The 144179-nt window shown below is 41.1% G+C and overlaps 1 protein-coding gene across 3 annotated transcripts; it reads right to left on the reverse strand.

The window, feature by feature from the left end:
• Positions 1-19661: 19661 nt before the first annotated feature.
• On the reverse strand, positions 19662-104483 carry NETO1 (neuropilin and tolloid like 1). 3 transcript variants are annotated; one of them, XM_043539939.1, is made up of 11 exons: positions 104173-104483; positions 102252-103269; positions 95960-96013; positions 93310-93447; positions 85678-85926; positions 49224-49265; positions 48988-49115; positions 41279-41507; positions 25697-25810; positions 22659-23217; positions 19662-20201 (listed from the first exon to the last, which is right to left on the reverse strand). In XM_043539939.1, the coding sequence occupies exons 2-11, from the start codon at positions 102277-102279 to the stop codon at positions 20117-20119; spliced, it is 1626 nt and encodes a 541-aa protein (XP_043395874.1). In that variant the 5' UTR covers positions 102280-103269; positions 104173-104483; the 3' UTR covers positions 19662-20116. The 3 variants fall into 3 exon arrangements, with proteins under 3 accessions (XP_043395874.1, XP_043395873.1, XP_043395875.1); XM_043539938.1 differs by having other exon boundaries at positions 48988-49145; XM_043539940.1 differs by lacking the exons at positions 19662-20201; positions 22659-23217; positions 25697-25810; ... (1 more) ...; positions 48988-49115; positions 49224-49265 and adding an exon at positions 82277-83323.
• Between the last annotated feature and the right edge of the window lie 39696 nt (positions 104484-144179).

Below are 144179 nucleotides of genomic sequence, written 5' to 3' on the forward strand. Positions count from 1 at the left end.
CCCACCTGTGCCACACTAACTGTTTTTCTGCATATCCAGTACATTAAAAACCAGGGTCAATATTAGGAGGTAGCAAGCAGGGCACTTGCCTGGGGCCTCATGACACATGGGACCCCGCAACGCTAAGTTCCTCAGGCTTTGGCTTCATCCCTGGGCAGCAGGGCTTGGGCTTCGGCTTTCTGCCCTGGGTCCCAGTAAGTCTAACACCCACCCGGCTCTCTGGTTTATTTTGGAAGACCCCTGAAATTTGCTTGTGCCCCACCCCAGGAAACCCCAGACTCCTAGTGGAGAACCACTGGACTAGATAACCACTTTGAGGTCCCTTCCAGCCCTACATTTCTGTGATTCAATAAGAGCCCAAGTTGTCTTACAAATCAATAGCACTGCTCAGGTGAATATGGCTTCAGGATTCAGGCCATTACTGGACAAAATGAATGCTGAGAATTCCTAATATATCTGTACTATAGTAAAAATATTGAAACCATATTCAGCAAGAATTTACTTAAAATGAATTAATTCATTGGACTGGGTGCAATCATTGTTACTGGGACTGAAAGCTGGATGAAGGGTAGAAGGAAAGGCAATGATGGAAGGATGACAACCATACAAATCTTGGGGGTGTAGCACTCGTTCTGGTTTTATTTAATATATTAATCAGTTATCTGAAAGAAAGATGAAATTACACATTAAGGGTCTGGTCCTACTGCCATTAAAATTAATGGCAAATTCCCCACTGATTTCAATGGGTAGGATCCAGATCTCACGAAACAAACAGACTACTTTAGTACCTTTTTACAGTCTTCCATGCCAGGAGAAAAAGTAATATAAAGGAACTTACAGATGTTAATAATATAGACAGGAAATAAAATGGGGCTCAACCTGGATCAAAGCAAGCAAATATATCTGGGGAGAAATAATTTTTTATGAGGCTTTGCTTAATTAACACTGCTGGAGACTGGACACTACAAAGCAGTTACAGGATATGCAGTAGCAGTTCTAACTAGAGTTGGTCCGATTTTTTTTTCTCAAAACACTTTTTTTGATGACAGCTATCATGTTAGTTGAAATAAAAAATGTCAATTTTGATGACCATTCCAGCAGACAAATTCCAACCAAATCAAAAATTCTTTTCAGAAAACTTTTATTTTACGGGATTCTACATTTTCATTTTGACTATTACTGGCATGTTATAACATGATATAATGTAGTGGAAAATCTAATTTTTATTTCATGTGTAAAATAACTAAGATCAGCTGCTACTTAGTATTGATAAACATTTTTGTCTTTTTTTTTCCAGCTAAAGTAGCCCCTGTTTGTGTTGTAATAAAACAATTTGACACATTCAGGAGACACTGTGGTCTAGAAAAGACAATACAAATGTTTCAGTCAGTATTAAGAAGCAGCTGACCTTTATAATTTATAGTTTATTTTATGTTTAAAATCAATGACTATTTAAATTATTATACTTGGTCATATTATGACATGTCAGTAGTAATTGTAGATCTGACTCTATTACTGGCATCTTATGAAATAATGAAAAAATAATATAAAATGTGAGGGGGGGACAAAATGAATGTTGAAACAAGAATTTAGAATCTCAAAATGATTTTTTATCAAAATCAATTTCTGTTTCAGAAATTCTGATTCAGAGGAAAGTTGGGAAATCTCTTTTCATTCCACTTCAACCTAATTTTGATTTTCAAAATGTCTGTTTCCTGTGAGCGAGAACTTCTGAGGTTTGATCAGTTCCTGCCCCGTTCAAGTGTCCTACCCAGACGTGTATGGATTCCCTGTTGGCAAGAGGTAAGCTCAGACTCAATGGCTCAGAGCCTCAAAGTGATTAGGCACCTTGCTTTAATGCCCTGGGCTAAGTCAAGGACATTTTTGAAGCACATGTAGAATTATGTGAGACAGGGGAGACCATTCCATTGTGCTTGCAATCCCCACTGCAGATTGACCACCCACCCTTCGCATGCCACAGATCCCACTCATTCCTGGCCCTCCAGCCACAAAGGGCATGTCTACACAGCAGAGAAAAACCCACAACTGTCCCATGCCAAACGACAAAAGCCCACGGGGCTCAGGCTGTGAGGCTCTTTCATTCCTGTGTAGATGTCTGGGCTCAGGCTGGAGCCAAAGCTGTGGAGCCCTCGCACCCCACAGGGTCCTGTAGACTGGTCCAAAGACTGACTGCCAGCATCTGTTCTTTACAGCAGGAGGAGTCACCTCTATGATACCTTCATTTTCCCTTCCCCGACAGAACTGTAGCATGCCCCGGGGTTCCCTGGTCCCTCTCCAACTGTTGCTTGTAGTGTCTGAAGTGATGAGTCTCATGACCCAGTGATTTAGATTTAAAGTAGATGTGCTGCCTACACCTACTGTTACTGGTCAGTGCTATGTCACCACCCCACTATCAGCCTTCCTAGCTAAGGGGCTCTTCTCTTATATCTGAATCTGTACCTCTTAGGAATGGCATAGCTGACACAACTGATGCAGTGTTTGGAGCTACCTTAAATGGGGGATATGGCTTTACAGGAGCAGTGAGCTTTTGGAAATATTGCCACCTGAGCACTCATTTTTGTCCCAGTATTGCTTTGGGCATCCAGCACTTGGAGCAAATTTTCAGAGCTAAGCATTACCCATATTTGACTTTGAAAATTACCTTTTGACTCTGAGCACCCAATACATATGATGCCTCTGATTTTCAAAAGTGCTGAACACCCACACAGCCTATGAACTTCGACTGGTGCTCACTGTCTCTAATACCAAGTTCACTCCACACACCCAAACAAGAAAATCCCCCTCCCCTTAAATGCTTCTTGAAGCCAGTCTCAATTGGCCTCTGCTAGGTAGCTTTGCTTGACAGCTTTTATAATTAAGTGGGACTGGGTTAGAAAAACCAAACCCAATGACAAAGGAAAATCAATGCTGATTGTATTTAATCTCAGTTTTGTATAACAGATGTTTTCTGAATATTGTTGCATTGTAATTGGATAAGTTTTTGTCTGAATAGAATGTGAACAATATCCGCAGCAAATGGACTGGTAAATCCTTTTAAGTTATGTTCTTTATCCCAGCAGATGAAATACATTTTGTAATGTCTAGTGTGAAATACCTGAAAATGGATTAAAGCTTTCTTTTGCATCTCTCTGTTCCAACTTCTGAGGGTAGTACCAATCCAATCACTTGCAGCACTGGCTTGGGAACACTTGAGGTTTTCAGTGAGCGGATGACAGTTTATTGCTTTCTGGCGGATGCAAATTCATATGTTCAATTTAAGGAACCCGTGTGTCCTGGAGGCATGCATAGTGAGTGACAGAATATCAGACTCCAATAATAGTGTGTCTCTGTGGTCTAGCAGTAAAATCCCACTGGATAATACTTTCACTGATTGTAAACAGTATGTAACAGAATGTGTGCCATGACAGAAAGCTGACAAGTTCCACAGCACTAACGTATGCCCAGAATTTTTAAAGAGATTTCTACAAATTGAAATGCATTAGCATCCACAATGTTTCCAGTATATGAATGATCTATCTGGAGATCTTTGCTCAAACTTTAGTTTTGAGCACAAAATCTTATTTTTAAATAAAAAAATTACTCTCTGCCTCACAATGGCATGTGCAAAATGGCTCAGCACAACGCACCCTGTGCACTCAACACAGGGCCCAGGTGTCAGCTGCAGTGTGCATCCAGTCATGACATGCGAACCCACTAATTACAAGGTCATTGCATGCACAGCCCATCTGTACCTGCTTAAACATGGTCAGGCTATGACAAGTGTGCCTTGCTTTCCACCAGCCCAGCTTCACAGACTATGCGTTTGGGGATGCCAAAGATAAAAAGGGGGCAGAACCAACTTTTCCCCTTCTGAAATTATATTAATTATTGTGGCCATTGTGGTGACATCCAGGAGCCCCAGTGATGGCCTATGACCCTGTTGTGCTAGGCACTGTGCAAACACAGAACAAATGGATGGCCCCTGCCCTAAAGCGCTTACAATCTGAACTAAGTTTATAGGAATCTGTTTGCTATATGGGCATAAGGGGGCCAATTCTGTGAGGTTCTGAGAACACTTTAGAATGCTCAGCACCTTTCAGAAGGTGTTGTCCACCTCACAGGATTTGGTTTAACTAATCTAACTGGAGAGATTAGAAGCCAACTCGCCATCTGGGCTCAAAATTTATCCCAATTAATTCAATAGGAGTTTTAAAATTATTTCAATAAGATCAGAAGCAGTTCCTCTGTGTGAACATATTGTAGTGTGTGTTCATTACTTACCACATTTTAGTTTTCTCATTCCAAGCCAATATATTGCCTTTCTTCCTCATTCTTCTCTTAGGTCGTGCTACTACCTCTTCCTGCTTCGTTCCTGTAGCCTTGAATTATGAGGTTGTTTTCACACAGGAGAAATACATCTACAGAATAAGGCTAGCAGGCTAAAACTTCAGTATTTTTAGCTGTGTTGCTAAGATTGTGAATGCTCTAGCTGGGCCATATTCCATATTGGGAAGGAACTTTTAAATATATATATTTTTTAATATTCATCATGAAGGTTTACACCTTCCAGCCACATCCAGCACTAGTGTCACTGTCAGAGGCATGGCCCAAACTAGATGGGTTAATTAACTATTTGCCATTGTAGCCACTGTAATGGTATCTGAGGTTCTGTGTATTCTTAAAAGTAAATGAAAATTCTACAAGGTGACTTTAAAGATGTTAAACTGTGTCTACATTAGATAGTAAGAGGTGTTCCAACTTGGGTTAGCTATTTTGAGATACCCAATTTGATTTTTAATATCTTAGAAAGACCAAGCCTGATCAGGTCTGATTCTCCATTACCCTACACCTTGTGTGGTCATCCACACATGTGCAAATTGAGTTTGAGTTACTAGTGAATGGAAGTGTGTCTGATCCTAGAAGATGCCAAGCACTTTCTGAGGGCCTTCAACTCCACTGACATCAGTGGGAGTTTAGGGTGCTGAGAAGCTCACTGCATTAGGACCAAAGAGCCTGATCTTGTGCCTGCTGAAGTCAGCTGAAGTCAATGCAAAGTCTCCTGTTGACTTCAGTGGGCACTGGATTCATTTTTCATCAGCAGCACCTTAAGTTGGGTACCTCAATTTAGGGGAAATAAGGGGGATATTACTCTTTGCATTTTGTCATCATGGTCTTTTACATTTTATTAGTGTTCTGCTGCTAGTGAATGCTATAGTTAAAGCTGCTAAACAATTTTTGGTATGACCCTCTGTTTTCACTTGCTCATAAAAGTTTTTTAAAAAAATATTTGGGGGCTGAAATTTAATATGCTTTTTCCTCAACTGAAAAGTGTTGGCAGGGCAGGCTCCACTGAATGGTGACTACACAAAGTCCATCTGGCCATTTTTGAGAGACTGAAAGTCTTTGGATTTTCCAAATTCATTTTAAAAAAATTGCTAGACATTCCTGCTCCCTACTCCCTCAAGCCACTCCAAATAGACAAATGTTGAAAACTTAAAACAAGATATATAAGAAGCACATGTTGAGGTTTCTGTCAATCTTTTGATCAAAGCTGATTAGATAAAAAAGTTCTAAGTGACTGAAAAATTATTTGGCCTTTTCACAGTTCTATTCTGTTCTGCATAGGTTCTATAATATCTGAGGCCAGATCCACATACAGACTTACATTGCTCTAACAATGTCACTCAAGGGTGTGAAAAATCCACACACCTAAGCAATGTTGTATTGGAAAACCCGGGAGGTGGGCGGGCACAAGCCCACCCACTGCTAAAGGCCCCTCCCCCAGCCTAGTGGGAGGGACCACTGGACCCAGGGACCAACTGATTGCAGGGGACAACAAATGAAAAACAGGGGTCGGAGTGAAGGTCATAGGTTCAAAATGAGGATACCAGATGGGGACACCAAGCAGAGAACCCCGGACAGTGCCCACTGCTCCTCAAATCTGTCAAGGGAGCCAGCAGATGCTGCCCAGTGGAACTCTGCCCAGATGCGTGAAACTAGAGAGGAACAGAAATAGGCCCCACAGTAGTAGAGCACCCCGTCATCCAACATCCTCCTCCTGGTATTATAGATGAAAACTTTGGCCAGGGCCAAGAGGAGGTTGATGAGGAGGTCTTGCGACTTTGTGGGGCCACGGATAGGGTGTGCAAAGAGGAACAAGTGCAAGGAGAAGTGCAGCCAGAACCTCAACAAGAGTTTCTGGAGAAGCCAGAATAGGGGCTGCAACCTGGTGCATTCAAGATAGGTGTGGACCAGGTTCTCCCTCACTCCGCAAAAGGGGCAGGCCTCGGGTATAGGGGTGAACCATGCCAGGTGCATGCCTGTGCTCATGGCTCCATGAAGGAGCCGCCAACCGATGTCCCTCGCGGTCCGTCGGACTAAGGTGGAATAAAGGCTGGCCCACCGGGGCTCCTCACCCTCTTTAGGTGGAAGATAGTCCCGCCATTTGGTATTGAGGCGAGATGCGAGGGTGAGGAAGTGCAGTGTGTGGAGCACAAGGGTGTACAGATGGTTTCTGGGCGCTGTTCGAAACCGGACCGGCTGCAGGGTATGCAGCCAGCTCGGGATGTGGGAGCGGGGAGGCTGGGGGCGGGGCTGGCGGAACAGGCGCCCAAGAAAAATGTCCGGAGGGCCAGGGGTGAGGGGTGGGTGGGGAGCGCCCTCTTGCAGGGCTTGCCACAAGAAAACGAGAGAATCAGGTGACAAGGTGGCTTCAACCTCCTGGAGTACGCGCCTACAGGTTGGAAGGGTGGAAAGCCCCATGCATCGACCGAGCACACGGGGCGCCACCCAGTCCCCCCTGTCATAGTCCAGGAGGTCTCCGACTCTGGTGGTTCCTGCCAGGACCAACCTCCAACACACCGATGGAGACTCCGCCACCTGCACACATAAATTGAAGTTGTGTAGCAGGGGGTCCGCGAGGAGGTCAGCCCCCTCAGTGGCCACAAAGGACCTGGTCGCCAAAAAAAGCTTCCAGGTCCGAAAGAGGTCCTGGTAGAAGACCGGCAGCTCAGAGAGGTCTCGCGGATGGAGGAAAAAGAGCTGCCGGTCATATCGGAGCCCTCGGAGGTGGCGGAGGAAGGTGTGTGCCAACGTGCTCCAACCCGGACTACTGACACCATAAAGGAGCCTCTGCAGGGCCTGGAGGCAGAAGACATGGACCTGGCTGTGCAGGCAAACCAAGCTCTGTCCTTCCACCTCCAGGAGAAGACTCAGGACCCCTGCAGAGACCCAGTGCAGCCCTGGCCAGAAGAACTCCAGAGCCATCCTCTGGAGCCTGGCCAGGATTCCTGGGGCCGGGCTCAGGGTGTTGAGCCGGTGCCAGAGCATGGACAGGACTAGCTGGTTCAGCACCAGCGCCCTCCCTCACAGGGAGAGACACTGGAACAGGCCTGTCCATCTCCGCAGCCGCTCACCCACCCTGGCCTCCAAATTCTGCCAGTTCTCCAGCAGAGAAAGATGCATGGCGGATAGCTAAACGCCAAGATAGAGCAGCGGACCCGCACTCCACCAGATGGCTTGAAGCGCGGGAGGGAGGGAGCTTGCCTGGCACCCTTCCCCTACCACCAGGCCAGAGCTCTTGACCCAGTTGACCCAAGCAGAGGAGGCTGCTGAGTAAACAGACTGGCAGGCCTCCACCCGCACCAGGTCGTCCGGGTTCTGGACCACGAGAAGCACGTCGTCGGCGTATGCCGACAGGATCAACCGCAGCTCCGGCTCCCAAAGCACCAATCCCGTTAACCTCCAGCGGAGGAAATGGAGGAAGGGCTCGATCGCCAGAGCATACAGCTGGCCCGAGAGGGGGCACCCTGCAGTACTCCCTGCCTGAAGCTGACCGGCTCGGCCAGGGTCCAGTTGAGCCTGACCAGACACTCCACGTCAGCGTACAGCACCTGGAGAAAGCCCACGAACTGGGGCCCAAAGCCAAATGCTCACAGGGTGCCCAGGAGATACCCATGGTCCACCCTGTTGAATGTCTTCTCTTGGTCCAGGGACAGGCGGGCGAACGACAGACCATCCCTACGCCCCAGCTCCAAGAGATCCCGGACCAAATACAAGTTATCAAATATGGTCCGGCCCGGGACGGTGTAGGTCTGGTTGGGATGGACCACGTCTGCCAGCATGGACTCCAGCCGCAGCGAGATGGCCTTCACTATGACCTTGTAGTCCATGCTGAGGAGCGAGATGGGACACCAATTCCGTAGGTCGTGGAGGTCCCCCTTCTTTGTCAATAAGGCAAACATGGCTCACCTGCTTGAAAGAGGGAGGACCCTGCTATGCAAGGACTCAGCCCAGACAATGATAAGGTCTGGGCCAAGGACGTCGCAGACCACGCGGTAGAACTCCACGGTCAGCTCATCCATGCCTGGAGATTTATTGGTGGGCATGTGGCAGAGGGATTCCGAGAGCTCGGCCAGAGAGAGAATCAGCTCCAGCCGGTCTCAGTCGCCTGCGCTGTCCGTCAGGAGTTCAGTCCAGAGCACCCTGCAGGCTTCGGTGTCAGTCGGATCTCGGGAGAAAAGGCTAGAGTAGAAGGCCCTGGCCCTTCCATGCATCTCTTCTGGATCCATGAGGGGGGTACCGTCCTTCACCAGGAGGCAAGTGACATGCTTTTTGGTCCCCCTCCTTTTCTCCAGGGCATAGAAGAAGTGAGAGCCGCGATCTGGATGCAGGATCTAACAAAGGCACCCCAGGCTTGATGGTCCTCCAGGGCCCAGAGCTCCTCCCACTTCTCCCAGTACGCTGCACAGAGGGGTGAATCCTCGGGGCTGGAGGCCAGACGCCTCTCTAGATCTAAGACCTCCCGCTCCAACTGCCCTATCACTGTATCCCTCCACCGGATGGCGCCCCAGGTGTAGTCACAGCAGAAGAGCCGTGCACACACCTTCCCCACATCCCACCACCGCCTCACCGAGGGAAAGGTGCATTGCTGCCCCCACCAGGCCAGCCAGAACTCCCAGAAGGATGCCACGAAGCTCATGTCGTCCATCAAGCTGTTGTTAAAATGCCAATAGGCTGGCCTCCTGCCCCTCCGAACTGAGAGAGGCTGTCACGGTCACCAAGTGGTGATCCAAGAACAGGGCTGGCTGGAAGCCGGAGGCGTGGGCTCGTGCCAGATGGAAACGTGAAAAATAAATGTGGTCCAACCAGGAGTGGCGCGACCGATCCTCCTCCACCCGAACATAGGTAAAGGTGACATCATTGTCCGGGTGGTGGTCGTGCCAGACGTCCACCAGGGCGTGATGGTCCACAATCTCCCTGAGGATGCCCGCGGCTGCCTGTCATGTCTCGACTCCTGAGCGGTCCTGGTCCTCGAGGGTGGTGTTGAAGTCTCCACCCAGAACTAGGCACTCATGAGGATCCAGGGTGCCAAGGAAAGCTGACACCTGCCGATAGAAACACACTTGTTCTGGGCCCGCGTTCAAGGTGCAGACATTGACCAGGTTTAATATCAACCCCTCCACGCAGGCCCAGACGTGGAGCAGGCAACGCGGCACGACCTTGGCTACCTCCAGCACCTTGGGCTGTAGTCGGGGGAGAACAAGGTGGCCACCCCAGCCGAATGAGCACCAAGGTGAATCATAGAATCGTAGAATATCAAGGTTGGAAGGGACCTCAAGGAGGTCATCTAGTCCAACCCCCTGCTCAAAGCAGGACCAATCCCCAACTAAATCATCCCAGACAGGGCTTTGTCAAGCCTGACCTTAAAAATATCTAAGGAAGGAGATTCCACCACCTCCCTAGGTAACACATTCCAGTGTTTCACCACCCTTCTAGTGAAAAAGTTTTTCCTAATATCCAACCTAAATCTCCCCCACTGCAACTTGAGACCATTACTCCTTGTTCTGTCATTAGCTACCACTGAGAACAGTCTAGATCCATCCTCTTTGGAACCCCCTTTCAGGTAGTTGAAAGCAGCTATCAAATCCCCCCTCATTCTTCTCTTCCGTAGACTAAACATCCCCAGTTCCCTCAGCCTCTCCTCATAAGTCATGTGTTCCAGTCCCCTAATCATTTTTGTTGCCCTCCGCTGGACTCTTTCCAATTTTTCCACATCCTTCTTGTAGTGTGGGGCCCAAAACTGGACACAGTACTCCAGATGAGGCCTCACCAATGTCGAATAGAGCGGAACGATCAAGTCCCTCGATCTGCTGGCAATGCCCCTACGTATACATCCCAAAATGCCATTGGCCTTCTTGGCAACAAGGGCACACTGTTGACTCATATCCAGCTTCTCGTCCACTGTAACCCCTAGGTCCTTTTCTGCAGAACTGCTGCCAAGCCATTTGGTCCCTAGTCTATAGTGGTGCATGGAATTCTTCCGTCCTAAGTGCAGGACTCTGCACTTGTCCTTGTTGAACCTCATCAGATTTCTTTTGGCGCAATCCTCCAATTTGTCTAGGTCCCTCTGTATCCTATCCCTACCCTTCAGCATATCTACCTCTCCTCAATGGCTAGAGCCATGTGGGTCTCCTGCAGGAAGATCACAGAGTACCCCCCCCTCCCAAAGGAAGGCGAGCACCTGGCTCCAGTGGAGACTCACGCTACAACCCCTGGTGTTCAATATAGCAAAGATGGTGTCCGTCATAGGGAGGCTGGGGCGAATCCTCATGGGAAGGGTGATTGACAGTCTCCAGTGGGCCCCACAACAACCCATGTTTGACCCCACAGGTCATCAGGGAGTCGCGGAACTTGCGGGCCTGCTGGTAGGCCGTGATACCCTACCTCCTGGTCCCTCTCCCCTCCCCCAGAAGGGCCTTCATGGCCCGGAGGATGCGATGGAATTCCCCCCAGTGCCAGAGGGCGAGCTGCACCTTGCCCTTTGAGCATGTGTGTCCAGTAGGAAACAGCACAGCTCTTCCCTCAGCACAAAGGGAGACGCTGCAGCCAACCCGCTGCCATCCTCTGGTGGAGCCCCTGAAAGATTCTTGTGGCCTGCGGAGACGAGCAAGCAAGGGGCAGAGCCCTGACACAGTTGTGCTGGGCAGCCCGTCCCCATCCCTGGCACGGGAGGGGGTGACGGAGGGAATAGTGCAGCCCCCATAGTCTTAGAAAGAGGGGACATGAAAACTGCCCCTGAGGGTTGTCCGTAAGGAGTGGGAACGGAACAACCTCGGGGGTGGCAATAGCATGGGAGGTGGAGGGGAAGGGGGCAGGAACAGGGACAGGGACTAGGGCAGAAGAAGGGGCGGGAGCAGGGACAAGGGTTGATATTGGGACCGGGACAGGAGCAGGAATAGGGGCAGGAGCAGGGACAAGGGTGGGTTCACGGTCCCCGCAGCCGGGCTGCCAGGTGCGGCTCTTCTTGACTGGGATTGGGGGCCATGGGGATGGTAGTTAGAGGGGGGCCTTCACTGACACTGGGCACGGGAGCTGTGATAAATATGTCACCCGCAGCCACGGTGTCAGGCACAACGGAAACTTCGGTGGGGCCTCCCTCCGGAAGGAAGGCTAACTGCTCTTTCCGGGTGGTGGAGGGTGCACCCACAGGCTTGGGGCCCAACCGCTCAGCACCGGCCGTCACCCCTAGGGTCTTGGCAGCCTCAGACGAAGTGCCATCCACGGACAGGAAGCTAGAGAGAGCCAGGAGCGCCCCAAGGACTGGAGCGGGGGCTATGGCTGGGAGTGAGGGGCAGAGAGAAGGAGGAGGGGGCGGCGGAACTGAGCCACTGCCCAGATCGAGGCCAGCTGGCGGGGGGTCGTCCTCCCCCTGGGTGACCGGGGTCATACCCAGGGCCTCGATCTCCTCAAATATGGATGTAAATTCAGTCCCCACGGCCCCAGAGTCCTCCCTGCCAGCAACTGGGGCAGTAATAGCCCCGGTATCAGCGGTGGCGGGGGGCACAGGTGGCAAAGGGGCTGGGGGAACTCCCACAGAGGCCTCCTTGGGGGTGGATTCAACAAGGGGGGGGCGGTGGCGTCTCTAGCCACTGCCATGGCTCCCATGGCTAGCGCCACCTGCCGGGCTCCTTCCGGGGGTGCAGGGGAAGAGGTAACGACGTCAACCCCCTGCAGCATGTTTAGGGGGACCTCCTCTCCTTCCTCATCAGAGGAGAGGGATCGAGCCCGCGATTTGCGGGCGCCGCGCTTCCCCCAGACGAGCACCCAGCCCTCCAAGATGGAGTTGGAGAGCTGGTTGGCAGGGGCAGGGCCAGGGGACAAGGGTTCTGGGGCACGGGATGGCAAGGGTGGAACAATGGGGAGAAGGGATACCTCCCCCTGGGGAGGGCCCTCTCCCTCAGCCGACAAAGGTCTTGCTGCCCTCTCCTCCACGGTGACAGGGCTGGCACCCTCCTGGGTCTTGGGAGTTCTGGACATCCTTCCAGGCAGGGCCAGGGGGCAGTCCCTCTGGATGTGCCCCATCGCCTGGCAGAGGAAGCACCGGGCCTCCCCCGTCGAATAATGAACCCGGTAATGGGACCCCTGATGGGGCACCAAGAAGGACCCCTTGAGCACCACCCTGCCACATGTCGCTGGCAGCACTTGGATCTGCACCTGCTGGCGGAAGGACAGAACGTGGTGGAGGGTGGGGTTCTTGCAGCCCAGCAGGAGAGGGCTGATGATGGAAATGGGCTTCCCCAGGCAAGGCAGGAGAAGGCAACAGGGCAACTTTGGGCAAGAAGGGCGGGATGGAGGTCAATACCACCTATACGACCAAGTCCTCCAGAGGTTCTAGGGGGATGAACACACCCCCCACCGCCTGGCCCTTCTCTACTGCCTCCTGAGCTGCGGCCTTTGACGCTAGGAAAAACATAACTTTACCATACATCTTGGAGGCCACCACGATGGCCGTGGGCCCCACCACCTTCGCCAGAGCCCGCACGTATGTTTCAACATGGGGCCAGGCGGACACCAGGAGACAGCGAACGCCGTGCCTCCTGGGCAGCGAGGGGAAGGGACCCCAACAGCTAGGGATGGTACCAAAGGCGGCAGTCGGGGCAGATGGCACGGTGGCACACATGGGGGCAGCGGCAACCTGGGCATGCTCTCTGGGGGCTAGGGATGGAGCACCCCTAGAGCTGGTGGAGGGAATGGCTGGGGAGGAAAGGGCCACTGCAGATGTCGGGGCCATGGCAGGGAAGGCACCCCTGCCAACAGGAGGTTTTGTTTTCTGGGAGGGGCCTTTTCCCTTTTTATTCCCCTGACTCTTTTTACCGGTGGAAGGGGCGGCCATGGCAACAGTGGAGTCTAGGCTAGTGGTGGCCGAGAGGGCAGCCGCTGGGGCGGGCAGGGGCGGTGGCAAGGGGGGAACCACGGTGTCAGCAGGGGTAGGGGCAGGAGCAGGGGCAGGAGTTGGGGCAGGAACAGGGTCCTCCTCCATGATGGTGAGAGGCCGGAGGAGGCCCTAATATGGGGGTGGGCTCACAATGGGCAGCCACTTCTTCCTGCTAAATAATGTGCAGGGGAGGAGGGTCCAGTGGGAGGAGCAGGGGGATGTGGGGGAAGGGGCTAACCACTCCTCCCTGTTAAGCTGTAGGCAGGGAAGGAGGGCGTCCCTGGGGTGGGGTAGGGTGGGGTGGGAGAAAGTGACCACTCCTCCCCGCTAGGCTGCAGGCAGGGGAGGAGGGTGCCAACAGGGGCGGAAAAGGGACACCTTTATGGGATAGGGATACCAGCTCCTCTGGCTGCACTGGGAGGGGGAGGGACTACAGTTTCATCAGGAGGGCTGTGAATGGTGGTGGGGGTAACTGAAAAGGACACAAGCGCTTATGGGTGGATCATGGAGTGCACGTAAGGAGAGCTGAACCGGGGGGCGGGGGGGCAAAGGAGGGCGGGGGAAAAGGGAAAGCTAGGCAAATCACACATGGGAGCTACAAGTAAAAGGGCGGGGCAAGCAACCAAACTGAAACCCAAAGTTTGGGGCGGGGCAGGTAGCAAACATGGAAGGGCCGGGCCTGGAGAGGCAAAACTAACAGAAGGGGAACTCCCAGGGGAACAAAGCAAGTAGTGAGTGGGGCGGGCTGCGGAGGGTGCGGGGAGGCAAACTTGCACAGGTGGGTTGGGGGGCACAGCCAAATGCAGCTGGGAGGGAGGGAAAGTCCAAGGTGAGGCAACACATGCACCCACGTGCACTTGTGTAACCCAGTCTATTGCTGCTCACTGCTGCAAACGGTCCCAGGTGGTGAGAGGGGTGAAAGGGAACAGTCCCAGGTGGTGAACTACTAAGCAATGTAGTTACAATTCCCTAACCCTGAGTGTAGACAGCGCTATGTTGGTGAAAGCACTTCTCCTGTCAACTTAGGGGAGGTGGCTTAACTACGACGATGGGAGAAGCTCTCCCGTTGACGTAGGAGCACCTTCACTTAAGCGCTACAGTAGAACAGCTGTAACAGTACAGCTGCACTGATGCAGCATTTTAAGTGTGGACCTGCCCTGAGTAGCACCATAACAAACATTTTAATTTTCCCTCTTGAGCCTAAGGGACATAATTTGCTGCTAGAATAATTTGCAAAAGGGATATCTATTTTATAGAAATATACGCAGCAGAAGTCTGCCTTCAAATAAAATTAAATTAAAAAGTCCTGGAGGGGAGGGATAGCTCAGTGGTTTGAGCATTGGTCTGCTAAACCCAGGGTTGTGAGTTCAATCTTTGAGGGGCCATTTAGGGATCTGGGACAAGAATGGGAGATTGGGGGATTAGACTAGGTGACTTCCTGAGTTCCCTGATAATCTATGAACACAGGGAACCAAATCACAATTTTTAATTTTAGCACCTTTATTTTAAGATCTCCACAATTATTGCTACCTGATGAAATTTCTCCACTTCCATCTTTCTCAATTGTCAAGATGCATCCATTGTAGGGCTTGTCTAGAGTAGAGTTGTTTTTAAGATGATTGCCAATTAACTCAAATTAACTAATAGTTGTATGTGCTAGTTTGGATACTGCAATATTTCTAAAGCTAATAAGACTATTTCTGTGAGTAAAACATATGAAAGTGCCTGTGGACTCAGGGCCTAGACCAATGCTGTATATACCTATATGAAAGCAATCAGATTAGGCTTTGAGTATTTCTCTTGTAGACAAGTCTTCGATATAGGAATTGTTTCATTACTGCCTAGATGCCAAATTTGCCAAGGATTATTAGACAAAACACACCACCAGTGCGTTCCATTGAGATTTTAGTGGAACATCAGAACAAAGGAATGTGAAAACAAAAATGCGGGAGAGCAAGTAATAACATCTCCCTTGGCACATGAAACACACACAGTGCAGTGGCCTTAGCCCTGAGAGTAAAGAAATTAAATTAATCCAATCAGCTGAAGAGAACTTAATTTGAGTTCAAATACTTAAACAGTAAGCGTAACCTCTTGTTCTGTGTAGCATCAAATTTAATTTTTAAGTATGGACTATGCAGCGTGTGTGTGTGTGTAAATGTAGGACTGCATACTTCCCTCAATCCACAACAGAACTCCCTCTAATGTCAATAGGATATTTAAACAAAGATATGGGATAGAATATGGCTTTTATGCAGTAACTGAAACTTTCCATTGCTATCAATATTTGTTCAGTATCTTGGTGCTGCATTCAGCATCACTCAATGAGAAAATATGCTCACCTTAAGGTTACTGCTACCTCTGATATTGGTCCTCTTCCTTCCCCATTCTCAGGGGAATAGCTAAGCAGGGGGTGCGCCAGTACACCACTGAATTGGTGGTTTTACAAGTGAATGGAGAGAGTAGCTCAGTGATACCTTCAGTGACAGTTCAAAGTCCTTTGATATGGAGCAAGGAAATAAAAAAAAAGACAACAATTATGTTTCCTCACTCCCCAATATAAAACCATATTCTGCACCTCACCAAGAGAAGCAAAACAAAGTCATTAACTTGTTTAATCTCTTTATATCCAGACTCAGACATTCTTTTCATTATAAATATCATTGAACTCAAAACAACAGGATCCAGGGCCAGATCTGGGTTTTTGTGGTACTCTTCTGCCAGGGTGTATCATGGTTTGGAAGTGTTTTGGACGGGTTTTTGTGTACAATTACAGCTGTTAGATTTGTTCTTCATTTACACCATAGAATTTAGGGGCTGGAGAAAAATTGGAAGGAACAGACAGGCTGCAGTTTTTACCCAGATTCTTGTGTTAAGGAAACAAAGTTTCCCCTGCAACAATAATGGCAGCAACAATGCTGCTGCTTTTCACTCACATCACAATAGTACATCTAAGCATTCGATTTATAGCAGACAGAGGAAGCCCCTCCCCCCCCCCCAACAGTCATGCATATGCACTGTCCCTGGTATGGGAGCTCAATAGGTCTGACAAACAATATATTTAAGCAAGTGTTGCAGACATGGACATTGCCAGACTGCGTGGTAGTGCTGAGACATCTTCAACTCCATCTGAACCTTGAGCTGTCTGTGTGCACACAGACCAGGTCTTTTAACTTACCTGAGCAATTTTCCTAGCTACTTAAGTATAGCATAGACAGCATACGTAGTTGTGATGTCCCAAACTCTGGAGCTGAGCAGGTCCCTAGGTGTTTTAAGTCCTGACATGATTGACTTCTGGTGCAAGGGAGGCTTACTGGGTGAAGCTGGCAGTTAGGGCTCCCCCCCCAATACTGGAGTCTGAGGACTCCTTTTCCTATCTCTTTTGCCCAGATTTGCAAAGTAGGCTTTCCTCTGCAGCTGCTGGTTCCAATTTGTTGGTGATGATTGCTTGGACATGAGAGAGGAGAGAGTTGGCTTCTCTATGGCTTTGGTAGCTGAGGTTTTGAGGGCCAGCTAACAAATGGGGTTCACTCCTAACGAAGCTGAGCGCTTCACATTAACTGGGCTCCTCTTGCTGAGAAGCAAAATGGTGGGGGGTTTCCCTCTCCTACCCCTGCAGAGAGAACTGCGGGGAGGGGCTGCATCTTCTTCTGCTGCTGGAAGCTGACTCCCTTGCTTCCCCCTCTCCCCTCCCAAGCACTGTGCTGATTTGGGCTAGCTGCCCATGTCTGGGTGTTCTTTACCCCATGTAGGCTATTCTGGGTGTTAGGCTGATTGTCTAGGTATGTCCGTCAGGCTCCGATCCCAGCAACAACTTCTCCCTTTCTCCGCTTCAGCTCCCACTGACAGCTTGGGTCTCAATCACACAGGCTAGGCAGTTTCAGCTTCCCCAAGCACAGATCCGGTGCTTCTGTCTGTCTGATATGGGAACTGCTTTTCTCAAGAACCTCAAATGGAATGTGGGTTAACAAATGGGTTTACATTTATTTTTATATATTGTGGTAGCCTCTGTGGGCCCCAGTTATGAATCGGTAGATGCAGTAACATATGAAATTAAAAAGACACAATCCATGCCTCATAGAACTTACCACCTTATAATATAATGAGAAACAAGAGGTGGAAACACAAACAGGTCCAAATTTACCATGGTATTGTGATGTTTAGTACAATAAACAGCAATTACAGCATCTTGATTCCCTAGTCATTCTCAATTGTTCTGTAGGCTTCCCATTAGAGGTGAGTTTTAAGAAAGGGTGTGAAGGAGGTTAAGATGGTGGCTTTACAGATTTTTATGGGGAGCTACCGCTAAGTGCAAGGTGCAGCATGGGAGAAAGCATGAAGCATGTGGAAATATTGGTCTAATGGATGATGAAGACTGGTATCACTGGCTGAATGAAGATAAGGCCAGATCAACAGCTTGATAATGCGTTGCACTTTATACAAAGGGTAAGGTGAAGCAGTAGAATTTTGAGGCGACTCAAGAGAGACAAAATTTCATTTGCTGAGTCAAGAACGGAGGAGGTAGTGGTAGTCAAGATGTAAGATGGCAAAGTCATGAAGGCCTGGATAGCAAGGGAAGAAAAAATGCTGAAGGAGACAAGGTAATGGTCAGAAAGAGAATTCTAGCAACAGTGGAGAGTGGGCAGGTGAGCTGATCCCAGTTTGTAGGTTGCATGAGTAGGTGAGGGCGAGGAGATAGGCTTAGTAGTCAGATGGGAAATTTCTTTGTACAAAGTTCTTGAATTGCACAATTTTATAAGATCCGTGATAACTCAGAAAACTCTTCATTTTTGCTACCTTAACTGGAAAATTCTTGGGTGTCAACAGGGACCTACCATGTAAAGAGGGACAGAGGCCAAGCAAACATAAAACTAAGGTCTGATCCTTGTTTGCAAGACAGTCATTCTGCAAAGCACAACAAAAGCAGATCTATACACAATTCTGAAATGTTCAATAGTTTCCTTCATGTTGGAGGGTTAGAGAGCATCTTAACACAGTCATTGGTGTGTTAACCAACTTATTACAGGAAATGAGTGACACCTACACATCTTCCCAACATCCTCCAGTAGTTACCCAGCCTATCCTCCCTTCATTGTTCCTCTGCATGTTCCCCATATCTCCACCTTTCTTCCCTCTACACTTCCTTTTCTCCAGCAACTCCCAACCCTACCCCATCTCAGTTCCACCCACTTAGAGATAACACCCCAAAGATATTCATGGATGATGGGATAGTCACACATCTCAGAGCGATTTTTTAAGTTGTCTGAAGAACCAGGGAATCAGATGGAATCCATTTCCACCTTGCTCCTATTTGGATGGCTTACTTTGCAACCATGAGTCCTAGAAACTTGCTTCTTTTGTAGTGACTTCTTTTATTTTAATGAAAGCTGAGATTCTGTGGACTTGGAACACGTTGTCTGGGCCAGAAAAATACATTGAAAGCGGTGACTGGTTGACACTATCACCTAAAAGGAAAAGGAAGTACAAAGCACTACATGCAACAAAAACAAAAACCCCTCAACACTATCGTAATTCCACTTCGTACAAAAAAAAAAAAAAACACAATGAGAAATAAGCAAGTTGGGTTGAGATCTTCTCTATATTAGAAAAATTGCACGGAGTTAACTAAATTGATTTAATTAAACTAGTGCAAACCTAAAATGTAGACACACACAAATCAGTTTAACCCTTGCTTATATCAGTATAGCGTACATCAGTAAGCTACAGAATTAAATAAACTGATTTACTCAGAAGTTAAATCAGGTTACGTGCATTTACATTAGGGTTTTACACCACTTTAACTAGATCAGTTTGAACTCTATTTAGTCAAACAGATGAAACTTTATTAATATAGTCCAGCCCTCAGTCTAGTTCTAAAAGGACAAGTTTCAAGTTCACAAATATCTCAATGCCACATTTAGCACTCTTGTAAGTATTAGCAGAGAAGCATAGGCAATCTTTTACTGCTGTCGTTTGTGTTGTACTTGTATTGTGGATGTTGTATGTACAGCTGGTTGAAATGTTTTAGACAGAAGTTTTCTGTCAAAAATAGGCAGTTTTGTCAAACATCAAAGGTTTTTGTGGGAAAGTATGGATTTTGATTAAACTTTTGAAGGGAAAAAGGTGAAACATTTTGTTTTGGCAACATCAGAATGTTTCATTTCATTTCATTTTTACTTTTACATAATATGAAAATATTTATATCAATATACTATATCATATTTATATATTATATTTAATATTCCTTGTATATAATATAACCTTTTAATATATTATAAAAGGTGAAATGTTGGAGGGCAGGGGCAATTCTAAAGTATTTGTTTGGTTTGATTTTTAGTTCATGAAAGCTGAATATTGAGTATAACCTTGTAGAAACAGGTTTGGTAAATTTCTGTGTAAGGTTGTTTTGCTTCAGTGAATGAAAACATTATCTTAAAACTCAAGGTAAGAAATTATTATACATTGTTTTATGTATCTTTATATAAAAAGTTACAAGTAGCAAGCATATGACACAAAGAAATGGAACAGTAACAACAGTAATTGTGAATGCATGCTTTTTACAATGTATCTAATAAAAGGGATTTTTGCCAACTCAAATAGTAACATACATGCAGATTATTTTCTCAGTGGTCAAATTCAGTCATTTTGCTAGATGCATATCCAACAAACATTTCTATTGAAGTGATTATGAATGGCTAAATACCTGATTTCAATAAATTGTTCCTGAAATTGGGTATCTTACTTCGTAACTTTAATTTAAAAAGAGGAAAAAAACAAAAATAAAAATGACCAATTATGATAATAATTAGAGTCTTATTGCCATCTAGTAATTTTACTCAATACAGTTTGCTGAACTTTATCATGATATGAGAATAGGTGGTCAGAGAGTCCATAAAACCTCTAGCTGGTGTTTCCATGGTCCATAGTTTCACATTTCATTGTAGCATGTTCAAAATCACTCAGGAGCTCACTATTCTCAAGCAGTCTATATAATGAAAACAATGTACATATAACAAAAGTTCAATGTAAAATCATCTTCTTTCACATATCACACAATAGACAAGCTGATAAAGACATAAAATGTATCAACTGAAATAATACTAACATAAAAAATAAAGCTAGGATAGTTTCAGCCAGGAACTAATTTCTTCTTCAAGTTTCCAGTAAATCTCAAAATGTATTTAAAAACTAAGGAGCACTTTGTGGCCAGCAACCAAATTACAAAAGAAACATGTTATTGTGCAATGGGAATATCTTGCTGAGGAAGTAAGAAACGTCTGTAACTCTTAGGTTTGGATAGAGGCAGTGGAATGAAATTTAGAAATATATCCCCTTTTTTTTCCAGACAGTTGAAATAATTCACTCTAGATTTTTCTTTTCATAGTTCCCATGTTTGCATAAATACTTCTTCTCTGAAAACAAAACACTGTTAAAATATTTTCTCCCTATAAAGGAAAATATAGGTAGACAAATATATTTATCTACATAAAAAACATTAAAGCATTTACACTTTCTCCCTACAAAATAGATATAAACATCTGTATAACAATTGTATAAATAACATATGTGTATAGCCTATGATCTAGCTGTAACTTCTTTATGAAAGTTGAGATGATATTTATTCAGATAAATGGTGGTGGTAATAAATTAATTTCAAATGAACAGCCTGGTAAATGACAAGTAAAATGATTTGTAAATGGTAAATATTAAAATGACACTACTAACTCCCAAAACTTGAATGATTCAAATGAATTGACAACAGGTTGCTTCATATCTTCATAACTAAAATAAGTTAGGCTGCCAGGTTTTACATGCTGTATCACATGATAGGACTTTTAAAACGTAATTTTCATAAATGAAACATGAAACACCACATCCATGCAAAGCATCTGTCTTTATAATGTGTTAAAATGCAGATCACATTTAGCAGTGGGATGTTACAAAGCTATCAAGTACAAGGATTTTAATAGATTTAATGTTTAGTTTATATCGTTAAAGAAGTCATCTGCAATTTTAAATTCTCTCTATATATAGATATTCAAAACTGACTCTATATACAAAGACTTTAGCTAGCTAGCATATATCTTGAAAACTATCAAACTTTTTCAAATAAAACAACATATAATGAAATGCAACAGATGGTGCATGTGGCATTCATGTATGTTTACTTACCTTGAATTTGCCTTTTAGACCCTAGTTGTGTTGTACTCAGACTCATGTTTGCTTAGAGACCCAATGAGGCAGAACCTGGAATGTTATGGCTATTTCATTCAACATAATAATGTTTGCATAGAAGAAAAGAAATATATGCATACACACACTTAATAAAAAGTATATATCTTGCTAATTTGATCAATTTGTACCAATAGCATCAAGCCATTTACACTGGCATGCAGCTAGATTAAAAAAACTGATGAGTTTTTCAGAGACTTAGCTAGCTTAAATGTGTGCACACACGAACACACACACACACACACAAACCAACCAACCAACCAACCAACCATGTAGGGCATATAAAACACAAAAGCACAACAATAATATATGCAAGGCAAAACACAAATACATATAAAAAGTTTCTGAGTGCTCTTTTCCAAATAAGTCATTCATAGGTGTTTCTGTTTTCCTTTTTTTTACTTGTAAACTTTTAATCATTCTTATTTACAGGCATTCAAGATGCAATACACAGTAAAAATAGCTTTTGTATTTAAAAAATGCCAGACTTTACTTTTTTTCATGGATTAGAAAGTCTCTTCTCAACAACATTTTTATATGTAAATATATAAGAATATTCTATAAGTACTGAAATGCCTCATTTTAAAAGAGAGAGAGAGAGAGAGAGAGAGAGAGAGAGAGAGAGATGACAAGCAGTGATCTCATGGTTAATAACAGAACAAATATTGTAATATTTTGAAAATATTGTCATTCAATTTGCAGAAAACAGTGTTTCATAAGAAAGGGGGTTTCCTTATCTCTGAAGTGTGTTTTGCATTGGTCTGTCATGCACCAAAATAGGTCAATACTCCCCCTTTTTACTAATTTGGACTTTATTGTTTTCATGGATTATGGGACAATACTCAAGGCCACCTCTTAGCTATAAGGAAACCACATGCATGTAGCTCTTTCAAAAAACTAGATTTGATCAAAAACTTTGGTTTAGTAAAAATTGTGCCCACTCTTAGTTGAGGGGTGTGTGTGAGCGTAAAAGAAAGAAAGAATGAAAGAATAAATGAATGAACAGGGGTGAGGGGCTTCAGGAAGGGAGAAGGTGGAGATAGAGAGAGGGAGGAAAAAGAGAGAGAGGAGAGAGAGAAAGACAGGAGAAAATATTATGGCCTAACCTACAAATAAAAAGAAATGTATAAAAAATGAGGAAAACAAGAATATTTTAGGGGCAATCAAGTCCTTATGCAATAGTCTTCATCAAAAATCTATTGATACTGACCGCTGGACAGCTTTATCATGTCTTGACAGCCTGTGACTTGTAGTTGGTACCTCTTCAATTTCATCTATCTCACACGCATCTGCAGCATCTTGTGAGTAGCTATGCTTCATGACAAGAATATTTCTCCTGTTCATGGGCTGGATGAGGGGCTTTACAGGCTGGGGTTGTATTTCTGTCAAGATAGAAGCATCTCTTGTGCTGAGGTTACTACGGCTGCCCTTAGTGCTAGACACTTGTGATCCACAGTGATGGTCATGAATGCATTTTGAAGATGATCTCCGCAGTTTATGATAATTTTCAAAGTCATCTGCAACATCCGCAAGGTCAGCTGCAGCCCCTGTCCCTCTAAGAGTACATAACTCATAATGAGGAGGCTCAAACACCTCCTGAAATACTGTTTGATCAAAGTCTGTTTTCCTTTGGACAAATTTTTTACGAGGTTGTTTGATCTGTACTATAACAGAGATAATAAGGAGGATGATCACAATGCAAGAGGTCACCCCAATTACAGTCCCACTGGTATTGGTAAGTTGGTCCAAAATGTTAGCCTTTCTTTTTTCTGTGTAAAGAAGAAAAGCACAGCATTAATATCCGATTAAAAAATAAACACAGCCATGACTGTTTTGATGCCTAGTATAACATTGTTTCTATTCTGTGTTTGAGTTTACAGAAGCAATTTTGTAAAAACAAATAAACAATGGTATTAATAAAAGATAGAGCAATCATATACCAATACCACAGCCTTTCCCATTTGCCAAGTGATAATCAGAATGTAATCAAACTCAAAGATATGAAAGGCTAGTTTAGTTTTTAAACATTGTCTATAGTTTCATCCCCAAATCCCCATTGTATTGCAAAACAAATCATGAGTCTGCTACACAACACTTCTGTTTTACTTCCATCTCCCCTCACTAGATATATGAGATTGGGAAATGAGATCAATGAAAGCAGGACTAGTTTATGCGGATTTAAAAATAAATATTTCTTTGCATTTGGAACTCATCTGAACTCCTAATATTGATGAGCTGAGCTGATAGTATTCAAAGATTGAGCTGAATCAGGAGAAAATGGAGGAGCTATTCAAAATAAGGTTTCCAGGAAAAATCCTCTATCAGCCTTTATTTATTTTATTTCCTAGAATCATGTTAATGAATATGATCCTTCAGAACACCACTGGCTTCAACTCAAAGGTTGATCCTACACACTACCCATACCTTTCTATGGGCTGCCAAGTGCCAGTCTCGCCCATTGTTAATATAGGGAAGAAAGAGAAATTCTCCCTGCCTGCTAAAATATCTGTCCCAGCATTAAAAAGGTTCAGGGAACTCTCAGAAAGAGAATTTAATGTCATCTCCCTCTTCTATGTAGTTCTCTGTGGTTTGCTTCCTAATTTACAGGTGCCTGGGTGGGCTGATGGAGGCACTCAATGGGAGCTGAAAGAGTTCAGCACCTCTCAATAACAGGAACTTTAGGTACATGACTTTCAATGGGAAATTGTGAATAATGTTTAACTTTTAATTCAGCCTCATTTCTACTGTCAGTCTAATGCATAACAGATTGGTGTTACTTCAAAATCAAAGGCATTCACAACGAATCAGTGACACCCACTGCTTGGCCTGCAGGCACCTTTTCTTGTGGCCTTCATGGTATTTAAAGTGATGCTTCACTCCCCATTGGACTGCTACTGGAGATTGATTCCCGGGTCCTCCAACCAACTGATGAAGACCTGGCAGCAGCACCAGATTCAAAAAGCAGCAGCACTGCAATCAGCCTATTTGTTTGCTGGAGCCAGCAAATCTATTTCTCTAGTAAGAAATATAATGGGAAATAAATAAAAAATATGCCTTAGAGGTAATGGTACAGCTTCAGCACGGCACTTAAACGAGGGTAGATGAGATTAATTCTAGAAATTAAAGGGAGGAGTGGGTCCCCCCCCCTTTTTTTTAATTTATGAAGAAAAAAGAAAAGCGATATAGCTTTCCCCCAACTGTAAGCCTAGCTTCTGCAAGGAATATTACTCATTTTAAGTGCTTCATTGTGTTTGTTGCCTGTATGAGTTCATTTACATTTTATTTTCTTTCCCTGCTTGTCAGAGGATTTTACAGACTTCAGTGGACTTATAAGCTGACTGTTAAGCCACCCTCATTTTTTCCCCTTGATTGGTTCCTAAATTTGGCTTATCTCATGTTTGCAGGATCAAATCTGCAGTGGCAGAATAAGCAAATGGTGTCCACAGCCTCAAAGGAGAGTTAGTTAAATCATCTGAAGAAAACAAATGCTGAATTTTTCAAAAGTAAAGGGAATCTGACATAGGCCACTTGGAAACCAGTGCCACCACCTGATCAAGAGTGCCAGTCTGTCTCCACGACACAGACGTCATGCCTGCTTTCCTGTATCTATTCTTTACATTCCAACTTGACTGGGAGATTATACATGGATTTGGCTGCTGGATACAGAATTACTCCTGCTGCGCCTGGGGTTTCAGTGCTGCTGTTGTTAGCAACAGGCATCACAACTGGAAAAACTGATTTCAAACATGATAAGGGATGCTTTTCCCCTACTTCCCCAGCCATCCACACTGATGTCAAAGTAGCTAGTGATAGCCTAAAGCTTTCTTTCTTCTCCTCGCCCACTTCATAAAAGAGCAAATAATGTTTATGCCCCACCTCCTGCCCCACTACTGTAAAGGTATCTATGACATGGACTCCAAAGTTGAGTAACAGACTAAACCTCACATATACATGCAAGAAAGCAGGGGACACAGAGCCCAAGAAATCAGAGAGCCAGCCAATGGGTCATAACCTATACAACCAAGTCAAAAGCAAAGCAAAATGGCAACATTTTAGGCAAGTTCATCAGTGTTTCCATACCTTTTCTTTCTCTCAGTTGGCTGCTGTATACTGCCCCTTATTTGCTCTTGCTTGAAGCCTTAACCCATAGGTCTGGCACATAGGTTAATAAGTCACTGAGAATAATCATGCTGTTCCCTACATAGTTAACTATCTTGACAATTCCAGTTCTATATACCTATAAATTACCTTTACAGTGGTTCTCATCCCAAGGATACACACAGTTCTGGAGTCCATTGCAGACCAATGTATTATTAATACACATATTACTATGGCAAAAAAACGAGTTGGCTTCACAGGGGGCTAAAAACAAAAAGAAGGAAAACCAATATTAAGCAGTAAATCACTGACCTTTCAGTATTAAGAACACCTAGGAATGATCATAGAATATCAGGGTTGGAAGGGACCTCAGGAGATCATTTAGTTCAACTCCCTGCTCAAAGCAGGACCAAACCCCAATTTTTTCCCCAGATCCCTAAATAGCCCCCTCAAGGATTGAACTCACAACCCTGGGTTTAGCAGGCCAATCCTCAAACCACTGAGCTACCCCTCCCCCATGCTGTAATGTTAAACAGCAATTAGCTATATGACAGAGGATCCCCAGAAGCAGTAATTCTTTATTATACTAGTCACACTATTCAGCTCTCAAGTCACACACAGCCTACTAATCTGGGGCACAGGATTTCTCTCATGTTTAACATGGATCGGACTATTGCCCAATTTTTTTTTATTCTAATAAATATTTCCATTTAGAATGTGTAGAAACTCAGTTCTAGATACAATACTGGTGTCAATGAATTAAGAGATTGATCTCCCTATGTTCTTATTTGACTCATATTACCAGCATCTGAACATAGACATTCTACAGGAGATAAAAATACCCTGAATGATAAGAAAGGAGAACTACAATGCAAATTCGCCCTTCTGATAACACATGTACAAAGATTATAAAGCTCTATGAGCCAGGAGTAGTGCATAGTTCCCCAAAGGTGCATAGGCAGGTGAAATCAAGTCAATATTACTACTAAAGCCTCAGGATGAAATTTGATCTGAAGGCCATATACTATCAGTCTGCACATGCAAAATCAGTGCCATGAACAGAAATTGTACATGCTTATCAATGAACTATGTTGTTCAACTGCTGAAAGTCCTCGGGTATTAGGCTGGTAAGAATTTTCCTTCAAAATGCTTTAAAATGGTAACATTAAAAAATGTTTCATGCTACATATATTGTGTCATTTCAGTAACACTCCTTTTATTAAAAAGAAGAAATTCAAAGAACTATTCAGCATTTTTTAATGGCAACTGTTTAGTTATATCAGAGTAAAACCAATATAAACACACTGGTTTCAGCAAATGTTTGTGCTTACATAACACCGAAATCATTTGCTTAAAAAACCTGAAAGTTGTTAAATGATCTAATCATGTTGATTAATCTGAAAGGATTGTGATGGGCACAATAATGACTTTAGAAGTCAACTGCTGTTCTCGAGACAGCATGTGTCCTATTTTTTTTTTTTTTTTAAGTAGGACTTACGGTCACACACATGCTTGGCATTGAGACAGACATATTTTAGAGCAGTTGCAGATTTACAAACTCAGAACAGTACAAAGGATTTATACTGTGGAACTTCATGGCTTCCTATATCACACAAAAAGAAATCCATTATTTAAAAAGTGCCTAACTGCAGATTTCCATAATTGACTGTCGCGGCTTCTTCAGAGCTGTTACAGTCCGTTAAGCAAATAATAAATGTTATCAAAACTTGTACATTTCCCCAAAAATACAGTCACCCAACAGAACATAATAGCTATAATGTGTATTTTCAATTTTAGCACATACACCAAAAGCCACTTAATTAGCCAAGCAGATTGTAATGACTCCAACAGAGCAGGTATGCTCCATCAGCTAAATAATATGCCTTTTAAAAAAGAATAATTATTTATCTGTCTGGTCACTAATATGTATTTCTGTGATAGCACCTTAATGTTTTAAAAGGTCCTTCATGTTTACCCTCAGACTTTCCCTTCCTTGTTTTCATCATTGTATTGCTCTTTAAAAAAGCCAACCCTATAAATTGGTAGAGTTAAATGTATAATACATGTCAAAGTACATGGGTGAAAACTTGGCCTATTTGGCTTACAGGGTCTCCAGAGGTTGGGGGATCTATTCTTCTGTTTGAATCTTTGACGGTTCCACCCCAACGACCATTTGAGTTTGGAATTTAAACACCACATTTCAAAACCAAAGTTCAGCTAAGCTGAAATGGCTGGATTTCACCTGGCTTCCACAGAAAACCAACAGACCGGAGCAGCTTTGCTAAAATCTCAGCTCAGTTTGCTCAAAAGGCTGGGGAAAACTTCCCCAACCTTGCCATGGCCCCAAGCTGAGTTTTAAGTTTGTTACAAGAAGGTTGATCTTCTAAATTAGACAGAATCATCACAATAGCTGATCGTCAGGCTTGAGAGCAGCAAGAGAGAGAGACTGTGTTACAGTAGCACATACCTGCTGGTAAGGATGCACACCTAGCAGCAGATATGTGCTACCTCCGCAGTCTCTCTCTCTCTCTCTCTGCTGCTAACCGTTGTGTGGAGCCACTTGGCGGTGAGGGCTGATGGAGACACCATGTTATGTCGAACACTTGCCTCCATATGAGATATTACTGCACTTGTACATTATAGCATCAGCCAGAGATCCCAATCAGAATAAGGCACCCTGTTGTACTGTGAGCTGTACACTGTATATATACAAAGACAATCTCTGCTTCTAAGAGCTTGAGCTTCAAGGGAAAAAAATTCACACAAGAGAAGTCTGAGCAGCCAGTCATGCTGAGGTGTGTGGATATATGGCAAGGAGGAAGTAGAACACTGGGAAAGGGGACCAAAAAAAGAATAGATGGGGAGAGAAGAAAACAGAAAGGGAAAGGAGAGACAGTAAGAAGTTTGAAACAACAAATTAGAATAATCAAAACCTGTGGTGAGAAAGGAACAGAGAAACTAGTCTCAGAGCATGGAGAGAAAGGTCTGAAGCAGCATTCTGTCCCTGAGGGTGTAGAGACACTTAGACGCCTATGTCTCTGTTCTGGCCTTAGTAAATCCTAGCTGTTGTGGTCCTAAGCACCAGAGAGGAGACTAATGATGGAAAATCAACCTCCATAAGGGAAATTTGAGGAGCGGTTTGAAGGAAGAACAGTATGTCACAATGCACAGAAATAGAGGCAGATCCAAATGTGAGAATCTGGGGGAGGTGGACGGGGTGTGGGGGGAAGATAAAGACTACCAGGAGGAGATAAAAGCAGCATTAAGGGGTGAGAGGAGAGCATGGGGTACAACAGAAGAAAAGCTAGGTAGAAGTGGCGGCGAAAAGAGGTGAGAAACATGGAGGCTAGAAATGAATAGGTTACAGTTGTCAAGGGATGGGCAAGACAAGCCACAGTGTTCTCAGCAATGAGAAAGAGGAAGGTAAGGAAGAAAGTGTGGTTTAGAGAAGTGGCAGCAGATTTTAGAAAAAGCAGCAGAGCCTGGACATGTGGGGGGAAGGATAGTGAGGGATTAGAGGACATCAACATTAGAAACTTTCGTGACAGGGAGGGTGGAGGAATTCTCAATTTTGAGAAAGGTGGTAGAAGACAGTTTTAGAGGAAAGAAAAATTCACTTTTTAATATATGTAAGGTTGACATAGTGGGACACTCGAAGGGACACTTAGGAGATATGGAAGTGGATGAGATCACCCAGGGAAAAAGTGAAAAAGGAATAGATCATGGACAGAATCCTGAGGGATGTCAACTGAAGTGAGGATGGAAGAAATGAAGAACCACTAAAGCAGGAGTAGGACAGAGTTTCATGACAGGGGTTAGTTCATGGTGTTGAAGGTAACAGAGAGATCTAGAAGGAGGAGCATGTAAAAGAGACCTTTAAACTGGACAGAAAGGACATCATTAGTGATGGCCCTACTAGGGCAGTTTCAGAAAAGCAGCAAGGGTGATGAACAGGTTAGAGGCTTTCAAGGTGAAGGTGGGACTTCGGTGTATCGAGAACCGATATGTTAAGAAGCTTAAAAGTGAAATGGAGGAGGAACTGAGCAAGGGTTTCTTAAAGGCAGAGGAGACAAGAACAAACAAAGGAAAAGAGAAAGGAGTAAGAGGTTGAGAATAAAAGAAAGAAAAGCTGAGTGATGGAACTCTGGAGGAAGGAGGAAGCAGGTGGAGGATAGGTCATGGGGCTAAATGTATAGAGAAGCAGGACAGCTTCAGAGCCAGTCTGGGTGAAGATGAACATAGTAACAGCAATCAGAAACCCAAATGTAACAAACTCATAAATCTAAAAAATAAGAATATACACCATGTTTTAGATGTTTAAATTAGTTTGCTCCTCCTCTGCTCCCCTGAACCTTTGGGAAGGGGTAAAACAATAAATTAACCTTTGGGATTTTTTGATTAGCGGTTCTTGTGGGAGCAAAGGATGGGATCTAGCAACACTGAGGGCGTTTCGGTGCCCCAGTTCACAGGGGAAGTTGCTCCAGAGCAACTTCTGCATTTTAAAGAGACACAACAGAGGAGTTTCTGACGCTCACTACTCCAGAATGTGGGCATCTCAGTCACTCCAGAAAGTAACAGAGTGGACTAGGGATGACTAGTGGACTAGTGAAGAGATTTAGCTGGTCATTAGAGTCCCCTGAAGAACATGGCACAGAAGACAGAATGAAGATGGCATCAGGTAGAGTGGGATGGTTGATTATAGGGTTTGGTGGGATGTCTAAAAAGTTTCAGAAATTGACGATGAAAAAGATCAGAGTTCAGGTTGTGTCACTAATGTTAGGGGAAATTTTAAATTCAGGGGTAAGTTTTATTGCTCACAAAAAGTAACTTTTTATATCACTGGCTATAGCTAAGTGCAATGTGAGAAAACATAGCACACACTTCTCCACACACCTCTGCAATTGCTCCTGCAAAACGCTTGCTATTCCAGACTGGAGCCTCTCTCAGCAAACGTCCAAGTTAGGTGTAATTTCATTACCATTCAAGAGTTTCATTTGGGAACTAGACTGACATACCCACACTCATTTTCCCCCTGCATCTCAGAGCAGATTTAGATAAAGATCCCAGAAGGAGACTGAACTAGAAGTTCATAATGTACACTCATTCAGCACAATGACCAAACTGTAACACAACCCATCATAGAATCATAGAATATCAGGGTTGGAAGGGACCTCAGGAGGTCATCTAGTCCAATCCCCTGCTCAAAGCAGGACCGATCCCCGACTAAATCATCCCAGACAGGGCTTTGTCAAGCCTGACCTTAAAAACTTCTAGGGAAGGAGATTCCACCACCTCCCTAGGTAATGCATTCCAGTGTTTCACCACCCTTTGCAGGGAAAAAGTTTTTCCTAATATCCAACCTAAATCTCCCCCACTGCAACTTGAGACCATTACTCCTTGTTCTGTCATCTGCTACCACTGAGAACAGTCTAGAGCCATCCTCTTTGGAACCCCCTTTCAGGTAGTTGAAAGCAGCTATCAAATGCCCCCTCATTCCTCTCTTCTGAAGATAAACATCCCCAGTTCCCTCAGCCTCTCCTCATAAGTCATGTGTTCCAGTCCCCTAATCATTTTTGTTGCCCTCCGCTGGACTCTTTCCAAGTTTTCCACATCCTTCTTGTAGTGTGGGGCCCAAAACTGGACACAGTACTCCAGATGAGGCCTCACCAATGTCGAATAGAGGGGAACGATCACGTCCCTCGATCTGCTGGCAATGCCCCTACTTATACATCCCAAAATGCCATTGGCCTTCTTGGCAACAAGGGCACACTGTTGACTCATATCCAGCTTCTCGTCCACTGTAACCCCTAGGTCCTTTTCTGCAGAACTGCTGCCGAGCCATTCGGTCCCTAGTCTGTAGCGGTGCATTGGATTCTTCCGTCCTAAGTGCAGGACTCTGCACTTGTCCTTGTTGAACCTCATCAGATTTCTTTTGGCCCAATCCTCCAATTTGTCTAGGTCCCTCTGTATCCTATCCCTACCCTCCAGCGTATCTACCTCTCCTCCCAGTTTAGTGTCATCTGCAAACTTGCTGAGGGTGCAATCCACACCATCCTCCAGATCATTTATGAAGATATTGAACAAAACCGGCCCCAGGACCGACCCCTGGGGCACTCCACTTGATACCGGCTGCCAACTAGACATGGAGCCATTGATCACTACCCGTTGAGCCCGACAATCTAGCCAGCTTTCTATTCACCTTATAGTCCATTCATCCAGCCCATACTTCATATTAGCTAACTTGCTCTATTTTTCTTTTATAACTTTAAATCTTTACAATTTTAACTCAAAACATAAGAAAATTCTAATTTTAAATAGTCCATATCGAATTAATGCACCAGTTAAAGGCAGTTTTTAAAACCATCTAATACTTTTTCCAACTGCCGTTTGAATTGCTGCCCAGTCATTGAAGCATTATTTCATGACAGTGTATGCCATGTTACAAACACAGAGAATCTTTGCTTTCTGCTTGATTCACATCCTCTCAGCTATTGAAAATGTTGGACACAAGATGGTGCACTAAGACCAGAGGATCTAAAAACACATTCAGGGCTCAGAATATGAAGTAAATGGGTGACCTCACGGAAAGAAAAAAAAACCTGTTTCTTCTTACAGCACACGTTAGGGACAATGACTAAAACCCCAATATATAAAAGATACCCTGAAAGCCTACCATTTGGGGGGACTCATCTGCAAAGTTCGACACCCAACTTCTAATCTCTGCTCCAAATCAGGCACCACCTCCTTCTGTTTTGTAAATGGAGCCTAAGTCCCCTTGTGAATATACTCTGATGTTTTCCCAAAAAAACTATTCAGTAAATTTGTGTCAAATTCTTAAATAATTTTAGTCAACATCAAACTGCACTTTTCAGCAAATAAACCAATTGTCCAAAATTTTTTGCACAGCTCTAATTGAGAGTCATTCCATATGCCCAATTTATATAATACAAAACAAACGAAAGCAGTATTTTTTTATTTGTTCAAAGTCTAATTTGCTGCTTTTACCTATAGATAAGGTAAAGTAAAGCAAACAGTCCTCTCAGCAAGAAACATTTTATATATAGTTCAAGCAACTATGATTCAGGAATAGCCCAAACCTCTACTACAACCCCCAAAAGGGTGTATGATACACACACATTTATATGCAGTATATTTGATGTCTGTGTATAATATGAGTGAAATATACTATTATTTACCTTCACCAAATTTCTGTAAGCTTACATGGCTATTCTAAAAAACAAACACTATTATACAGCAGTGTCAAAATATTTCTATAAGGTCAAATCCCAACTTGTCATCGAAATGGTGAGGCCAGAGCTTCACAACCCAGCTGAGCTCGGTTACCATGGAATGGTTAGTGAATTCTCAGAGGCATGCCCTCTTCAGGAACAGCAATGGAGCAGCTCTTCCCCGTCCTCCCCCTGCCACATCTCTTCCCCTAGGATATTTCTTCACTACACAGTTAACCCAGATTCTTACCTGTTTTCTACCCCAAACCTCCCTCCTAACCATCCACACAGAAAAGCCTCTGACTCAGGTTTGGAGGTGATTTCATACTGGGCCAGCTGTGGGGGTGTGGGTTAGAATCTGTGCTCTGTTTAAACTCAGGCTGGAACCCACCCACTAGGTGATGAGGATGCAGGCGAAATCACTCAAGAGCCGATGATCGTCCAGCACCTTTATACAATTCTCCTGAAGGGTAGACCAACTAGTTCTCTTGCAATGGATAGTTGACTGGAAAAGAATCAAAGATTCTTAACACAAAGCACCATGGGATATTCCCTGAGACTGTATGTAGAATGAATGTAGAAATAATGAGGACACACCAATAAGGGTAGGGTTTTGCAATGGGGATGCCCATACTCAGGTACTCAAAGCAAGGTGTTGATCACCAGTGTGATCTCTGCAATGAAGATGAAACACCAGAAGCTGAGCTAGTGACTCTATCCCCCACGACAACACATAGCAGTGAGGGTGTTGGGAAGTGAGTTCACATTTCACACAATCCCCCTGAGCGTCAAATAAGTCACAGCATAGTGAGCAAGATATTTACATTTAGCCAACGGCTCAATTGGGACTGTTTATTCCCCACTCCTCCTTACTGAAGAAGAAGGACTTTCTTTTTACAAGATCATGAGAAGTGAAATCTTTCAGGTATTCTTCCCACCATCCTTGAAACAGTGAGAAAAGGTTTTTCCTTCAAACACTGGAGAAAAAATGCTATACATCTTCCACTTCATTTATGCCATTAAAAATGTTAAAATAGCACACACTACAATACACTTGTTATTAATCATGAAGGTGGCATAATGTGTACTTTCCTTTCCTAACATTAATGACAGCATAGTACCAAAAAACAAACAAAAAGAACCAACCCACCCAACACCTTCATTGCCATTAGGAACTTGTCAATAACAATATTTTACTTAATGCTATTCTGTCTTGTTTATGGCTACCCTGAAGCACATTTGGTCAGTTTACATATTATTTTATTATTGGTTTTATAGTACCCCTCAGAGCCCCAGTCAGGGACCAGGACCCCATTGTGCTAAATAACGTACAAATACAGGACAGAAATACTGTGTCTGCCCCAAAGAGCTTACAATTTAAGTAAATGGGAATTTTGCTAAGGGTTAGCAGTAGATACACACCATACTTAAGGGTTTTTTAAATTTAATTTAATTTGTAACTGTTTGATTACCATTAAATAATGTGGATTCTGGTCAAGATTCTGCCACTCTTAAATGATAGGTCAAGTATCAACTTTGGTGGCATAAATGGGCCCAAAGAGTCAAAGGTGTTAACATGACTCTGTACAACACTTTTAAACAAGAATCAGGGTTTGGTATACAGGACCTCAGCCTGCTTAGTGCCATGGCAAACACATCATGACAAATCCTTTTAACCCTTTAATAAAGATACAGAAAAAGAAGGAAAAACAGTTAAAACCATCGAAATGTAAAGTATTAACTAAGGTTTTCATCTTAACAACATCCCTTATTCCCTATCCCTCCTGTTATGGAGAAATTTTAAAAGGAAACCCTGCTAATCATTTTAGATGGTGTTAAAGATGATAACTTTATTTTGGGGGTGAGTGGGAGAGAGAGATGAAGTTATTTGAGATGGAATGGAGATGTTGTTATTCTTGCTGTTGTTAAAGTTCAGTCCAAGTTTCTAGAAGACAAAACAAACACAAAGGGAAGAGAAAAGACAGTAAATGCAGCTTTTGTCTCTGGTGTTGACCCATTTTCAACATTACTACTGGAAAGCCGGAGGCACAGCACTCAGCCTTAACAGCCACTCCAGGGCCTGGAAAACTTGTACTCGCATCAGGCTATTTAGAGCATTGCTTTTAGCTGCCTCTTTTTCTTTACAGGCTTTCAGAAATGTTGCAAAATATACAGTCTTGGTTGGCTAAACCAGACTCTTATTAGACAGAAGGCAAAAGGAGAAAGATGAGAAAGAGAAGAAATTAGGTAAGGAAGGAAAAGGACACATGCAGGTGGGGGAGCAACAAAGTCTCACATCCCAGATGCTGTTTGCGATTTAGCAAGAGCTAGTGGTGTCATCTGGGCTCCTCTTTCTGACTCACTTGGGTCAGGACATCCCTCAGGATAAGGGTGAGGAAGGTCCAACATTTTTACAGTGTATCTTGGGGTCCCAGGAAATCGCAGAAGTGGCAGCCATGATGGTGAAGCTCAATCTTTTCCCATATTTCAGTCAGCAATTGTTGCATTAGCTTCCACCAATTTTTCTTCCAAGTCTCCTTTTTGGAGAATCACAAAAGGGATTGATGGGTGGAATAGGTCATCTTCCCTTTCTTTTGTCCACCAATTAGGCCTATTTTCTAACACACCAATTTTGGTTCATTGACTTCCAGTCCCACATTTTTCTTGTGTACCAGGCAGGATTAACATAGTCCTTGAATTATATCAGTAGGCCTTTTTGTTTAGACTAATTCAGTCTGTCTCTGTTTTGCACCTTTTCCCACCAACATTTATTGTCCCTAAAGGGCCAACAAAATGTCCCTAAAGGGCTAAAAATCAGTTGAGGATCAGTGTGGCAAAGGGTGTCCCAAATATTCCCTCTTTCTCCAACTATGCTAGCGGGAAGGAGTGAGAGTAGCATGAGTTTTGTCTATTTACCACTAAGTTCTTCATCGCAGAGACTTTTCCTTACTATGTATATGTACAGTGCTTAACACACGGTTGGTTATGAACTAACATAATAAACATAATAAATAATAGAGTCCCTACACTGTCTCAATCCCATTGGAGGATTGCCTTTACACTAGACGATCCTCTTTGGGCAGGCTAATTTGGCTGGAAGGATGGATTTAGCTGGTAGCACTGTGCAAGTAAATCTAGTCCTATATTCTACAAATCAGAATATGTTTGGGTTTAGAGAAGGAAACTAGGAAGAATCGTAGAGCCTCCTTTAAGACAGCCAAGCATAATAGGACTTCTAAAAGGCTCAGTGCAATCTTTTTTTAAACTGAGGATGGTGATAAAGGGAGGTAAAAGAATGATATTTTCTGATGGGGGTTGGATGAAGGAGATTCCCCTATTGGCAAGCATGTCCAGTGCACTCAGGATTATGGATAGAGGGATGGAGTACTAATAAATAGCTGTTAGAAGTGATAAAATGAGCATCTTGTCTGTTGTGCATACAGAGGGATTTTGGGTTATCCATATATCCAGGTTCTGAGAGTCTGCTTTTAGGTTAAAGCGTAGGTGTGGCTTTTCAGAAGCAAAGCTCACTGAAGGGGCTATAGCTCTCTGTAGATAGTATGTCTGTCATTAATCAGGCTGGAGATCACTGTCAGAGTTAAGGTAGGTGAAGTGAACAGTTAGTAAGTGGGGAAGGAAACACCTATAATATTTATAAGGATAGTTCAGGGAAGAATAATTTTTCAAGTCTCATCTGAACGTAAAACAAACAGCTTTTTTTTCTTTGTTGCCCTTTCCTTATGCTCCTGTTATTCGGATTTTAAATATAAATTAAAATTCATATTTAAAGTATGCTGCAGTCGCTGACTATCACATATAGGAATTATTAAGTACTATTGGGGCATGGTAAAAGGGCATTTTAAAATGAAGTTGTATTTTGAAAGAACACAAAATGGGATTGGACCATAGCCAGATGAATTGAACAGACAGAGCTTAAATGGACAAAACTCAATGATATTTGATACAGCTGATGATTCTACTCACTGAATACTGAGTTAATACTGATGTGTTAAGAGTCTCTGCTACTATTTCCGTCATATTAGAATCAGTCACTGAGTTTTGTTGGTACAATCAATTTAGACTCGCTTTGTATGATACTGTTGCCCTTACTTCCGACACTAGTGTCCAATTGTGATACCATTGTCATTCCTCTTCAGAGCAATAGCAAATGTCCAGGTTCTTGCAGGACAGCTTCCCACTGGAGGAGAAACCAGTGATGCAGAGTTTGGGAATATTCTAAAGCATAAACTTGTTTTAGTTACACATATACACCAGTCCTGGAACACAGGTACTTAAACAGCATTCAGGCAAAGCCTTCTTTCAGATTTCTCTCCCTAGAATTAATGCCCAGTTCCCAGGGAGATACTGTGCCTAAAGAATGGATTCTACTGAGAAACTGAGGCAGAAAGCAAATTCTCCTGCTACTTGCAAACCATCAGGACCACTGTCACGACACAAAGCCTTGCATAACAAAAACTAATACCATCATAGAATGTGTTCCAAAGCGTGAACATTGCACTCTAAGAAATGGAACTTGGAAGCTTTGTGTAACAGTGCCACTTGGTGACACCTATCATAATATGTAAGAACATTCTACTTTGCCACTCTTTCATAATTGTATTTTGTCTATGCACATGTGAAATAAATACTACTAATAATGAGAAATCCTTACTAAACTCCACTCCGAATACCACCATGGCCATTTCAGAGCCCAGTTCAACAAGGCGGGAGGAGGAGGAGCAGCAAAGTGGGAGCGAGGGTGCTGAGATGGAGCACTCCAGACAGGAAGGTTGAGTATGATAACAGGACATATACGAATCTGTGATTGTACCATTCCCCAACCCACCCCCTTTCCCTTTCTGTTTCCCAAGCAGTTGTGTTTCTTTTCAAAAATGGATTTTTTGGCTTTGAAAACATTCTTTATTATTGCATAAAGTAAAAGATACCGTAGCCCAGGAAAGAAACAGGCACTGCAAGTCAGCATAGCAAACACAGATTCCTACTAACATTGGATCCACTGCACTTCAGTCCCGTGCAGGGCACCAGACATTACTGGTGGCTTTCAGCCTTAAATTGCTCCCTCAAGGCAACCCTAATCCTTGTAGCCCTGTGCTGGGCCCCTCTAATAGCCCTGCTCTCTGGCTGTTCAAATTCAGCCTCCAGGTGTTGAACCTCCGATTTCCATGCCTGAGTGAATTGTTCACCCTTCCCTTCACAAATGTTATGGAGGGTACAGCACACGGATATAATCGCGGGGATGCTGTCAACTGCCAGGTCCAGCTTCCCATACAGAGAATGCCAACGGCCCTTTAAACGGCCAAAAGTACAATCCACAGTCTTTCTGCACCGGCTCAGCCTGTTGTTGAACCGCTCCTTGCTGCTGTCAAGGCTCCCTGTGTAGGGTTTCATGAGCCATGGCATTAAAGGGTAAGCGGGGTCTCCAAGGATCACAATGGGCATTTCGACTTCCCCTATGGTGGTCTTCTGGTCTGGGAAAAAAGTCCCGGCTTGCAGCTTCCTGAAAAGGCCAGTGTTCCGAAAGATGCATGCATCATGCACCTTTCCGGGCCAGCCTGCGTTAATGTCAATGAAAGACTCAAGGTGATCCACAAGCACCTGGAGAACCATAAAGAAATACCCCTTCTGATTAATGTATTTGGAGGCTAAGTGGGCTGGTGCCAGAATTGGAATATGTGTGCCATCTATCGCCCCTCCACAGTTAGGGAAACACATTTGTGCAAAGCCATCCACAATGTCATGCACATTACCCGGAGTCACGGTTCTTCTGAGCAGGATGCGATTAATGGCCCTGCAAAGTTGCATCAACATGATTCCAACGGTCGACTTCCCCACTCCAAACTGGTTAGCGACCGATCGGTAGCTGTCTGGAGTTGCCAGCTTCAAGACTTCAATAGCCACCCGCTTCTCCACCGTCAGGGCTGCTCTCAATCTCGTGTCCCTGTGCCGCAGGGTGGGGGCGAGCTCCTCACACAGTCCCATGAAAGTGGCTTTTCTCATCCGAAAGTTCTTCAGCCACTGATCGTCATCCCAGACTTGCATGACGATGTGATCCCACCACTCAGTGCTTGTTTCCCGAGCCCAAAAGCACCGTTCCATGGTGGTGAGCATGTCTGTGAATGCCACAAGCAAACTCGTGTCATATGCGTTACTCGAGTCGACATTATCGTCGGAGCCCTCACTGTCACTTTGGATCATAAGGAATAACTCGAATGCCAAATGTGACGTGCTGGCAAGACTTGCCAGCATACTCCTTAGCAGTTCGGGCTCCATTCCCGCAGACCGAAAGGGAAGACAGAGCACGCAGTACAAAAAACGTTGAAAGATGGCGCCAAATGTGGACGGAAGCACAGGGATTGCTGGGATGCAAACCAATGCATCGTGGGGCTTTGAGACAGGGCCCAGAATGCCCCGCACCCCCCACCCCCTTCCCACAAGCCACAGCGCCAGAATGGGAAGAGGTGCTCTGTGGGATAGCTGCCCATAATGCATCGCTCCCAATGCTGCTGCAAGTGCCACAAATGTGGCCATGCCAGTGCGCTTGTTCCTGTCAGTGTGGACAGACTGCAGCGCTTTCCCTACTGAGCTCTCCAAAGGCTGGCTTAAATCAAAGCGCTCGACATCTGCAAGTGTCCTCATATATCTGCTTTAACTTTGAACTCAGACACACAGCAATAATCTTCTATGTACATAATCATCTCTGGACAACTGATGTGGTAGATGCTTCTGATGGCAGAATTTAGCCTTTAATGTGTGCTAAGATTTTAACATGTCAGTGACAGTTTAGAGGAAATTAACCAGTTAATGTGACATGGAAAAATTTTCAACTGTCCTGCCAGAATGTGGTTTGACACATGATGTTTATTATAAAGCAGCTACTCACCAGCTGTTGTTGGATATGTTTTGGTTTGGGGGGGGGGGGGGTGGAGGGGGTTTGGCTGAATAACGTTTACAGAACTGTTTCCAGGTTTCATGGAATACAAATTTTAAAAAATAGTTTTCCATGGATATGATTGAATTTTGAATTTCAAAGCCTCGTAAACATATATTTGCTCAAATCTTGGTCATAAGTTGATGATCGTATGCATTACTCTTTGGTTCTTTAGAAGCAGTGAATCCTCAATGCCTATTTCTCGGTTTCTAAGGTAACAGAGAAAGATTTTTTTTTCTTTTTTCCAATCAATCAGACTTTGAATATTCAAGACTTCTCCAGACAAGGAAACAAAGCAAAAAACAGTATAATCTCAACAGAGGATTCTCTCTATATTTTACACACGGGCTTGATTTATAGACAAGAGAAACACAAACTACCCTTAAGGCTGCAATGTGAGAGAACTGTGACAAACATAGTTGCAGGTCAGTAGAGCGTCAAGAATATTTAATCAGAGTCAAACTAAGGAATTACAAAGGCTCACCTCTACAGAATCATTGCTTCATCATAGCATACATACAGAATGCAGATGAAGAATGTATCTGATGGGATTATGCACACATTCTAGTCACTGATGGCATTCTGGTAAACCAAATCTTTTTATTTGTGGAACTCTGTCTATCTGGCTACAAGTTATTGCTATTCCCTATATTTGTGTTACCTACCCCTTCCTCCCCAGGACACTTATTACTTACTTCACTGTACAGTACATCAGATGCGAGATGCATAGCACTAAAGATTATATGTTTAAATATAACAATAATCATTGTTCATAAATAAATAAAAAACATATAGTCCTTTCCTAAAAAACAACCATGTTATTTTCATTAAACAAAAACATATGCTTTTATCACAACTGGTTTAAATTAATCATTTTGGGCAGCTGGCAGTGTTGACTGTATTTTCCTCTTACTCTGAGTGCAGGAGTTGTTGCTGTTTTTAGTCTACAGATTAAACAAGAGGTTGCCAAAAATGAATATTATTCAAATTTAGGTTTTTGTATCTTTTATAAACCATAACTTCATGTAAAGTTTCTGGATAACTTCTATGGTTACTAAAAAATTAAATAAAAGATTTTAAACCATCATCCCTTACTTAACAGGATATGATGTACCTGCTTATTAATATACACACATCATCTAGTGATAAAATAATCATATTGCAGTTCTCCAGTGCCCTTCATCTTAATATCTCAAAGCACTTTGTAAACAGTCAGTGATTAGGCCTCACAGAAACCTCTGTTCAGTTTGATCACCCTCACCTTAAATAAATGGAAACTGAGGTGGACAGAGGTTAAGAAACTTGCTCGAGGTCTTAGAACAATTGAGTGTTAGAACTGATATCCAGACCTTCTGCTTCCCAGTCCTGTCATCTAACCACTGTCTCACAAATCATCACACAGTGTAACATATGAAATAAAAACCTGGCTTGCGATTTTAATAGCTTGTTAAGGAACTTCTTTCAGTTCTTACTCTGTATGAAGAAAGTGTCATTAACAGTTTATGAGACTTGTATCATTTGACATATTGAAAGATAGAGTGCTTAGAGTCTTACGTTCTTGGAAAGATGTGAAGAGCATCTGGAATCGGCTGTTTCGACTGCCTTCGTCTGCCCACATGCGGATTACCCCAAGACCTGTACGCAGCATCACATCATTAGCAACAGTGCTACAAAATTTAGCTTTTAAATCCTCCACTGAGCTACTTCCATCATAGACAGCCACAAAATTCCTTTTGCATTCATTTGAATTCTGCATTTCATAGTCCAAGAATCGTAAATAGATCTACAAAAGAACAACAACAACAAAAGAACTGTATAAACCAAAATAGGAACAAGAACAATTAAACAGCACTTTTCCCTGTGGTGAAAAATAGACACTTGAACTATAATCAGATCACCATCTTTTTGCTTTTAGAGGTGACAAAACACAGGCCACTTTTATGTTTTTACATCAATACACTAACTGAGTACTGTTTATTCTTCATCACATTTTGCCTTGTTCTAAAGTCTAATCCAAAGGAGGTCCAAATGCTTCTTTTCTTCCCTATTCTGAAACCCCGAGCTTCCAATTTAAACTCCTAAATGTATCCCTTTTAGGAGAAGCAAGTGTGTCCTCTAATCACCCAGCCTGATGACAGGTCAGAAACTTCTTCCTGTACTGACACAATATTGCTCAATTACTCACCCAGCCAGAAGAATAATAAGGCAAATACTTGCAGCTCCCTCCAGACAGTCAATGTGTGTCATCCTTGTGACATGGCTAAGCTCCACTGACTCAGGAAGTGAGAATCGAGAAGCCATTCAGAACCCAAACTTTAATCTCTTCATGTTTCCTCAAGCAGTCTGGCCACCATCTCGGTCTTTATCAACAAAGCCCTTATCATTAAGTCAACAGGGATGAAACCAACCGTGTTTCAGAGAAATTAAGCTAAAACCCTATGAGGGTTTAATAAAAAAAAATATTTTTTCTGGAATTTTAAGCCATCTTATCAAATGTAACTAAAATAATCATCCTGGCTAGAGAATCCAGTAAAACAGTTTATTCATTTTAAGGAAAACTTATTCTCTGTTAAAATCTATATGACCTCCAATAGAGGAAGCCATATTACTGATTTGAGAGCCTTTCCTAATAAATTAAAGCAAATTCAAACATACCAGTGTTACAGAAAGTAAATCAGAGGTTAGGCAGGCACATGATATACAATTAGACCATAGAGGATAAGCAGCACACCTTAGGAAAATATTGAAGAAAGTTAAATTACAGAGAAAAAAAATAAATCAATCTATACAGCTATACATGTATTTGAACCCAATGATTGAATGTATCCCAAAGCTGCACCTTTACTTTGAAACAAAAAACAAAAATAAAACCCCATCCAACTGACGTAGCAATCAGCATTACTTCTCTCTCCAATGAACTTTCTGCACAAAAAAATCTTGACTTCAAATAGTTCTTCCCATGAAAAGACAGAACGGGAAGAGCATGATCTCTCTATTTTTGTGGCTTTGAGAAAGTATATAAGCACAACTCCTCCCAGACAATATGGAGGAATCTAGATGTCACGACACTCATGTTTCAAAACTCCTACTGCTTAGAATGAATGGGCGCTACTGAACAGCCTGCCACTTCACAGTGTATATTTCCAAATTACCTATTAAATTTTTAGATACAGTATTGAATCCATTGGTACTTTTTTATCCCTGACAAGTAGTCTCTCTTTAGAGAATGCTATTAATAGGATTTGTGATAATCAAGCCAGAGCATGAAAATAGGGTTGCTTGATTTCATTATGTTCATCTAGTTCTTATTTTAATAATATTGTGCATTATTTTTTATTTACATAGTATGTTTCACCCCAGGTTTTAAAGATGGTTTACAAACATTAATTGAAAGCCACAACTCTCTTGTGAATGTTAACATTCTCATTTTACAAATGAGGAAACCGGGTCACAGAGCAGGTAAGTGACCAAAGTAACAGTGTATCAGTAGCAGAACTATGAGCCAGAAATCCTGACCTCCAATCCCATTCTCTAGCTACTAGCTCAAGCTCTTTCCCAGTGGATGTACTGGAGTAGTCATACACTGATGAGCATGACTGAGAGGGTTATGTTCCAACCAAATTGCTCTAATGTGATTTTTACTCCTGAACAGTTTAGTGGATTTTATAAGAAACCATAAGTTGAAGAGACTTAAGTTGTGTTGATCTATAAAAGTGGAACACTTTGCTTTTATCCATAAACTCTTCTGTCTGCAAAATGTTATTTCATTGAGTTCTATCTACAGTACTGTACTTTGCATGTTACACACACAATTAAGAGTTGAAGTTGACAGAAGAATTATTACATTGCTCTTTTTCGTGTGTTGTCAAACTTTCCTCACCGTACTGACCTTTTTAAAGGCACATTGTCTTGGAGACCACCTCTGCTATCACTCATGAGTATATATAATTCATCCCTGGGGCATCTATAGCAATTACTTACATGGCAAAGTAGAAATTAGGAGCTATTTATGTATAATAAGTGTATTTTTTAAAAGTTAATCTGTGTTTTGCTTTTACTGTCACCTGCCTTACTATCTGTTCTGTTCCTCTCTCTTTCCCCGGCTACCTTCTCCTGCACATGAATGCTGGCCAAACACCTCATCCTCTTCTCCCTCTGGTCCTCAACTTCTTCATTCTCCTCCTACTTCCTCCCTCACCCCAACTGCCCCAGATGTTCCTCTGTTACTGACAGCTGGTTTCTCTAGTCCCATAGGAGATTCCAGTCCTCACAGTAGCTCCTAATTCCTCTCCTCCACTTCTTAAATAGCATTAGCCCCTGATACAGACTACTTTGTATCCAGTAGTCTTTTACAAGCTCCAGGCTTCTCTTTGCTGGGAAGATTCGGCATATCTGTAGGAGGAGCTGGAAACAAGCAGAGAGTCTCCAACAAGCACTCAGCCAGATCTCTACAGGCCACCAGCAGATGATTGTGAATTCTAGGCAATTACTTTTCTTTTAAAGGGCCAGATTGTGAGTGTCTCCTGGCATTCCTGTGGAGCAGGGAGAGGCAAACAGGAATATTTCCTCCTCCTTGCATCATTGTGCAGGGCCTCTCCACAGTAGCAGCCCTATGCTTGGGGAAGCATATGCCCCTGCCAAAGCAAGACTCTGAAAAAAGGGGTGGGTGGGAAAGACAGGGTCATGACACTTCTGTACTGATGGCTCATATGCTGTGGAGTACAATCTGTCACATTCTACTGAATAGAGCAGATTGCTCATTCCCTGTGCGCAAGGAGAAGCACAACAGACATTGAAGCAAATCCCCGCCCCCCAGTGCTCGTCCTGCACTGGTGCAGCTCTGCATAACATCCTGCGCTAGATGGAGACGTAAATGTTTATCTTACTTTCCTATGCTCCTTAGATGGGCACTATGGTTACAAGTTATGGTAAAGGGGGATGGCGGAATACATGGCTTTTTCTGAGGTCAGCCCCAACGTCATACCATGATCTGGCATTTGTGACAAGCAGTGTCACCCACATCCTCTCCTGGGGACTGCAACCAGTGTTTTACCAATATACCAGTTCTCGAGAAAGTGCGGAGTATGGATCTACTCTCACAAGTGGATCTCTGATAGGGAACCCCAGAGGGCCTTCACCACTTCATTGAAGTTAATTACTATATTTATACCCCAACTGCACTCTCCACAAGGAAGGAGCATTTGAAAGTATGGCTGAATCTTTCATGTCAACTACTCTCCCATTCCAAAAAACACACAAATGCATTATTCTAAAAGCTGAATAATAATAGTAAGACTAGTTTAGGGGTAACAGCTTTCATTCCTGACAAAATAAATCGGGGGCAATTTTCATCACTTTTACTTAATACCATGCTCACACTATATTGTAACACTTGGTGCAATGTATTCATCCATTCACTATAGGCATTCACTTCACACATTCCTCTTTATTTCTGCAGGCTTCTGTTTTGAAGACCTCCGGTGGTCTACCACCCTTTAACCTTATAAAACAGTAGTCTATTTCTGAAAGTAGGTTAATATGACAGCAGACAAGGAACAAACAGGATGATAATGTGGATTTTCACCTCTCCGTTGTTTGCAAACAAACCAACAGTCCGAAGTTCATAAATAAAATATATTTGTTTCCTAGTCCCAATTCTATTTTCAGTCACAGGACTTTGGCTCTGGCATTACCTGGGAGCACAGTTTGGTATAGTAAATATAGATTTGTCAGAACTCAGCATTGATGCACTGGATTCAAATAATTAGCGTAAACCTGTGTGTCAAGCGTGCAAAAGAAAGAGAGCCGCTCCAGAACCAAAATGTAGATTTGTACATTCAAGCCAAGGAAGACCTGATCCTGTCAGTTTCCATGTACTCACAACTCTCAGTGATCGTCACAGGAGTTGAGTGCATTCAGAACATCACACAAGGAAACCAAGCCTTGATCCAAAGCGTATTGAAATCAATCAGTGTCTTTCATTTGACTTCAGTTGGGTTTGGATCAGTCCCACAATGCTTCACAAGATCAAAGACCTAATTCAGTGCATTACTAAAAATTGAATCACAATTAAAAGGACTCTGACAACTTGGTATCTGGTCAGCTAAAAAAAAAAAAAAAGAGCTAAAAGTAACCTCAGGTACTATACCTGCTCCTTCATGCCTCTGCCAATTTGTGTAGTTTTATCATTATATATTCCTATATTTCTCTAACCTGATGATGTGTGAAACACCCACACAAATAGTGGAAGCTGACTAGCAAACTGATTATGCTGGAAGAAAGAGTAAAACTGACTGTGCTAATTCACAACGCTCATGATCGAAAACCCAAGTCAGCAGCAAGATTTTTACTGAACTTTGGGTCAGGCTTAAAGTGATCCAACTTAAAATGAGAGCATTTTTTCTAATCTCATTTATTCTGATTTTAAGTGCTATTTGTAATGCCAGTACATAAGAGACTTTCACACAAAAGTTAACTGAGTCCTTTAAAATAAATGTAAGGCCTGTTCTAGCCCCCATTCAGGTCTTTGGGAGTTTTGCCACTGATTTCAGTGTGGAATAACTGAGTTGCTAGTATTTGAAGTAAGCACTTGCACATGACCATATTCAGCATTAGGAGGTCTTTCTTATTTAACTATACCACATACTATAAAGTAGAAACATAACCACGGTATCTTCTTTTTCCACATTTATGTCAGAAAATTTCAATGAAACCCTTTTCTTCAAACCACCAATTCCACGTTATATTGGGCGGGGGGGGAGCAAAGGACCAGCACCGTTTTAGAGCATTCGTTTTTACAGAGCTTTGAGATGCCGCTGCAAATGCCAATGCTATTACCAACAGAAATCATAAAGCTTCACTGCAGCTGTGGCATATATAATTTATATCCCCTGATCTCATTGTGGTTTAAATAATTGTCTCGTCGCCTTTCAGGTTTGTATTTTTATCATAATAATGAAAAACGAAATGCTGGTTAAATTGTACTATTTTTTATTTAGCTTTGAAATTAATGAAAAGCTCTGACTGACTATATTAAAGGAAAAGAAAGATTGTAAACTATGAATAATATATAACTTCAGTAAAACAGTGAGATTATAATCTCTTCATTGTGAATCACTTTTGATGAGTTCTTCTTTTTTAATCATTCACCAAAAGTTTGACCTGACAATGTGATTGATGAGGCAGGTTAGGAAAAGCTTCAAACCACTTCCCAGAATAACTGCCTTAATACTTGTGTGCAAAAAATCAGTTCTTTATAAGGCACCAAAACAAAGCACATAATAAAGAAAGGATTTGTTCAACTGCCAAGAATAATGTGTGTGAAAGAAAAGCTCCTTTCGGTCTAGATCTGACTTCAAAATCCTGTTCACCTGGACCCCTGCTGCAGCTAATTCCCCTGGTGCCTAGGTGGTGTAGGTAGGCCTATGCCACCCTCCTGTGCAGCTCCTGGAATAGGAGCATATCAAGGATGAGGAGGGGTGCGTGGCTGGCACACTTTGCATTCTGGCTATTCCGAACACAACAAAGACATCTGTGCAAAGCTGTTATAAATCAGAGCAGCACTGGGCGCTGCCCTAACTTATTCTACAGGCTATGCCAGCTCCAGAAGCAGCCCAGAATTAGGGAAGCATAAATGTTGGGTTTTTTGCTGATACACCTATCAATAACTAATTTTGCAGTATGGTACAATAATCATTTTCAGTCTACACATTCAACTTCGGTCATAGCTCTTTATTCTAGCAGAGAATGGGAATCCCGTCTATTTAGTGGAAAGCCTGTATTTATATTGCAATTATATGAAAGTAATCTAATAAATAGGAGCTTAAAGTAGGTATTTGCAATAATCCTGTTCTATCCTTTACCACACAACATTCCACATTTCCTTCAAACTTTCATTGAGTAGAGAAATGCTGCCACAAATCTGTCATCTAATGTTATGTAACTCTCAGGCACCTTTTCCTTTTGGGTACTGAATGCCAAAATGTTATAAAAGATAGGCACATTCTGTTCATTCTGCTCTGTAATAACACACAAAATGATTTATCACCCAGCTTTCTAAAGTTGGTGTGCACACAGACTCTAGTTTGCAAAGCCTGGACTCTGAGGCAGTTCTGCCGAGGGGGTAGTGCCCTCACGTCACTGGTAAAAAACATTTTTTGAACATCAACTGCTGAGCTGCCTTTAGAAAATGTGTGTGGAAATAGGTGAGGAGCGCAAAGTTATTCCACTCCGGAAGAGAGGAGAAATGGTGTGCTATCCATCTGTAATTAATCCAAGTGTTCATTGCGGAGTAAAGCTGCAAAAATAATGTATTTTTCACTTGGTGGCTGAAATATAAAACCAAAAAAAAAAATGGTTCTGGTCAAATCCTAACTGAAATTTTTATTACTATTTTGTTTCATTTTAATCATTTTTAAAAAAATAAAACTAGCTAAATTTCAAAATGAAACATTGGCTTGAAACTAAAAGTCAAGATGTTTCATTTCAAAAACATCAAAATGAAGCATTTTGACTGAAAAAAAAGTCATCAAAACTATCAGTTGAATTCAATCTAAATTTCTGAATATTTTTGTTGATCTCAAACTGGGTGAAGAAACTATTTATCTGAAAAAATTTGCCCAGCTTTACTGAGCTGGCCCTGGACAAATGAGACGCTATAATAAAACCAAAGAAGGGAACGATTAGATTAAGGGGAAATATCCCTTTGCTATATTCTATTGGAGAAATAATGACAAAAACTTTGACAGCTACAGAGGAAAAATAAGAATGGGGAGTCTATTCATCAGTGGGACACTCTCAGAAGTATAGGGCCCAGATTAAAGATATATGAATTTACCATGGCTCTGTTTTCACTAATTTCCAGGATGACAAACAGAAGATGATACTATTGGATTTGGCAATATTTTTTAAACATTTCATATACTGGACACATGATCTTAGTGTCAACATAAAGATGGGGAGTAAAATATGGAAAATAAAGGGATACATCACCTCACAGTTAACTAGATTTGCTGATTCTTTGAAGCTCATAGCAAAGATGTGTTGGAGAAAATTACCCATTATGCTGCCCACATTGTTATTTATAGCAAATGAAGGTTACTGTGACAGCAAGGTGATATATCACATTCCAACACTGAAGAAAAATAATAGTTTAAAAGTTCAACACTGCAAAATTGCTAAGCAAAACTCGTGTGTACAAAAAAAAATACACCATATTTGTATTCTTAATCAGTGCCAAATCAGTGAATAGATGCAAAACTGACCTTGGATCGTGGTGGTGCTCGGATGTACCATTTACAGTCAACTGCCTCCATATCAGAAGCTTTTCCTTCCTTCACAATTTGCACAGATTCCACAATTCCTTCAGATCCTCCCATCTCAAACTCACAAACTGAATAACAAAATACCACAAAAATGAAACCTGAACAGCAAGCAAAAAATATTTTCTACAGCAGAAGGCAAAGGCCTCCAAGTTTTATGAAATATCTAGCATACCAACCTGGCAATGGTTTCAAAACTCCCAGGTCCTTAAAGTCCGGATCTTAAAAATTTAGAAAGGAGAAAATCAACATTCAATATTTTTGTTATAACATTTAGTTGAGTAGAATATTACAAGCAATTGTGGGAGAATATCTATACACTTATTTCCCAGAAATTTTTAAAGACCACAGCAACAATTGATAATGCAAAACATGTTGCCATTTTACTATTAAGCTCTTTTTATTTTCCATTATGAAAATCTGCTACGGTCATAATTGTCTTTGTCTCCATCCCTATTTCTTATTACTGAACACAAAAGATGTTTTAAGGGCAAGCGCACCAGACAGCCATCCCTTTGGTGTTTTGATGCAGCAAGCTAATGCAAGTGGTTATCTTTCCAGACATTGCACACTGGATCCCCTTGCCTACTTCACAAACCCTTGCACGGCATGGTTACTATGGCTAGAGGAACTTACACTGCAGTTCATGATATCTGAATGGTCTGCAACCCCAGCTGATAGTTGAGCCACTGTCGTTGTCAAAAATCAGCCTCGTGGATGTTAATAACAATACCAGTTTTCCAGGGGATACGAGTGAACAAATTTAATGAATATAATGCAGCTTGCTGTTTTAGTGCACACACACACACACACACACACACACACACACAACTATCTTTAATTTCTGAGAAACGTTGTACCCTATTTATAGCCAAGTGCGTGACTTATGTGAAAAGAGATTGGTCTCAGCTCTGTGCCCTAGTAGACAAGTGTCCACATGATACAAATCAGCATTTCACAAGGTTTGGCACAGTCTGAAGACACTATTCAAGAGAAGCCCAGAACTGAAATGTGAAAGGGACTAAAATATTTCAAGAGAGGATGATCTCTTGAGATTAGATTAGTCATTGTTCAGGAATCACAGTGTATCACATCATCATTCTCCTTGACATGCATATTCCAGCTTCCAACAGGTTGTCTCTTTATCTTCATGAGAAAGAAAACAAGGGAAACAAAGGTGCTGGTCTTGATATTTTTGTCAAAATTCATAAGATTTGGTCTCCCCAGATTGGTGACAAATACATATGACACATACTTTGTTACAACTTCTCCTGGACTTTTTAGAATTCTGAGCCACCTTTTCCCCAGACTTCACTGGGATAGTTCAAGATATAAGCCATGATAGAGTTTGGTCCAGTGCATCTATGTATTCAATAGATTTTATTTTATTGTCTCAGAAGTAGGTCACTGTATCAAAAGCCTAAAAGCATGAAAAAAATTCTTCAGAAATATGGAAATGCTGCACAATTTCTGCAATGCCACCTCAACCAGGACTAGTCAATGCAAGGAGAAGAAGAACAAGAAAGAATGTTCAGTTTATTGAATCGGTTATGATATATTGGCTTTAAAAATTAAATCCGTAAACTCACCCTCTGACACTATGTGTCTGTACACGTTAGTGTGCATTTATGTTCTTTGCAATTATCTGTTGTTGTTTCAGAATATAGGTCTTAGTTAAATGCCCACAAACTAAAGGGACTGCAGATATATCTGAGCAGACAATCAGCATTAATTGTTAAGCAGAAGACATTTTAAAAAACAACCCTAAATTTAATTAAATATACCAGTAAATGAATTTAGATACCAATACCTATAACTGAAAGCAAGACATTTATATAATTGGAATCTATTTAATTTAACTACAAACTCAAATTAACATCCAAACCACAGAATCCTACATACAATGCAGCCATTCAGTTTTCTCTAACAGCTGGTTTAAACCTTCATGGGCTGGATTCTCAGGTCTGCTGAGGCAACTTTAAGGCCACTTTGTGTTGCTTATGTGGTGCACTGTGCCAGAAGAAAGGCAGTAGAGAGTTCTTCCTGTACCAGTTAACTCTTGAGTGGTAGAGGTGGCTCTGTCACCTGCTGCTCCAGATGCCCCGTCACAACGTAAGGGGGGGAGGGGGGGAGATGATGTAGTTGGGAGAGGGCCTGACAAAAATGAACTCTGCTGCACAAATCCTTGTAGGCATAAGTTACGGCTGCCCCAATGCACAAACATCTCACTTCAGGGCTGAGATGCTCTGAATCACAGAGCCACAACAACGTCCCCATAGCCCCTATCTCAGATGGAGTGGAGACTCAGGCCCAAGCTGTTTTATTCATTTTAATCTACAAGGGGGGGGGGCGGGAATTTGGAATATTCATAATAAGATTTAAATAAGTTGGGGCAGTACAAGTGCAAGGCCTCATCAATTTCTTGTCTTCAGTTAGCAACAGGGAGCACCTTCATACCCACACATACACCCTCCTTGAAGGTTGCCACAGCTTCTCCGAGAAGGAGGGTCATTCTGGTCATGCGTTATGTTTGCTGAGGATAGGGGACAGGCCCTTCAAGGCCTCTCTTGCCCCCTCCCCAGAGTCTCTGGACAGTTCCAGAGACTTTTACACTGGGGGAAAGAAGCAGGTATGTGGCAAGTGGTGATAGCTTCCTAAGAACAAAGTATTGAATGAAGGAATAGAAAATATACTCTGATGAACTAGGAAACAAAGGTTTCAATCTATAAGCCCTTGACAGGAGCAGAATTGGAAGAATTCTTGTACTTTGAATAAAAATCTAGTGAAGATTTCCAAGCTGGAAGAAATTTTTTGTTTCCTTTTTTTTCCAAACTGAACTTCTGAAGTGGAAGACAATAGCACAGATCTAAATGCACCAAGATAAAGTGGGACACATCTGCTGTAGTTTCTTGATGTAAAACTCACTTCACATCCTATTTCACTAAATGACCTTCACCTGTGTAACTCGTTCTTTCTTTCAAGTGGCTTGTAGATTTTAAGGCCAGAAGGGACCATAAGGATCATCTAGCCTGATCTGCTGTATAACACAGGCCCAGTAGTTTCACCTAGTAATTCTTGTATCAAGTCCAATCAGAGCCAGAGTACAGGCTCACTTGTTCCAACAGGATTTTAATTAACTCATGTGGAAGTTCCTTGGGCTTGATTTTCAGAGATGCTGGAGACCTCTATCTCCCATTGACGTCTACTGGGGATGTGGCTGCTCAGGACTTTCGAAAACCTGTCCTTCTGAAGCTTTTCTGTAGCAAAATAATGAGGTTTGATTTTGAGACTAAAGAAAAACTAAGGTGCCCAGATGCTACTCCACATAGGCTCCATAAAATATAAATATTGGATACACAAATACATAATAAATAAAGAAAGCAACAACCTAGAATAGAAGTTATACATTATAGATGAGGCTGAATTTGAACCATGTTCCAACAGTTTGTTATTTGAATAACACATAGCTAGTAGATTTGTTTGTTTTTGAAATCATATAACGCTAAATGGTTTATTTTAGAAGGCTGCTGTTTATGATTTTAAAAAAACAGATGGTGCATGTTTTATTATTAGTTCCGCTCAGTCATAGTAAAGCAGAGCAGAACCTTTGTTAAGTTATTTATATACTGAGTGGCTAAATCTTCTGATTGGTGACAAACATCCTGTTGCTAGCAGCTGGAGGAAACAATGGGCAAATCCAGGAGGATCAACAAGGCAGCAAAACAGGATAAGATAGAGGAACCTCTAAGGGAAATTGGAGTGCATCAGAAAGTCTCTGGAGGGAATCTCTAGAAGGGGCAGATGCCTTGCAATCTCTATAAAGATAGCATGGAGAAAAGCATGAAGAATTTCCCTGGGAGGGTGCAAGAATGCATTTGAATCTATAAATGGAAAGTTTTGTAGCATATTTGGTTTGCTTTTAAAAAGATCATATTGAGTATTTACAGGAGCAACAAAGGTCTCTGAAAGGAATGAGAGATGTCAAGGCATCTTTAAAGTGGATGGTGTTGCAGCCCATTTCACAATTAATGGAATTCCTAAAAATCAAATACATATAAAACTCACTGGAAAGACTCTGAGAAGCAGAAGTAGCAGCAGAGGCTTCTTATGAGAGAGTAAAGGAGTGCATTGGGGTGTTTACAGTGGGTTGCAGGAAAACAGAAAAAATGTGGGAGTTCACCGGGATCCATAAAGAGAGGGCAGGGGTTATTTATGGCATTTGTAAAAATTGATAACATCTCTTACATAAGGGGAGTATGAGAGCACTGGGGATCTCAATAGGAGACAGGGGAAGAGAACATTAAAGGTGTTTCCACGGGCAGGAGCTTATCAAGGATCACTATAGTGGGCATGTCAGTTAATTCTTCAAAAAAGTAAATCAACATCATCATTTTTTCCAGACAGTTTAAGCAAACTGTAGCCCCCCGTTCAGCTATATAGCCCCACACAAGCACACCCATTAGCCCATTGAAGGTCACTGCAGCCTGGCCAATAACTAAACTACCTAGTTAATGTTTTGGTCAGACAACTTACGAAGTAATGCCTGATTCACTTTTTCTTACTCATAACAAAATAAATCTGGGGCCAAATCCTGTGTGGTGCTGAGCGTTTTCAACTGGCACTGACTTCAGTGGATGTCAAGCACCCTCAGCACTTCACAAGAGCGTTATAAATTAGCAACTTCACATAGTTTCAAACTTCACATGCTTATACCAAGAAGACATGATGGACAACACTGTTATTTACTTATTATTTAAACATATATGTAGCAAATTGTGCAACAAAAATGTACAATTACTATAACGTTGCGATATGTAAGCAAAACAAACTCTCCAAAACATGTTCAAAATAATTCTGCACCAACTCAACATTCTGGAAAAAAAAGTACAAAATATGCCCAATATTACTTCTCAATGGACACACAACACAGATTCCATAATGCCTACTGTAGATATTTCTCCATTGTGCTGAACTAAAACCAAAGTTTCACATAACACACACACCACTTCAAAGGAGACATCACTCATGACAACAAGTAGCATAATACCAGATTCCATGTTGCATACACATTTGGAAAACAAGCATATTTCACATTGCAGCACAGATGTCACAGACTTTCCAAATTCAAAAACAAACATTTGGTATATATTCTGGAATTTGTGTAACTGAATGCTTTATGTTAATGTAGGATGTATTTGGAACATGTGTTGGGAGAAAGTAGAAACTATTTTGCAACTGCATTGTGTAATGTATCTTGCTTTTATTTCTACATTCTTTCCAATAAGAAAGCAACACAACTGGCTTCTTAAATGCTTGGAAACTATGAAATTTAAATACAAGGAGTGTTAGCAATAAGCCAGTCCAATGGCTTGGAGTTAGAAGGGTGTGGTCGTACATGAGATTGTGTTGCTCAGACATCTTATGAAATACCTGGTTCATCATCTCTTATTTGAAAAACTCTAGGGACAAGTGTCCTTAACTCCCATTGACTTCAGTGTGAACAGTTTGGTTCTGTTCACGTAGTGACAAGCTCCCTTCTGATAATCAGGGTATGGAAGACAGCTTCCTGCTTATCTTATGTGGTTGGGGAGGAGGGCTCTAAACACAGATGAATGGTCTGGTTAATATGAAATTGAGAAGCTACTTTAGGTAGAAACTTAGAGTGTGGTCATAATGAGACCTTGTCCTTGAAGAACATTGTGATGGCTACCAAGAAAGCGGTTTTCATAAACAGATGCTGCAATTCACACACATCTAATGGCTCGAAAGGATGTTTCATAAGGCAACTAAGAATAAGATTCAAATCCCATATTGGAATAGGTTCTCTAATCTGTGGGAAAAGATTATCAATCCTCAGAGTAATCTTGATATTGTGGGGGGAGTAAAAACGGAAAAGCCATCAATAAGATCAGGAAAGGCTGTTATAGCTGCCAAGTGAACCTGATAGCAGACCTGAATTTTTTTTTAATTTCAGCAGAAAGTTTAGGGTGGTGGGAAGAGAAGAATGAACAGGAGAAATCTATCAACTGGTACACCAAAGTTGATATCTCCTTCACTTCTGAAGATGAGTATGTCTCAGACCCTTTGCTGTTTAACACAACGTGTTGCACCTCTATTGAACAGGAAGTGTCAATCATCAATTTGCAGAACTTCCAGATTAGGGTGAAATGTCTGTCTGGCATGCTGAAGCAACAAATGGCAAATGACTGGAAGTTTCATTGGTGGATGAGAAACAATTCACATGAGGTAGGGATATAAACTTGTCTCAACCAAGTTGGTGCAATTAAAATGACTTTGGCTTTGTCCAGCTTGATCTTGTACTTTCAAGAGTAATGGAATTGGTGGATATGTGTAAAGAAGACCATTTGTCCATAAAATAAGGAGGCATCCCCCATAATTGAGAGTCCCATCTTGAGAAATAAATGCACTGTGTGTTGATGGCAGTGGCAAAGAGGTCCACTGTGGGAAACCCCTATGATTGAAATATGTTGCTGAAGATCCACGAGTCCAACTCACATTTGAAATTCTATTAGAATTCTATTAATAGAATTCATCTATTAGAGATGAAGATCTGGTTGGCTACACACCAATTCCAGAGAATTTTATTGCCTTAGCACAAAGCAAGAAGGAGCAAGTGCTGCCCTGGCAATTGATGCAGAACATGCAGGCCACATTGTCTCTCATGACCTTGATGGACTTGGCTCTGATCAGTGGGAGGAAATGAGTGCAAGCATTTTGGACTGATCTCAGTTCTAAAAGACTGCTGTGAAGATAAAGCTCTTGTGGAGATCATTTGTCCTAGATAGTGTGTGACCCTAGACGTGCAGTGCATCCTAATAGGTATGTGTTCAAAATTATAATGATGGTAGGAGAAGCCATAATGAAAGGGACTACCACACAAACCTTGGACAGGTCTTTCACCAGTTGAGTGAGTCCAGAACCTGACAGGGAAAGTTGCTAGTCCAGATTGGGATTCTTGGTTGATAAATTGAAGCTGTAACTGAAGCAGCACTGAAGATGTAACCTATCATGTTGGGTTACGAAGGTACAAGCTGCCATAGGACTGAATAGTTGGAGACAATTTCTTGCTAAGGTTTGAGGACTTATCTGAATCCTTGAAATTGGATTTTTTAGGGGCATGAATCTGTCACACGATCCAGTGAAACTCCTATCAAATCTATCTGGTGTACTGGTGTCAAAGCAGACTTTTCAAGATGGAGTCAAATATCTAAACTGTGGAACAAAGACCTTGTAATTTGTATTGCCAATAGGACCTCTTAGTAAGATTGACTCCTAAGTAGCCAATTGTTGAGATAAGAGAAGACGATTATCCCTAGTTGACCTAGGTGGGCAGCTACAACTGCCGTGATCTTTGAGAATACCCTTGGGGCAGAGAAGAGGCCAAAAGGGAGCACACGATACTAGAATGGTTGACTATAAAATGAAGAAACTTTATGAGAGGAGTGAATCACAACATGAAAATATGCATCCTGAAGGTTGAGATGTGCAAACAAACCCTGGAATCCAGAAAGGGAAACATAGCTGCAAGAGTCACCATCCAGAATTTCTGCTGTTCCACATAATTGTTTAGATGACTAAGATCTAATATTGGTCTCCATTCCCCATTCTTTTTTGGGGAACAGAAAGTACCTCGAATAGAAACTCTACCCCTGTACTAGGCTGGAATTGGTTTTGTGACTCCTAAGTGTAGAAGAGAGGCAACTTCCTGTGTCAGCAACTGATCTTGAGATGGGTTCCTGAAAAAGGATGAGGGGGGTGGCAAGGAGGGATGGAAGTGAAATGGATGGAATAACCAGATGTTATGACTGTCAAAACCCATTTATCAGATGTTATTCTCTCGCATGCAGGTTGGAAATGGGAAAGATGGTATCCAAAGAAGGGGAAGGAAAGTGGAATGGTGCAGTAATAGATTCCTGGAGAGTGGATGGTTTGGACTCTTGACCAAGTCATCAAAACTAGCATTTAGATGACGTGGATGGCTGAGATGAAGTAGTCGTTACAGAAGCTGACTTCCTTTTTTTAATATTGTGGTCTCTTAGATGATAGTTTAGTTGGTCTACAGAAACTAGAGGAATGAGCTAGGTGAGCTCTCTATGCTGTTTGAGACCTGCTAAATTCTTTTATTTGCATAAAATAGGTGTATAAATCCTGAGGCATTTAAACATGGGCCTCAAATACTTCAAAATATGAAGAAAGTGGTCCATAGAATTCCAAAACAATTGGGATCATCAGAGTACTCTGCACGTCCCTAGGGAAGCTGGACAACTAGAGCCAGGATGCTTTCTGCATCACTGCCATAGTGGAAGTGGACTAGGCTGCAGTATTGGCTTCATCTAAGGAGGACTGCACAGATATCCTTGCTAAGATTTGCCCTTCATTTTTGATGATCTTATTGTTGACAGCACTCCTTTGGCAAAAGTTCAGTGAAGATGTTGAATTTATTCTAATTCAGATCGTTGTATTCGTACATAAGTACTTGTTTGCTATTCTGAATTGCATCATTGCAGAACAGTGACTCTTGTGACCAAAGTGATCAAGTTGCTTTTGGTCTTTTGCTGTAAGGGGTAGATGTTGTGTTATGCATCCACTGTGTTTATTAACCACTTCTACAACCAGAGAATTTGGTGTCACGTGTTAAAAAAAAATCTCAGATTCCTTGGCCAGAATATAATGTTTTTTGTTGGCACACTTACAAGTTGGAGGTGCCACAGCTGGAGTCTTCCAGATAGTTTTAGCAGGCTCTGGTAAAGCTTCATTTACAGGAAGGGCCACATGTGCAGAAGCTGAAGTATGTAAAATCTCAGGAGCTAATGATAACAGTCCTGGACCTCCTCCAGAGGAATCTGAAGCATATCACTGATGCCCTTCATCAGCTCCTGGAATTCTCTAAAGTTGTCTACTATGGAAGGTGGTCGAGGCATTACAGCCTCATCTGACAACGATGGAGAAATATCTGTGTGAGGAGTTGCATCCTTTTCAGTTCTTCCCTCTTACTCCTCAAAGTGCTCCTCCACTAGTTCTGGTAGGTGAGGTGGGAGTGAAGTATGAGGAGAATGGGTCTGCCTATCATCCCTGCAAGAATGACTGGGGTCCCTTAGAAATTGCTGACACTATATGGCCCAGAAGTCCCAAAAGGCTACTGGGGGGCCCACCCAGAAAAGGAGGTGGCATCCACTGCTGGTCATACCATATAGACAGAAAATGAGGTTGTCTTCCCTACATTCTCTCAAAATACGTATGAGGGTGATCTCCCACAACATAGACAAGAAATCCCTGAACCAAAATCTGTGAGTCTGAGGAGTCTTCCTCAACATATTCCAGGGGAGGTGATCACTATTCACCCTGGATGGTTGAAATTGATGAAGTAGTGGGTCTGAATGAAAAACGTGGAGGTAGTAACTCAGAAGTCCTTGGTGCAGAAAGGTGTTTGAGTACCAGTAAATAATGGAGACTCTCAGCTCCTTCAGCACAAGATTTTTTGAATACTAAATTCCTCCTATACCAATGGTGCACAGACAGGAGTTGAATGTGATTCTGTGGACTCTGACTTTGGTACTGACACAGGTACCTGTGTGGAATGCTTTGAAGCTATGGGCACCAGATGCTTCCAACCAGAATCAGACTCCAGTATAGAAGTCTGGGGTACTGACATAGATACTTAGGTATGCCTAGTGTAGTTCTCTTTGAGGTATAGTGCATGCTTTTATGGGCATGAGAACTCAAAGTAGAAGTGGTCCTCGGTACCAAATCTCACTTTATAGAAACACGGCTCATAGAAGTAGCTTTAAATGGCTTCCCAGTTCCAGAATGACTTGGACCCTCAATAGTACTTCCTTGGACCTGAGGTTTCTGGAGCTTTCTTTGGAGTTGGTGACTGAGGCTCCTGTACCTTCTTTCCAGTACCTGTCCACTTTTGTGGGGCTCTCAGTACCAGAGACACAGATGAAGCCACATCCCCCAAGGCTTTTGGTGACCAAGGCTCTGAAGTAAATAAAATACTAAGTACAGAGTTCCTTGAGGCGCTCAGTGACTGGGAGCCAGAGGTAGAAAGGACACTAAATGTGCTCAATGGCCATGGTACAGGAGGGTTTTCGGAGCCTGGGTCAGAAGCTGGTCATATGGCTTGCTCCATCATCAAGAACCTTATCTCCCTAGTTTTACAAGATCTGCTCTTGAATGAGGAACAGATCTTACACTTAGGTGCTATATGCATGTCTCACAAACTTCGGAGACGGCAAGAATGTCCTTCACTCACTGGAACAGCCTCCCAGCAGGAAAGACAATGTTTAAATCCTGAGGATCCCAGCTTACCCCAGAGAGTAAAAGCCCAGAATAACCCCCTTAAACAGAGAAGAACAATCAAAAGGAAAACACCAACAACAAACTCCATCTATTGCAACTAAACTAAGCTAAACTATACTCTGAAAATTTGAAGTGGGTATGCTTGATTCACTATTTCAGGCTATAGGTGGTTGAGGGTGGTTCTCCTGACCTACCCTATATATCTTCAGTATGGGCCATGAGGATGTGGAGAGTGCATGTGCAGGACAAACAGGCACTGCTACTGAAAATCACTGATCAAAGGCGCAGCAGGGCACATAATCGTAACGAAACTACTCAAGGAAGAGCTGTAACTTACTGCAGTTGCTAGTTGGGTTGTCATTTGCATATAAACAAAAACTGAACCAATTTGTTATTCATTTTTAAAAGATACGTAAATCATATCATCTAGTTTCTACATGTAAAAACAGCAGGCTGCTAATGATAAATAAGGAAACCATTTCATTTGACTCATTAAATCATAAGTTAAAAATAAGCATTTAATTTTGCCCTGATTGAAAAACTGAAAAGCAGTAAGTATTCTAGTTTATATCAAGCAGCTGGTAACAAATTTCAGTACTTACATGGCTATCATGGAACTTAGAGAGAGCAGATCTTATGCACAAATGCACATAGTACACTAAACAGGGACTCAATGGATTTAAAAGCCATGGTAGCTAGGACTAGCACTTAGTTCTTTTGAAAATTATGGAGTGAGATTACTCTTAAAATTATTTCCAAAAATTTAATCTGTTCTGCACTCTCCAATGGAAGTATCATAATACTCCTGTGTAAAATCACAGAGCTTGCACAATTCAATATAGAATAGTAGGATTATTTTACGATATATCATGTGCTTTTGTCACTTGGCATTTGAGGATACAAAGAAAATACTGCCGTAAAACTGACGACAAACTCAAAAGATTTTAAGGGACAACTGAAAGCATGTTAAAGAAATCTCAGAAGCAATTCAAATATAGTAGAAGAGACCTGAAAAGAAAACATCTCTTTTGTGAATTGTACAAATAAGGGGACTGAGCTGTACTATAAGAAAGAGATAAAGCTGCTGTAAGTGAAGCAACAGCCCACCCACCCACTAAATTAAAAACATCACCACCTCAATCTAAATTCCAGTGGTTATTGGTGTGGGATGTTTTAAGGGGAATTTGTTCTAATGGCTCTTTTCAGTTGTACAGTCATACTTCAATTCAAAGAAATATCCCTACATGTTAGTTTATGGTACCAGAAAATCTTCAAAAGAAAGAATGTTGTGCTTTTACTAAGAATTCATCCTAGAATACTTATGGAACTACCTGAACCAATCTTGTTGGCAGTTGTCTTTGAGAACTCATGGAGGACAGGTGAGGTCCCAGAGCACTCGAGAATGGCAAATATAGTACCTATCTTTAAAATAGGGAACAAAGAGCATCTGGTGAATTATAGACCAGTCAGCCTACATTGATACTTGGAAAGACACTGGACCAAATTATTAAAAACAAACAAACTGTGAGCACCTTGAGGATAATAGCTTTATAAAGAATAGCCAGTATGGGATTGTCAAGAACAATTCATGCCAAACAAACTTAACTTTCTTCTTTGACAAGGTTACTGGCCTAGTGGATGTGGGGAAGCAGCAGACATGACATGATTTTAGTAAGGCTTCTGACACCATCCTACATTACATTCTCATAACAAACTACGGAAATGTGATCTAGATGAAATCACTATAAGGTGTGTGCAAAAGTGATTGAAAAATTGTACTAAGAAAAGTAATTATCAATGGTTTGCGGTCAGACTGGGAGGGCATATCTACTGCGGTCCCATAGGGGTCAGTCCTGTGTCCAGTACTTATCAATATTTTCATTAACAATTTGGATAATGAAGCGACGAGCATGTGAATAAAATTTACACATGACATCAAGCTGGGAGTAGCTGCAAGCACTTTGGAAGACTGAGGGTGAGAATTCAAAACAACCTTGACAAATTAGCGCATTGGTCTAAATTCAACAAAATGAAATTCAATAAAGACAAGTGTAAAGTCCTACACTTAGGAAGGAAAAATCAAATGCACAACCACAAAATGGGGAATAACTAGTTAAGCAGTAGTACTGCTTAAAAGGAACTGGAGATTACAGTGGATCATAAACTGAATGAGTCAACAATGTGATGCAGTTGCAAAAAAAACTAATATTCTGCGGTGCATGAACAGCAGAGTCTTATATAAGACACGGATGTAACAGGCCCACTCTACTCACCACTTGTGAGGCTTTAGCTGGAGTATTGTGCTCCAATTCTGGGTGCCACAATTTAGGAAAGATGTGAACTAATTAGAGAGAGTCAAGAGGAGAGCAACAAAAATAATAAAAGGTTTAGAAAACCTGGCCTATGAGGAAAGATTAAAAAAATGGGCATGTTTAGTCTTGAGAAAAGAAGACTGAGGAGGGAGGACCTGGTAACAGTCTTCAAATATGTTAAGGGCTTCTATAAAGAGGACTGCGATCAACTGTTCTCCACGTCCACTGAGGGTAGGACAAGAAGTAATGGGCTTAATCTGTAGCAAGAGAGATTTAGGTTAGATATTAGGAAAAACATTCTAACTTTTGAGTAGTTAAAATTTGGAATAGGGTTCCAAGGGTGGGATCTCCATCACTGGAGGTTTTTAAGAAAGAGGTTGGACAAACACCTTTCAGGTATAAAGAAAAGGAGTACTTGTGGCACCTTAGAGACTAACCAATTTATTTGAGCATAAGCTTTCATGAGCTACAGCTCACTTCATCGGATGCATTCAGTGGAAAATACAGTGAGGAGATTTATATACACAGAGAACATGAAAAAATGGGTGTTATCATACACACTGTAAGGAGAGTGATCACTTAAGATGAGCTATTAGCAGCAGGAGAGTGCGGGGGGTGGGGGAGAGAAAACCCTTTGTAGTGGTAATCAAGGTGGGCCATTTCCAGCGGTTGATAAGAATGTCTGAGGAACGGGGGGGGGGGGGGGGGGGGGGAGAATAAACATAGGGAAATAGTTTTACTTTGTGTAATGACTCATCCACTCCCAGTCTCTATTCAAGCCTAAGTTAATTGTATCCAGTTTGCAAATTAATTCCAATTCAGCAGTCTCTCATTGGAGTCTGTTTTTGAAGTTTTTTTGTTGAAGAATTGCAACTTTTAGGTCTGTAATCGAGTGACCAGAGAGATTGAAGTGTTCTCCAACTGGTTTATGAATGTTATAATTCTTGACATCTGATTTGTGTCCATTTATACTTTTACGTAGAGACTGTCCAGTTTGACCAATGTACATGGCAGAGGGGCATTGCTGGCACATGATGGCATATATCACATTGGTAGATGTGCAGGTGAACGAGCCTCTGATAGTGTGGCTGATGTGATTAGGCCCTATGATAGTGTCCCCTGAATAGATATGTGGACACTGTTGGCAACAGGCTTTGTTGCAAGGATAGGTTCCTGGGTTAGTGGTTTTATTGTGTGGTTGCTGGTGAGTATTTGCTTCAGGTTGGGGGGCTGTCTGTAAACAAGGACAGCCTTTCAGGTATAGTCTCTGTTGACTAGGTCCAGCCTCAGCAGAAAGGGCTGTACGTGATGACCTCTCAAGATCCCTTTCAGCCTAACATTTCTCTGATTCTCTTCAATAGAAACCCTGGAAAACTTCTAAAATCATTACAGCTGGTAATAACCGTATACTGGTATTTAATCTTTGTTTTCTGTGTACTGTGTCTAAGATCCCTGCTGTATGCTGGCCAAGTGGAAGTAGCTTGCTAAAGGAAAGAGACACACTCCCGACACTTTCACATGGATATCTTAATTTTGTCTTACTTTTTTAGGTGTTTGTAGTGTCATTGAACTGAGAGTACAAAGTTTCTCTTTGTGTATGGGAAGCAAAACAAAAGAATGCTGAAAAGTCCTGTGAAAATTGAAATGATTTAATATGTTATGTGACAAATTAAGCTTCATTAACAGAAACACAGCCCATTACTTGTGAATGAGAAATATGAAACAGTTATTTTTAAAAGACTGAAGTGATGCCTTATATATTTATTTCATTATATTTCTTATGAAATTGTCAAAATAGCTCCAACTTTCAATTTAAAAATGAGCTTTTAAACTTTAAAAATAAAATTGTTGGCCTCAGTTTGATTTCCGTGTCTCACCTTGCTTGATCTTGACCCACTTTTGTCATCAAAAACTGAATCACATTGTGCCCTGACGTACATCTTGTACAACTCCACTGACTTCAATGAGATTGTACAGTCTGAGTCAGGCAGCATTCAGTCTTACACATATAGGTTGCTGTTTTTTTATTCTTGTTCCTTTGATATTGATGTTTCTAAATGAAAAAATTGAATGGTATGAAAAAAAATATTTCTTCTAGCCAACTCCTCAACTCTGTTTATTTGACCATAAGGGTACATAAGCCCCAAACAACCCCTAACGCACTTATATGTTAGGCTGACTACTCAGGCCATTGAGTCAGTTCCATGGGGACCAAGTGCAGAATGGATTGCAGGGACAGTAAGATCATGCCCTATGCTCAGCTCTTGAGGGGAATCGAGAGGGACCAAGTCTGGGGTCCCCAACATTAAATCAAGACCAAAAATATTACCTGGGTGGGGATTCCTTGGGTGATATAAAAATTATAATAACTTCTATTACCATAACACTCAGAGGCTCCAGTCAGGGATCAGATCCTCTAATGCTACCCACAGTACAAACACATGGAAAGATGGCCCCATGCCCCAAAATGTGGGGCCATGTGCCCTTTCATCTTCTGATCTACTGACCAGGTGTTATCTGTCAGCCTTAATGAGCCCAGGACTTTGCTCTACTTCAAAGATCTGTACATTTACACTACAGCAGCACAGCTACGGCACTGCAGCTGTGCCTCTTTAGCATAGATGCTTCCTACACAGGCAGAAGGGAGCTTTCCATCAATGTAGGGATGTGTAGGGAGATAAAAGGAAGAATTCTTCCATTGACGTAGCTGTGCCTACAGTGGAGATTGGTCATCCTATGTTACGCAGGGTGTGAACATTTTTCACAATCCTGAGTGAAGTAGCAAGTCAACTAAAGTTTTAGGTGTAAATCAGGTCTGAGCCAATAGATCACTCTTGGGACCATACAGACCATTTCTCTCCCTGAACAGCATCAACAGGGGAGCAAGCCACACATGTGAGAATACTGGGGAAGCACTGAATATACTGAGTGTCTCCTCAAGATAATATCCCATTGGTCAGGTGTCCTGGAGTAATGGACTCTGAACCTGGCCTGGGAGAATGTTGGACAACCCACAAAGGCCTTATACAGCATATCTGAATGGCGTTAACCCTTCAGGATGGAGGATGTTATAGAGTATGGCTGAACTATGTAACTGCAGCCATTCTAATATCACAAAAGTAACAGGGCTCAGGATTTGGCTCATTCACTTTTTAGGCTTCCCTAAGAAAAGTGGCATGGTTGGGGTGGGAATAGTGGTTCATTGATGCCTACATATCCAGCACAACAGGCATCCTACAGTACAGAGATAGATGGCACAGGGTAGGCTGCCATAGCCAGCTGTTAGGTATGGCTTCTCTAAGATGGATCAGTTTACCCAGGAGTTCTGCTGAAGTCTAGCATATACGGCTGGTAGCAGTACATAGGTCAATTGGACTGACAGCGGGGCACTTGCCCTAGCCTATAGATCGGATTCCCAGGGACACACTTCGGCACATGAGCTACATCCAGCCTCATAGAAAATTACTGAGGTTGTTGAGGGGATCCTGCCTGGTTACTTTATTGGAAGGAAAAGGCTGTCTCCCAATTGTGCTTTACAGGAAAGGATTTAGACTTTGGAAAACATTAATGAGAACCTATAAACAGCACAAGCCATAAATTCATCACAATCTCTAATTCCTTTGAAGGGCTACATATGAACATAATTAACCCATTGTAAGAGTTTACAATAGCCAAGTATATTTACGAATATCTGGGTGGATTCAAATAGCGCTGCCTAACCTGGTGCTGGCCCCGTAATGAGACCCAATCCCAGAAGGGACAAACTGAGGTGCCAGTGTGATGTTTCCAGGTCATGCTCCAGTGCCATGCCATGTGGAATAAGAGCAGCTTCATGCCAATGACAAGCTCTGTGGTAAAAAGGGAGCCTCAAGGGGAATTGAGAGATTTCACCTAGCTTCTCAGCTTGAATTGGGGCACCTCACAGTTTTCCTCCTGTACTTTAACAGGAACACTCATGCACTATTTCCCTAAGTCTCCATAAATGCAGACACCAGCTTTGAATGTCCCCTTGTTCTCACCTCAATTTCATACCTAGGAGGCATAGCAGAGCAGCCAACAAGGAACATTTGATCTGAAGTGAAGGGTCCAATTGAATAGGACTGCAAGGGATCCCAAATGTGTATGAACCACCCTGATGACAATATTTGCATTAAAGGTATGTATATTTGCCTCATCTTATGGCAGTACAATATACAGCTCAGTAGATTAAAATAGACATATTGCTCCTGAAAGTCAGACGAAGAGAGGTGGTGAAGATTCCATAACTCCTACAGACCTTTGGACTCAAAGGCACTTTAAGAAATATTCATAGGCAAGAAAATACTTGTTAATTATTTCAGTGTCTAACGATGTTGGATTTTAAAAAGTGACAGTACGTACTGCACAGTAGAACCCTCTTATAACAAAGTTATTTCATACTCCCAAAAACCAGCATCACAGGACGTGCAGCTTTACACTCCATCAGGAATAGAAATCTGCACATGCACAACACTGAAGAGTTCTGGACGGTCGTTCTACTTCACTGAGATGTAAATTCTCTCCTCCCAAACACAATATCTTAGTGGAAGAGACGAACTGTTATTCAACTCCTTGAGTTCATCTCTAGTTCTCAACACATGTGCCCCTTGCAGGTTGTGGGAGGAAGGTTTAGCCAGCCCATACAGTGAGCTACAAGTGCAGCTTCAAGAGCTGTGGACTGAAGAATATGCAGAGGAAAAGAAGCCCACCCTCATAGACCCCAGAAAATCTGCAGGGAAACCCAGATCCTCCGCACTGCTGTGCCCCTGGCAATACAGCGTTCTCAGAAGCCATGCTACCATTGACTCTCTCCCCTGTTGTGTCGTTGGTCACTACCCATTCTGCTACTGTATCAATTTCTGCTTTAAATCATTTGGTGATTGAGAGCACCCTGCAACAGCAGCTCTCTAGCATATCTCCCCAAAGCTTACAAAGCCCCAGCAAGAGAAGGAGAGCACAGAACTATAAAGAGAGAGATCTGCCAGGAATTTTTTTGACAAAATGCCGTTTCATTGAAAAGTGCCAACTTGTCAAAATAAACTTTTTGCAAGAAAGGGTCCATTTCAACAAATTGTCTGACTTGAAAAAAATATGAAAAAGTTTCCAAATTCATTTAGACATTTTCTAAATGAAAAGTTGTGCTATTTTGGTTCAGAATTACTTTTTATTTTGGAATGTAACTTAATTTACATGATCAAAGGGTTAAAAAGAAAAAAGCCATAATCAAAAGAAAATATTTTCATAATTATCAAAATGAAACATGATCACCTCAGCAATGGCCACAGCTTAAGCTGAGACATTGGACCGGTGGGCCACAGCTCTGAGGTGGCACCATGCATTCTCTCTCTCTCTCAGGTGCTTGGCTGGATGGTTCTTGCTCACATAAGCAAGGTCACACTGATCACCATATGTGGGCTTGGGAAGGAATTTCCCCCCAGGTCAGACTGGCAGTGATCTTGAGGCTTCTTAACCTTCTTCTGTAGTGTATGAGTGCAGGTCACTTACCAGGATTATCTGGGTATATCTAATGTAAGCATTTCCCGGCCTTTGCAGGAGGCCTTGAGCACCGGTGCACCTTAGTCCCTCCTATTCTCTGCCTGTGGCCCATAATAATCTAGACTCCTGAGGGCTGAAATACTTTGGCGTAATTTCAGTTGCTGGGTTTAACATGTAGCTGTTTGGTGGTGTTGGTGGCCTGTGACATACAAAAGATCAGACTAGACGATCTGGGAGTCCCTTCTGGCCTTAAACTCTATGACTCTATTTTGATTGATCCACATTGTTTTTGTATTTTGTTTCAGTATGTCACTTAACAATTTTTTTTGAGATTGACTTTTCGCCAAGTTCAGGATGGGAATGTTTTCTGAAATGTCAAAAATTCTCATGGAACAGGAACACCATTCCCTTTCCCCTCCCAGCCCTACATCTGAGGCATTTTTACTCCTTTCTACTCTCATTAGCTTCTTTTGGTGTTCAGCACAATAGAGGAGCAACTGGCACTGGGAATATTTTTACCTCGTTCCAGTTCATGGCAACAAGGTATTTCTCTTTAACTCTTATCTTCCAGTAGATTGTGTAATTCATCTTAAATCTGCTCAAATACTTTCTATGAACTTTACTTTTGAGAATGCAAAACAAAATATAACATCAAAGCAGATTAATGCTATTTGAGGAGGGTGGCATTAACCTCCTCCTTCCCAATAATTATGACCTTTAAAAGTTTGATTTTTTTCATCAGAATTTTGTAAAACAGAGTATTGGAGATACAGAACACCTTAAAATAGTTAAGTCCAAAGCAGACTGCAAAGAGTTACAAAGGGGTCTCACAAAACTAGGTGATTGGGCAGCAAAATGGCAGATGAAATTCAATGCTGAAAAATGCAAAGCAATGCACATTGAAAAACACAATCCCAATTATACAAATAAAATAATAGGGTCTAAATGAGCTGTTACCACTCAAGAAAGAGATTTTGTAGTCATTGTGGATAGTTCTGTGAAAACACCCACTCATTATGCAGCGTCAGTCAAAAAAGGAAACAGAATGTTGGGAATCATTAAGAAAGGGATAGATAATAAGACAGAAAATATCATATTGCCTCTATTTAAATCCATGGTAGATCCACATGTTGAATACTGAGTGCAGATGTGTTGCCCCATCTAAAAAAAAGATATATTGGAATTGGAAAAGGCACAGAAAAGGGTAATAAAATGATTAGGGGAATAGAACAGGAGAAATTAATAAAACTGGGACTTTTTAGCTTGGAAAAGAGATGACTGAAGGAGAATATGCTAGCGGTCTATAAAATCATGATGGTGTGAAGAAAGTAAATAAGGAAGTTTTATTTACTCCTCAGGACACAAGAATTAGGGGTCACTGAATGAAATTAATAGACAGCAGGTTTAAAATCAAACAAAAGGAAAAAGAAAAGGAGTACTTGTGGCACCTTAGAGACTAACCAATTTATTTGAGCACAAGCTTTCGTGAGCTACAGCTCACTTCATGCACCCAATGAAGTGAGCTGTAGCTCACGAAAGCTTGTGCTCAAATAAATTGGTTAGTCTATAAGGTGCCACAAGTACTCCTTTTCTTTTTGCGGATACAGACTAACACGACTGCTACTCTGAAACAAAAGGAAGTATTTCTTCACACAACACACAGTCAACCTGTGGAACTGTTTGCCAGAGGATCTTGCAAAAGCCAAGATTATAACAGCATTCGAAAAAGAACTAGATATTGTTCATGGAGGATAGGGACGTCAGTGGTTATTAGAGATTGTGTCCCTAGTCTCTCTTTGGTGGAAGCTGAAAATGGGCAACAGGGGATGGACCACTTGATAATTGCCCTGTTCTATTAATTCCCTCTGATTCAGTGTGGCCGTTCTTATGTTCTTATGATCAGATACGTGGCTATCCAGGATTTTATGAGTTGATTGTACATATGCTCATTTTGGCCACTTGTAATCCATGGGAATAGTTTAGAGAGAACTCATAATTATCTTAGAATGGATGATCTATCTGTATGGTCAGTGTTGTTACCCCTATTTTACAGATGGGGAAACTGAGGCACGGGGTGGGATGCGACTTGCCCAAAAAACACCCAGAAAGCAATGGCCCAGACAGGAATAGAATCCAGGTCCCCCAAATCCCAGTCCAGTGGTCTATCCACTAGTCCACACTTCCTCCCAAAAGCACCCTTTCTACTTCAACTGAAGGTGCATCTCTTTGCCCTTAGCAATGCAGAGTAATTATGACACACAGTTGAACAATTTTAGTTAAATCCAGTGGGTTCACCTACACATTAGCCCGTTTATTACAATACAGCTTAATGTTTGGTTAACTATCTGGAACTGAAACTTTCTAAATTCAGGCAATACAATCTCTATCATTATATAACATACACAGTGTCAGCTTTCACAATACTGGAACAAAGGGATATATGTTAAATTAAAAAGCAACAATTTTAAAAACAGAAAAAGGAAATACTTTATCTAACATGTGGAATTATTTCCACAAATCATCAAGGCCAAGCACTTAGCAGTATTTTATAATATTTGATATTTATATGAAAAATAACATCCACATTTCCTCTAGAAGGAACAAAATGAGATGTAAGAGATGTAAACCCTCATTTCATAGGATATAATGCAACTAGTAACTGCTTCAGAGTTCGGAAGATTCTTCTCCTATGGAAAAGTTCTTCCAATTGTTTTCATCTTATGGTTTCTTTCCTCTACAGCATCTAACACACTAGCCACTGTCACAAAAAAGATGCTGGGTTAGATGGGCCTTTCATTTGTCTGGTCTAGTTATCCCTACTGCATAGCCCACTATGTATTTTGCTAAAATAAAAATCACACATAGCACAAATTGGCTGATGCTTAAGAAATAAATAATAAAACAAACAACAATGTATGTAGCTCCCATTAGTACCAGTGGAAGATGTACGCTTGTACAAACAGTGAAATAGACCTATAGTATAACTTCATATAGCTGCATTAAAAAACAAACAAACAAGAAAGTGGATTTTAAATTGAGAGTTCTTCAACCTTTTCATTCTGCAGACCACTTTGTTAGACAGACAACATCCCCTGTACCTCACAGCTCTTCCAAGAAACCAGTACCCACACTGCCTGGTTCTCAAACTGTTTCCTTTGAGGACCTCCACAGATGCCTCTGTGGACCACTGGAGCCCCATAAAACACAATTTGAGAAACTTGTGTTCTAAACATTAAAAAAGTAAAAACAAAACATCCTAATTATCAAAAAGAGTCTCCTTTTTTTTTCTTTTCTTTTTTTTTTTTTAAGTAGCTTGCCTATATTTCAAATTTGATTGCCACATTCTTTGGGATAATGGTAGGGGGGTAGACAATTATTTTTTACAATTGAACTGTTGTAGTATTCTCTCTCTCTATTGCAAACTGTTGGCCTAGGGGGTCGATCTTGCTGCTGCTGAATCGGAATTTTTATATCAGTTTCAACGGGAGTAGGATTGGGACCATAATCTAACCTGGATTTAGAAATCCTGATTTCATTGCTTGGTTGGTGTAATAAACCTACAGCTGAAAATGGAAACTGACATTTCATTTCAGTTCCATTTGCAAACACCATAAAATGGCAATTGTGGGACAATATTGTCATTTGGAAAAAAATGGCATCCATAATTTTTTTGGATACTCTTCATCAACTATTATATGTATATAATTTGCCTGTCTAATCCACTACTTTAAATTTAGTAAAGTAGTGGATCAGACAGGCAAATTATCTGCTATTTGGTAGTGTTTACAAGGAAACTGAGGAAGGAAGCCCATTTTCATTTTCAGCATCAGGTCAAACATTCTAGTCCATCAGTGCGCTCAGGAGTTTTAAGTGTAGGTCAGCAGCTTATTCAGTGGGAAGGCAATAAATTAAATTTCACTCAACGAGATCAGGATTTTGGCTGCCAAACAACAGGATTTTTTCCTAACTTGATCTAAAGGACCACAGTAATAGTTTCACATTTAAATAAAACATTTAATTTAAAAACACTTCACAAACTGTTGATCCATACATAAAACATCATTGTGATACAGCCAACAAGCACACCGCAGGCTCTGTTTATGCTAAATATTGTTATGGTGTTAGAACCTATGATTCCAGAGAATCATAGCCAAACCTGGTTTTTAAACTACTAGGTCACCCTCACCCCAGTACACATTTCATATACATTATAATTACAATGTCTTATTTCAAAACTACTTTATACTAAAGTTTATGGTCAGTGCCAGTAATAACAATTTGCCTAATCCCTATAATGAAATCTATATATGACTTTTAGAACAAAAAACTTTTCCAGACAACTGTCCTCTATTCCCTTTTTTAATGTTCATGTATCGGAGAGAAAACAACTACAGTAGAGAAAGAGGGTAGTGGCGGGCAAATACAAGTAGTAAAAGTATCATACAATCTTTTATTAACCCACATACTGCAACCAGCAGATCTGATAACATTGCCTCTGGAGCGTCAACTACTAGATAACATCTGGCAAATGATGTTTGTAAGTCCTGTTACACAACATCTTCTGGCTTTTCAATGTCATCTAGGGGACTGATATGTGACTAGAAAAACACATTTTACACTGCCTGCTTTTGTCATGTTAGTAAGGATTTTTAATAATAAATGTGCAAGGGTGATTTTTTTTTAATATTAGTTCTTTAAGATTCCTTGGCAGTACAATTTTTATAATCTTGTCCAGGAATTAAAAACTGTTAATGCAAGGCCACAGTAGGTATTAGATCTAGTCTTTCACTATCAATGTATTCAAGGATAATCTTGCTAAATCTTTAACATGTAATGACTTCTGAAGCAGTCTTTTTAAAATGCTGGTCAGGAACATTTTGTAAATTGCTTATATCTTTGAAATTTTTATAGGAATTTCATCCCCTTAGGATGTCTTTCTGAGTTGTTTGGTAGTAAGAGCTCTTATTAACCTAAACATTGCAATATTTCTTCTAGCCTAGTACATATTTTAGCTTGTACACTACAGCTCACCAAAGCTTAATTCTCAACAAATGAATTCCAGCACAAATATGCAAGACACTCCTTCCCTTTGAATAGCAGTCCATGATTATGAAAACAGTGCAAGTTCACATAATTAAGTCCGGTCATCAGAGCCTGACACTCTCAATTTAAAGAGGTAGCAAAAATATTTGTTGTATTGATTATGCTTTGCATTTTTAACATTAAATGGCTCTCTAAGGGAAGGACTAATGCTGTTGACAGTTATATTACAGGTTTTATTTGCATACCACTGGCATATTCTGAATGAAAGGTTCTGTATTAATAGCTATAGCAATGTATTATACAAAAACAATTGTCAATTCACTTTTCAGTCATATTGGAAGGACCACTCATACAACAATTGATGAGCAGTAAGCACATAAAATGGGTTTGTAGCTAAACAAACAGTTTTTTTCATTCATCTATCCCTTCAGGGCTCTGTGTTCTTTTTCTTTTTAAAGAAAAGCGTTTCCTGAGCCAAATTCAAAGCTGGCATAAATGGGCACCATTCCATTATTGCCAAGGGGGTTGCACCTACCTCGCAAGCAGTAAACATATCGTTGAGAGCTTTATACTTTGTCACAATGATCCGTGAAACTTTATAAAACTCACAATTGTATTAACATATTAACTGCTTTTTGAATTATTTTACCAAACTTTTATATTTCAACAGTAAAAGATGCAGGACAAAATTCAACTTGACTGAAAGTAGGTCCAACTCAATTGCTAACAATGGACTTGCACTTACTTACATCAGAGAAGAATTTGGCCAACCTGCTTGTCTGGAAATCTGCACAAGGCACTTTGCACCCATGACTTTAATTAGAAGAACTACAGAAAAGCTGGAGGAAGGCATTAAGAGGGCATGAGGAAATCTGCATGCCGGATGCAATAACCACTAGTCCCAGTTCTGATGCTAGCTTTAAATACCTGGGTGTATTTTTGGCCTTTAAAAATTAAATTTCTACTTTTATTTTTTGTTTAAAATTGAGAATATGTAATTACTAGTATATAATAAAGATTTTTTTGTAACCAAAAGGTTCAAATGAAAAAATAAAACTTACACAAACATAGAAGCATAAAAGATATAGATGAAAAACAATTAGAGAAAGGACCATGTCTTCCTAGATGTCTGTACAATGCTGAGCACAGGAACTATGCTTAGTATGTAGTAAATTATGAATAAATACATGATAGATAATAGGTCATCTAGCCCAGCCCCTTCTAAATGAAGGATTGTTCCTTGCAGTTCAATATACTCAGGTGCTTTATCCATTCCTGTTTTAAATATCTCAATTGGCAATGCAATGTTATTCCAAGAAATACCATAGCTAGGGAAAGAATATAAAAGTCTATAGCAAAGCTTATTTTATATTCAGTTCACAAAATTCCAGTAGCAGGGAAAATAAATAAATACAAATTGTTGCTGTAATAAGTATCACTTAATTTTACAAATAATAAAAGCTGATGTACTAACTGTGTTTAGGACTAAAAAAACCCAAAAACTAAGACAACAAATAAAGAATTTAGCCGACCAATGAATTTAGCTATAAAAACAGTTGCTGTAAATGCCACCTATTTGCACGTAGAGAACACAGACAATTCTGAGATCTCTTTCAAAGGCTAGGATTTCTAGAAGAAGGATAGCATGTGAAGACAGACAAAGCAGTAACTCTGGTGCTTCATGCACCAAGAAAATTCAATTTGCTCTCTCATACACAGAATAAACTGAACATGAGAATATGGAAAAGCTGGGGATTAAATGATTAAGTAGAACAAGACTGCATTAATGTATGGTTGTGAATGAAAAGGCAAATATAGTATGGATATGTATCAATCCATGTGATTTGAATAAAGCCATAAAACAAATTATTTGATGGAAACTGTTCAAGAAATGGTAGCCAAGTTTTCAGATACAAAAAATATTTTCAGAATTTGGGCCTTAATTTAGTCATTTGTCCAATTCAGCAAAGCACTGAAACCAATGTGCTAAATCTCAGTGACTTCAGTGGGAGTTAGGCACATGCCTAATTTTAAGCACATGCTCAAGTGGTTGCTAAATCACAGTCAGATTTAGTTACTTGGTTGTTTTAAGCTTAAGTGAATGCTCCTTGGTATTATCCCCAGGCATATAAAAAAGTCTTTCTAGACTGTGTCGTTGATTTTCTGATTTGCTACACGGGTCTCAAAGGGCATAGTGAAGAATTTCAGCAAATTTTGCTAAGAGCAAAATAATGACACCAAACAAACTAATAGTTAAAAAAATCATTGTACTGAATGTAATTTGAGCAAAGATGTTTTAATTAGAGCTGGCTATGAAACTGTTTTCCTCTCCTGAGAAAATTTTCAAGATTTTATTTTTTTTCCTGTTCCACATTGGGATGAAAAACTGAGACTTTTTGAAATTTTAGTGAAAAACCAGAGAAAGTCATCCATCCCATAATAGGCAATATTCCAGTGGTTAGTGTGCTCAGCTGGGATGTGATACACTTAAGATCAAGTTCCTACTCTGCTTGATTTGGAGTCTAGACCTGAAAGTGGGCCTCCCACATCCCAACTGAGTGCGAGGCTCTTGACTTTTCTGGGGGTCGGTGCCTCTCTCAGACAGGAAATTACATATTAGGCCTGGAAAACCTCCCAACAGAAGTTTTATTGAAAAGGACCTTTTCCTGCAAAAAAGTTTTGTTTTTGACTAATTAGAATTTTCTGATCAAAAGCAGTAATGTCAACAAATTTCAGACTATGTCTAGTCTTAATTTTATAACCCAGATTAACAAAAAGCAATTTTTGAAATACCAACAATTCCTCATGTTAAAAAGGTCTTCAGACATTTTCAGGAACAAAAAAAATGATCTGCCAAAATTAATTTCAAAGCCACCTATAGCCAATAAATACTTAAGCGAAACAGTGGGAAATGACATTGCCTGGCATTAGGAAGACATACTATAAAAGGATGTCAGACTCTAGGAGACTGCACTGAGGCGATGTCTGTTGTGTCATCCTGGTATTTGGTACTTGACCCTTGCATGAAAATGCAGTGAATTACTGCTGTCATATTAACAGGTACATCTTGCTAGCTACACCAGGATTTGAGAGAGCTGTGTCTGGACAAAGGGAACTAGGGTCGGGGGCTGGGGGGAGAGAAAGGGGAAACACATTCTTAAAACTTAATTGAACTTAGTTTTGGACCACAAACACTGAAATATACTCATCACAAAGGTATGTTTGTTTAATGGCACCATAGCAGGGCAAACTTAAGGCTGTCTGGATGCCTTAACTATACATTTCCATACTCAAAATACACGGCACTGGTGGGACTTCATCTGGATTCCTGTGGGCAATTCTGGTCTCCCACATTTAAAAAAGATAAATTCAAACTGGAACAGGTGCAGAGAGCACTACTAGGATGATCAGAGGAATCGAGAGGCTACCTTACAAGAGGTGATTTAAGGAACTTGGCTTGTTTAGCCTCACCAAAGGCTGAGGGGAGATATGATTGCTCTCTATAAATACAAAAGATGAATCAACACCAGGGAGGGAGAGGAATTGTTTAAGGGCCAATGTTGGCACTAGAACAAACTGATATAAACTGGCCTTCAATAAGTTTAGGTTTGAAAATTAGACAAAGGTTCCTAACCACCAGAGGAGTAGAGTTCTGGAACAGCCTTCCAAAGGGAGTAATGAGGTCAACAAAATCTAACTTGTTTCAAGACAGACCTTGATAAGTTTATGGAGGGGATGGTAGGATGATTTCCTACAATGGCATATGATCCATCTGCAACTACTATTAGCAAGTATCTCCAACTGCCAGAGATGGGACACTAGATTGTGAAGACTCTAAGTTACTACAGATAATTTTTTCCCAATCATCTGGCTGGTGAGTCTCACCCACAAACTCAGGGTCTAACTGACTGCCATATTTGGGATTGGGAAGAAATTTTACTCCAGGTCAGATTGGCAGAAACCTTGGAGGTTTTCACCTTCCTCTACAGCATGGGGTACTGGTTGCTTGCTGGTTTGAATTTGAGTAAATGACGGATTCTCTGTAACTTGAAGTCTTTAAATCAAGATTTGAGGACTTCAGTAACTCAGCCAGAGGTTATGGGTCTATTACAGCAGTGGGTGGGTGAGGTTCTGTGGCCTGTGATGTGCAGGAGGTCAGACTAGATGATCATGATGGTCCCTTCTGGCCTTAAAGTCTAGGAGCCTATGTTTTGCTCTCTTTTAGATTTAACTTAAAAGCTTTGAATTTTCTTGGTTAGTAATACTTGTGTTTGGGACAATAACATCCCTGTACATTTTTTTACCCTCAAGTTACTAAGATGTACTCTCAACCTTAACTCCCTGCTCGTAATATATATTAAGTTTGAGTGTGTCTCAGTAATTTCTAGTTGGATATATTTATAGAGAGAGAAGGCTTGGCAAGAGGAATGATAAATTGTACTTCGACCCTCATAGAGGAATTATGTGGTTAAATATATTAAAGATTGTGAGGTTCTTATATACTGTGGCAATGGGTAGGTATGAGAAAGAGAGAAACATGATATATATCGAAATCTCTTACCAGCCATTTAAAGGTTTGTTTAAAAATGGTTTGGGGCAAATCCCGGTGCTACCGGTCCATGCAAAAGTTTTTGTGAATATGATTTGGTCTTTGTCTTTAGTACCATGGGAACTCAAATGTAGTACTGAAGTTGAAAGAATTACATTTAGTGGATATTTCAGCAGGTCGGTAGGCAGAGCCACACTAATATCATTAGTGAGACTGATGAATAGGATATTCATGTGATGAGGCACATACCTATTACTGCTTCCAAATTTAGTTGTGTTTCATATTGAAAGAGGTTTTTGCAAGGATCCCCAAAAGAGCTAAATCACATTGACAGTAACTGAGCCAACATAGGCAATTTAATGAATAAATTAGTGAGGACAATATTTTGATAAAAGGAGAAAGCTGAACAAGAATGCTCACTAGCAGTTATCTAAATATTGAAAATGTAAGCAAAGGGCAAGAGATGCCCTGGGATGAGTGCTCACATAACTATATGTAACCGTTTTCTTAAATCATGCACACTGTAGGTTCATGAAATCCCAGAGAAAGTGTATCAAAGTTTAGAAGACAAATCTGAATTTGACAAACACTATTAATTGATTACTACAATAAATTCATGGGCATTTCAACACTATCAAACAACTAGGGTGGCAATTGCCTTTATAAAAGTCACTATGAACAGGATGTAGAAAGTCAGAAATTTTGACTGCTGGTAAAAGACTTCAATTGTCAGGTGTGGAGTTTTAGAAATTTTCTAAGTCTCACCACAGTTTGCACACATCACGTCCTTCTCAAAATAACCACAGAGTAATCGGAACGCCAGAATAGCTATTCAAAGTGAAAAATTTGTCAAAGAAAGCTAATCATGTCAATAAGGAGCCATAGCTATCCCTGTTGGATCTTAAAAATTGTCATAGTTTCAAGGTACCTACACCTGTATTTCCCTCTCCATGTTCCACCAAGGGCACCCACTTTAGGCTCCTTGGACAGAGACACACACGTCTCACTCCCTCCTGACTGGGGACTTTAAGGTTGCACAGCTCCCCGCCTTACACTCTGATACCTCAGCAAGCCAGATTGCCAAAAAAAAGGCCAGCACCTGTGCTTTGTTTTCTCTTTGAGGGCTAAGACCAGTTATAAGTTACCACACAGCTCTTTCTAATGAAGAACAGTAATTCCTAAGACAAAGTATTACAGAGAAAACAATAAAATCCCTACATGCATTCTAAAAAGCTCACTAGAGGTCACCTTAACTCCAACCTGGTAGGTTTTAGTCCTCCATAACTGTGTTTTCAGTGCTTACAAGTTCAACCCTCTTAAATCCAGAACCAGAACTTAGAGTGGGCAGATCAGTCATTTCTTTATACTGCTTGGGTCTTTGATCTTAGCCTTCCGTAACAGGTAATCAACAGACAATGACCCTCCCTTCTGGGCATGGTTTCAAAAGGCTGGGTACTTGCATAACCACAGCTGGGGAAGTTGCATGAACCTCCCTTGGGATTCCCCAGAAAAATCCACTTAACACTTATTGTTCCAAAAGTCCATACTTGTCCGGCACATTTTCTATGTAGTCTTTTGAACTCCCAGGTCCCACATCTATCATATCTCCCACCTTGAAGGGTTACATACAATCCTGACACAATAACACCTAAACTTAATTCAAAAAGATCTTTGTAGCATATTGCAGGAGATTATGTGTCTGTCACATACATCAATAGAAGAACAGATGATAATGGAAACATGAACAAAGTCTTTATGTCCCACAAGACCTCAGCTATTCAGACCTAAGCAAATACCGGATTTACAAATATAACTGGAAGAAAGGCAAGGAGATTTAAAAAAAAAATTCTTTGGCAGGCATACAAAACCACTGTCTTCTAAATGGACAGCCTGACAACCAGTCCATAAGAAAATTGAGGGCAACAGCTTAAAACTAGCAAGAGATATTACCCTCCTCTGCTCCTGCAGAAGGGCCACAATCATATGCGTAGAAAATAGACTGTCAGAAGTACAAGGGCAATTGTCAAGCCTTACTTGGAGCCTTTGCAGCATCTGAGATATCTGTTGATACAGGACATCATACTGAAAACTGAACTTTTTAAAGAAGAGATAAGTGGGGGAGGGAAAAAGAACTGCCTGAGTTCCAGGAGAATCATTGCAGACATCCACATCACCAAGTGTAGAATTACCATAGACCACAGCAGTGCCAGGATGAAACAACAACATAATCATCCTGGAATAGTGCTGGTAAGGGCTATTAGAAAAAAGAAAAACTTGCCAGACATGGGAGTGATGTGAACTGTAACCGACTAAGCGACTTTGAAAAGTATTCAGAATCTATTAACCAAATATACGTTAGGTTAAAAGTATTGTCTTAGAAGAAATAAAGTAACTTTTAAAAAAAGGGAAGGGGAGATGTCAGGAATGAAAATAGCTAGTTACTACAGTGGGAGTGACTATACTAATACACATGTTAAGCCTCGGAAAATACTCATTAAGAACTAGGTGTTTTCAGAAGCCTGAAAAAACAGACTGCCCAGGCTTCCCATACAGTTCATGCTAAACCCTTCTTAATCGCTTAGAAAACATTAGTGGCAAAATGAGAGTCAATGAGAAGGCACAGCACAGGAGAGACATGGTTTTAAAACAGAAATGGCCAACCCACAACATTAAGCTGTGTCTCCAGATTTACAAACTTACCACAAACTCCTGAGCGGTTCAAATCTCGTGTTTAGCTTCAGGCCCACCTCTAGTTTGAAACTGTACTTAGCTATTATGCACTTTACTGACATTCATGCAGCAGGATGAAAGTGCTGACCCTTCCCCTCCCTGTATCTCCTTCCCCCCGACAAAAAAAATAAAATAAAATAAAAAAATAGGGAAGCAGTTATTATGTGGTAGATATTTTGAAACAGTGACCGAACACTGCTGTACCCACACAGCTCATTCTATAAATTGGATGTTTTTAAACATGACACCAGATGTTTTTTCAGATGTATTTCTGAGTTCATGCAAGAGTTATTCTCTTTTGAAGTGTTAGACTGCTGATCTGAGGAACGGGGATACTATTCCTTTGTGAGTAACACCTAGCAACATGGTAGTATGGTTTCATATATTCGGCCAAACTCTACTCTATTTCCTAACTCTGGGAAAAGTTGGGTATCATACGAATCTTAACAGAAAAATGGCCCATCTAATCCACTGTCCTGTCTTCCAACAGTGGCAGATGCCAGATGTTTCAGAGGGAATGATCAGAACAAGGCAATTACTGAGTGATCCATCCCTTCCTGTCCAGTCCCAGTATTCAGGACTCAAAGGCTTAGAGGATTCCAGAGCATAAGGTTACACCCCTGACTGTCTTGGCTAATAGCCATTGATAGCCCTATCCCCCGTGAACTAATAGAATTCATTTTTGAACCCAGTTATACTTGTTGCCTTTCTCTGTACCTTTTCCAATTCTCATATAGCCTTTTTCAGATAGGGCAACCAGAACTGCACACAGTGTTCAACGGTGGGTGTACCATGCATTTATTTAGAGGCATTATGGTATTTTCTGTCTTATTTTCTGTCTATCCTTTTCCTAATGGTTTCTTACTTTGTTAGCTTTTTTGACTGCCACTGCACACTGAGTGGATATTTTAAGAAAACTACCAATGATGATGCAAGAATCCTGCCCCTGCTTCACACAAGGGTGAAATTCTACTGAAGATTGAATTTTGCCATTGACTTAAATGAGACCAGGATTTCACCCAAGGTACAGAGTGAGGTCTGGTGTCTAAGACTACTTTGCTGTAACTTTGACATTTGCTGTAGCTTTTCTTAGCACTGGAGTCACCGCCACAACGTATTTAGCCTTGGCCTAGAGAACAGTGTGAGAACTATAATTCCATACTGGGGGGTGGGGAGGGGGGCACTGGGGCAAGAAACTGAGATGTTGGAAGGTTAGGTTGGTGAAATTAACTATATTATAGTGTCAAGAAGGCTGCAGATCTCATAGAGGCTTTGTCTATACTAGGAAATTGCATTGTGTTATAACAGGTGTTAGCTAACTAATTGTTCATTGTAGACAACAACAGTCAGTTAACGTCATGCTATTAATGTGTCTTAATGTAGTAAAGTTTTCTAAACAAGACGAGCCCAAAGAGGTGCATGTGTGCACACCTGGAATGCAGCCACAGCAGCTCCAAGGTTGGGATGGAGAATGGGCCTGTGTGGTGCAGCTGAACACAGAGGACGGATGAGAGAAAATTTCAGAAAAGGTTTCAGAGTAACAGCCTTAGAGTAACAGGTTTAGAGACTGGAAGTGGCTAAGTCATTATGCAAGGCAACCTATTTCCCCTTGTTTTTTCCTACCCCCCCTCCCCCCGCCCCTCAGACGTTCTTGTTAAACCCTGGATTTATGATGGAAATGGCCCACCTTGATTATCATACACATTGTAAGGAGAGTGGTCACTTTAGATAAGCTATTACCAACAGGAGAGTGGGTTTGTGTGTGGGGGGGGGGGGGGGGGAGAGAGAAAACCTGGATTTGTGCTGGAAATGGCCCAACTTGATTATCATACACATTGTAAGGAGAGTGATCACTTTAGATAAGCTATTACCAGCAGGAGAGTAGGGTGGGGGGAGGTATTTTTTCATGCTTTGTGTGTATAAAAAGATCTTCTACACTTTCCACAGTATGCATCCGATGAAGTGAGCTGTAGCTCACGAAAGCTTATGCTCAAATAAATTGGTTAGTCTCTAAGGTGCCACAAGTCCTCCTTTTCTTTTTGCGAATTTCAGAAAAGTATACTACAGGGAAGGAGGAAAAGGCTCTGATAGTACAAGGGGAGCCATAGATGGGAGGAGTCAGTGATTGTCTGACCATGTTAAAATACCACCCTTTAAGAAATCAGCGGGTAGTCTGTACAGGGTGATCCTCCCTGGCATACGCACAAGTTGAGACACCTTTCCAGCCAACATGGTTTAAGATCAAAATGTGCCAGACAACAGCAGCTTCAAAATGCTCAGGGCTCTAAAAATGGAATACATTTATTATTCCGTTTTCATGAAAATTTTGCAAACAAAAAAAACATTTTAAAAAGTAAAAGCACTGGTTTGTGGATTAGGAAGAACTCCACAGATTCACAGAGCTCCATGTAGGCCTCAACTAAAGGAGCTAGAGAATTAAAAAATAAAATTGGAAGGGTGGTCAATGGGTACATTTATTTTAAAAAATATACCTTACACATCTCAGAATGCTTCAACGTTTGTATAATCATCTTGCATTCTCAAGTATTTAATCATAAAACATTTAACAAAAAATCAGTGTAACTATTTTTTTCAGCCCAAATAGCTGAAATTTCAAAAGTAAAAAACAAAGAAATGACTTCATGAATCCACATTTTGCTTTACTACTATTTTTTAGAAAAGATTTATTTGCAAAGTTCAGTCATTTGAAATAGTTCTCCCAGTTATTAGTGAGAAAGAGATAGGTACGTTTGTGTGTACCCAATCATATTTGTAGTGTGTTTGTTTCTGAGTTTATTCATTCTGAAAGTTTTACATTATACTTGTAATTTCAGAGTATAAATTAGAAGAAAATAGCTACAGTTCCATTTAAATAGTATGACAATGGTCTCATTTGTCACGAGATGCCAGAATACCCTGTCCCCACACAAACCCCGCCCCACAACTGTTAATGAATAAAATCCACAAGAGACTTCTGAAGTTTGCACTGGAACCTTTACATTAAATAGATACAGCAGAGTCTGTGTGCAAAATTTTAGGTTTCCAAATACCTCCTGGGCAGCTCTCTCTCTTGAATCAAAGCAGTTGAAGACAGGAAAGGTCCAATACTTGCAAATTATTAATCTATCCCTCTGCCAGGATTGTTCTATACCATTTCCTTTCTAGTACTTCATCCAACCTAGATTTAAAATATCTCAACTAATGCGGCTTCTTCATTTCCCCAGACTAATAGATTTTACCATTAGGAAGTTTGTTTGTCCTGATATTCAGCCTTATTTCTCTTTCCTTAGCTTCATCCCTTTTGGCCTAGTTATACACCCATTAGACAACGTAAAGGATTCCTCTCCCTCCTCATGCATACAACTTTCAAGTAATTATAAACAGTTGTGTTTTCTGTTGAGTCATTATTTAGCCAAGTTATACACATTCTTTCTTTCAATCTTTCTTTATAAATCAGTATCTCCGTTATAATTACCTTTGTTTTAGTTCTCTAAATGCCCCTCAAATTTGTCTGCATTGTTTTGGTACTGAGATGCCCAGCACTGAATGCGGTATTCTAGAGGCAATCCAGACGCAAAGAGGAATTTTAGTCTCCCATTATCATGTGAAGCCTCTGCATTGAAAGCTCTGATTGTATCTATTGCATTTGCCACCAAACCATAATGCAAGTTCCAATCTAATTTTCTGTCCATTATAACCCCTACATCTCTTTATGTATCAATGTTTTCCAAGTGTCTCTCTGTTTAAATCTCTTTGTTTTCTGCTGATTTGTTCGCAAGCCTTGTTGTCAGTTTTCCCTTGATCTTTACTTTGTTAAAAAAAAAAAAAAAAGTGAGTATGAGAGACAGTTATGGCCCAGGATGAGTATAATTTCAGTGACATTAAAGGGTCAGGTGTTCAATTTACAGAGGCACATGAGCCAGCCACTCCTCCCTTTGCTCCTCTTTAACATTCCCCTTGGGATTGTCAGTTTTATGGCCGGGCTGCCAATTGCCTCTCCCCACACCCCACCCACACATTTAGGCTACAGATCTTGAGAAACCCAGCCCTGATCCCGCACACACAAACATCGGAAGTGGGGAAGAGGAGAAAAATCACCTTTCATGGAAGCCAGACCTTTGCAGAGTATTATCCCACCCTCATCACCTCTCCAAGTTGGTAATAGAGGACCTATGATCCTCATCCATATGTCTCCTGTGTTCCTGATGAGCTTCTCTCTACTTCCCCTCCTCAATCCCAGTCCTCCAGCTAACAACATGAGGAAGACCTGATATATATATATATATAATCATCCAGAGATGTAGCTTTGCCTTTACCTAGGAAGACAGGAGTGGGAACCCCTACATCCCACTCTTTTTTAAGTTATAACTGGCTATGGATCTAACTATCGCTGACCTTCACAATACACAAATCAAAGGTAAGGAAGACGAATTGTGTCTGGGTGAATTATACTTTTAGTTATAGCCTGTATTCCTAGACTCACTTATTTTTTTCCAAGTCCTCATATAGGATGCTTTCAAAAAAGAGCTATTCCACCTGAAGTCTGGAGTAATTTATGCTGCTACAGCAATTTACTGGCATTGATCTTGAGTCAGAAAAAAACTCACATCAGTGGAAGAGGAATGAGGAATAGAACATGGTAGCAGAAATTGTTTTTTTCAGTTGGGAAGTTTTTAGATGGAATAAGTTGTGGATTGTGCTAACACCGTCCATTTCGACCAACGCACCATAGCTCCTTTGAAATATGAGGGATATGGAGATCTAGAATTAAGTACTTTTTCGGAGGCAGGGAGGTGAGGGAATATGGTGAAGCCCACAGAGCCTCCGTTACTGACAGATCACAGCTAATCCAATTTTTAAGAGGTAAGCACATGTGGCTCTTCAGTAAAATTTCACCCAAGGAATATTGTTCTGTCCATTCACAATTGTTTATAGAAAAACAAAGTATATATATGCCCACCAGTTTACTGAAGAATTTCCCACAGACATCAATAAGAAGTTCTGCTATTGTATATGTGAAATGCATGTCCGACCTATAGGTACACTTTCCCCTTCAAGAGACAATATCCTTCAGCTTAATATCTAGTTGAAACCCAATTGTTAATTTTATGTTATCTCTTGTACTTGTTTCAGATAAATAAAGCTGTGTAGAGCCCTTTGAGGTTAATTCCTGCTTGCTTTAGTTACACACAGGTAGTCCTATTAACTTGTGTGGTACCACTGAATAAGGAAGCAAGCAGGATTTGTGTCTGACTGATTTTTGCTCATGTTCTAAAAGAACATCACTGTACCCAATACAAGTTAACTGAAACATTGGTTACATAATTGACAAAATTACATAAATAATTACAAGTACAACCCCTCTGAGCAAGCTATATTAAAATATGAGTCATTGCTCCGTATGTCAGAGACCCTATAGAATGCCATGAAATCCTCAAGACTGCAGTGTAGTGCTACTGAAGCCAAAAATAAAATAAATAACTTTTTTATTGTAATGATCTGAGGAAACATTTAGCTGGAAGTATGACTAGAAATTTTGATTTTACTCTAATAAATTAAACAGACAAATTGATAAAGCAAGTGTAATTGTACAACTGCAAATGAGATTTGGAAACATCTTTCACTGGAACACTTAGCTGAACACATTATTCTTTGGATCTCAAACTTCCTTTTGGAATGCATGCAGCAGTTTGCCAGTTATCTCCCCTAATGAGCACAGGTATAGGATAGTCCCTCCCTAATAGAGCAAAGCGAAAAAGCAGTGATGTAATTTTCTGAGAATTCCTTTTTTTAATTATTATTAAAATACTTTTTATTGCTGATCACTTTGAAGGAAAAACTACACAGCGTAACAATCAAATATAAACCGTATACTTCCTGATAAAGGATTTTAAATGATTTCCTAGAATAGAACTCTGTTGAAAACAATGTGTTTTTACAATTACACAAGTCCCTCCGCTCAATATGTGAAAAAAGCTGGGTGTGTCGTGCAAAATGGATAAACACACTGGGCATCAGGAGCTTAAACTAAAAAATATATTTTCTTTGAAATTAAAATATATTCCCATTAAAAATATTGAAGTGCTGCACAATTCTACATTACTACCACAGCAAGCTGTAAAAATCAAAACTTTTGCCAAAAGTGTAACACTTTGTACTCACCAGGTGTGAAATTATATCGAGCAGAAAAACCCATAGATTCCAGCTCACCATCAGCAAAAAATTTAATCCACAGGAATCTGCCACTAGATTTTATCATAGGTGGATTTTGCTGTCCACAGAAACGTCCAATGATTGGGGAAAAGCCAAAAGGTCCATCTCGCACTTCAATGTGATCAAATTTACACTCCCAAGAAGGCTCTACAGAATATTTTTCATCAAAGTGTAGCTCAATACATTGTCTAGGGGCAGCTAGAGGGGGAAAGAAAACAAAATTTGTGCAGTTAAAAACTTGCTAATTTTTTTACTTTCAGAATTTTGATAAATTTATACATTCTAGTTTCTCGATACACTACTACCCTTTTTTCTTAATCAATGGTTCTGGTCAGTATCTGAAAATTATGACATCTTCAGTAGCCTAACTAAATTTCACTACATTAACTCACATACCTATTCTTACCCTATGAAAAAGCATTTCCAACACTATTTCTTAAGTAAGCTAAGAAAACCATCTGTGTCAAAAAGCAAAATATGATTTGGCAATAGTTGGTTCACAGAGAAGTTCTGAAGGAATCCAATTAATGGGTGAAAATCTCTCCTCAGACATCTTAAGGAAGATATACTTTTCTTCAGTGCTTATGAAGATGAGGAATTCCTTCTTCAGAACTAGAGTATGACACTAAGGACAAATTCTGTCTCCAGATGCACTGAAGTCAATGAGAGGCCTGTGTATAAATCCTACAACAAAATTTGGCCTTAAATAATTTTACCATCTTACTGGAAACATAACATTAAATACGGGGAAACATCATTTATGAAACCACCCAAAGAACAAGTAAAATTAATTTCCTTAATTAAAGAACAAACAATATGCTACTGGAAACCTTGAAGATACTTTAAAATGATCACTTAATCAAAGATTTGACTATTAAAGAGCTACTAAATTCAGAGATTTTTATGGCCAGTGGGGATCCTGTATAACAAAGACAAGAGAATTTCACCCAATAATTTGCACATGAAGTCCAATAGATTGTGGTTGAACTACAGCATTTTCTTAATCGTCAGTGCCACTGAAGACAAGGATCTGGCTCTGGGTGGGCCCTCCACTTTTGCTTCTGGGAGCATGACATTAATTTCATGTATTGTTTGTTTTTAATTAAACTGCCTGTGTTAAAAAACCCTATCTCTCCATCACGCCAATACACCCTACGAGAAATCTTGCCAGTGATGATTCATAGTCAAACAAATGCTTGACCAAACGTTGCTTGATTTCCACGGATTATTAAATGTATTGTGAGAAACACTGCAAAGAGGATTCTGACTTACACTAAGACCTTTTTATACCACTTTGTCATTGATAAGTAAATTACACTGCCAGAGTGGCGTAAAAGGTAAGTGAGAATCAGACCTGAAGTCCTGACTCCGTTAAAACTCCCATTGGCATCTGCTGGACTAAGGAGTGCAAAATTTAGTTCATTCTGTACAACAGCATTCTGAACCTTCTATCAATATTGGTTTTAGGATTTGAATATTGCTACTGTTTATTTTCCTTTCCTTATATTTATTTTTAAACTGAGTTGAGAGTGTTTTGCCTATGTGAGTATGTAGCTCTGAGCAGAGGTTGTGCAGGGCCCCATTGCCTCCTGGGGTGTTCAGGGCGGGATTGTGCTTGCCCTGAGTTCTCCTGTGTACAGAACATGCATCGGCTGCTCTAAGGCTGTAACGTCTACTACTCCTATTATGCCTAGCCTACTAGACAGCCCAGTACAGAGAAGAACAGAGCTTTCAGCCTCACCCTCTCTGTTTGGGATGCAGCACTTTGTGCTCCCCCAACTGTAAGGGCTGTGATTATCCCTAATCCTTGCAGAGGGTATCCCAAGATAGGAAGGGGTCCCAGGCCCTACCCCATTCTCCTATCCAGACACACAAAGGCCAAGAAACAATTTGGCCCCTAAACTGCATTGCCTTTTTTGAATACTGTGTTTACACTTAAAGATCAAAGTTTCAAGCTGACTACATCTCATCTGAGCAACAAAGTGATCCAAATATTCCTGAAAATATCTATGGATGATTGAAAAAGCCACAGCTCAAATCCTCGCTTCTGGTTAAATACTGAATAAACAAGAGTATGATTTCTACCAAACCTCCTCTTTGCTTATAACAAGCAAGTTTTCTGTGAGGCCCTTCCTGTGCCCTAGCTTACTGCACAGCAACACAGTTATGCTCTCAAGCAGGCCCACCACAACTATTAGATTATACTTTCCTTCACAGTGTACAGGAAAATGTACTCGTTACCGGGAGGGTCAATCCTGAAATCCTCACTCATGTGTAAAGTCCACTGATGGCCATAGGAATTTGGCCTATAGTTACAGTTTAGGCAAAGGATGTGAGTAAAAACATTGCTGGTGTCTCATCAAATCTTAAAAATCTTCTTTATTAAGCTTCTAATTATTTTTCTTCTGAGACTTTAATACCATGGAAAGGCTGCTTAATGCTTGAATGTCTTGTCACCTTTTTAATTTAATTAGCTTCCACAAGCGCTGTCTTTAGATTTTACATTTGCTGGGGAAAAAAAGACATTGGTTGCTAACTAGTTTTAACAGTTGCAGCAAAACTCACACAATTAAGGTTTTAATTCTGAGCAGCCTGTAAGTCTGTGTAACTAACAGCTAAAGTTAAGAAAAAAAATTCTGTTTCATTTAGCAGATTGTTTGGAAATGAGACAATGATCTAAACATCTACCTCTCAGAAATGTGAGTTGTTGCAGGACTAATGGATTTGCTTAAATCCTTGGTATCTCCAGTTGTTCAGATCCTTTTACTTGTTTTGGATAATAAATTATAAAAACATGAAACTCCATGAAATATACTATGTAAATCCACTTATATTGTTACTCAAGAGGATAGTTTTTTTAATATTGTGAAATATGACAGCCCTACAAGATTTATATACAGAGAAAGAGTATACAAGAAACTTAATGATCTTTGGGAAAACATGGATGGCCTTCAAGAGATCTACCATTCATTTTGTATTGATTATAAAGGAAACAGGCAGGCAATATTAACACCCAAAATATATATAAATTGGAAGATTTAATGGACAACTCTTCTCAAGTTCATAAAAATGATCCCAGGCACTCCCTCCTTATATTTATAAATATGCATTTAATTGGAGAATAAATATTGAATTGATCTAAATATGCAAGTAACAAGATTCTACACAGCTAGCACAAAAGTTGAAATATATTTTATAGTTTTTGGCTGTGTCATTCTCAGAATATATTTAACACAAGTAAAAGCCTTAGCTCTTGAAGGTGCTCCATGTGCACAATTCCTGTTGAAATCAATGGGACAAATTCATTGCTGGCAAAAGCAAGTGCAGTTACTGGAGTTAACCCTGAATATGATAGCGGTGAATTTTGTCCAGCAGAAGTTGTGCATGTGTGATGCACGTGCAGGATCTGTCCCAATATTAAATTAAAAAGCACGCAACTTTCTTTGCCCACTGAAAAAGGCAAGACCACACCCATATTAACAGATTTTATGGCCAAATGGGACTGGTCTTATCTTCTAGTCAGATTTCCATAACACAGGTCATAGAACCTCATGCAGGAATTCCTGCACCGAGCCCATAATTTCTGGTTGATCTAGAACATATCTTTTAGAAAACATCCAATCTTGATTTAAAGATTTCTAGCAATGGAGAAACCGCCACATCCCTAGTTGTTCCAATAGTTAATTATCCTGACTGTTAGAATAATTAGATCTTATTTCTAGTCTGAATTTGTGTAGCTTCAGCTTCTGGCTGTTGGCTCTTGTTACATCTTTGAAGGCTAGATTAAAGAACCATCTGCTAACAGAATCCCCTCCCTCCCCCCATTTAGGTACTTTAGACGATGATCATAGCACCTATTGTGGACACCTATTCTTTATTAAAGCAATTTTAAAATGCTAAAAGAGTGGCATACATTTAACATGAGCTACAATATTTTGAAACTATTTTATAGCAAAATAAAATACTATTTCAGTACGACAGAACAAATTCTGAAGCTCTTACTCAGTCCCATTAAAGTCAGTGGAAATTTTGCCTCAGTAGGGATTTCAGGATTTGTGCTATTATTGTTTTTATTGCCCTATTGTGTGTTTTCATTATATTATATTGGAACTGAAAGAAAACTTTTAAATATATTATTCTGTGAAACTCATTGTCACAGGTTACATAAAATAGGATAACAATGTATAAGGCATATAAAGGCTTTGAATACAAAGGTGTAAACCATATACAGAGATAGAAATTAGCTTGAAACTTCCCCCATGTGCACCTTATTCCTTGCTATTCATTATAGGGATTCTAGCACTGTTGTCTGAAGTTTCTGGTAGTTGCTGCTGTTGAAGACAAGATACCAAATCTGATGGATCAGTGGTCTGATCTAGTATGGGAATTCTAAGTTACTATGTCCTATTTGTTAAGTTTGAGAGAGACTTCCACAGAATAACAGGTTTCAGAGTAGTAGCCATGTTAGTCTGTATCCACAAAAAGAAAAAGGAGTACTTGCGGCACCTTAGAGACTAACAAATTTATTTGAGCATAAGCTTTCGTGAGCTGTAGCTTATGCTCAAATAAATAAATAAATAAGCACGGAAGCTTATGCTCAAATAAATTTGTTAGTCTCTAAGGTGCCGCAAGTACTCCTTTTCTTTTTCCACAGAATAGACAGTCACATCTTTATGATGTGGGTTAAATGGCATTATCAAATTTACCAGTCATTCATCCTTCATTTAAAATACACACATACCCATTATTCGCAGTGTTTTTGTAACCATGCTGGTCCCAGGATATTAGAGACAAAATTAAAAGATATTACCTTGTCCACCTTGTCTCTAATATGTACTGTATGTAACTTTAACTGTTCTTATCCATATCAGTGTCTAATTTTTGTTTTGAAAACCCTCAACCTCAATATCTTGTGACAATGAGTTCCACAGAGTAATATGATATTTAAAAGTATTCTTTCAATTTCTTTGACAATCATACTTATAAAAGTCTTGTAAAAAAAGGAACACCCAATTTATTTTTTCTGTGCCTTTATTTTAGAGAGCTCTATCCTGTCCCCATTTATTTGTTTCTTCTGTAAGCAATTACAATTTTTTCAGTTTCTCTTATTATGAAACTTTACCACACCTCTATTCATTGTGGTGCCCATCAGTTGACCTGTTCTTGTCCTGCCTCTTTCTTTATTTTTAAGACCGAAAGAGAGAGAGAGAGACCAGGACTGACCACAGCATTGAAGGGGAGAGCTTACAATCATATTCCATAATGTCATCATAAGGCTTCAGCATTTTTTTTTAATCTCATTCCATGTACATTCTAATATTCAAGTTTTTGTTTGTTTTTAAATAAAAAACAGCAGTTGCTCATTAAGCAGAGAACTTAAGTGTGCTGTATATAAGAACACCTAGGTTTATGTTTTGTTTTGTTAGTTAGCTACCACTAATTTATAACACAGTAATGTGTAGGAGTTCAAATTATTCCTTACAATGCAATGTACAGCGTATCTGTCAACATAGAATTTCATCTGCATCTTGCAACCTATTTGCCTATCTTAGTTATATGCTTCTCAAATTCCACACATATTTCTGCAATTTTGACTGTCCTAAATCATTTTACGTAAACTGCATATTTTGTCACAGTACTGTCCACTCCCATTTTGCAGATCATTCATGAATATATTCAAACAACAATAGCCGATCCTCTGGGTACCCCATTGTTCAGAGAAAAAAAAATAGTCTTGTGGTAAGGCACCAGACTAGAGCTTTGTTCTCATCTCTTCCACAAGCTTCCTCTGTAACTCTGAGAAATATCACTGTGCCTCCATTCATCTCCTGTCCAATGGGGATAAGAAACCTCAAAAGGATGTTATGAGGATACATTCGTTAATGTGTGCAAGAAGCTCAGAGTCTAGGAGCATAAGTATCACAGTAACGGAAATAAGTTAAATAACCTTTTCATGTTCAAAACTGACCTACTCTTGTGTTTTTCTCTTATCCAATTTCTAATCCCTGACAGAATTTAACCTATTACCTCATGACTGCTTAGTTTCCTTAACAGAATCTTGAGCAGGAAGAATTCTAGTTGACTGGAAAAGCCCGGTTTTCCTTTATAGAAGTCATGCTTGTTTGTCCCCATATCATATTCATCTTGCCATTTTATAATTCTCTCTAATTCTTGTTTTAATCAATTTCCCTGGTAAAGTAAAGCTCAGTAGTCTGGAGCTCCCAAGACCCTCTCTACCACCTGGTTTAAGAAGAGTTCTATGAAAACTCGAAAGCTTGTCTCTTACATCAACAGGAGTTGGGCCAATAAAAGATATTACCTCCCACACCTTGTCTCACTTATTTTTCAAATATAAAAAGATTGATACAACATTTGCTGCCCTTCAGTCTCCTGGTATGGTAGCAGATTTTTATAAGATAGCATACTGTTAGCAACTCTGGGCCAAATTTTTAAAAGTATTTAGGTGCCTAAATCTGCGGACAGGTGCTTAACCCCATTGAAATCAATGGTATCCTAGGTGGTTTTGAAAATCCCACTAGACACCTATCTGCATCTAAGTACAATTATATATCTGGCCCTCAGTTACTTCATTCTTATCTAATGTTTCTATCTATCTAGATAGGCGTAGAACCATTATCACTGGAGCAGCTTGATTGCCTTCCCAACTCTTACATGAATTGCATCTGGTCCTTATGACTTGTTAGTTTGTTCCTGCACCCACCTTTTTTGACACTGTAAACTCTGACAGTACCTCAATCTTTATTACCTTCCCCAGACCTCATCTTTTCAAACATCTCCTCAATGTTCATCAATCTGTGCTGCAAAGGAAAGAAATCATGTAGCTTGTGTGTAATGTCCTTAATTGCTTTCTTTGAAGCTTCCTGCTTCTACTGTACTTACATAATTTCTTAGTAGTTTTGATACCTTTGGCTCTTCATTCTTCTAAATCCCATTTTACCTGCCATAGGGTATAGTCCTTTTTATTGGAATCACTTTAATTTTATTATTAATTCTTTTTTAATTACAGACTCTTGTTTGGGTTAAATAAGCTCCATTCACACACACATTGTTTTGTTCAGCTGCACTGGGTTGGTTTTGAATCTTGCCTTCTTGCTTCCCTTTTTATGCATACCTTCTAGGATCCAGCTATAGTATGTTTAAGAAGCTTCCATGATGCTTTTTTATTCTAGGGTTTTTTACTTGCTCTCTTTTTTTAAAAAATCCTTTAAAAAGTTTAATGTTATGGTACCAATTTTAGATCCAGTCAGTTCCCCAAGTGAGTTTACATAATTACATTGTAGTCGTTATTCGCTAGTGAGTTATCCGTAGATAACTGTGTGTTGCTTCAGAATTAGTCAAGACTCCACTTGTGTGCACTACAAGTACCTTTCCCACAAAGCAATCATTTAAGATGTCAAGAAATTGCTTCTCTAAATCCTGTCTCCCATTTGACCAAACTATCAGACATATTTTCCAATATTTAGAATCACCATACACAAATTCCCAGGACACAGAGATGAAAGACATTATTTGTGAGAAACCCAGTTAATCTCAGAAGAATGGGAGTCACTGGCTGGTCACCTTCTATAATGTAGATGCACTCTCTGTCAGGAGGATACTTGTTGGGGTAATTGGGAGAAGTGAAGATGCCTCCTTCTGCATATTTTGTCCAAGTTCCACACTGTACTGGTTTCTGCCCTTCTGAAGTGGTTTGCTTTTCTGCTTAAAACAGGGGGAGGGGGGAAATCACATCACACAAAATATTTAGTACACGTAACTATTTAAGATAATAAGTCCCTATTAAGGGTCTAAACCTATTTACATTGAAGCCAATGGGAGTTTTAGCATTGACTTCAACGGGAACAGGGTTGGGTTCCAGGGCCTGAATAGGTAGTCTTTTTAAATGTCAAACTATTAAAAAAATTAATCGTGATTAATTGCATTGTTAAACAATAATACTATTTATATAAATATTTTGGATATTTTCCACATTTTCAAACATTGATTTCAGTTAGAGCACATAATACAAAGTGTACCATGATTACTTTATATTTATTTTTATTATAAATATTTGCACTGTAAAAATAAAATCATATTTTTCAATTCATCTAATACAAGTATTGTAGTGCAATCTCTTTATCATGAAAGTTGAACTTATGTAGAATTACGTACAAAAATAACTGCATTCAAAAAATAAAACTATGTAAAACTTTAGAGCCAACAAGTCCAGTCAGTCCTACTTCTTGGTCAGCCAATCACTCAGACAACCAAGTTTGGTTACACTTGCAGAAGATAATGCTACCCGCTTCTTGTTTACACTTTCTCATGAAAATGAGAAGAGGTTTTTGGGAGGCACTGTTGTAACCGGTGTCGCAAGATATTTACATGCCATATGCACTAAAGATTCATATGTTCCTTCATACTTCAACCACCGTTCCAGAGGACATGCGTCCATGCTGATGATGGGTTCTGCTCGATAACTATCCAAAGCAGTGCAGACAAACACATGTTCATTTACATCTTCTCAGTCAGATGCCACCAGCAGCAGGTTTATTTTCTTTTTTGGTGGTTCAGCTTCTGTAGTTTCTGAAACCGAGTCGTTGCTCTTTTAAGACTTCCGAAAGCATGCTCCACACCCTGTCCTGATCAGATTTTGGAAGGCACTTCAGATTCTTAGCTACAGCACTTGACCTGTCTTTAGAAATCTCACATTGGTACCTTCTTTGCGTTTTGTCAAATCTGCAGTGAAAGTGTTCTTAAAATGAAGATGTGCTGAGTCATCATCTGAGGCTGCTATAACATGAAATATATGGCAGGATGCAGGTAAAACACAGAGCAGTAGGCATACAATTCTCCCCGAAAGAGTTCAGTCATTTTATTTTATTACATATTAAATTTTATTACACTTTTTTTTAAAACGAGCGCTATCAGCATGGAAGCATGTCCTCTGGAATGGTGGCTAAAGCATGAAGAGGCATGCAAATGTTTAGCGTATCTGACATGTAAATACCTTGCTATGTCTGCTACAAAAGTGCCATGTGAACATCTGTTCTCACTTTCAGGTGAGATTGTAAACAAGAGGCAGGCAGAATTATCTCCTGCAAAAGTAAATAAACTTGCTTGTCTGAGCAATTGGCTGAACAAGTAGGACTGAGTGGACTTGTAGGTTCTAAAGCTTTACAGTGTTTTGGTTTTGAGTGCAGTAACCAAAAATTTTTTTTTTTAAAAAATCTACATTTATAAATTACACTTTCACGATACAGAGATTGCACTACAGTATTTCTGTGAGGTGAATTGAAAAATGCTATTTCTTTTGTTTATCATTTTTACAGTGCAAGTATTTGTAATGAACATAATATAAAGTGGCACCTTAAAAACTAACAGATTTATTTGGGCATAAGCTTCCCTGGGTATAAAACCCACTTCTTCAGAAGCATGGAGTGAAAATTACAGATACAGGCATAAATGTACTGGCACAAGAAGAGAAGGGAATTACCTTACAAGTGAAGAACAAGTGTTGACAAGGCCAATTCAGTCAGGATGGAGGTGGTCCACTCCCAATAATTGATGAGGAGGTGTCAATAGCAAGAGAGGGAAAATTGCTTTTGTAGTGAGCCAGCCACTCACAGTCCCTAGTCAAGCCCAAATTAAAGGTGTTAAGTTTGCAAATGAATTGTAGCTCTGTAGTTTCTCTTTGAAGTCTGTTTTTTTAAGTTTTTTCTGTTGAAGGATGGCTACTTTTAAATCTATTATTGAACGTCCAGGGAGACTGAAGTGTTGTCCTACTGGCTTTTGTATGTTACCATTCCTGATGTCTGATTTGTGTCCATTTATTGGACTCTTCATTGTTTTTTGTGGCTACAAACTAACATGGATACCCCTCTGATAATATAAAGTGAGTACTGGTACACTTTGTATTCGATGTTGTAACTGAAATCAATATATTTGAAAATGTAGAAAAATAATTTTAATTGCTATTCATTTTTTTGAGTTAATCGCGTGAGTTAACTGTGATTAATCGACAACGCTAGTCCTCACTCAGAATAACCTCCCATTGCAAGATCAGGCACTGGATCATCTAATGCTATCTGCAAATTTATAAAATAAGTTATATTTAAATTTTCATCAGTTCACTTTATTGATGCAAAAAATACATACAAGTACATTATGAAATATTTAAATATCTAAACAGGTGTCCAGAAATTGAGACTATACCCCATAAATAACATACCTGTTCCTTTTTTTGTTGCCCCAGACAGGTGTAGGATGATTAGACTTGCTACAACTGAAAGACAAAAATACATTAGGTACAACATGAGGTTAGTGCCCGCAATTAAAGCAACTGTAACAACCTATCTCAATATAATACAATTTAAAGATATCCACAGTACAATAACAGACTGTTTTGTGGTGGCATTATAACATTCTTTTAAAAATATGTCTATTTGCAACTGGGTTCACCCTCCTTCACTCCCCACCCCCCTTTTCAATATTAAAATAAGACACTGGGCTGCCAATATTTTTTTGTATGTTCATGATTTGGGATCAATAAAAAGTTAAGTGACTGCTACAAACACAGTGAGCAGAAAGATTGCTATAAAGGGTTGGTGGCACAAGTCTTATTTCAAATCTGCTTTGTTGTGGCATAAAGACAGGTTTGGCCTTACGGTGGGCGATATGGGTGACTGCCCAGGGCACCGTGGTCAAGAGGCAAGGAATGGTGCAGGCCTGGAGTGCGAGACCACGGAAGGGAGATCAAGGCCATGGGGAGGTAGCAGGGCCCAGGGATGCCAAAAGACAAGGTCTCCCAGGGCATCATTTTCTCTAAGGCCAGCCATGCATAAAGAACTTTTGAAAACTAATGTGGTTGTGCAAGAAGGAGAAATCTTTTTTTCACATCACGACCAAAAGCATCTGCAAAGTCCCACTTACAGGAACTGTTCTGTGGGGAGGGGTGGTAGATCTGGTTTATTTGAACTTTCTTACATGAGGCAATTGTTTCTTGCTGTGAGGAATTCACAACTTCTTTTGCAGATAAAATTAGCTGAATCTGGACCAAAATATCTGCACCCATAGCAGCAGATCAAATCTGGTGAGAACCAGTGAAGTCTTTCTTTGCTTCAGTTCAAGCTGCTGATGCTTCCTGAGTTTCTGGAATTTGCAGCCTGGGAGTTAAATCCATGGCACTTTAGACTGGGGAAGACTAGTAAGGAGATACTGTGGCCATTATCAGAAACACTCTCTCTTTTCAAAAAAGCAACGGGACAGTTTCTTTAAAGGTGGTTGTTAGACCTTTGCTCAAGAAATCATTTCTTGATGTTGACAGTTTCTACAGTTATCACCTTGTCTTGGATCATGTGCAGGGGAATGTGACTCAACAAGAGAGTAGAGAACAGCTCCAGCAGTACGTGTTTTGCTCAGGTCTTTTCCGCCCTAGTCCATTTGGTATTCATAGAATCATAGAAGAGACCTCAGGAGGTCATCTAGTCCAACCAGCTGCTCAAAGCTCAAACCCCAATTAAATCATCCCAGTCAGGGCTTTGTCAAGCTGGGCCTTAAAAACCTCTAAGGATGGAGATTCCACCACTTCCCTAGATAACCCATTTCAGTGCTTCCCCACCTTCCTAGTGAAATAGTTTTTCCTAATTTTCAACCTAGACCTCCCCCACTGCAACTTGAGACCATTCCTCCTTGTTCTGTCATCTGCTACCACTGAACAGCCTCTTTGGAACCCTCCTTCAGATAGTTGAAGGCTGCTATCAAATCCCCCCTCACTGTTCTCTTCTACAGACTAAAAAGCCCAGTTCCCTCAGCCTCTCCTCATAAGTCATGTGCCCCATCCCCCTAATCATTTTTGTTGCCCTCTGCTGGACTCTCTCCAATTTGTCCACATCCTGTGTGTGTGTGGGGGGGGCGGCAAAACTGGATGCAATACTTCAGATATGGCCTCACCAGTGCTGAATAGAGGAGAATAATCACTTCCCTCAATCTGCTGGCAATGCTCCTACTAATGCAGCCCAATATGCCATTAGCCTTCTTGTCTAACTGTAATCCCCAGGTCCTTTTCTGCAGAACTGCCACTTAGCTAGTCGGTCGCCAACCCGTAGCACTGCATGGGATTCTTCCATCCTAAGTGCAGGACTCTGCACTTGTCCTTGTTGAACATCATTAGATTTCTTTTAGCCCAATCTTTCACTTTGTGTAGGTAGCTCTGGACCCTGTCCCTACACTCCAGCGTATCTACCTCTCCCTGCAGCTTAGTGTCATCCGTGAACTTGCTGAGCGTACAATCCATCCCATCATCCAGATCATTAATGACGATGTTGAACAAAATCAGCCCCAGGACAGACCCCTAGGGCTCTCCGCTTGATAATGGCTGCCAATTAGACATCAAGCCATTAATCACTACCCATTGATTCCGAAGATCTAGCAAGCTTTCTATCCACGTTATAGTCCATTCATCCAATCCATACTTCTTTAACTTACTGGCAAGAATATTGTGGGAGACTGTATCAAAAGCTTTGCTGAAGTCAAGATATATTACATCTACCGCTTTCCCCATATCCATAGAGCCAGTTATCTCATCCTAGAAGGCAATCAGGTTGGTAAGGCATGACTTGCGCTTGGTGAATCCACGTTGACTGTTCCCGATCACCTTCCTTTCCTCCAAGTGCTTCAAAATGGAAACCTTGAGGACCTTCTCCATGATTTTTCCAGGGACTGAGGTGAAGCCGACTGGTTTGTAGTTCCCCGGATTCTCCTTCTTCACTTTTTTCAGCCTGGGCATCATATAAAGACTGCACAGATTCTTTTTCCAGTTATTAATCAGGATGGATACTCAATCTTGATTATTTTAGATCTATCAGCTGCTATTGATACTGCTGACCATGAGAATGTGTTGATATATTCACGGATCACAGCAAACCTAAATAGGGTTGCCTTTGAATAGTTTTCTTCCTTTTTGTCCTGATAGCACTGGGAAATTGCCATCTACATCAATAACCCTTTCATACAGAGTTCCACACTGTTTTGTCACTTTTTGTGCTCAATGTGTAAATGAAACCATTAGGACAGTTGGAGAGAAAATATAGTCTGTGGTACTTTCAGTATCCTGATAACACCCAAATCTGTATTTCTAGGTCTTCCAACCCGAGCCTTGCAGAGGTTTGTGGCAAAGTTTAATCTCAAAGAAAGAAAGAAAGACTGAAGTGATGAAAAAACAATGCACTGGGAGCATATCCACCATTACTTTTCCAGTCCAGCTGTCTTGTTGGATCCCCAGCTGCTACTGGATATGCAAGTAGAAGTTGCAAATGGTGTAAAGCATTCTTAAATTTACACTTAGCAAGAAAATTGCAGCTTTTTTCAGATATGGATCTCTCCAGTCATCCATGGCCTTACTGCAACATGTTGTACATATCTGAACATGTAGTCTCATCTCAGAATCTGAAACTAGTGTGGAATGCAGCTGCTCATTCACTAAAGCTGTGTTCCATGCAGGAAGCACATTGCAATTGTGCCTATGATCTCCATTGGTTGCCAGCTAATTTATGGATAGTGTAAGATGCTGGTTTAAACTTACAATATGAAGCTAACTGCAGAGGCTCTCTCTTTCTGTCCTCATGAATCCATGGCAATTTCAATCTACTCAAGCTAGTAGCTCTATGGATAAAATGGGAGGAATCTGCTAGCAGGGCATTCATGTGAGGGGGCCCAACTCCTTAAAATTTCCCTCCCTCTATCTGCCAGAACCTAGATTTGGTGAACTCTAGATCATGCTACAGGGTGTTCCTGTTTCCCCTGGCTTTCCTGGGGTGAAGACCAAGTATTGCCTGACAGTGAGGGTTGAATGGAATGTGTGTAAATGTCTTTTTCTGCTGGGACAGTTTGTATGTTATTTATTTATTACTGTTTTAATTCTAAGTGTATATATTCTGAGACTCTGGAGCTGTGCATTTTCTAAATGTGAATAACATAGCATTTCAAAGACCTGTGCTCTGCAAAGAGAATGGGAAGCACTGATGAGTCAATGGAGAGGGATTATGATCTTCCACCCCAGCTCCCAATCTAGTAAACCTTTTAGCTCTCTCAGAAGACACTGATTATTAGATAATTAACAAACACCACCTTATCCTTATATAGCACCTTTCATTGGAGGCCCTCAACACACTTTTAAATATTAACATCCCCACTCTACAGATTTAGGAACCAAGGCACAGAGAAGCCAGGTGAAGGGTCCCAGCGACATTTCAGCAAAGATGAGAGGAGAATCCAGGTCACTTAAACCCAGCTTTCAGTTCTAACCACTAGAAACAATGCTTTTTAATTAAATTACCTACATTGCTGCAAAATGGAGAGCTATGCTTACAACTTGGCATGATGGTATTGACGATAAACAGTAAAAAATAATCTTGGAATAAAATATAATAAAGAAACAAGAAAAGCTTAAGGATACTCTGCTTAATCCTGATATACTGTATCCAACACAGCTGTACTGTTCAAGTGAAATACTTGTTCCCTTTACTTTTAATAGAGTAATTTGGATTGGGGGCTTTAAAGCATAAAAAATACTTATATTGCCACAAAATCCCACTTCTTTCTTCAGTGCTTAAAGAATTATGGAAATTTACCCCTTAAATTTCAAGGCAAAGACTCGATAATATATTTCTGTCAAGCAGATAAATGTTAACCAGTGGAGAAATTTCTCAAGATGAATATGCTTATCTGTCAATGGGTTAAATTTACTGGATTACAAACACAATATTTTGCATATTAAATCAACTGTAAAAACTGATGCCTTCCCCTTTTCCTCCCCTCTTATTATAGGACAAATACAATCTTTCCCATATTTAAAAAAAGCCAAAAGAAGAGCCTGATCCTGCTATCCTTACTCAGACAAAACTGCTAGTCAGGGAGCTTTACTGAAAGGAAGACACCAATATCAGCAATCATGGAGGTTTAGGGATTTTTTTAAAGCAGGATCCCACCTAATTTCTTGTTGATCTCCCCTCCTCCCCCCATTCCTCATCATCTAGCCGAATTGTAATTAGGCTTATTAGTGCTCCTCTGATTATGGACCTGTGCATATTTCTATTACACATCCATATTTGAAGAGGCTTATCATTTGGCCATAACAGTTGCTTAAGAATGTAACTTGACATGTAAGGTCTAACCCAGGAAAGAATTTTGAAAACAAGTTCTAAAAAAAATTGCTATTTTACAAGCTAGCTGTATCTTTAAAGGATATTCTTTCAGAGTAGTTTAAACTACCAACCCTTCACACCTTCTCTTTTCTTGGGGAGGGGGTAGAAAATGACAATTTCCGGACCACCCATATTCATACCATGCAATAGACCCCATTGATATTTTCACACAAGAACTCGTGTTTCAAATGGCCTCGGTCCTGAGGCTTTTGTTTGTTTTACACACGTCCGGTTTAGCGAGTACATCTCCTGGCGCTCCTTACTATTCCTGTTTGGACAGGTGATTATTACGGAATGCGAACCATTGTCAATGCGCAACTCACAGCATTCACGTAACTGTGCTCTACAAGAGTAACATGAACTGCTGCTAAAGCTTAGGGGATTTTGGATGGAGAACGCCGCAGCGTTAGAATAGCTTCATAACCAAGACCAAGCCACCAGGGCTTTTGATTCCTTCCCATTGATCACTTCAACTCAATAGAGAACACATACTAGCATCAAGAATAGACCGCCCCCAACACTGAAAATCTCATGTAAGGGTCTGATGGGGAAAAAAAAAGTAAATTCCGAGTTGTGACTGACACTCTATCCTTTAATCCACCACATTGTGTTTAATGATTTTGATTACCATGGGCCAAACGTAGATCTCCGTGACACCGGCGATAATCCGGAGTAATGCCGATGAATGCATCAGATGAAGTGAGCTGTAGCTCACCAAAGCTTATGCTCAAATAAATTGGTTAGTCTCTAAGGTGCCACAAGTCCTCCCTTTCTTTTTGCGAATGCGGATTAACACCGCTGCTACTCTGAAAGATGCCATCAATGGAGCGATTCTGGATTAACATCCGTGTGATTTAGGAGAAGAGCAGAATTTAGCTCCGTGTCTGAAGATCCCTCGGGTCTGTCATTTGAGGGTTCAAACCCAAGCCTCAGAGTTAACCCGGGTTAGAATCCCACAAGCAAGGAGACGGTATTCCGATCAGTCCCTGCAGCACCCTTTAGCTGCTAGTTTTGCACCCCCACTGGTTACTTTGAAAGCTTCTCTCTCTCTCTCTCTAATTACAGGTATACTCAGTCCTCCCTATCATCACCACAAACTCAACAAACAAGTGCATGTGTCACTGCAAACGCCACGGTATATCTACGTCTTTCGTGCACCTCTTGCAATTATACTGCATGGGGGGGAGGGGGGGGGAAGAAAGTTTAAACCCGCGCCTTGAAGCTGTGAGCCTCCCAGTATTAACCGTCTCCACCTGTGCTGTTGGAAGAAGGAAAAATAGTTGCCCTGCGAAGCAGAGCGGCTTCAGGAAAGATACTTACTGTGAAACAAACTGCGCCCATGGATCATGTCTGTTCCTTACGCAAGGGGCTTCGATCTCCACTAATTCCATTTAGATACGGGAGGACTTCCAGTGGTGGGGAGAGGATGGAGTAGGAAAACTGAAGCCCACACACTCAGCGAAGGGTAGCAGCAGCCCTTCCTCTCCCTCCTCCTCGCCTTCAAACAATCACCGCCGTCTCAAGCCCATCACACCAGAGCGATCATCATTATCGCCACCCTCATCTTTGAATCATATCAAAAGCAGCAGCCGCTGAGTACGACAGGGAGTCTGCATAACTGGCGGCGACGGGCCGGAGAGAAAGAGACCGGAGGACAAGCACCTGGCAAAGAGCACATCAAAAGGGGGCCAGGAAAGAGGCCGGGGCAACGAGTAGGGGGGGTCGCTCGCACAACCCTCCCCCCTAATCACCAGTTTCATACAAAACCAAAAGCCGGTCGAAGCATTTCCTGTAGGATTTCAAGCCCAACGTTTCCCAGACCTTTGGGTTCTTTTGATGCATTGAAGGAAGGATTAATGGGTCCGTCATCAGCTCCCTGGGCTTGGTCCTCTGAAGGGGTGGGGTGGAGGGAGGGATCCCAAAGGGGAGGGGGCAGGAAGATTTACCAAACAGGAGATTTAGTCATATTTGTGGGCACTGCAATCCTTATTAGAGAAGAAATCCTTTAAAATCGAACAAATCCATTTTTGCAAAACCCTCTCTCTGCGTGTTGCATAGTGTCAAGCAGCAGCGGCAAGCGGCTGAAAGCACATTGCAGCGGCTCAAATCCTCCCGGAGATGGACGGAGAGATAGAGAGATGGATGTACGTAGAGAGAGATCCCCTCACTCCTACAGTCCAGGGCGAAGAGCAGAAGAAAATCCCGGAGATTCTTCCATTCATTCCACGGCGGGGGGGTTGCTGTCGATTGTTGAATGGGGGGGGGGGGGGAGGGTTTTTCCTCCTTCACTTTATGTCCTAAAGAAAATGTTCATTGTTCCTCACCCCACCAACTGCATCTGTCAAAAGGAAACAAGACACTGTCCCTCTTTGAGCTGAGCCTTCCCCCATTTACTTACACACAGAGAGAGAGACACACACACAGAGGCAGGCAGCAATAAAAGTTTAGCGGTTAATCCTTCGGCTGCAGATACGATCGCCTCTTCCAATCAATCCACAGACAGGCAGGGAAATCTTTCACCCCCCCCCTCCCCAGCGTCCTCCCCAGCCAGCTCTCAGCCCAAACACAGATGGCAGAGGAATACTGGGGAAAAGGGGGGAGAGAGAGAAGGGGAAAATCTAGAGGAGAAGAGGACGACTCAGGAAGGCGGAAAGAAAGAGAAATGAAAATGCAAGGGGGGGGGGGGGGGGGAAACTGCAGTCTCCTCCCCCGCTCCCGGTCCTGCCAGCAGCGGCAAGCTCCCACCGCAGCAGCCCTAGGTTAAGTCCGCAACGCCGGCTCCTTTTCCACAGGGACCTCCAGTCTGCACCCGTTGCCTCCTCCCTGGCACCCTCGAGACACCGGCGCAGGAGGAAATGGAGGAGGGAACAAAGGCGGAGGCGAGGGGGGCAATGGGAAAGAGAAAGAACCGCTGTGTTTGCCCCAAGTGAGAAAGGATGGGGGTGTTCCCACCCCTGGTCCTGCTGCTCCCACGCCTGCTGCGCCGGCTCCCCAGCACCTGCTGCCGCAGCAGCGAAGCTGAGGCACGGAAAGAGAGCGAGTATCACCTCCTTCTCCCTCCCTCTGGGCTTGGGGCGAGGAAGAGGGAGCTGAACAGACTGCAAGAGAGGGAAAGTCCTGACCACAGCATAGCCAGGATCAGATAGAAAACCCCCAACTCTCTTTTCCAGGCTGCCAAAGGCGGGGGGGGGGGGGGGGATATAGACCGAATGCAAAAAGCAAAAGCCCCAGTTCTCCGTACCTCAAGCTCATTCCATCTGCAAAGAGAAAAAAGTGTTTACCCCCCTGCCTTGAGGGAAAGCAGATAGAGAGGCAATAACTAAACACACTGAGGTTCGGCTTGGCAGGGTGGAGTGGGGGAGGGGGAGGTCATTCATTAATATTAATTAAATGTAAACGTCATGTCTCCAACCGATGCAAATTTGCTGGTGCTTCTAAAATGCCCCCTGAAGATTGATTTTGCACTTCGGTTTTGCAAGCAGCCCTTCCAAAGAACGTGGGTGGCTACTGCCCCAAATCAGTTGCCTCCCAGATTTTCTGGGGAGGCTTTAACGCAACCTCTGTAGTGTAAGGACTAATGCGTGATCGTGCAGAGTTAATTGTCCTTAAATGGCTGCACAGGTTGCGGGGTAAATAGATGATCAGGTGCTGATGCGTGATATACAGACTTGGCTCCTTTAAAAAAAAAAAAGCCTTATCTTTTTGTAAAGCAGGTCTCTGTGTTACCTTTAAGACACCCTTGAATCGCACAGCTGTTAAGCCCAAAAGGTGGATGACAAGAAAACTTGATTTTACAGCAAACCAGCCTGGATTTATCAAAGATCCTCTTTTCCCCTTTCATATTTCCAATTGTCCTGTGGATCCTCTACTGTGTAACCTGGAGCAGGAAAGTATCTGCCATAGAGAGTTAAATATGCAGTCTGTCAGCTCCAGCTCCATACACACGAAGAGTGTGAAATAATCTTGGACGATGGGATTCCCACATCAGTCCATCCATTTTGCCTGACTTTATGTAGTTTACAATCCTGCTGGGTGAGGAGGACACAACAGCGGGCTACTTGTATTAAGGAATACAGAGGAAACAAGATTGGCAAAGAGACTGTTCGCTTGATCCTCCCTAGGTTTTTCTGTTTCTCGCCTTACTAGAGGCAAAAATCAAGACGGCAGTTGTTACTCTTAATAAATTAGTTACACTCGCCCTCTCTGCTCGCTCGCTCTCCCCAGTCAAAAAGAACCTCCTCATCTGCGGTATATTTGAGAGGCAGCTGAGGATCAACTTCCATCATGCAGATGTGCAGAGTCTTGCTTTCTGAGACAAGCAACATGTAGCGCAATTGAAAAGGGAGGGCTTGGAAACATACTGTAATACGGTTGTTTATAAGCAGACTGGCCGCATCTCCTGCAGGGCAATGCAGCCATCCATATGGCTAAGTTTCAGGCTATAATTATTTACAAAAGGTTAAGGTATAAGTAGACACAAAACAGCTGATTTTGCTGTTCTGGGAAAATGTGCTGTGTCACATTTTACAACGCTAAGCTTCCATATTCTCCCCCTTGCTAGATGCATTCTTTGTGTTGCCGTACAGGTGTTGGTTGCTTTAAAGATCCCTTAGCTTCTTCATCTGTGCAACTGTTTGAGAGTACCATCACAATATTATTGTTTACATAGCACCTGGTGTGGATGCTGGGAAGTGTGAGAAAAAAGTAACAGGTCCCTGCTCCCAAGGAGCTTTTAGAGGGAAGGCACAGAACAAATATAGAATGGCATGTGTTCATTTTAGCCAGAACACTGTTCAGAATAGCTGGGTTTTGGAAATTAACAGCACTGAAGTGACAGTCATAGTATCCCTAAGCTACTATGGGCTACCTTATGGTAGGATTTTCATTTCAGGAATTCTGTGATCAGGTTAAATGTCACATACTACTTATTTTATTGTTTCTACAAACAGGTTTAGAAAAATTGAAGCTGTTAGAGGAAAAAGTATATGTGGAAGCTAGCCACAAATCAGTTTCTGCTGGAGGATTCATTTTAGATAGCCTTGGCAGGTGTAAACCTCAAGCCACTACAGTAATCTTCACCTTTTAATTTCCGCTCTGGGGTGGTTGTATATTTTTTCTAAGATTTTGCAGATTATAGCTGCAAAACCTATTATGTATATGTACATAATCAGTGTAGGGAAGGTGGTAGATTTACTGGGCCAGCATAAACCTTTCACTACACAAGCTTTTATTTATATGGGTAAATAGTTTACATAATAAATGCCTAATGTATTTATATTAGCCTCTATCTGGCCAGCCTATCAAGTTTCAGCTGCAGACTGAAAAAGGGAGGCTTCCCATTTAATGAAATGGTTTTGAAAAAACAGTGGTGACGATGTATATTTTAATTCTTCCCAGGGGCAACTCAGTGTGGGCTAGAATCCTGTATACCTTTCACTGTCAAAATGCCATTAATTTAAAATGGAAAATTTCCCCTCAATAAGGTCATCTGAACACATTAGGGTATAACTAAATTTCAGGGGAGTTGTATTACTTAAGATTAAAATCTTACTTATCAAAATGAACAATATGCACAAACTGTACCTTCTTGGTTCACACAGGTACCTAGGGAGGTGGTCGAATCTCCTTCCTTAGAAGTTTTTAAGGTCAGGCTTGACAAAGCTGTGGCTGGGATGATTTAGTTGGGGATTGGTCCTGCTTTGAGCAGGGGGTTGGACTAGATGACCTCCTGAGGTCCCTTCCAACCCTGATATTCTATGATTCTATGGTTTAATGTGCATATAACTCAAAATGTTGTTCTCTGTTATTATAACCATACATCACATAATGCCATTATACCACAGCCTGGCTGGAAGCCTCTCTCCCTGAACCTTCCTATTGATTTTAAATGGGTGCTTGAGTGGAGCTACAAGATGAGGCCCTTTTAAGTACTGAGGCCCAAATCCAGAAAAGGATTTAAAGTGCCTAACTCCCACTTCAGGAATCCAAGTCCAAAACATAGGTGTCACTGAGATCCTCAAAATCTGTGCTCAGATGACACCTAACTGTGAAGGCACCTAAAATTCCTCAGTATCTACATTTTTTGCTAAAAAAATCCCCTATTTCTGCTATTGGTCATGCGTAGAACACCTCAGTCTAGGTGTCCAAGCATTTATCTCAGAGCTAAGTCCCAGCAGATTCTGAAACTAGGTGTTATCCTACCTTTTTCACCTCTGGGGTCTGATCCAGAAAATACTCTCAGAGCATGTATAAACATCACAAATGACCAGAAGGGAGGGAGGCAGGCAGGCAGCCTCCCATATAGCCTTTAGTTCACTGGTTACAGAACTCACCAGGCTGTGGGATAGCCCAGTTCAATTCCCCCTCTTCCTGAGGAGAAGGGATTTGAACATGGGTTTCCCCACTTAAGTCCCTTTATGGATGTGGGCCTGACTATGTGTGGAGGGGAGAGAGAAGAAAAAAAAGTTTGGTAAAATAGTTGGAAACCTTGATTTTAAAAAATAGCTAGACTATAAGTTGAAATGGAAAAATACATTAATGATGCCAGACTATCACCCATTGGTCTATTTCTTCCACAAACAACTTTACAGTTCCTTCCATGCTGTTCTTCATGTAGCAGATGCCCACCACAAATGAATCCAAAGAGCCAATTTCCCATCCTCCTTCAAATCCCTTTTCAAGACTCAGTTCTGCCATGAAGTCTATGGTAAATTGCCCACTTACACTGGCTAGACAGTTGATCAGAGATTATTCATATAATTATATTTTTAAAACATTAAAAAAAGAACATTAAAGTTGAAAAGTCAAACATTCATTTAACAGTTATTAAATGCCAGAATTAAAGGTTTCCTTAGTCCTGCCCGTTTGCTCATATGCATTATGACATAGTCCTTAAATACATAACAGGTACTATTTTTAAACACAGGACCCCCACCTTATTCAGTGCACGTATAAAAAGTGCTATATAAACAAAGTGACAGCAGTAGTAGGTTGTCATCCTCTGTGGGTCAGCCACTAGAGGGAGTTGAGGCACACATTTTGGCAGGGAGATTCACTGCTCTTTGCAGGCAGAAGAATCCTGAGTTCTATTGTAGGTTTTGAGGGGCGCGAACCTCAGTGGTTAGACGCTTCTGCCTCTGTTTTCCCCAAGCCTGCCCCCTTCTGCTTCTTGTGCCTCCAGCCTGTCCTTCTCCCAGACCCTCTCTCCAACCCCAGTACCAGTTTATCCAGTCATCCCTTTCACTGGCCCTCACCCTAGTCCACTGCCCCTCTATATTGCCCCAGGCTCATCCTCCAAGTTTTCCCTACATCCTCTTGTTCCAGTTTCCCTGATTGCTACTCTTCCACCCCTCAAGCCTGGCTCTTCACCTTCTACATTCCATTCAGGCAGCCTCCTCCCTCTTCATTCTGATTGGGTGACAGCAGCAGGAGCCCTGGACACAGAGGAGAGATATGTTAAGAGCAGGGAGACTATGTCCTTGGAACCACAGGAGCTCCTGGTAGCCAGGAGAAAACTGCAAGGAAAGTTGCGCTCAGTCTATATGGACCTGTAATAGAGCATGCTCTGTTCAGATAGAATCTTCAGAAAATTTAGCTGCCAAACTCCAACAAGTCTCTCCTAAACTTGTGCAAACAGATATTTAGAGGCTCAGGACTTGACCAGATTTTCAGGAAATTGGCAAAACACATTCCTGAAGCCAGGGCAGCCAAGCCCCTCATCCCTGCCAAATTACCACGGAGGCTTTCCCCAATCTCATTCTGAGAGCCCAGTGAACCACTTTTGCTGAAAATTTCCAGAAGTTTTCATCTTTCAGCATACACCCGATATGGAAAATTTCAACCCAAATAGATGAAGTCTGGCAAAGTTATAAGCAATTGAAAACAGGGTCTGATAATGGAAAGTGTCATAGAACCTTATCTTCAGCATTGCTATCTGCATCACCTATAATAAAAATCTCTTCTCTGATTCAATAATACGTGCACATCATTTGTCTCTGTAAACATGATTTGTCCCAATCAATGTTACCCTTATCCTTCCCTCCCCATGTGCAACTTCTTCCATTTGTTTGTTACACCCACTTTTTATGTCTTATCCTCATTTAAACCTCACCTCTGCACCTCAATCTGTGCAGTCCAATTCTCAGGTTCACATGGGCAAGGGTCTGCCCAGGTGGATCAGCTTGCAGGATAGAAGCCTTAGACTTTCTGGGGCAGGCATTGTCTTTTATTAGGTGTATAGCATTTAAGACAATCCCAAAATAATCCGCATTTGAAGTAGAAATAGAAAAATAATAATGAAAGTTACGTTTGTTCTGTGGTGAATATAGAAGTATTTTGTGAACTATGGGAAACAAGTTTCAGAGTAGCAGCCATGTTAGTCTGTATTCGCAAAAAGAAAAGGAGTACTTGTGGCACCTTAGAGACTAACCAATTTATTTGAGCATAAGCTTTCGTGAGCTACAGGTCACTTCATCGGATGCATGCAGTGGAAAATACAGTGAGGAGATTTATATACACACAGAACATGAAAAAATGGGTGTTATCATACACACTGTAAGGAGAGTGATCACTTAAGATGAGCTATTACCAGCAGGAGAGTGGGGGCGGGGGCGGGGAGAGAAAACCTTTTGTAGTGATAATCAAGGTGGGCCATTTCCAGCAGTTAAGAAGAACGTCTGAGGAACAGTGAGGGAGTGGGGGTGGCATAAACATGGGGAAATAGTTTTACTTTGTGTAATGACTCATCCACTCCCAGTCTCTATTCAAGCATAAGTTAATTGTATCCAGTTTGCAAATTAATTCCAATTCAGCAGTCTCTCATTGGAGTCTGTTTTTGAAGTTTTTTTGTTGAAGAATTGCCACTTTTAGGTCTGTAATCGAGTGACCAGAGAGATTGAAGTGTTCTCCGACTGGTTTATGAATGTTATAATTCTTGACATCTGATTTGTGTCCATTTATACTTTTATGTAGAGACTGTCCAGTTTGACCAATGCACATGGCAGAGGGGCATTGCTGGCACATGATGGCATATATCACATTGGTAGATGTGCAGGTGAACAAGCCTCTTACAGTGTGTATGACAACACCCATTTTTTCATGTTCTGTGTGTATATAAATCTCCTCACTGTATTTTCCACTGAATGCATCCGATGAAGTGAGTTGTAGCTCACGAAAGCTTATGCTCATATAAATTGGTTAGTCTCTAAGGTGCCACAAGTACTCCTTTTCTTTTTATGGGAAACAAGTAAGTTACAAGATTGAGCAAACATTTACTTATTTTTATAGTGATAAGAATTGATACAATATTTTCTGGGGGGAAATGATATGTTCAGTAGTATTTCTTGCAAAGATTTTCATCCTCCCCATAAAAAATAAAAATGAAAAGATATTTAGCATCAGTTATGGATAGTATTTAATTCAAGATGCATATGTGGTCATATTGTATTTGTGAAGGTATGTTTGAATTTTACTATATTCTACCTAACACTTGAGTAATAATACTACATGCTTTGTGAATTTAGGAAACAGTGAAATATAACAGCCAAAACAATCTTAATTTGGACTGCGATAGAAGCAGCAACAAGAAAAAATTTTAATATATTCAGTTCTTACTACAATTAAGTCCCTTCTGAAAGAGGGAATGTAGCGAGGTCAAGACTCACCAGTGCAGCACCTTCTGCTGGTCATCTTGGGAATTAGCTATTTCCAGCCTTAGGAGAGCCCTTTGCAGGCCAGTGTTTCGCCTACGGCTGTCATCCGTGTCCCTCCCGGACCCCGGTGCCCTTTACTCTGGGCTTCTGCCCCAACAATACCCCCACACTCTGGGTCTCCCCTCCCTGGGGAACCCCCAACCGTCTAAACCCACCTTGCCTCAGTGGCTACTACCAGTCATCATCTAACCCCTCCTCACGGGGGGCAGACTGCAGTGTAAAGACCACTCGTCGTTAGCAAGGGGTTAGGACCAGCTGCCTCTGCCTGTTGCCAGGCTGCCCCTCTGCAGCCCCAGTACCTTTCTGGGTCTTTACCAAGGCCTGCAGCCTGGGAGTTTACCAGGCTGGGGCTCCCCAGTTCCCTTTGCCTTTGCTCTTCCCCAGCACTGTTCTTGCTCTTAGACAGCTAGCCCTTCCCACTAGAGTGAGACTCTCCCTTCTGGCCCACAGCCCTCTTATAAGGGCCAGCTGTGGCCTGATTGGGGTGTGGCCCCAGTTGTTCTTAATCCCTTTTCCTAGCCGCAGCCCTCTCCAGGGGTGCTCTTACTATTGGCTCCCCCAGGCAGCCCTATCCCAGGCGATCCTCAGTACATTCACGTATCCGGGCGGAGTTCCTCTGGGCGGCGTCCACCGACTCCCTTGACGCCTTCGAGGAGCGGTGGGCGCTGTCCGAGGTTCTCTGCTCGGTGACCCCGTCCGGTTCCCTCCGTCTGACCCTTTGATTGAGGGGAAGAGCGAGAGATCCCAGTCCCAGCCGTTGCTGCTGTGGATACCATCATCACTTTCACTAGGAGAGGTCCTATCACAAGTGGTGTACGTCCCCCCCACCCCCAAACCGCCCACCCCGCAGCCGTGCCCATCTTGTCGGGCACTCTCAGGAGAGGAATAATCGGTGACAGTGGGCCTGGCACTAGGTAACTCGAGGGGGTGGAAGACCATGAGTGTCGAGGAAGCCCCCCCGCTGTAGGCCACCAGGTAACTCAGGAGGGTGGAAGACCACGAGTGTCGAGGAAGCCCCCCTCCTCTGGGCCCAGGCTAGCCTGAACACTTCTCCCTCCTGAAGGCTGCTGTGTTATACCTTGTGTTTGCTTTTGTTTTGTTGCATAGTTTGCTTTATCCTTTTTGATGATTCCTAGTAAGTGTTACACAAATAAAATTCTTTTCTGCTTCAAAAAAAAAAAAAAAAAAGGCCTATCCCAGGGCTGTTTTAACCCCTTCAGGGTCGGAGCGGGGTGACCACCCCGCTACAGGGAACTTAATTTGTTCTGTTGATGAAGGTATTAGTGGCTGTTTGAAGGTGGCGTAATGGCACCTTATGTAATAAAGTATAGCTTGAAAATTCTCTTCTACTCCCCATTTTACAGCACATTTGTGATTTTTAAAGTAACACAAGCATTAAGTGAGGAGAACAAGAGGAATTACAAGGAATCACTTCTATGACAGATAAAACCTAAAGCACTTCTCTCAAGTTGCTTATTCATAACAAAACCCTCCCAAGACAATGCTCCAAATCATGAACCATACACTCAATATCTGAAAACAACCATGGTAAATAGGACATATGCTTTGCAGTAGAAATTTGATATGTCAATATGTAATATTTATTTAAAAACTGCATCTGTTTGTATTACACAAGCTCTAGTACTCATTAACTCTGAGCACAATGCTACTTTTGCTCTAAGTGTGGGCAAGGGTTTTGCCAAAGAAACAAAACATTTTACATTTTTGGTCTTTTGATGAAAACCCTAAAAAAATATCAATTTCCAAAGAAAACCAAACTTCCATTTTTTTTAAAGCAGGAAAAAAAAAGATTTCCTAACCTGCTATAGTTGCAACATATAAAATGTGTACTGGGACATCAGCATCTCTCTTAAAAGGTTCAAACTAAATGAACTCATCATAGAATCAGAGGATAGAAGGGACCTCAAGAGGTCATCTTGTCCAGTCCCCTGCACTCATGGCAGGACTAAGTACTATCTAGATCATCCCTGATAAGTGTTTGTTTAAACTCTTCTTAAACATCTCCAATGATGGAGATTCCACAACCTCCCTAGGCAATTTATTCCAGTGCATAACCACACAGACAGTTAGGAAATTTTTCCTAATGTCCAGCCTAAACCTCCCTTGCTGCAATTTAAGCTCATTGCTTCTTGTCCTATTCTCAGAGGTTAAGAAGAACAATTTTTCTCTCTCCTCCTTGTAACAACCTCTTATATACTTGAAAACTGTTATCATGTCCCCTCTTAGTCTTCTCGTTTCCAGACTAAACAAACACATTTTTTTCAATCTTCCCTCATAGGTCATGTTTTGTAGACCTTTAATCATTTTTGTTGCTCTTCTCTGGACTTTCTCCAATTTGTCCACATCTTTCCTAAAATGTGGCGTCCAGAACTAGACACAATTCTCCAGTTGAGGCCTAATCAGCGTGAAGTAGAGCAGAAGAATTACTTCTCATGTCTTGCTTACAACACTCCTGCTAATACATCCCAGAATGATGTTCGCTTTTCTTGCAACAGTATTATACTGTTGACTCATAATTAGCTTGTGATCCACTATGACCCCCAGATCCCTATCTGCAGTACTCCTTCCTAGGCGGTCATTTCCCATTTTCTGTGTGTGCACTTCTTTTTCCTTCCTAAATGAAGTACTTTGCATTTGTCCTTATTGAATTTCATCCTATTTACTTCAGACCATTTCTCCAGTTTGTCCAGGTCATTTTAAATTTTAATCCTATCCTCCAAAGCCCTTGCAACCCCTCCCAGCTTGGTATTGTCCGCAAACTTTATAAGTGTACTCTGTATACAATTATCAAAATCATTGATGAAGATATTGAATAGAACCGGACCCAGAACTGATCCCTGCTGGATCCCACTCATTATGCCCTTCCCGCATGACTGTGAACCGCTGATAATTACTCTCTGGGAATGGTTTTCCAACCAGTTTTGCACCCACCTTATAGTAGCTCCATCTAGGCATTTCCCTAGTTTGTTTACAAGACGGTCATATGAGATGATATCAAAAGCTTTACTAACGTCAAGCTATACCATGTCTACGACGTCCCCCCTATCCACAAGGCTCATTACCCTGTCAAAGAAAGCTATCAGGTAGCATTGACACAATTTGTTCTTGCTTGACAAATCTATGCTGATAGTTACTCATCACCTTATTAACTTCCAGATCAGTGGTTCCCAAACTTGTTCTGCCACTTGTGCAGGGAAAGACCCTGGTGGGCCGGGCCGGTTTGTTTACCTGCCATGTCCGCAGGTTCAGCTGATTGCGGCTCCCAGTGGCCGTGGTTCGCCACTCCAGGCCAATGGGAGCTGCTGGAAGTGGTGCGGGCTGAGGGACATACTGGCCACTGCTTCCAGCAGCTCCCATTGGCCTGGAGCGACAAACCGGGAGCCGCAATTGGCCGAACCTGTGGAAGCAGCAGGTAAACAAACCGGCCCGGCCCACCGGGGGCTTTCCCTGCACAAATGGCGGAACAAGTTTGGGAACCACTGTTCTAGATGTTTGCAAATTGATTGCTTAATTATTTGCTCCATTATCTTTCCAGGTACAGAAGTTAAGATGACTGGTCTGTAATTCCCAGGGTTTTCCTTATTTTCCTTTTTATAGATTGGCACTATATTTGCCCTTTTCCACTTATCTGGAATCTCTCTCGTCTTCAAAGATAATCACTAATGGCTTAGATATCTCCTTAGTCAGCTCCTTGAGTAGACTAGGATGCATTTCATCAGGCCCTGGTGACTTGTCTAAGTAATTTTTTCACTTGTTCTTTTCCTATTTGAGCCTCTGATCCTACCACATTTTAACTGACATTCACTATGTTAGACGTCCAATCACTACCAACCTTCTATCATTAACAGGGTAGAAAAGTTCTGCTGAATGTGGGATCAACATACAGCAGTGCTTGTTTCTGATGACGAGTCAGTAGATTTAGGTCTTCATATTCAAATTATGGGGGACCCTTTAATCATGGTAGTTAACATGTAACCAATCTTTAATAAATATGTTTGGGTAAAAAGTAATGGTATTGTAAAATGCAAGGTCAAATGTGTGTTTGTTCCCTTCTGATGGTTATATTATGTAATTTCATAAAAACCTAAAATGCTGCATCATTTATAGTCTCAGGTACTACGCGGAGACTATAAATAGTTGATAACTGCTTCTCCAACACCTGTGTAATAACTTTATGCTTAAACCTAATTCCCCCACTTTACTGGAGTATGATAAATGAAAATAAATATTTTCAAAAAATCCTCACATCACCTCTTTAAGGAAGGAAAACAACTATTGTTACTTCCCCAATTGAAGCACAGAGCAGTTAATCACAACCTCATGATGAGACAGTGACACAATCAATCAATAACAGAACTCATTGGTTCTTGAGTTTCAGCTCTATGGTGCTCCTAATCTGAGACATCCTTAACAAAGGCATCTTAATCTGTAAAGATTCACTTTACTAAACAGCACTAACATAAGTGACAGGTTTCAGAGTAGTAGCCGTGTTAGTCTGTATTCGCAAAAAGAAAAGGAGTACTTGTGGCACCTTGAAAAAAATGAATGCATCCGATGAAGTGAGCTGTAGCTCACGGAAGCTTATGCTCAAATAAATTTGTTAGTCTCTAAGGTGCCACAAGTCCTCCTTTTCTTTTTACTAACATAAGTGTAGCACATGCACACTTACCCTAATGTGCAAAAAATTAGATCTAATTTTATTCATATTGGAATTGTTCTTACCTTCTGCAATGAGGACTCTAAAACAAGCGCTGAAAATTACATTTCCATCTATTTATGAGTTACATCAGTTCAAATATGAAGATATAACAAAGCAGAACATATTGGAGGACCTCATTTTCATATTTGCATAACTCCAAAAAGCATATATGAAAATGAGCTCCTGTATACATTTTGCTCAAACTTTTTTAAAAAGTCACATCTGGGTGAGACCAGCTGAGGAAAGTATCAAAAGCAATGTGCTTAGCAAAATTATAAAGAGAATAAAACTGGAGAGCTGGGATGGAAATTTTGGTCTGGATTCTCTATTAAAATCTGTCCCCTTTCCATGTTTTTTAGGAGATGTAAAGTGTCTGGGAATTGGCCAAAGATAGCCAAAAGAGAATTCCCATGAAATAGGAGAACTCCCAGCTGGGGTAAGTGTGCCGGCTCTGGGCCTGCTCTCCCCCACGGTCTGGAGTGGGGAATGCCAAGCAGGAGTCTGGCACAGAAGAGAATATGCTTCTATAATTCACATTTAACTACAGTGTGCAGTATTTACAGTAACTAAACAGAGTATTATTTTGTCTATCTGTCTTTGAGATGTGAATGAAAAATATTTTCAGTGGGCCGTGGGCCATTAAGGTTGATTAAGTGGCTTATGGCCTAACTATGTAAGTTTCAAAAACTAACACAATATAAAGGATATTACATTTTATGCAGCATCACATGTCCATATTTTAATAACTTACTACATACATTACCTGATCCAACTGTGCTTACTATTGACACAACTCATTACAGCCTTGCTTGCATTCCAGTTCCAGTGGGTACATTTGTATGAAAAAAAATGCCAAATGTCAAGTGGTGGTTGGAACTGGAAATTTTGTTTTAAAAAATAATGTGTTGTAACTAGAGACAAAGGATTTACAGTAAAATTACCTGTTCTGTCCTATACCTTAGGGCAAAACTTACTATTCAATTAAGGGTACAGTAGAATCTCAGAGTTACGAACACTTTGGGAACGGAGGTTGTTTGTGCTCATATGTTCATAACTCTGAACAAAATGTTATGATTGTTCTTTCAAATGTTTACAACCGAACAATGACTTAATACAGCTTTTGAAACTGGAGAAAAAAATCCTGCTTTTAACCATCTTAATTTAAATGAAACAAGCACAGAAACAGATTCCTTAACAATTTTTTTAAAACTTTCCCTTTATTTTTTAATAGTTTACATTTAATACTGTACCGTACAGTATTTGCTCTCCGCTCCTCCCCCTTTGTCTCTGCTGCCTGATTGCAAACTTCTGGTTCCAAATGAGGTGTGCAGTTGATGGGTCACTTCGTAATTCTGGTGCTCGTAACTGAGGTTCTACTGTATACAGTTTTTTCCACTGTTGCTTATTACACAATCTCTTTAGCCTTTGACAAAAAAACCCACCTCTTTTTATTAGGATAAACTACACTGATATAACTAACTCATACTACATAATCCTAAAAGCAGTTAATTGGAAAATTCAACTAATTTTTATTTCATCAGTTTTCTGGGGGGAATATCTTAATTACATTTTCCAGGGGATTGTTAATAGGATTTTATTTAAATTTTAGAACAAATACTTTTCCCTCACTCTGGGGAGAAAAGTTAGGTCCTTTTTATTATTTTAAATAAAATAGACTGTTCATAGTATCATATGGTAGATAGAAGTCTGTGGAAATCGTGTGGCACTGCTAAAAACTTCAACCTTCAGACACAGTAAATGGGACAGTGATAGACAAAACATCCCACTGATTCTTGAATTCAAATTAGTTACCAGTAGGCGCCCTGAAAAACACTAATTTCTACACATATTGCTGAAGGCACTAGTTTGTACTCTTAACTCTAGGACAAAAGAAGTTTGAATGCTGCATGTTATTTAATTTTTTTTTCTGCACCTAGAGTTGCACCATTATGTGACAAAGCTAATGTAACAGGATGGTATAACCAGTAAGTATGTTGAAACAATTGTCAATGAGGAAGGGTTCTATTCATGTGTTGAACTGGTTGCATATCTTTGGTTCATTTTTCAGCTGGTATGTATCAGTACAGTTCCATTGAGCTCAATGGAGATGCACTTATTTACACTAGCTAAGGTGCTGGCTTCACTGCTAATTTCCAGACTAACATCTACTTTAGACTTGAGGTTTGGTTTTGTTGAGAAAAGGGGCAGGGAAGAAAGAGGGAGAAGAATAGAAGGAAAGAATGCAGAAAGGGATTTAGGTGCCTAAATCCAAAATTTAGATCTTCAAAACTCCTGCTCAGCCTCTGCCTAACCCTGTAGGCACCTAACATCCCTGGGCACCTAAGTTTTGCTGATGAAGTCCCCTAAGCACCTATATTTCTGTTGCTGGGCATGTGCAGAGCTATGTATGTCCTGACACGAGGGCACGTAGTTCAGGCCTAAGACCTGGTGGAATCCTCGAACTATGCCTTCCCCTGCCTATCTTGCCTACAGAGCCCAATCCAGTAGGTGTGTTCTGAGCAAGCCTAATGTATTGGACTTTGCACAAAACAAGGCCAAAGGAGATGGTGTCCCCCATAAATCTTTAGCCCACTGTTTGGTGCACTCACACAGGATGTGGGAGATCTGGGTTCAAATCTCCTCTCTGCCTGATGTGGAATAAGGATTTGAACTCAGGTCACCCACCTCCCAGGTGAGTGCCCTAACCACAAGGTATTCTGAGGGTGTTGAAGCTGTTCTACTTTGTATAAATGAATTAAATGGTTATTGAGGCAGAGCATGTGAGCATGATTCTCTAGCCTGATGGTTAGGGAACTCACCTAAAAAGTGGGAGAACCAAGCTCAGGTCCCCATTCCAATGGCTTTATTTATACAAAGTGGAACAGCTTCAATAGGAGAGATTGAGACCCCTCTTGCACACCAGAATATCCCATAGCCCAGTAGTCAGGACACTCAGCTGGCTGGTAGGAGACTTAGGTTCAGAGTCCCTGCACCACAGCAGGCAGAGAGGGATTTGAATGTAGGTCTTCCAAATCCCAGGTGAGTGCTCTAACCACTGGGCTAACGGTTATCATGGGAATACCTGCTCCTCCTCCATTTTTTGCAAGAAAGGCCTTAGGCACCTAATTCTTGGAAAGGGTTAACAGCTATGAATATCAAGTAGAGATAGGAACCTCAGTCCAGCCTGGATTTAGGCACCTACATTCTGAAGAGAGGTGGAGCCTCACCCCTCTTCTCAGCATTTTCTTTCTATTGGCTAGCTTAGGCAGCTCTCCACTCAGCTTGCTGGGCTTTGTACAAGACATTTTTAGGTGCCCATCCCTCCCCAGGCGTTATATTGGGAGACCTGGAAGTCTAACTTGGGATCGTGGATTCCACTAGGTTTCAGGGTGCCTGAACATTAGGCATGACAATGCTGGGTTTAAATCTCCTTTGTGGATAAAACCCTGGGAGTCTTTCCATTGACTTTCCCTGTGAGACTGCTAAGGATGGTGTCGCCAAATAATGAATGCAGCACCAAGCCTTTAGATTTCTACTCAAGAAAGAGAGATTCAAAAATCCACAAGCAGAGTGACCATGTAGAGTGGGGGGGGGGGGGGCTCCACACAGGCTGTGTGCTGCACAGTTGTCCCTTGAGCTTTCAGAGGCTAGCACTGAGGTTAGCAATGGAGGTAGACCAAGAGAGATCCACCATGTTCATGTTTACCAAGCAAATGATGGGGTTGCTACAAGTGGGACCAGACCCAGCAAAATAGGTACAAAATAGGACTAGAGGGAAGCTTCACGCTGTAACTCTGAACTCTTGCATTTGGTTGCAGGGGAAGGGGGAATAGATTTCATATCCCTATCTCCACTGCACTGAAAAAGTGTAAAAGCCTTTTCACACTGGCTTTACCCTGGTGAAATGAATTTCACCCTAAGTGACAGCAATTTGTGCCAGGAACAAAATATGTGGGAAAGTTCGCAGACAGACCAGATGCAAACTAGTGACACAAAATATTGCAATAGTTTTTCCCATTAAGAAGAGGTTTAGTTTTAAGCTGTTACAGAATTGTATATGTTGAAAGGATTTTTTTCAAGCAACAGCCTAGAAAGCAAGCTTCTTAATTAAAGCAGATGTTTACCACGTTCTGCATACAAGAGGCTTTTAGGAAATTGATATCAAACACAGTGCTCTGAACAAGGTAAGCCAACATAACTTATATTTTCCAGAAATAAAATGTTTGACAATTTTGTTGTGGTTGCAATCTCTCCAAGACGTTAACTATACATATAATTCTTTTATGAATATTGTCTACATGAATGAGTAGTTACATGATTAAACCTTTTCATAAAGTTTCATTTAAAATGCTTGCTTTGATATACAGCTGCTATAATCAGCTTCTGTACAACAGTAAATTTGGTTATAAAAGCTCCTTTTGTAGCACATATTTTCTGTAAAATGCAAACTGCTTGGTCTGTGGAAGGATAATCAGCTGTATTTCAAGTCCTTGTTGGAGAAAAAATTATTAACATTTGGTCACGAATGTTAAAATTAGTTTTGATTTCTATCTTTTGAACAACCTTTCACTCAAAGCTCACATATGAAAATTCCACAGAGGTTTTCATGTTTAAGATGAATACTACGTATTTGTACATGACGATTATAGTTCAGCTTACTCAAAATATTCTGCATCAGCTCTCTAAAAATGAACAGCCTCCTGTTCAGATATTCAGTTGCAAAACTGCCAAACACTGTGTTAGTAAAACAGAGAGGCAATTCAAGAAGTAATTAATTCTAAGGCTCAGAGTAAACTGCTATTTTAATTAAAAGAACACTAAATACTAAAGTCCTGATGCTCTCTACTTACAGCCCGAGAAAACCCATTTAAGGACTAGTCTATGTTTCTTTTTTTAAAACAAAACAAACACACACACACACACAAAATGTCCCAGAGCCTTATGCTTACAAGCCAGAAGTACTCAACTAAATTCAAAGAAAAATTCTAAAGATAGAAGAGAAAATAAGTGTAGAGCATAGACCTGAACATCTTATCACTGAATTCAATGGGAATCGAGAGGATCAGGCACAACGTTTCTTAATTATGCTATGGGATTCTCTCATTAATCTCCTTCCAACTCACTATGAGCAAATCAATTGGTATATAGCCCTTCCCTTCAAGCCATTCACTCTACAGGAGGAATTAGTCTCCAATTGTGAAATTCTACTAATTGCTTCTTTACAAGTTCACAGACAGGGTAAAACATAGGACAAGTCTTCCCTAGAAGCAGTGAGTTAAAATGATCTCCATCCTGTTTAAATTACAACTGCTTCAGATTACTCAAAGTGTAAGTTACACATCAGTAAGGGTGTCTGCATCCAAAGGAGTCTGAATGTGAGGGGGGAATAAGTTTCTCCAATTGGCTAGAGGGCTCCATCTTATCTCAGTTATTTATACCTAAATTACCTCTCAGTTGGACTATAGCAATGCAGTATACCTGGATACGAAGCCTTCAGTGCGTAGAAAACTCCAACTGGTGCAGAACACTGCAGCACATCCCCTCAGCAACAGAGGCAAACATGAATGCAGCAGACCTGTTCTCTGCTCTCTACACAGGCTTCCCCTAGAATCTCAAATCAAATTCAAGGTCTCTGTCTCTATCTTCCAAGTTCTCAATGGCCTGGGCCCAGGATATCTAAACAAATGAGAAACTCTGGATGAAGACAGTGGTTGATAATTTTACCTCTCTAGTACAATGGGACATTCTACAATATGAGTAAAAAGAAAAGGAGTACTTGTGGCACCTTAGAGACTAACCAATTTATTTGAGCATGAGCTTTCGTGAGCTACAGTTCACTTGTGTATGCGTCCGATGAAGTGAGCTGTAGCTCACGAAAGCTCATGCTCAAATAAATTGGTTAGTCTCTAAGGTGCCACAAGTATTCCTTTTCTTTTTGCGAATACAGATTTACACGGCTGTTACTCTGAAACCTGTCAATATGAGTAAAGCGCATCTGTATGGGAGACAGATATTTCTTGGGGGTCAGTCAGAATGGTGGAGTGAACTGCCACAGGAACTAAGCACCACCACAAATCTCACCATCTGCTGCTCCAAGTGGAAGCTGCACATGTGACCTGCCTTCGCAAACAGAGCAACATGTGTAGACATTATATATAAATATAATATATATATATATATATATAGAATATATAAATATTCTAAAACAAAAAACTGCACTGCACACACCAGAGAGGAGGAGAGAACAAACACATGTCAAATGTTAGTCCATTGCTTGATGTACGACTCACTGGAAAGCATTGTGGGTACATGTACACATGGCTGATCAGGTCAGCTGACTTAGGCTAGTGTGCCTCAGGCTGTCAGGCTGTAAAATTGCTCTGTAGACATTGGGGCTCAGGCTGGATCCTGAACTCATGGAACTGCAAGAGGGGCAGAGCCCAGATCCTGGGGTCCAGCTTGAGCACAAACCTCCACACTGCAATTTTTAGCTCCGCAGACTGAGTCAGCTGACCCAACCAGCTGCACTTGTGCCCTGGGACTTTTATTCAGATACTATAGTGACCAGTGCAGTATAACAATCTGTATAGGATATACATAAACATATATTAACAGACCTTTAAGGTTGCAAAGTCAAGCATTCAAAATTTAGGAAATGCCAGAAGTAAAGTTACCTCTGAAACTGTAATTTGCTCCCTTTCTGTGTATGTAGTATGATACAGTCTTTAATTACGTAATCACCTTTTTCCCCCAACACAGGAAAAATGCATACTGGGAAAACACATTTCAACATGTGGCATCATATTGGCACCCACATGCTTCATCAGCAGGGTTGGACCATTTAGATCCACTGTAAAGGCCTCTAACACTTGTGCTAACACAGTAATTGATGGCAGTAATAGGTTGTTATCCTCTATGTGGACCAACACTAGAGGGGTATGGCACACTTTTCTAGTGAAGTTCAGAGATAGTTATTGACAGCAGAGTTGGTCAGACTTGGGGGTCTTGAGTTCCATTCCAGGCTATGGAGGAGAACATGCAGACTCTTCTGCCCATTCCTCTCAAGCTTGACACCTTCTGTCCTGGCTGTTCCAATATGTCCCTGTCCTAGTCCTGTCTCTACTTACTTCTCACCCCACTCCCATTCTCCTCAGGCTTCTTCTCCCAGTCCCAGGTTTTTTGCCCAACAAATCCTAGTTTGAACCCCTCCAGATGCCCAGACCCACCTATTCCCAGCCCTCGATTTCTCCTCTCTCTTTCTCCTCTAGTCTCCTTCCCAAGTCACTCCCAGGTCCCTCCCCCACTCATTCTCCAGTTTTCAGTTGCCCAACTTCCTCACATTCTCTGTCCCCACCAATTCCCAGTCCCTGTCTCCCTCCATGGGCTTCTCATCCATTCTCAGTGTCCTCACCTGACTTAGAAACTTGTCCCAGTCTCTTCACCCAGTCAGTCCCAGCTCTCCCCCTACACATTGGCTCCTTGTTAAGTCTGCCAGTCCCAGTCTCCCCCAGCTCATCATTTTATCTCTGGCTCCTACAGCTGGTCTCCTTGCATTGCCAGTCCTAGTTCTCTGACCCTTGGACTCCTTATCCCAATTTTCTCGCCTGGCCCTCCCCTGTAACATTCTATGTCTGGCTGCTGTTACTTTGTATTTGAATCAAATGGTTGCCTCCTCCATTCTTCTGGGTGCCAGCAGGGGAGTCACAGAGAGCACAAACAGTGACAATCTCTTTGCTTTCAGTTCTGTCCCTAGACCCACCTGCAGACCAGCTCTAGTCCTGATTGACTGACACCAGGAAGGGCAGAGAGCATTTTTTTAAAAAAAATCTTCTTTTGTTTTTGTTTTTAAAAGAATGTAAAAAAAAAAAGCTTCAAGGCCAGTTTGGTTATAACTTCAAGAAGAGGTTTTAGCCCAACTCTTCATTTATCTAACTAATGCCCTTCCCTATTTAAAATATTGTTGTTCATTTCAGCGATTTATTGTCTCTCAATACAGCCTTGTAAAAAAACTCTCCAAAGGCTATATTAAAAAGAGAAAAAATGAAATTAACTGTAATGTGACTTGCACATACAAATGGAAGGAAATTCTATTAATTAGGAAGTTTGGGTATTAATTGTTTCTCTTCTGCACTACATGTTTACAGGTGTGTCTGTGATTCACCAAATGCATGATCCAGTGATCTTACAGTACCTGTCACACCACCATCTAGACACTATAAAAGTGAGCTAAAGATGGATTAAGAATAAGACTCTTAATCCTAGACTGTCAATCCATATCCTAGTCTGAATTTGCTTTCTTTACTTGATTTAGCACAGACTTGTAATTACTACTTGTGTTTTTCCCCCCATGTTAATTTATTGGTTGTATGGAGGAATGACTTTTTAACTAATATTTTAGTTTGGGATATTGCAGTTTAGACAGGACACTGCTTTCTATTTGTATGAATGAACAAATAAAGTGACAGTAGGATAAAATTGAAATCACAATAGAGATGTTAGTGGGTTTTTTGATTTCACACAGATGTAGTAAATGAAAGGGAGTGTTTGCTTCCCAGTGAAAATGACATTATCAAGAACTGTGTTCACAAGATTTGGCTGCACTCCAGAGTAAGTAGAGCTTTCTCCAGAGTGCCTATGACAACTGTGCATACATAATTCTTGTACAGTGAAAAAGAGACCTTTTCTTGAATGGCTCATCTAACTATCTAATCTACCCTACCTAAAGTACAGTATTGTATAACCACAGCCCAACTAGAAGAGTTCTTATTGTTTACAGCTAAAATAAGCATGCTTAAAACAGTGTATGTGCTCCTTTGTTGACGCTGTGAATAGTTATAGCACCACTGTTCAGATGATTAAACATAAAAAGTTAGTAAATTAGATGCATTTTTGAATCATAGGTGGAGGGTGGAGTAATTCTGCAGGTTCCAAACTTGAGTGTTTCAGGGTTACTAAAAATCAAAATGACAGTGTTGGGTGGAGGAGGAAAAAGTGCTTGGGATGAAATTTTGAATAGCTCTGAATGGATAGACATCACACAATGTACCAGAAATGGTGAAAGCATTTTTTTAGCTTTGATCTAACATTAGGATGCTTCAAAGACACCATAACAGGAAAGCTTGAATGAGGCTGAATAATCATTTCCTCATTATGTATATAAGCAGAGAAGCACAAAATGGCCATAATACTTAAAGTTGCAGAATCCTGGCATGCATCATAAAAGACCCCAAACTGAGGAAACTGCATGCCAAGATGGACTGGCTGAGCTGTCAGCTTATCAACCTGCTGAAATGCAGCCTAAAGAAACAATATTCAGATCTTCCACACAGCAGGACCAGTCAGTTGATTGCATGGTTACCAGACTCCACAAGTAGATGAAATTTGAAGACCTGATGACTAAAATGAGGACTTTTCCCCTGGCTGCACATACTGAAGGTAGGAGGGGGAAAATACATCTGGGGAGAGCCATTTTGATACTATAAAATTATTACCATCACTATGTTAACTAAAACAAGCCTTCTCCTCTGACCTTGAGATAACGACTGGTTACTAATTAGTCTTCTTTGCTTTGCATCTACAGTCCACCATTCTAGGGCAGGTGTTTCATTGCAGTTTTCCTCTGTATTCTGTAGTGGTTTGAAAAATGAGAGAATAAGACATACATATACTGTATATGGCCAAAAGCTGATGTGGGAAAAAAGCCCGATGCAGTAGCATGATGTTGGAGGTACTAATCCAGAGTATTCTAAGGTATAACAAAATAGTGTGCAAAAAAATAGACTACTCTCTGCAGAATACCCTCAAGCAAAATATAGTCCCATTCCTACAGGAAGAAAAAAAAGCACAATGCCTCTCCAGAAGTAGTCAAAGAGACAGGCAAGACTTCATTTACCAATTTCAACAGCTCACATGAGCCATGGAATCACTCACCTAGTATTGAATGATATAGGTGGTGAGAATAAAAGCTCCTGAGGAACAGTAGAATATTGACAAAGAAAGTAGGGAAAACAGTAACCACCAAATGGTCTGAAGCTACATAAAATTTGCCAGTGATGCATTAACTTTGAAGGGGGGAAATATTATTCAAGTTGGTCAAGAATATATAATGGGATGGATGTCAGGACTTGGGTCTGTTAGGACCTACAATAAGGAACCACTTTATTTTCCAATATGTTATGAATCATCAAGGTTGAAAATCAATGCCTCTGGAAAGCTGGCATAGAATCTTTTCTCTAGTTCTAAGGGTCTGCAAGTAGAGCAGACCACAGAGTCAGGTTCCAGGTTACAAGAAACTTTCAAAAAAATATTCATTCTGAATTGGACTAAAACTAAAACCTGAATACATGTGTCACTCTATAGCCTGGTGGATAGGTTGCTAGGAGTTCAGTTGGTGCCTGATTCAGAGCAGAATTTTTCATCCCAGAAAACTCTATCAGGCAGAGCATAGTACTGAACCTGGGTTTCCCATAGCCCAGGTCAGTACCCTAATCACCCAGGTATGGGGAGCACACATTTTTCTTATGTTCTCTTCACAGCAAAAGTTTTATGGAAACTGATACATCACCGTGAAACATTTTGGCTTTGATAAAGCAGCATTTTATTAAAATTTCATCTGACCGAAAATGTTCCAGCCAGCTCTATGAGATAATTGGTGAGACTGAGAGGTCATGATTATGTCATTCTGATTTCTCTCTTGCCTTTCCTCTCAAATGTGATCCTATTCTATCAAATTTTTGTGGCTATTCTCTGAAGATCTGTAAAGGTTACAACCCATACTGCAAGTTAAGCTAGCTGTAAACTTTCTTTGCTAGACTCATTTTGGATAAATCTCTGTGTAAATTTAGGATGCAGAATAACTAAGGAGGCCATTTGGTGTTTGCCAGATGGATAATTGCAGTCTGAAGAGGAAAGCAACATTAAACTAATGCAGAGGAAAAATGTTATATCCAGTAAATGAAACACATCTGTAAAAATTATTTGAAATTCCATGATGAGAGATAATTTTCCCCCAACAGGTTTCATTTGGGAAACTCAATGTACCAAATCCTTGCCCAAGCAGCACCCTTGATGTGGTGATCTCAGTAGCTCCTTGATCTGTATAGGGTTGTGCTGCAGGAGTATAGATTATATCTCCATCTAACACTCCTCTCCGTCGTCTACTTTTGTCCAATGTAAAGGAGGAGTCAGTAACTAAGGACACTAAATGGGTATCATGATCAAGAATGGTGTCCTTGTAATATTTCAGAGATCACTGAGGAAGGTTTTAGGATAACTTATTTAGCTAATCAGTAAAAAATTATGAAGTAAGCAATACTTTTGCTGAATAAAAATAGATGTATATGGACTAATAAAGAACGCCTTTTAAAAAGTGTTGTAGCCTCACCCTCTTGCTTTTTTACTCCATGCATACTCTAAGCATCTAAGTTATTCTTCAAGCTTCCTTTTAACCTTGTGCTGTAGACATTGCAACTTACAGCACTGCTATTTCTAAGCTAGGATGACTATTGTTCCTGAAAACCAGAGTAGTCCCCATTGGTTTTACAACAGCAAGTATTCTGACCTTGTATTTATAGCTCCCTGTGGATTGGCCACATGAGCGAGTCACTGACCATCTGAAATGGTGAGACAGACAGCAGGTTGTCTATGCATATATGCCCCTTACAGATAAGCCAGGCATATCCTATGCCAACACCCTGCTGGGACCGGTTCCCCCCTGAGGTGCCACTGAGTCCCCAGACCCACCAGCCTGGGCTCCCTCTCACACTGTACTGCTATGACATGCTACAAAGCCCTCCATTCTGCACTTTCACCAGCATACATACAGGTAGGGGCCACCAAGCTGCAGTTCCAAGCAGGCTCTCTGACCAGCACTTGCATGGGAAGGCTACTCCCAGCTCCTCAGGCATGTGCCCCATCTGGAGTATAAACCCAAAGTTATACAGTCTTGCACTATACAGGAAACTGTACAGCATAAGCTCACAAAGTCACCCCCTCCCTCAATGTGGAGAGAAATATGCAACAGACTTTTGCCTCTGAGTTATGATTCCCACACACTTCACTTCCACTCTCTGGTTTAGATAAAGCAAAAACAAGTTTATTAACTGGAAAAGAAGATAGATTTTAAGTGATGATAAGTGATACCAAAGAGATCAAAGCAGATTACTTTTTTTATTTATTTGCTAGGTAAACTAAGCTTAATATACTAAATAGATTGGATATGAATAGCAGACCAGATTCTCACCCTAAGAGATGATACAAGCAGGCTGTAGATTCTTAAGGGGCAAACTGCAATGCTTTACAGCTTGGAATCCCCAGATGTTTCATTCACAGGCTAAAAATCCCTTTAGCCTGGGTCCAGCACTTCCACCTGTTCAGTCTTTGTTCCTCAGGTGTTTCCAGGAGTCTTCTTGTGTGGGGAGTGAAGAACACCAGATGTCACTCCCTGCTTTATATAACTTTTGCATATGGCAGGAACCCTTTGTTCCCAAACCTAGGTTCCCAGACCAGGCTGTAGAAAAATACTGACATCCCAAGATGGAGTCTAAAGACATGTGGTCTCATCACATATCCTTGTAAAGTCACAGCAGCCATTACTCAAAGGCTGCCTGTAGCATTCTCAGGAAGGCACCCCAGGTGGGAGATAAGTTTCTCCTAAGGTCTATTGTTTTTTCCTAATGGCCAATTGCCCTGGATAGGCCCTTCCCCACCCACTATCTAGACCGAAAGCATCTTGTCTTGTGGGCGTTACCCAGGTGTAACTACATTTGAAATACAGATACTTAGTCAATATTCACAACTTCAGATACAAAAATGATATATGCATACAAATATAATAATCATATTCAGCAAATCATAACTTTTCCAATGACACCTCACTTGACTTATCTTGCATAAAATACATTATAATTATGTCATAAATCATAATATCAGTGAAGAATATGGGGTACAGTGTCACACCTGCATTCCCAATACACATCCTCAGGGCCTTCCAGTGAGCCTACCTGAATTGCACAAGTCCTTGAGCCAACTATCCCTTACAGAGAGAGTCAATTTCATGGGGGAAGTAGAGGGAGGGAGGTTGTCTGCCCAGGCACAAGTCTCTGATGCCCAGTGTAATCATCTGCTGCACGCTCTCACTGTCTAATCTCCCTAATCTCTTCTGCTTTCAGTCACTTAGGCTCATTGCATTTTCACTGCAGTCAACTTCAGCAGAATTTCAGTGACTGAAAATTCAGTCACCCTGTTTCTAGCCACATTGCAATAGCTAAAAAAAATGAGGAGTACTTTTGGCGGCACCTTAGAGACTAACAAATTTATTTGGGCATAAGCTTTCGTGGGCTAAAACCCACTTCATCGGATGCGTGCAGTGGAAAATACAGTAGGAAGATATAGATACACAGAGAACATGAAAAAATGGGTGTTGCCATACCAACTGTAACAAGACCAATTAATTAAGGTGGGCTATTATCAGCAGGAGGGAAAAAAACCCAACCTTTTGTAGTGATAATCAGGATGGCCCATTTCAAACTGTTGACAGGAAGGTGTGAGTAACGGGGGGGGGGGGGGGAATTCCAATTCTGCAGTTTCTCGTTGGAGTCTGTTTTTGAAGTCTTTTTGGTGGAGAATTGCGACTTTTAGGTCTGACATTGAGTGACCAGGGAGGTTGAAGTGTTCTCCGACTGGTTTTTGAATGTTAGAATTCTTGATGTCTGATTTGTGTCCACTTATTCTTTTGCATAGAGATTGTCCGGTTTGGCCAATAGCTGTTTCACCATTCTGTACAGCTGAAATATGGCAAACCTACCCTATCTTTTTCAGCTGTAATTGACAATGTCGTGGTTTTGTTAGCTAAATGCCTATTCTGGCCCAGAAGTTAATGGCAAAATTTGTATTGACTTTAGTAGGAGAGTAGCATTGGTCTCTTGGGGTATGTCTAAACAGCACACTAAGTCCAGGCTCTGTGACAAGTTTCAGGCCAAGCCCCCCTTCTGTAGAGACACTAATCAGTTTGACTTGGGTCAGCAAGCACTGTGGACTCAGGTCCTAGGACTTTGCTGGGGGGAGTCAGAGCCCAAGTCCTGTTGTGACTCGGGTCCAAGATCTGACATTTTGCTATGTGGATGCAGTTCAAGCCACAGATCCGAGTGAGAATGGCTATGTAACACACCCTGGATGTGTAGTACAGCTGTGAGACTCAGGTTGAGCAATAATAAACACAGGTTTAATAATGTGGTGTGAATGCTCAAGCAAAGGCTTGGAAATAGAGTCCACAAGATCAGGTCCCATCGCTCTGGGCTTCAGTATGCTGTGTCGATAGATCCTTGGTGTGTGCACTCAGCACTGTTTAGGTGAAAGCATGCTTTGTTTAGTGTAGAAGTTCAGCCTTTTGGGACAAAGATTTAGTTGCTACATCAAATGTCTGCCACAATCTGATTTCAGGAACAGAATTTATCAGAGCAATCAAATATAAATCTAACCAGGAGACACTGGCACACACCGTCACTGCTGCTGTTGATCACTTTCTTATTTCTATTTAGGCCTTTGGCAACTGGTACCAATCTAATGTTGCTGATCCTGTGTTCTGTAAATTTGGCATATAGCTCAAATGACAATTTAATGGTCTCTCTTTCACTGGCATATTCATATTTACCATTCATTTTAGCTTTTTCCCCAGGATATTTTACTAATTAAAATGGCAGACTGTTGTTCTGTCTACACTAAGACAATTTGTTTTTCTGGCATAAGTAGCCATTTTTTATAGTTTTTTCACGATAGTATGGAACATCTGCTATTGTTTTTTACTAGACACCTCATTCCTGATTCAGAATCATCCAGCTTTGAAGTGAGCTTCAATTCGCCTCTCACCAGAGCTATAGCAGAAGTTCATGTTATGAGTGAATTTCTCTCATCCAAGCAGATATAAGAGAACCCAGAAAGCATTAGAAGAAGGTTACAGAATAATAAAGCCCAGCCACCGAATTGCATTTTGAAATGATATTTTCAGTATAGTTTCCTATTATACACTTATTTGATAATTGGATATTACAGTGAATAGATTCTGAATTGTCCCCAAAAGTTGCATTAACCTCTATCCTTCTAGAACTCTACAGCCCTTACAATCTTTTGAGAGGCTTTCATATGTGATGAAATCACTTTATAATTTATAAAACCAGGACAATATATTCTTCTACACAGCAGAACATTTATTTGGGAGAAAAAAAATGGTTAAAAAAAAATCTGAGTCTTCACCAGCATTATGTTTCAATGAATTTTCAGCTCCTTGCCTGTTCCATAAGTGATGTGTCATCCATCTGTAAGCAAGGCCTTTGCTTCATCAAGAGCTTGACTTCATTACAAAGTACAAAAAAGTATAATTTTCCTTTTTTACCCCCTCTCCTTCCTATTTTATGGATATTTTTAATGGTGAATTATTTAGCATGTCTTAGAAATTATGGTTAGTTACATTTTATTAATAATTTTTGAATTATTCTAGGAATCTAATACAGTGGAGTACAATGGTTTTTTTATAGTTTATTGATGGCATAGAATTTCTGTACTTAGCTTTTATGTAGTGAAGCTCACAGTGCAGACACTTTAAACCTACAAGTAGAACATGCAGAGGTCATCTCTAAAAAGTAAGAGAAGTTACTTAATAACTGGTGTTCTTTCAGAATGTTTTCACTCTATATTCAAACTCCCTGCCTATCATCCCCACTTTAACTGAGTCTCAGCTAAGAATTCCTGAATTAGTGAAAGAAGCTAAAGGACAACTTATTTTACCTACATGAGAGAGGTGGTGAAGAGGTGGGAGTGGTGATTGGCCCCAGTGGATCCTGCTATCTAAAAGATTCTGGAAACAGAGCAGCAACCAACTTAGTGAGAACTTAAAAGGGTATGACAGAATGGGTTTAAGGAAATTCTTGCTCCTAATGATGGTTGTTATGGATCAGATGAAAATCATGGGGTAGAGGCAAAGAGGTAAGTGGGGTAAGATGGTGGGACAACTAACTTCATCAGATTTTCTTAGGAATTGTCTACACAGTGCAAGAATGTGTACAATAAGGGTGTGATTTCTAAAGGTGCACTAATGTGCTGCACATTAATTGGGTCGTATAGACCCTGCTGCTGCACACTAAAAATTCCCTAATGTGCTTTAACACACTACTGTTAAACACACTAGAGACTTTTAGTGAGCACCAGCAGGAACTGTGTGGGCCAAATAACCCACAACACATTAACGTGCTTTAGAAATCATGCATTACCACACTGTGTAGGCAGACCCTTAATGTCCAAAGTTGGTTTTGACGGATAAAACCTGGCCCTGGGATTCAGTAATGTGTGCATTACTAAAACAAACTATGTTAGCTGTTGCTTAAGACATTTTGAATGCAGTCCTTTTGTTCAGTCAAGCTGCACTCTATGTAGGACCTTGGGATAGGACAATGCCACCCTTATGGCTACCACTGATCCTGGGGCTGTTTGGAGGTAGTGTGCTCTTCAGCACAATTTAGAATAGTCTCAGGACTTTACACCATTTTAAAGCTAGGATTCCAAGCTTTCAGATTGTAAATGACATGGGTTCTCGCTCTAAAAGTCTGACATAGTGTTCATTAAACCAAAGTCATTTAGAAGAGGGGTAACCTGCAATAAATGATTATAAGGCTCAATGTTCCAAGAAGCACCAGGGCTATAAACAAACTTATGTACAACAGTGGAAATTGGGATATCCACCTTTCCAATGATGTATACAATTAAGTTAATGCTGAAGGTTCACAACATAACTTAAAATGGTCACTGGTACTTCATATCAGGTAAAAAATATAGGTCATTTACTAGACAGATCAGGATACTTTCAGTAAACCAAGTGGCCTGAACCAGTGTGTCTGAGGTGCATTATCTTCAGACAGAGGTGGTACTTTGAAAAATTAATCAACTGGCAAAGGCCTTGCTTACAGATGGATGACACTTCACTTATGGAACAGGCAAGGAGCTGAAATTCATTGAAATATAATGCTGGTGAAGACTCAGATTTTTTTTTTTAACCAATTTTTTTTCTCCCAAATAAATGTTCTTGTCTATATATTTCAGCAGAGTAAAGGTGAATCCAGTGATTGGCAGATTACTGGTAGATGTATATTCATTCACAGAGAACTAATACCCTAAAATACAGCCTACCCTGATTGTCATGCATGCAATGGATTTCATTAATGTTAAGAACTTTTCAGTTAATTCAAGTTATATTGGATTTAGTAAAATCACAATGATTGATTGATGAGGTTCACCAGTGGTCAACTAGGGTATGTTCAAGTGCAAACTGAGACTTGGATTCATGTCCTCTGCTGACATTGCACTTAAGTAGCACAGAGGTATTTCTCTATTTAAAGGTACTACACTCTGATTTAAATCAAACTCAAGCCCAGCTATACTTGGCAATAATAATGTAGTTGTCAGAGTATCCCCTGACAAACTGACCCCATGGCAGCTGATTACAAAGAAGTCATGGTACAGGAGCAAATTGGATTTCATCCCAAAACAAAAAAGGTTCCTTTTTTCTGTCCTTCACAGTTGTGGTGCTGTGGGGGTTATGAAGAATTAGCTTCCTGTATTAGGGAAGTATTTTTGCTTTTAATTCAAGCCATGTAAATTTCACACAAATATTACTCTGATTGGTGCAGTATAAATATTGAGGAAATAGAAATTAATAGCTAAAATTTTGCACAAATTGGAAATTGGAAATAGGGAAAGAGCCAGAATTTGGCTCCTCCAGCCTGCAAGAAATAGCAATTTAAAAAGTGCATAGTAGGCTAGCCTCAGAACTATAGAAGCCCCTGTGGTACTGTGCACACCATACACACAGAGGTGTCATACTTGTGTATTAGTCTGTACTGGAATGCATCTAGTTCCAAGGGTCTGTTCTCCACAATACACACAAGAGTAAACGTGCTGCTCCCCATGCCCTGTCTCACTCTGCTTCTGTGGAACCAGAACAGTTTCACTGTGTTCATGCCCTCTGCATCTACTGTGCAGGGACTGCTTACAGTGTCAGTGCTTGCATCAGGGAGTACAAAGACCTCACAAGGCTGTAGTTCTTCTGATAGGCCAGAGGCCAACAGGATCAAGGGGCCTTACTCCCCCCACACAAAAAAACACATGCACCTCTCCCCTCCCCCAAGGAGAGCTGCCTGGGACCAGATGGGAATGAGCATGGATTCATCTCTGAAGGCAGTACAATAGCTATACTCCTTCTGTGCTTCACAGGGTATTGGGTTCTGGCTAGATGCAACATTTGAGCACTAAGATGATGAGAAGAAATTATCATTCATTAGTCTGTCAGAGATCCCTCCATGAGTGCAGGGTAGATATGCCCCATACTCTGTGTGAGCTATTTCTAAGGTACCAAGGTATCAAATACAATAATTAATATTGTCATAGAGTTATCCAAAGTGGACTTTATAAGATGCTGAATCTAAAAGAGAATGCTCAGTTATTAGAGGGAGGCTTTTTGCAAGGGAAGGTGAGCATCTTGTAGAGTGGTATAAAATGACAAGGGTTTTCAGTATTTTCTCCTCCAGTATGTCATTCCATAGTTAAAGGCTTAAAATGAGAATGCCTTAACTCTGGATCTGTAGTGCATGAGTATATTCTTTCAGAGGAACATAGGTAGGTGTCTTGGTGGACCATGAAATATACACAGCTTGTTTTGTCCAGACCCCAGCCAATAGAAGAGCTAAAGATCAAGTATGGCTTTGATTTGGTAGCTGAAACAAAATGGGAATATGGAAGATGCAGAGCTCTTGTGTGATGTATTCTTGACTTTTCTCCATCTAAGGAAGCAAGTCATTGCGGTCTGCATAAGCCAGAGGCTCCTTGATGTCTTCACCCTTTGCATTATATATAGTGAATTACAATTGCCTAATCCAGAGGTGCCAAGCACCTGGGTCAGTGTGGATAGATCCTTATTGAAGATAAAATGACAATTTTCTGGTAAGATGAAGAGAAATTTTTTTTTACTACTGTCACTACCTATATATTGAGGATTGGCATGAACCCCAGTAAGACTCTGAAGCTTCATCAGTTGCTAAACAGACAAAAGTTGCCTTCAGTCCCTGGAATCATAAACAGGGCAATCTCAGGTAGGAGTAGAGAGGTTATGGGTATGCCCCAGCAGCATGGGAATAACTACTAGTGCAATGCTATGCCCAGTTCTGGTGTCCACAGTGAAAGAAGAACATTGACAAATTAGAGATGGTTCAGAGAAGAGCTCTGAGAATGATTAAAGAATTGGAAAACATGCCTTATACAATATGCTCAAGGAGGTTAAATCTATTTAGCTTAATAAAGAGAAGAAAGAAGGTTAAGGTGTGACTTGATTACAGTGTATAAGTACCTACCTGTTCCCCATGTATTTGAGCTCTTCAAATCAGGCAGATAAAGATATAACAAGAGCCAATAGTTGGAAGTTGAAGCCAGAAAACTTCAGACTGAAAATCAAGCATAATTTTTTAACAGTGAGGATAATTATCCATTGGAACAATTTACCAAAGGTTGTGATGAATTCTCAGTCACTGGCCATTTTAAACCAAGATTGGATGTTTTTCTAAGAGCTATGCTCAGGTTCAAATATGGATTATTTTGAGGACATTTGATGGCCTAGTTACACAAGAGGTCAGACCAGTTAATCACAAAAAAGTCACTTCTATCCTTGGAATCTACGAATGGAAGGAGAGGTCAGTGTTCTGGGGACCTTCACAAAAATGCGTCCCTCTCTTTCTACCAGCAACACTTCAGTCTTCTCTTTTTTCAGTTTGAGAGCTTAAATCTGGCAGACATTGCCATGGTAGTGATAATCCAAAATACTTTATTAAGAAAGCTGCTGGGGCATACCCAATGACTACAAACCAGCATTGTGGGCTTCTTTTTCCTAGTACACAGTTGCTCAAGAGCCCACAGAGGTTCTACAGTTATAGCTACAGATTCTGAAGGATGATATTGACACTTAACCTGGGAAGGACTGCAGAATTTCTCTCCTTCAGCTGCACTATTGGGCTCTATCTGTATCATCTGGGAAGGAGATTGCCCATACCAAGTATGCCTCTGAAGACTCTGCTTAGATGAGGGTAAATTCATGCCCCCTGCAGGGTCACCCATCTTTGGGAATGCTTTGAATATGGGTGAAGCCACACAGCTCCCAAAACTCACCAGAAGAAGATGGAACAAAAAGGTAAGGAGAAGGAGGCCTGGGAGATGGAGATAGCTAGCTAGGGAGTCACTGTTTGTCAGCAGCAAGCTCATTTGCAAGCATTTGCACACCTGAGCTGATGTTCTCCAATAGAATGGAAGCTAAGCCCATCCAGATTTGGGGCAGATTCTTATTTCTATGTAGCTTATTCCAGTACAGTATGCACTTGGCATTACATGTAGATAAAATCCTAACACAAAATACTAAGCTACATTCGTGTCAATACAGGAGCTCAAAACTGTACGAGTTTATCCATAGTAGTAATGATTACTTGCACCCACCAAGAGTTTGCAGGACTTGGGTATTTTGCACCTTTATGTGGGCACATGTGTGTTGCAGAAGGATTCAGACACCGGAACTATTAAGTCAGTCCCCAAACAAAAAATCCAACTTGCTAGCAACTGACACAAGGGACCAGGAATTCAAGAGTAGCAGCCCCACCACTGTTATATAAAATGAAAGATCCATTACTATCCATAATAGTAGCATTTATATGCTATTCCTTCGCTCTCTGCCTCCAGAGAGCAGAGCCACTACGTATTAAGAGAAAAATATTGGATAACTACCTATAGACATATTTAAATATACACCACTTAATGAGTATCTATATCTCAGAGATTAAAGTGTAAGAACACACACTACTGTTCCAAATTCATTGAATAGTATCAAGCACATGGTAATTTTTACAAGTTTTGATTTTATAATTTTTGTTTTTAGTTCTAATCATTCCTGAATGATTCAAGAATGTATGAGTGGTAATAAAAAGTGAACCTGAATGTTAATGTAATTTACAGTATATATTCACTTACAAATTCATATTGCTACAGTAGGTGTGTGAACATGGTCTTATATGTAAATATTTTGAATATTAATTTTGTCTCCATAGTCATGGCTAATTTATCCTCTATTCAATAGATTTTTATATTTTACTTCAGCAAAACAGTCCAAGAGAACAAAATTCTAACATTCTACTTTAGAAAACTTTGATCTTTGAAAAACTGTTCCTTCGAATTTATTTTACCATCTGTTCAGCGTATAAGTGGCTGCTTAGTGATAATCTGCTTTATGATACTTCAAGTTTTCTGCAACTTTTGTGAGTTTATCTTATAAGATCTTCTTTGGATGTTGTCTTTCAAACTAAAATTATTGCTTCTTCAGAATGGCAAGCAAACTTCTGTGTCACATTCAAAAGATTCTGTTTGCAAGGTTTAAAACTTGTGCAAACCAATGAATAAGTAATAGATAATCAAGTTTATATTACATCTGATGCATTCATCAGTCAAAAGACTGTTTATGTTTAGTGAGAGTTTCTTCAGCTGGAAATAAAAAGAAAAACAGTACAATTAGACAATGGATCAGCTTGCTTAACAAAGCAGCTATGGGGAAGTCAGGAGAGGTGTTCGAGTCAAGATTAGTTACATGTATCTGAAGGGTTCTGTAGATTCTAATGTAATTCCACTTGATGCAGGATGTTGACCCTGATCACCCAAGAGGTCCTTATTATATAAGAGACATAATTGTTGTCATTAAAACTTTGATAACACCACACAGTGGTATCTAAGATTGCTGCAGGTTTTAAAACTGATCTCTTATCCATGTGGCAACTGTTAACTTTTAAATCACCACCCGTCTAAAATGAGAAGCCTTATTCTAGCTGATTGGTATTAAAGATGAGCTGGCAAAATAAATTTGGACCCATAGATCTGAAATTTGATGATGTTTGGTCTAGACTGAGATCTGGATTCATGTTCCAAAGTTTTAGATAAAAACGCCATAAAGAATTTCCCTTAGAGGATTCAGAAGAAATTAGGTTCAATTACAAGTTTTGCTCCACCATCCCATGAGCATCTTCCCTTTTCCTGGAGTTCACTTATTATAAATGGCGCTGGGACTAGCACTACCCCATTGCTGTTTGGAAAGCCGTCAGGTGAGGCCACTGTCCCTCTAAGCCACTAGTTTTCTTCTTTATGTTGGTTGTCTGACACCAATAGAGCAGTGGGGAGCACTAGCTTCTAGATCTATGGATCACAGAAGCCTCCTGTAGTCTTAGGAGGCTCTGTCTGACCTGGCATCCCCGCTTCCTCACAGGAACTAAAAGGAATGCTTTTGAAGAGCCTCAAAGGGACTAGGTGCCTATAGCCCACTTTCTCAAAGACAGAATTGGTTAGTGGGAGCCCCACGAGGAAGGAAAAGGTGTCCAGGAGGCAAGCAGATGGACGGAGGTCAGGGATAGTCAGTTATTTTTTGTCAAGGTCCAAATTTCTTGGTCAAAGTATAGTCAAGGTCCAGACACCAGAGAAAATAATAATAATAAAAAAACAATAACAATGAGTAAATAAAATGATTTCAGGGTCCATTCAAAAGCATCTGGCTGTTGGATTTAGCCTGTGGTCCACCTATTGACTACCCCTGATGTCAGTTGAGCACATAGAGAGGAAAATGGCAAGCTTCTCATGAACTGTTTGAATAGTGACTTCCAGGGTTTAAGTTAAAACTTCAAATCCTCAAATGAACTTGGGCAGCATCTAGATCTGGACATTGTCGGGTCCACTCATCTGTAATAAATATATTTTTTCACGTAAATATTTGGAACATGTTGATGAAGTCATTATTTGTCTGTGCATCATCGTGCGCTTCTATGTCACCATAGAAGCAACAACATTTCAGTGGTTATTCAGTGAGAGTTTCACCTGAGCAAAGACTTCAAGAATTGGCCTAGGGTATTAAACAGATGGCTGACAGCATCAGTAAAGCATCAGACATGCAAGACTGGAGAGTAATAAGAAACCAGTTGTATATAGCATACATTGTATAGCTATGTATGCTATGTATACAGCATACATGTATGTATGCTCCTAATACGGAGAGCATTTTACTAGTTAGACCAGTAAAAGATTGACAAGTCTGGTGTATAAAATTAGAAATGTAGGATTTCATTACTATAGAAGAACCCCACAACCAACAGATTTTTTTTCTAAATACACCAGAAAAGCAATTAATTAGGAACAGTTTATTTTTAATGAGTAAAATATATAAATATATATATATATATATATATATATATATATATATATATTATGTATATAAATGTAAATTATATTTTTAGTTATTTTAGGGTCGTACACCCAAAAATATTACAATATTCTCAACATAATAGAGGACTCCAGCTTCAATATGATTTAATCAAGAAGAAGGTGGGGAAGCATTCCTCTCCCTCCACGCCAAAATAAAAGGTTATTTTAGATCTGCCATGCCCAAGTCCCTTGAAGATTTCCAAATACTGGACTGAAAAACTTCAAAATACCATGGGTTAAACTCACAGACTTAAATATTGGGGCTAAATCTGACTGTCTAAGAAAGGGTTGCATCTGACTGGGACTGGACTGGATGGGATCAGGAAATTAGCAATATGTTATGGTAATTTTCAGTTCCAAGTCAACAGTTCCAATTCTTCCCAAGTGGCTTGCAACCAAAAGCTGTTACAGTGAAATAACTGTTTGGTGATGGCTGTGTTATATTGAATCAAATTCCCAAAATGATAAATCACATCACAAAACACATCACCACCAATAGGCTCCTTCTGCGCCCATTCAGCTAGATGGTCAACAATGCAATGGAGGAGGGAGAATTAATCACCCTCTCTTCCTCTAGAGGGGGTCTCTTTAGGTCAGAGTTGAGGGAAACTGGCAAGGTAGTATTGAGAAGCTTGCACTGTTGCAGCCCAGCTATATAAGATTGTGAACAAACAGGAAAGTTCAGCCTTCAGCTCTATTGGTCTGGCACCTTGACGAGCACTGAATTAACAAGTAATTAACACAGCGCACCTCCTCATTCTCATCTTCCACTTCTGAAGCTCACAAATCAATGCAATGACATAGGTAAGAGCAAGTCACATCTCTCACCACAGTTCAGACGGTAATCATGAATCACACTTATCTAAATGTATTTTTTAAATGCATTTAGTTTGTTAAAAAAGTGCTGGAATGAGAACTCTGGAAATTGAGGTCATTTATCAATAGGTGAAGTATAGCACAAGCAGAATCAATGCAAGCTTCCCACATGAAAACTGGAACAGAGACTTATTCCTGGTGCATTCACAGCTTAACTAAATGTTTCACACTTTTCTAGTCTCAGCCCAAAAGTAGTTTCTCTTAAAGCTGAGTTGAATTCATTCAGCTGTTTTGAGTTGTTACCAGAGAGAAAAAATATTTTGATTTTCCCTGAGGAATTTTAACAGAAAAAAAATCCCCCAAAAGTCTTATGAATGGTATGTATGACACAGAGCAGACCCTGTGAGGTGTTGAGAAAGCTCAAGTCCTATTGACCACAGTGGACATTGACAATGTTCATCATATCACAGAACAGATTACAGAATAAATCAATGGTATTAATTTCAGCATTTTTTGTAGTTATGTTACTGCCTTTGATACCGTGGAGCTAAGCAACTCCATAGCTCTGTATTGTGGAACCCAAACACTAAAAACCTCAATTGTGCAACTTCAAAATCTGGTTCCTGCAGATTTTTTTTTTTTTTGGATGGGGGGATCCATATTTCCTCTTCTCCCTTCCAACTTGAGGGGGGAAAGAAGTTAAATACCAACAGTCAATTAAGGTTGCAGATTTGACAGGCACAAGCTATTCCATTCAGATACATAGCTCTTACTCTCCAAACACTCATATTTCAGAAGTGTTTGCACCTGGGTTTTGGTTCGGCCCACTGTCGATGTAAGAGCTGCTAAATTGGATCTGGAGCCAAGTTCAGGTTCTAGACCCTCCAAATTTCAGGGATTTTGGATCCAGACCCACCTCTAATATGTCAATACATAAGTTAAAGTTCCCATATTACTGCAAATATGTAATTTTCCACATGTGGTTAGAATGAAAACGTACAACTTAACTGTGGTGTTGCCAAGTTATCATTGTTATGGAACTCTTTTGCATTGATTTGTGTGTATCCAGAAGTCTCACTTGAATGTTGTATTAACATATTTTTTTGCATTTAATTCTGAATATCACTTCCTTAATGATGTCTGCTTCCAACTGAAGCCTAAAGGCAGACATGTTTGATCTCAAAAGCTACCACCATAAATCCCATGGATCTACTTTGGATATGTTATCAATTCGAGCACCTGATTTTTGTAAAGAAAGTTCCAAGGTATTTTAAGTTTTCAAATGCTGGAATCATAGCGTTCAGAGACAGAAAGGAAAGTGGCCATGCATGAGGATTTGTTTGCTGAACTAGTAAAGAAAAATCAAATCTCTTGGTAACTAGGTCAACGAGATCAGGAATGAACTGAGATTTAATAATGTACGGGGGTTTTAGGAATTCCTGAAAAATCTGACAGGGGATTTGTCTGACTTTCTTAAGTGCTTGTCTGAAAATTATGGGTCAGAAAGAGGTATGTTCAAAAGGGTCTCAGGGAATCAAGAATGCACTTTAAATCACAATGGGTTCACCTTCTCTTCCTTATAAACCTCAGTGTGGATTCAAGAAACCTGATCTGTATGAAAATATCTACCCTTCCCACTCCCTGATCTCCCTACAGGTACTCCTAGGAACCATTTGATCTTGTATTACAGGTATTTGGGAGCCTACACACACACACTCTCTCTCTCTCTCTCTCTCTCTCCCCCCACCCCTTCTGGGGCAGGCTCTCAAAACACCTCTCTCACATTGCTTCACTTTATCTAGCAATTTTGGAGGGCGCTCTCTGTGGCGGTTCAATGATGAGACAGAACACAGATTTATTCAAGCAAGCAAGCTGGTCAGCTGAAATGGGCTGCTGCCCGTCAGCTTTCCACCTTCTCCTTTATTATATTTCTCCCCCCTGCACATTACCTACTTTCACCGCAAAGGAATGCATGACATTGATTAATATTCTTGTTTTTCAGCCTCTATCTACTACATTCCTAATTCTCAGGCCTTAAGGCCAAGCCAAGGAAGCTTCCCACGATTACTGTCCTTTAATCAAGTTCCCAGGGTTCATATCTGGTCCTCGTCCTTGGACGGAGCAATGTGTTGCTCCTCACAACGGTCAGGGTGTGCCCTGACTGTTTGCAGGTGGATGGACCAAACATGGGCCCTTCATCTCCCCCTTTTTGTTTAATTATACTCGGCCCTCTCATGGGAGCCGTCAATTTGCTTTTGCGAGCAATTTAACTCCCAAACAGACAAGGACATAACTCGGGGAGCTTGCCAGGGCGAATCTCTACAAAGCCTTAGCAAAGAGGGAATACATTGTACACAGCAGCAGCAAAAAATAAGCCCAATGCTTATAAACACAGCATAACCAAAAAATTGTCGCAGCCAGCCTAGAGATGGCTTGTACTAGTGCAATTAACCACACGCGCACAGGTGACATCGTTGGCCCCGGCCGGGTACGGTGTGTGGAGGGATATAGCCGTGTGAGGCAAGGTATAGTAGGCCGGGCCCCAATTAGCCATGCCAGAGTACTGGGAAGAGAGATTCGCGTAAGCAGCGAGCATCGTCTCATTCCCTATCTCCTCAGGGTGATGACAAACAGGAATAAGGCATGTACCTAACAATTCTCCGGCTTCTACAGAATTAGACAAGCAAAAGTGGGTAACATTTGCTATTGAAGCCAATCTTTCCCATATGTTATATGTCATTCGGGCCCGTAACGGGGGATGCACTTCCGAGCCAACCCCTACAGGAAATAGCAGGCACAAAAGGCATACAATCAGTACAGAGTTAGCAGTGATTTGGGCGAGAATCGCCACAAACAAAGTCTCAGGAGTCTCTGGCTGTTGGTTTGCTGCCAGTCTTCGTTGAGCCGCCGCGACCAATGCTTTTACTGCTCCCCATGTCACGGGCTGGCTTGGGGCGCTACGCCTCTTCCGTTTCCGTCCCGCCGTTGTTGACCCGGGAGGCACCGCGTTCTCCTCCAAGGTCAGCTGAAACTCCGGTATGGGGTTCGGCAGCCCCTGGCGCCATGCCATGCTGTTTCAGTGCCGGTCGCACACACCGGGCTGGAACCCACAACGGTCCTGCAGGGAGAGACACCGCAGCATACCCCCGACCCCAAGTGATTAGAGGTACTGGGCCCAGCCACTGCGGATCAGGCAGCTGACGGTAAAAGACACGCGGTCTTTCCAGTACCTCAGATTTGTGAAAATGCCGATCCGCGGGGGTCTGCTGATCTGCGTTCAGCGTTAAATTATTTAAAGTAAACAAAAGGATATGCATTTGTTGTTGAATGTCTCCTAAGGTTCGGAGACGCAGCTCCCCTTGTTTTAATTGTTTATCAAGCAAGGTTTTGAGCGTGCGATTGGCACGTTCAACAATGGCTTGGCCCGTGGAATTATAAGGGATCCCGTGTTTAAGACGGACGTCCCATCGGGCACAAAAGGTGGAGAGGGCTGTGGAGCAGTAGGCTGGGGCGTTATCTGTTTTAATCTGGCTTGGGCGACCCATAACAGAAAAACAGGCTAGCAAATGGTGAATCACTTTGGCAGTGGCTTCCCCACGCTGTGGGGTTGCCCAGAGAAATCCTGAATAAGTGTCAACAGAAACATGTAAAAAGGAATAGGGGCGGAATTGTGGCACGTGAGTGACATCCATTTGCCACAACTGATTCGCTGCGGTACCTCTGGGGTTAACGGCATAAGAAAAGGTAGGGGCAGCAGCGGCACAGTGGGGGCAGGAACGAACAATGGAACGTGCATGATCAGTAGGAATGTGAAACTGCCGGGCCAAAACTGAGGCAGACTGATGAAAAAAGGCATGGCTTTCAATGGGGTCAGAAAAAAGAGAATTTACCTGACCACGTAGCGCGCGATCGGCGCGCGCATTGCCCTCAGTGAGTGACCCAGGCAAAGGGGTATGACTGCGAATGTGAGCAACAAAATAAGGAAAATTACGAGTGGAGATAAGATATTGCAAAGACAAAAATAGGCGAAGGAGGTCCGCATCGACCTGAGGGGTAATGAGGGCAAGGGGTAAATGATCAATCACTTGATAAACATAATGGGTGTCCACAATTAAATTAAAGGGACAATCAGCAAAAAGTTGAAAGGCCAAAATAACAGCAGCCAGTTCCGAGCGCTGCGCGGAACGCTGAGGCAGTGTAAAACGAGAATGCCAGCGAGGGGGGTCACCGGATTGATAGGTGACAACACCTCGATGTGGAGAGCCATCAGTAAAAAGAGTAACAGCAGAAACAATGGGTTGAGAGTGGCTAAGACGATGAACAATTAGAGGCACCTTTTGGGTAATTACTAACCGAGGATCTTTTGGGGGATTATAAGAAATTTCTCCCACATAATCACAAAGAGCAACCTGCCAAGCCAAAGAGGTGTGGCACAAGGAATCAAATTCACTACGGGACAAGGGGAACACAATATCAACCAAATCAGTGCCAGTGAGTTGCACTGCACGGTGGCGGGCTTTACGAACAAGATCAGACAGGGCATCTAGATAGGGGTAAATATTCCGAGGAGGAGTGGAGGAGAGGTACAGCCACTCTATGATAGAGACGGCTGTATTCGTACGGGGTACAAACAGAGCCGCAGTGGGCGTATGAGGGGTGGCAAGAAGAATCAACCGTAGGGGACGGACC

This window comes from Chelonia mydas, chromosome 2 (assembly GCF_015237465.2).
Source record: "Chelonia mydas isolate rCheMyd1 chromosome 2, rCheMyd1.pri.v2, whole genome shotgun sequence".
In the NCBI taxonomy this organism is placed as follows: domain Eukaryota; kingdom Metazoa; phylum Chordata; order Testudines; family Cheloniidae; genus Chelonia; species Chelonia mydas.

Coding starts and splice junctions, on each gene's coding strand:
- NETO1 (XM_043539938.1), bottom strand. CDS start 102,279: ATGATCCATGGGCGCAGTTTGTTTCACA. Junction 49,146..49,223: donor AGTTTTGAAACCATTGCCAG/GTTGGTATGCTA, acceptor CTTGCTGTTCAG/GTTTCATTTTTGTGGTATTT. Junction 20,202..22,658: donor CATGATAAAGCTGTCCAGCG/GTCAGTATCAAT, acceptor TTCATTATATAG/ACTGCTTGAGAATAGTGAGC.